At 29.5% G+C, this 144,179-nt stretch overlaps 2 protein-coding genes across 2 annotated transcripts in view; one reads left to right on the top strand and one right to left on the bottom strand.

Annotated features, from left to right (window-relative positions):
- Positions 1-46,510: 46,510 nt before the first annotated feature.
- LOC111037930 (lachesin-like) lies at positions 46,511-137,435 on the top strand. The gene is made up of 9 exons (XM_022320778.1): positions 46,511-46,721; positions 90,491-90,594; positions 131,424-131,631; positions 131,782-131,937; positions 132,417-132,545; positions 132,704-132,841; positions 133,378-133,527; positions 136,820-136,906; positions 136,994-137,435. The coding sequence occupies exons 1-9, from the start codon at positions 46,562-46,564 to the stop codon at positions 137,128-137,130; spliced, it is 1,269 nt and encodes a 422-aa protein (XP_022176470.1). The 5' UTR covers positions 46,511-46,561; the 3' UTR covers positions 137,131-137,435.
- A 3,324-nt stretch (positions 137,436-140,759) lies between these two features.
- The window catches only part of LOC111037926, a 4,020-nt gene continuing 600 nt past the window's right edge, over positions 140,760-144,179 (bottom strand). Inside the window, exons 2-4 of the mRNA XM_022320775.1 lie at positions 142,205-143,486; positions 142,020-142,141; positions 140,760-141,827 (exon numbers count right to left, since the gene is read on the bottom strand). Of these exons, the coding sequence (XP_022176467.1) occupies positions 141,630-141,827; positions 142,020-142,141; positions 142,205-143,486 (1,602 nt within the window). The 3' untranslated portion in view covers positions 140,760-141,629. The remainder of the gene's footprint in view (positions 141,828-142,019; positions 142,142-142,204; positions 143,487-144,179) is intronic.

Here is a 144,179-nt window from a genome sequence, read left to right as displayed (position 1 = left end):
AAGTATCTACCTGTATTTACCTTCGTATAACACATAAAATATAGAACGAAATGGAGCGATAAATTCTCAAAGCCCGACAGTTTAACTCCGGTCGAATTACAATACGCGGGTGCAATATGCTTACCTACTTCTCACTGTCACAAATAATATAAAATAATATTAGAATTATGCAGTACAATAGTAATAATAATTGCTGTTTTGCGTTTATATGCGTCAGCCTACAAGAGAGATTTCCAGTCGAATGTCCTGCGGTCACGTTATTTCAGAACGGCATGTGGTAAACTCGACGTCCCCAACCAACAGGGTCGTAATTCCATTTCCACAAATCACAACTATTTTGAGCATTACTTTAATTGAGTTTTCAAACTTGAAAATGTTAATTCTGCGTTTGAAATATTTTCTGATGTTTTTTTAGTGTTCAGTTGAAATGTATGAAGGATTTTGCTGGTTCTTCAAATCAAGTTTGAAAAACTGATACCTAAATATGAGAAGTACGTTCTTCCTCGTCGGGGACGCCGAACTGCACTTCGTATTAATATCGTAATACTATTCTCCTGTGTTTGCATATCGTTTAAACGCCATCGTGCAAGCGTATTCAGTCCCAGTGTAGTTTTCCTAACCGTGTGTTTGGTTTAGGTGCATAGTTTAATACTGCCATATCATGCTCGGACCAACCCGAAGCAGCTTTATGGATACCGTAGACGTTTCTACTAACACATATTAATAATATATTATATAATTTGATGTATTATGCAAATTGTTTGTCATACAGATGCGATTTCGTGAATATGTGTCTGCTATGCACATAAGTTGTCCCTATACGATTAATAAACCTATTTGTATGCAATAATATAATAATCCGATATATTTCTAAAACTTTTTGTGTACAAAAAATGTCTATATTGTGAGACATGTCGGCTTTTTGATTAAGTGATACAATACAGTGTTATGAGTATGACTTATACAACCTAATTGTTTTGAAGGAGGTTTTTTTAAACCAAAAGTTATTAAAACCTCAAAATGAATAAGATAATATTTTGATGTGTATCATAATATAATTATATTATTAAATAATATGACAGGGAAATGTGGCGGGGAAATTAAAGAACTATAGAAGAACGAGTAAAAACAAAATTCAAATCGAACCTTTAAGAGTACCGTAATGGCTACTTCAAAATTTTCTCAAAAAAAAAAAAAAACCATCATAGGTATCCAAGTCTTCTCTTTTTACTCAATTCATATCAATATTAAATTAAATATATATGCATTTTAAGGCTTATTTAGTATAAATACTTAGAATAAATTATCTAGAGTGAGTACATATGTACCTATGTTATTGATCTACCTTTTAGATATTATAAGTATTTAAACTCAGCAATATTTTAGGGTAGATCGAGTATGTGACACCATGATCATTATTATAATAGGTACTATAACGTTATATGAGCCAAATTTATTTGATGTTTTTTTTTCACTATTATTTCACTGAATAAGCGATGAACATAATATGATATAAAATAAATAAAACGTAGTTATATAAAAATATAAAATATTCCATGTAGAATACACGCCATTTTTGTTTTCATAATAATATAAATAAAAACCGAAAGATGTGTACACTGTAGGTACGTGTATAATATATAATATCACGCAATACCTACTATGTTTGGATATTGTTGTAAGGAGTTGTGTGAAAACAGTATACGTCTTATAAATGCGTTTCGCATTGTTTTTAAATTCCCTACTATTATTTACGTAGCTTATAATTTTGTAATGTTATAATCCAAAAACAAATATAAAGAATACTCATTTCGTTTGTATGTACAAAAGAAAGCATACACAGTACACACAATATAATATACATATAAATGTAACAATGTTACATGCATAAAATGTACACATAACTATTTACGTCCATTTAAATCACCATATACGTTTTTAATGCATACCAACAACACATTTTGGTTCAACATAAAAGTCATTTGGGTATCTAACAAAAATATTAGCCGACGGAAAAAATTAGATTTAACTTGTTAGTCATTGAAATGTTTGAGTTTTTGAAGTAAAACAATTTTAATAACGGCTTAACCCAATCTTTATTTTACCATAGGGTGCATTTTATCTAATTTGTAATGTCTTTGAAGTACCTACGGTTACCAATAGGCAGTAGGTACTATAATAATATTATATAGAATTGGACAAACTATAATTTAATCATCAGAATAATACTGTCTTAAAGTTTAAGCTCATATTACCTTTATACATTTGTTGTTATATAACTCTTTTATTATTATATAATATTTTTATATATGCTAAAAAAAATGTTTCTCCCAATGGCCACGATGCCGAGGGTTATCTTATTAAAAAAAATATTATGTATCTCGGGAAAAAGGTCAACACCATAAAAGGTGATCAATCATTTCAAACGATAGTTCTCCGGACATTCGTATTGGAATTTATTATCAATAGAATTCCGCAACGGTGCGGAGAGGTATACAATAATAATATGAAATATGCATGTACATTATGTACACATATATATATAGTAATACGTCGAATGGCTTGGGTATAGAATCCACATCTACGTTAAAGTATGTAGTATACGTATGATTACGCTCGGCTATTAAAAATAGCCATCAGAGTTTGTAAAAAAAAAAAATGTATAAATAAATAAATAATACGAAGGGTTCGGAGGGCTATTAAAAGAACCGTAATGAAAATCAATAGCGGAAAAATAAAAAATAATTTTAGAGCCGTAGTATTATAAATATTGTATCCGGCACCCGACCACTCCCGTGCTGTGGTGTTCGACGTACTATTACTATTATTATTATGTGCATATAGGCGCGGGGGCGGCGTTGCCATCGCGCATGTTACTTTTCCGCATAAATGCTTATAAAAAAAAATAATGACGTTAAATGAGCTTCAATGCGGGGTACAACAATAATAGTATAATGTACGAGAAAGGGTCCCGAGATCACAATAATATTAGCTTTTATACGCGCCGCCGCAAAATTGATTTATACCCGAGGAATAACGCAATCACAATGATACTAATATTATAATTGAATGCGTGTGGTCTGCGGCGGCGCTCACGTTGTAGTATTATATTATGTAATTAATATATTTCGAGCTCACACGAGATTCACACTTGGTTTGTTAATAATGTTGTGTAGGTGCGACTCTTATGGGTATGTAATCTGTTAAAGTGGGGCAGTCAGTGAAAAAATTAACTCTTGTTATAAAAATGTTGTAATCTAATTATTGATACGGCAAACACAAATAATATAATATTTAACTTTATAGTAACATATTATAGAAAAATATTAAACACTTGTTGGGTTATGCATCTGTTATAGTGGTTGAACAACTTCATGATTGTTTAAATATAATGATTAACCATTTCGCCCAACATTCGTATTATTGAACTTAATGCACTTTATTAGTGGTTAGGCAAATACATGTTTGTGTCAGGCGTCAGTTTAATTATTCGGTAGACTTATTAGAGATATATTTTACTAATTAATTTTTTTATTTAAAATCATTGTATCGACGTGGTTAAACGAAAACACTTCTTTGTTTAACCACAGTAATAGATAACTATAAATATTATTTCTACTTGGAGTATAATTATTTTCCAAAATATTTTAACAAACTATCTAGATAATTTTCAATGGTAACTTAAACTCTATAGTTAATTTATATAGTTTAAAAGTTAATTCTACAATTAACGTAGTTAAGTTGAAAATTAAAAAAAAAAAGTTTCAAGTCAATGTCCGCCATTGCTCATATAAACTATATTATAATATTATTATATGTACATTGGTTTTATTGGATTTATTTTTCCATGATTGGGCTCTACGCACTAATTCGGTGCAAGAATAGTATTTAAAATTGTATGTAAGTCATTCGACGCGACGTTTTGAGGGCGTTTGTTGACACACTCTCTCACGACGACGACGAAATATAAACAAACGCAAACACGTGTTCGTAAGTCAAATGTTTTTTTTTCCTGTCCCAGTCGTTCTCACACTCCTGCAACAAATGACATTTCACACTACCTCTTGTCGGTTGGGTACACGGTGGAAACGAAGCGCGGAGACGAAAGGTCTCGTCGTTGGATGACCTCTGTTTATTCTACAACGATAAAATATATGTATATATGATGGGGTCTATTTTTCTTATGTATATTACCATGGGTTATATATACCTCGCCACGGGTAGACGGGGACGATAAAACGACGAAAAAATATGTCCGAAAAATTCATCCAATTGTAGTTGTAAATGTCATCTTCCCGACGGCGACGATCTGCAGCACAATGGCTCCTTGCCACTATATATGCATTATGTATATGTATATATATAATATATATATAATGATATACACAGCGGCCCGACGACGTTCAGACGTTCAGTCGTAGGTATCATATTATGTAAATCAGTAGATGTATGGATACCTACATACACAAACGTGTCAACGCCCTACAATTGAGATTTGTCAGAGCTGTTTTGAATATTCAATAAGACGAGTTATATATTTTCGAAAAAAATATAAATATACCTTAAATACGCTTTTGATGCATGAAAACACCAGATTCGTTTATCTAAAGAGAAGAATAAAAAAAAAACTTCGTACCATTGAACAAAAATATAAAACGATGAGGGGTCTTCTGAACAGATAATAATAATGTATATACCGCGGACCTATTTCATATTTGCCCCTCAAATTTGCATAAAAAATCACAGAAGTGTAAGTTTATCACATTATCGCTACCTGAAGCAGCCTATAACCGCGTATTGTTATACCAAGGTTTTTTTCAACCGAATGATGCAAGAAAAAATTTTTTTATATTTTTATCGATAGATTTAACACAAATAAAAGGACAATAAGAGCGAATTGAGATACAATTTATATTACAAATGAATTTCCTAACAATCATAACAATAACTATATAACATATTTAAAACACAAATATTTAAAAAAGTAATTTATGTTCATATGATAATAATATATACTATTGTACATAGTTAATGTCTACTATATTATTCTATAATTAAGTGGGTGTATGTATTTTAATTTATAATGAATTTCGTTTATAATTAAAACGTTGATAATATCGATTTATTACATGGTGACATTTTTATTTCATTGGTGTATTTCAATACCTGCAACGACTCACGATATCTAAATACGAGTCACTAAGTCTGCATAATTATTATTACGGGTCTATACTAAAAAAATGTATGAAAATCACAGGGCTAGTGTATTTTTAAATAACAGTATGTTGAAATGCATTTGTTTTTTTCATAAAGTATCAATAGAGACATGGAGTACTGTAATGTATACGTATTATGGCATGTGGAATAAGAGTATAATTTTGAAAATATTGTTAATGAGATCCTAAAATACGATTCTAAATTACTGAAAAAATGTATGCTCAAAAATCAAAAATCAGTTCATCAATATACTAACTGAACATTAAAGATATTAATCTTTGATAGAATATTATTTAAGAGTATAAATTGTTTTTAGCAAAATATGCACCTGCATTGTGTATTATTGTTAATAATATGATATTTAAACATATTTTAGAGTTTAAGACGTAAAAACCATTTAAGGACATGAATAACATTGCTTTAATTCGACTTTAAGTCTATAACGTAAAAAATTGGTAAAACACACATAACCGCTGGCTGTGCAGTTAACGCCAGATAAATAAAGTACCAATAATAATGTTAAACATAAATGAGTCATTGTGGTATAATTATTCTAATGAATATGTTAACTCATTACTCTTTGTTCTTCATTATAGTTACGTAGTTGTCAACAACGTAATTTAAAGTTTTAGTTTCCTTTAATTAAGGTTATATTATCCAATGTTGAAAACGGTACTATCATAATTTAGGCAACTATATATAGCTAACCATTATTATTACACAGTTATATAAATCATTAATGCGATGGTCAAAATATTATGTTTTCAAACGGGGTTTCGAATTATCTCAATTTGATTAGCACCATCGTTCAAAAAGTTAAACCGAAAAAGGCAAGAGGGAGAAAAGTTAATGAATAAATTAAAAAGTTTTTTCCTATATAAGTCATAAGAGCACGGCTTTTTTCCAACGGCATTAAAAACTTGCCTTTAATTAAAACTAGTAAAAGCATGTAACTGAATATTGAGTTATAGAATTTGAACGGTTTTCACATATTTTTGAAAACTTTAAGTAGTTGAAACACACGCTCTATCAGCATCATTGGAGCAATGCTTATATATAATTATTTATGACGATTAATTACAGATACTCGTTAAGTAATTAAATACTTCAACTACATTTCAAATGGGCTTAGATAAAAATATTTAAAATTATTTATTTGAAATATCAACGTTATTTTGTGTTATAAATAAGAAATACCAAAAAAAAAGGTAATGTATTGTTTAAAGTATACTGAATTCTATAGAATTGTGCACTGTTACTTTGTCTCCACTCAATTTACAAAATATTTAAACATCAAATACAAATATTTATACAAAAAAAAAAATCACTTTTAGACAAATATTCAGGTCTTGAAAAAGTCTTGATTTATTATTTGAAATATTTTTAAACGAATTTATATTTGTAACCAGATACTAATCGAAATATGTATTTGAATTCCTATTCGAAATACATATCAAAAATATTTTTTAACCACTAACAAGTATGTATTGCAGACAAACCTGGATAACTCGAATCGGTCGGTGACGAAAAAATTCGATTTATCAAAAGTTTTAGGTATACAAAAAATTGTAGGTTCATATTGAAATGTAGGTACCAAGACGTTTCTTCGGGTTATCGAAAATTTGACTTAATGAGGTTCCACTGTATTGTGAAATTGAATTTTGATTAACGACCGTAAAATATTTATCAAACTTCAAAAGAGATTATTACATATACAGGTACATCAAATATGGTAAGTACATCAATACGTCGGTAGTTAGCGCACTGGCCAAAGTATATATTTTAATACACCCTACTCGTATAATATGCATTATTATATAAACATAATGTGATTGTGTATCATGTATAGTATTAATTATTATTATCGCTATCGAATTGAATTCCGGACGGATTTCGGTATAGTGCCGTATAAATGAATTATTACATTGTGAATTCACGTCATTATGTTCACGTCCGTTTAAATTTCCGTATTACGCGTGTATTGTAGTAGTATTATGTCACCGTTATCGTATCGATGGCGCTAAATGACGGCATACTAATAATAATTATTTATCGTGATATTAATTGCCACCATTGATTTAACATTTTCGAATGATGTTTAATATATTGTGCGTATTTCTAATATTATATTTTGTGCGCTGCTCGACGCTCAGACCGAACACCCAAACAGCTAGCAACAGCATCTGTCAACGCGAAAACGACAGACAGTTATATATTTATCGAACACTGTGCTATTGTATAATAATAATAATATTTAGATATGATACGCACGACCATCCGGCAGAATATTGGCGATTGTGTGCTGTAATAAAGGTCTGTTTGATTAAATTAATTTTAACAACACGGAATTTGTTTTTCGCGTGTTGAAATCCCGCCGTCGTCGTGAGAATTCGATGTTAATTCGCATATCGCGGTTTATTTATTTTAGACGAATAATTATTTAACATTATTTTTATGTTAAAATCGATCAATAATTCATGTAATGCGGTGTTCCTGTTGGTACACGCAGCTCTATAATATTTTAACGTGTTATCGATGAACTTTGATACAAGCAGCAGTTATAACTCAATAATTGAAAATATAATTTATACTATAATGTTAAAATTGAATAAAATATGAATAATTCAAAATATACGTAACGAACATTGTTTATTTAAGTTATTTGTAATGCCGTCTGAAAGTATATTGTTGAAAGCATATAATACAGAAAATTGTGTTATGCAAGCAGAAAGACAATGTAAAAAAAATACTATGGCGCACAAATGTTATCTTTTTTGTGTTCTATAAAAATCACTTATATTTTCTTTACGGATAAAATAACAATCTCTATGCAGCGTAAAAGTCAATAGTATATAAAAATTGCAATTTGAAGGCTTAAATTTACTTTCGCGCACAATTTTATCGGTGAATATTAAAACGTTTTTGCTGCATAAAACATCGAATATAAACGTAGTATGGATACAATAAAGGTAGAACTTTTTATTTTATTGCCCAAAAATTAGAAATTATACAGATATACATTAAAAACAAAACAATAAACGATACATATCTAATAGATGATTGCATTTTACGACATTTGCAATGTATATAAGGACGATAATATTGCAAATGTGTGTGTGTGTGTGTACTCATGATTTCGATTAAAAAAGTTAACATGCGTGTTGTAAAAAAAACAATTCTGGCAGTTGGTACAGTATACTATGTAGTAAAACTGCAGATTTTGATGGAACGTAAACTTACAAATACGTACCTACAACGTATAATATTATCATGTACGTGTATAAATAAATAAATTTATACAGTTAATAAAAAGGCACCGAAATTAAAATAAATCCAATATTCAAAATGTTATGATGCGATTCGCGACGGAGGACACGTTTCGGCATTTTCCACGTCGACGGCGTCGTCAGTCGTCCTTATATATATATATATAAGTCGAATAAATGGTTGCAAATCCCATCGCGGCGGCCTGCCGATTTTATTATATCCTCGCGATCGGCCGAGTCGTTGTTATTTGAAAACAATTTTCGGTCTGGTCGAAAGCAACGTAAATATAGTAATGTACGTTGACGAAATACGCGCGAAGGGGAGGCATTAGGCGTATTGATTTTTGACGTATATACCGCCGATGTTGCGTCTTTCCAGCTAACCCTCCCCCCCCTGGTCCATCGTGAGGCAGACATAATATGGTATAATGTTTTGTGTGCGTGCTCGCGTATTTCGCAAGGGGGCGAAGGAAAACTATTCGTTTCGCGAGGACTTCGCTGCTGCGACGCTTTGGCGAGGGTCGCAGGTCTGAAGACACTCTCGTTCACGTTATCTTATATAAGTTAAGCCGGCACAGGGGTGGGTCCGGCAGGGACTGTATGGCAATTATTTACGACGACGTAACGTATATAAATATATATTACACTCCACCATATAAACAGGGAGCACGCCGCGCCTACATAAATTTGACGTTATTACCGCCTTGTAAGGCTGCAATGATAATAATAATTGTATATATACCCACGTCAGTATAGGTACGTCACACTCCTGCCTCGACCAAGCCCTTGATGGTTCATCTCCGAGGGTCCTGTCACTGCTGTTGCAGCTGCGGATCAGACTTTATAGGCTCTGACTATCCGCCCGTAGTATCCTACAATATCATGTAGGTAGGTATATATATATGAGATTAAAGCGCACACCCGTGAAATGTGTATATATGCGTTGTATTTTTAAGGTTATTGCCACCTCGCCCCTACGGTGGCTCACAAGGAGACTATGTCCCTTGCAAAAGAATAAAGAGACCGTTTCGCTCGCCCTCGGGGATTTCGACGTGCAGTCGCATAATACGCCCGTGGGTATAGAGCAGTGCACGAGTCCTCGGCAATATTCCCAAAAAGCTCTTTTTTTCCGGTGCCGCGGCTATAGCAGGCTATAGAAAGTGTATAAGCTCATCTATACCGCCATTACGCGCTAGACCGGCATCGAAAACCGCGTATATATTGCAGGACGCGCGACTGCACCAGAAAACGGATTTACGACGTCATAAATCTTGAAGCGGCTCCGGCTCCGGTCCAAAGCGGTTTTCCTATTCGGTAAGTTTTCGTTTCCGCCGCAATAATAATATTTTATTGAACGTGCGCGTACAATAACACCATACAAACGGGTACACGCCGCATAAAGCAGCGGGCGACGAATTCAATCGAACAGATTTTCGCCGCACCCGAAAACCACGTGAAAATTGATTTTTTTTCAACGCGCTGCACCCCCCGCAGCTGGGGTTCCGTTTTTGAGTAAACCTCGCAGCCGTGTACTTAGAAGCTAGAACTGCTGCGTCACGAATCGTGTGTAACACTTGGAAGGCGTTTTATTTCTGCACACGAATAAACACGACATATATATATATATATATATATATATATATATAGAGGTATACCACGCCGCTCCACGCGCTTTCAGAAATAATATATAAGGTCCCAGGTGGTCGCCCGGAAAACGCGAGCGTTTAGTCTTTCGCTCGGCATTGTATAAAGGCGGCGCATTAATGCGTGAATGCAGTTTTGGGAGAAATAAAAATACACATATTAGACACGACGACGCCAAAGTTATTGCGAGAGAAGATGTGCAACCAGCACAACTAAAACATAATAATAATATTACGGTCTCGGGCAGAAACCGTTGCCATATTGTTCTGCAAGCTGCTGAGCATACACCGAGTTGTTAACACCGACTGTTGCTCGCTTCATTGGTCATACTGCACACCAAGTCACGTCCTAATTGCTGTCAAACAAATTTAGCGTAATGTATAGTTGCCAGTCACTAATAGTATTACATTTTTACTATGTTTAATAAGAATTTATCTCAACTCAAAAACATGGTTTCATTATAGTTAATTGTTTGGTTTCTTTTTTTATGTAAATACTAAACACGGTTTTAGAATTACACCGTAAAAACAACATTTTGGGTAGGTACTAATGCTAAGGACACACGGCGGCTATTTATAATAACACTTAGTTTAGTTTAACATATAGAAATTAGTTGTATTTTTCAAATGCATTTATTTCTAAAACATATGTTTACATCATCAATATTTTGCAACTATAATATAATATTCTAATAATTTCCCTTAAACAATTATTTTTAAATGCAGAACAACTACATGATTTATAAACTTTGATATTTAAAAAAATTATTTTACATAGTATCCAACCTATATAAGTTATAAATTATAATATATAATTACATTATTATATGTATGATATCATAAATATCAACCTTTCAAAGACAATGGATATGGTTTTATAAATAATGGGTTTGTAAAATGTGATTATATTATTATATCATCATTTTTTACTCTATGTTAGCTATAATATTATTAAACCTATAGTGTGCAGAACATATATTATAAACCATGATACAATGTCTTAAGACTTAATATATTATAATATTTTAACACATTGTGTATATGAATTGATTAATTATAATTATGTTGGTACATTAATTTGATTACAACAATTTTAATTCTACTTCCACATTACGCGAGGTCTAGGTATTTCAATTTTACAAGCAGATATTTTCATGATTATATTCGTCGATTAAATTCATGACTGAAATAGTATAAATTAATTTCAAAGAGGTTAAATTACATTTGAACTAAAATTATGCTAATGCACATAAACATATTTAATCCTTTTTGGATAAATTCTACCAAAGCACAGCACAGGAACTAATAACATACAACTAATTAAAAACTAATTGGCTATCGACTAATTGAATCACTATCAGTTTCTCATTTGTCAATCAAGTTTCAATTAATTAGTGATTTGTACTTAATATTTGTGTTTTTCAGTCTTATGATCCATAATTTATAATTTTCAGTAAACCACTTAAACATATACAATCATTTATATTATCAATATTATCACGAGTAAACTGAACTATTGTACAATATTTAAATTACGAGTAAATTTAAGGACATTGGGTGATGGCTACAAACATAAACGATAACACCTTATCATAATGCAATGTATTATTATTTATTACTTATATTACCGTAATTTATAGCAATTAACTAATAAACTTATTATATTGGTCTGACGTCTTTATTAAATCAAGGTTTTCGAACAAAAAAAACGAACATGGCATTTGAAAAGGGTTGACTGTTTCCAACAAAAATCGATAAATCAGTGAAGTTTTTTCAAGCCATAAGTCATTAATTTTCCACACTTCCGCCTTATCGCTTTAACCGATTGCACGTTTAACGTTCAAAAGATCTTATAATTCTTGTAATGTGTACAAATATCCAATAAGAACGAATAATGACGTATTTAGTTTTTATAATACCGCATATTTAAATTTTACACTTCATGTTTTTATTGCTAAATAATTTAATTTAAAAAAAAATCATTAAAAAATGCACTACTTGCATTTTCTTATATATTATGCACAAAGTTTTTGGTAAAAAAAAATAAACATAATCAAAACGTCAATGAATGTAACTAGCGAGAATAAAATATACTTTAACAAAATATATTGCCCATCATATTTCGTTTTGAAAAATACACAATTTCAATATGAACGATAACGAACGATATTATGTTTTTAATTTAATTTCCACTAAAAAAAACTTCAAAACTCTTTCTGCTTAATTTAATTTCTACCAAACCAAACGTTATTTTATGACTAGCATTTGATGAGATCTTCTCGTTTTGTACAAGGAACAGCCTTACAATATAGAGGCGGAAGTAAAATACATTAACAGTTGAAGCTTTGTAAGTGCATATATGCCATATAGTATTATATATTTATACGTAGAATGTAGATACACATTATAATATGTAAATTACAACATTTCAAATTTCGAGAGAAGCGAGGAAACCATATTGGCTTAACAATAATGTTATACATTATCGTACGGTTTTTAATCAAATAGCTTTTTTTAAGAATCAAAAGTTTTGAAATATAGTTTGAATTATTTAATGTCGTGCTGACGCCATACCTCTATGACCAATGTATTAGAACTTTAAGTTTATGAAAATAAATATGCTATGAATAATATAAGTTTTCCATAAAAGTTGGGTACTTACTTGTATTGCATATAAAAATAAAATTGCCAACTTAAGGTTTATAAGACTTATTGAATATACTCAGGATGTGTTATATTTCAGAATTAAAATCTTTGATGAAAAAATGTCGTCGAAACGTCTAAGTAATGTGAAGGAAATAATTAAGACAAGCAGACATCGTTTTATACATTTAATCTAATATAATATCGTTATGAATTCGACAACTTTAAGAGGAAATCTTTAAGAATCCACGCTTTAAAATGTTTTATTTATGCCAACATATGAGTCGTGTACAATACTTGAAGGAGCGGTACAAACTGTACTTTTATAGTGCTCATTTTAAATTTCCCAAGAGTAAGGTAAATCAAATTTTAAAAACCACTCTTGAATTGCAGACACTTGAGAGTTAAGAGTTGTGATTTAAATACAACTCACGCGACTATTTTCTCAATTGTTTATATTATGTTTTAAAGTTAATATATATAGTTGAATGTTTAGTACCATATATGATGAACATAATTTACAGGTTATTATACTAATTAAAATGTATTATACGCATTTGTCAAAATTAAAATGTTTTAAATGTACAAACTAGCATTACGCGAATAACGAATAATAACCACGTAACCTAACAAAGTCACAAAGCTAAGTGGTGTCAATTATTTAGTTATATTCTAACATGTGTATTTTATATATTGCTTTTAGTCGTCCTGTACTCACTGTACCATTAAACCTTATGTTAGGTTAGATTTAATCTGTGTTCCCCTTATTGTCGTCAACGGTAAACAAAAAACAAAAAACTTAACCCCTTGAGACCAATACAATAATTGTATATTTTCTATTTATTATATTATTGCATATAGTAATTACGTATATAACTATATGTAATTGTTTATTTTGAACGTTTTTCCGAAAAAACTAATCGAACGTTCAAACGACGGTCTGTTTAATATTCCAAAAGCGAAAAATGATTAATATCGCCTCAAACCAATCATAATGGTGTTGCATAATGCAATAAGGGCTCATTAAAACAATGATAAATATTATATTACGGTGTTGTTTACACAGGTAGCGAATGCGAAAATAATTATGTCTCGTCGGACCAGTATGAAACACGTTCCGGGGACATGGACAAAAGCCACGATAAACATCACGACGATAGCAATCATAATAACTCGCTAACATTAATGCAGTGTTGAATACACCCGCGACGGACGTAAACAATATTCGTTATTTAGGTAGGTCCAGCGATAGGCATCGACGGTTGGAACAGCGGACGACTACCAGTTACCACCGTCGCTGTGACGGGGTGTAACAATATTACGCCGTTTTCATACTATTATTTATTATTATTATTATTATTACCATTATTATTATTGCTTTTATTTCGCGGGAATATGAGGGGGTGGCCAACAATAGAGGAGCTTTGCGAACAGCGCCGATAAAAGCAATGAGAGCCAAAAATGTATATATTTATCATAACAACATCATTGGTTCGTATTAAATATTAAGTTTCTTCCACTTTCAGGATGTTTCACAAAATGCTTGCATAATATTTTTATTGTATTAAGCGCCGATCGTTCAAATTGAATGTATTAGTGCAATACATAGGTATAGTGTCATCGAACAGTGTTTATTAGAATTAGACAATGCATGCGTTCAATTGGTAGGCATAACTATCATTAAAACATTTTAATTTTAAAACTAGCTGGAAGATTTTTCTCAGTGATCTGCACCCGATATATTGGATATCCTAAAATCAAAATACTATCAAAAACCAGTATTCATAAAAACCATAATATTTATACTGTTTATATAATCTGTTCACTGTTGATATTTACTATTTTGTACGAAAATAACATAGTCATAAGATTGGAAAAGTGTTTAGCTTAACATAAACCAATATTTAAAATTACAGAAAAAACAGTATGAAAATATCGAATTGGTACAGCAATTTTGGTATGAAATAATATCCCACATGGGTATAATTTCGGGTGAAAAGCCATGATTTTTAATTTTTATTATAATTTTCGTTTAAAAGTGTTCAGGTTCAAAGAGCAGAACCAGTCATAACCGCTGATATTTAAAGTCGTGAATGGACAATATGAAATATAAATCATATGGAGAATTTTTCGATTTTCCCTAGTAATATTTTGTTATTTCTTTCCCAACATAAATTTCGTATTTAAGGAAAAACTATAATGCATATACTCCGACAGTACGCGCCCCTGGCGGCTTAAAAAAAATTCAGTGAGCTAGGCCCCGAGTCCTTTCCACCGGTTAGGTTAGGTATATTAACTAGCCATAGAGTTTTACGAGCAGTGTTTATTTTATCAATCTATTTATCTGTGAAATATATTATATTATATTTTCGTGTGAATACTACCCGACCACGCACGTTGAACTTCGAACGCCACCCCTGGTGAATAATATATTTTAATGTATGCACGCGCCACAGTCGATACAAATTCCGAACCCTCGGATGCACGCAATTTGCCGTATATGTAAATGTGTAAAAATACAGTAAGCACTCGGTATACGTTACAAACAGTGTTTGGTGTCCGAAAATGTTACCGACCGTATTGTATAGCAACGCCCTAACGCGTACCTCACCCTGTGGTGGGTTAAATTGCTCTCTCGGAGGGATTTGTTTGAATTAACGCGTATAGTTTGCCACGTGTACGACCACGCACTACGTACCTACACGCAATAGCGGTGATACTCTTATCACTCACCATAGTAATTTTCTGGGTAATCAAAAATGTCTTGGAAAACATTGGTTTTCTTTTTTTAACGTAATTTGATTTGACACTACGACACAATTTTCACTATTACCAGAATTTTTTTTTTTTAATTTTGTACACCGAAGCAGAATATTTTTCTGAAGATTTCGATGTACGTAAATCGAATTTTGAACCATAGCATTTTCATACTTTTTTTAAAGTTTAGAGAGTAAACATAGTGCACCAACATATCAAAAATGAATGTATTCTTACAGTAAATGAAAAATCTTTTCACAAAAAAAAAACCCATTAACACACCGAGTACCCAACAAAATAGTGTGTAGAGAACCCTGATATCACTTAGTACAGGCATAGACGATGAATAACACTGGTCATATCATTGTAAAAAATATATATTATTAACCCATTTATGTACAAGGTAAAACACTTTTTTTAATTTACTTTTGTCTAAGTTATTTCTACTATTTTTGTTCTATTGAAACCAAAACAAATAAAAAATACATTTTTTTACCCATAATTTGCTTGATAATGCATGTGTCCTATATGCAGGAGTGGCATGACAGCGGGTAAATAAAGTGTAATTTACAAAATGAAATTAGGTACTCGCTTAATCATAATAATTGAACAACGTTATTTCAACTGTCTACTTAAAAAATTAATAACTCATAAAATAATTTGAAAAAATGTACTTCAAATGTACTCCAACATCACATTTGTTACATCTTGAAATTGTTTTTGATGACATTCTGTTGTTTTTTTAGTGAAACTAAGTAACGCATTACGCCATCATATCGAGGAATACAACTGATGGTTTTCCAACTGTACGTCCAGGAATTTGTGCTTTATTGAATTTTTGTAGATAATAAGTCGCAATTCATCTGCGAAAAGCCAAAAGGACCATGGTTTTTCAGTATGGACTTTATGCAATTTCCAAGCATGCTGTACAGTTAAATCAATAGAGTCTTATACTATACACGAATGACATTTTTTATCAGTTTATTTGGATTCATCTTGGTTTGATCTTGATTGGTTTGTCTTCTCTGAGTCTCGTCAAAAACACAATATGAATTCAAATCATCATATTTCCTCCAACTTTTGTATGGTTTCATTGTTTACAATTTACATTTTTAATATTTTCATTATAGTTGTTTTGTTTTCAATTTTTTTTATTAATACACGCTATTTAACTCAAACGAATATAGAAAAGTATAAAATATTCAGGAAAAAAAAGAATAGTAAGTTGTTAAGAATGATTGTAATTTATTTAATTTTTCAATTTGAAAATAAATCGTCAAATTATAATCCATCAGCACATTCAAATTTAATGAATTGGAAATTTCCTCTTTAACCGTTGATGAAGATGATAAATGGATTTGTAAGCACTGAGCACTGAGCTATGTATAAATACATATAAATTTATATTTTAATGAAATGCTACTCAAAATAATTGGTGATTATATTTGATTCACATAAAATCGTCTACTGTAGACGGTATAGTCGGGTGCAGAGTTTCAGTTTGTCATAAATCTCGTTTAAAAATAATATACCGCTCGACGTTTTATTACAGTAATGTATAAGGAAAATTATATATTATGGGTACGACTTACACTCCATGGATGCAACGTCGTGTAAGTTACTTGTTAAGTCGTTAAATTATGAATTTAAACCAAACACGATCACAAATAATTCCGAGTTGATTGGTTCTATTTATTTTGGCGTTTTATCAATTTTAAATTTGCAGAACCGAAGAGTCGCGGATACGGGCGGTAGTGTGGGTATAAAATATAATAAGTAATGTTATGTAGAAAGGTTGACGATATTTCCGGTAATATTTAGTAACGATGCGTTCCTATTTATGCGGAAAGGTCTCCGGTTCGACCAGTCGGCTGAATACAATAATTTAGAATTTAGATAATATTATTATTATAATAACGGTCCACGGCAAACAAGGATTTCGATTTTTCGAATTCACACGTGCAGACAAGCCGCGTCGGCCGTATGGAAAAATATTACAACAATATACACTATAACGTGTGCGCGTCTATACTCACAAATATTGTGTGTGCGTGTGTGTGTGTGCGTGTGTGTGTGTGCGTGTGTGTGGGTGTGTGTGTGTGTGTGTGTGTGTGTGTGCGCGCGCGTGTGTGTGTGTGTGCACTACGACGAGCGGTATGATATATATAAATGTAATAAGCGTGCGGGTGTTGCCGCCGGTATATAACGTGGGCGCGTTGCCATGGTTACGATCGCGCTCGAAGGGTGACCAGACAGCTTGCCGATACACCTACCCCCGACGACCACCCCCGTCCCACCGGTAACCGCCTCCATCCCACCCACACTACCGGAGGGCTCTTGTTTTGTTACCCTTCGGCCGTCGTGGAAACACCACGCTGCCAAAGCCGCGTGTGCACATATATACATTATACATATATACATATATATATATATATATATATATATATATATATTGTATACGGCTAGAGCTTGAATTATTCAACTGCCACGCCGCGGCTGCACAGCTTTTATCGCGGCGGCGACGATGACACTTTCGATTGCACTCGTTTGAAGTATAACGACACGCGTGTACTCATTACAAAATTACGATATCATACAGCTTTGCACGCACACGCCCCTCCCGTGATCACACGTGTTAGTTTTTGCCACGATATATTATACATAATAATAATATTATAATGTTATTAATTGTTGTGTACCTACGAGCTTAACACGTGTTGTGATTTGCGTTGTTTTTATTTCGCTCGTTCATAAGTAGGCTTACAATACGCACTCGCTTGCTTGTAAGTGTAAACACATAATATTATACCGACATGATACTGCATAATATGTATAATGTATTGTACACATCGGCATAATATATTTCTGATTTGCTTTATTTATTTCGAAATAAATCACCAGACATATCGCGGCGCAGGTCGCACCATACAATACATTCGCCGAATCAGAGATTTTTCTTTTTTCTTTTGTCCGCGATAAATTGGTTCGTATGAGCATTTGTATTGCGTTTTTATTTGCGATAGACAACTCTTGGTAGTTTTTAATTTCAAAACAATTTTATTTTCGACTTCCCATAAATTTCGCATTCTATTGTTTGAAATGATGCTATGACAATACTCATAATTAATTACTCTATTATGTAGCTTTAAGGATAAGGAGTTTAGCAAGAAAAAGCTCAAAAACCTGCTCTACAAGTACCTAAGCTGAGTTCCGTATACTATTATAATTTTCCAATATAGGTACAACATAATGCAACTAATGGTCGAACAATAAAGGCACATGATAATATAGTCAATACCATTTTTAATATCATTTAAAATATTGCATTATGAAATAATAAATACTTTATACAAAGTGATTTACGCGGTGTATTAGATGAGCCTCAGAAAATTCGCTCTCATACTTAGCATAATACACTGCCACAAATATTAATAGATTCGATTTATTATAACTTTGCACCCCTAAAAATGAGATAAGTTTTTAGGAGAAGGGCTTCTGTATTATATATTGTGTAAACCCTCTTCGCGATAATCATTACACGTTGTGTTTGTGTGGGTGTGTGTCATGTGTGCAATGCGTACCAGAAAAAAAGTTACAAATAACTTATGGTACAACTACTAAAAAGGCATTAATATACAACGAAGATAGGGTGCGCCTCACTATATAGTATACGCATAGTATGTTCCCTGGAGTATAATTTATAAAACGTTTCAAGTCGTTTGGTTTTAAAAGTATTTATGTCACTGATAATCAATTATAGCGAAACAGAAACGCTTTTGTTGCAATTTGCTGTATTGTTTTATCAATTTGGTAACACTGGAAACCACAATTGCCTAATGTTATGGTTCGATATTATTGTGAGAGTATTTCAATTTTCAACTTTTTTCGGTATTATATTAAATAAGAATGACGAGATCAAAGAAGAAACTAAAACAATAATAATCAGATAATAAAAATAATGTATTTATTATACTTCGTGGTAGGTACAATATTTATATAGCTCAGAAAATAACTTTTCATTAGCTCTACATTTTAGCGTTAATGTACAATATATTAATTATTAGTTATTACATTATTTTATTATTCGTATCTTAACCATTCACAATAGTATTACATAATGTAGTTAGCATAAAATATTTGAATGTACAAGCAGATTAATAAAAACATACGTAACTAAACTTTATTATAAGGTTATAAATAACACACTCATAAATCTTATGATTTTGTTTAGTAACGTATAAGTTATGAGTTATGATATTAAGTATTTTAATGTTTATTATTTAAAATAATAAATAATAATGTTTCATATTTTTAAATAGTTTCAGTAAACTTTGATTATAAAAAAATATATTTTATTTTACTGTTGTTCAAGTAAGTTTATTTATTATTTAATTTTTATACAAAGTAACTATTGACTGAGTATTCAGATTATAGTTGGGTAGTTATTGATTAGTGAAATGTATAATTTCAATGCAGGCATATCTTGAGAATGTCCCAAATTATAATGTGGCGTTAAGTTACAAACAGGAACTGTATAAAAGGGGGAAATGTGTGCAGTATTTGTTAATAATATAGACTATATATTATAAGTTTGAAATAAAACCCTATAGCATTGAACATGAAAGTTTGAATTTAATAATACATATTACCTTATAACAGTCTTCAGAAATACTAAACATACATTTAACATTTTTATTTACATTCGGAAACTTGAAATATGTAGAACTGTAATTGGGAATTAAGCGTAATACAATTATAAAAAATATCACACAAATTTAAATAATATATAATACATTTGTGACCGAAGGATAATAATAAATATTTTTTTTTAAATAGTCCCTTATACTTTTGAGTGATGTTTTTTTAGAAGTAATACAATAGAAACATCTTGATTGAACTCGAAAACGCGTAATCGGATTACAGAAATATGTTTCAAAAAGTTTTTTACCACGAAAGTAACTATTGTATAGTTATTCAACCAAAGACAGACAAAACGAATTAAAAAACTATCAAATTATTATTAAATACATCGTTAACTTTTTAAATGATAAAAACTTAAAAAGAGTTTTAAAACTGTTGAGACTCTCAATGGGAGAAATTTTAAGTTAATAATTCACAAACAATAATTTGAAACTATGGTGATAGTAATATTTTATGAATACATTTCAGGGTTGGGTCAAAATGAATTTTCAATGTCCAAAATACATTAGGTACAGACTTGTTTGCGATTTAAATAACAATGAGCTCCACAATTACGATACAGCTTGCTGATAAAATAGTATGATTTTGGTGTGCATTCTTCCATAGTTATAATATGTGATCTCGCTGCAGTAGCGAATGACGCAATAATTCAGTCGTACAGTTCTTGTAGATTAAGATAGTAATATTATACACTAAATATGATTTATTAAATTGTGAACTACTTGAAACGTTCATAAATAATTTATTAAACTATAATGAAGGTACAATTAAAATTATTATTAGAAGTAATAAGATTACCTGGTTCTACCGAAGTGGCCGAGTATGCAATGACGAGATAAAAAAAATTTGTTTTTGTAAAAAGTAGTTATTTCACAGTAGATCATAGCCACAAAACCAACAAAACATAATATTCAATGATTTACTCCACTTGACACCTACTATAGGAACAGCAGAGTGAACTCCACGGTTTTTTTTTAATAGTATCATTAAATTTAATTAATGTTGATACTTTAAGCAATTTATAAACTAGTAAATTAATAATTATTTACTTAACTATAGAATATTTAGGTAATTTTAAACACAGGATGGATAAAAACAAAAGTAATACAATCAGTTTTCAGATACATAAAAATTACTATAAACGTTTGAGAATAATTCATAATTTATTCATTGGCTAATGAAAACAAAATTGTATATATATAATGTGTTAATAAAACATGATATGGTTTATCTCCAGCATTTTAATTAAATATTTCCACGGACGTGTTAAACGTTATTACAAAATTAAAATTATAGTTACTCCGCTCTTTTTGCTGATGAAAATTAATTCAAAACACGGTACGTTTGACCTTCTAACCACATCTATTTCCACCCTCGGCAAACTAAATGGGGTAGTGCTAATAGAGAGACACACAATGAACAAATGAGTCATAGGAAGCGTATATCGATGACGTTGATTCCAAAATAACGCGGAGTGAAAAGTAAAGTCTATATTACTTTTTTTTTCAAATCCTAGTAACTTTTTACCCCACAGAGAACTCAATACATTTTACAAACATAAAAATATTGACAAATTATCATTATTTCTGCACCTCGGTTAGCAATTTTCATTATATTATTGATTTAAAATTGCAATTTATTATAAAACATGTCATTAAATAATCGTACAATTAAGTTGATGGACACATATAATATAAACTGGAAAGGCAATAATAATACCTATATGATGTAGATATTCTAATAAAAGGGTCACTATATGTACCTACCTATATATTATGGAGCAGTCCATCAACCGCTGTCAATTGTTTGTTGTTGGAAAAATAATGAATTATATATAATATTGACCGTAAAAAGTAACCAGTAAAATTAATCATGGCATAGCAAAGAATAATAACTATATATTTTCACTTTTAAGTAAAAAAAAAAATGAGTTATTATAGTATTTGAATATGTATTGAATAGAAATTAAAAGAAATACCAATACCAACGTTAAAAACAACAACATAATATACTAACTTAACTGATTTAAAAAGTAACGTAAGAAAATGTAATTATGATTTATTGTAAAAAAAAAAAATAACAGTGATTATAACTTATATGTTATTGTATCAAAAATATTGTAATAAAACATATTTGGAGATCAAAGATTAAACAGTAGTCACAATTGAATACTGAAAATGTGGTACTTTAATATTAAAAGATCCAAACCGTAAATATGTATAATAATTTAATTACCTAGTTAACTTTAAATTCATACTTCACAATGATAATCATATTACAGAGTATTATTAAATTATAAATGTAATCTAGTTAAGCTTAAATAATGTATATTATTTAAGAATACCATTATTTTAATCAAACTATTGGTAATAAAGTCATAGTACTGATACCGAAGCATGTTTTTTTTACCGATTATTATAATTATTAGTGATAACTCACAACAAATAAAAAACTACAACTACAGAAAGCTGAAAAATGTCCAATGTTACAGCATTGTTCCAAACTGTATAAAGTAAATGGCAATATTGTAATATTATGAATATTTAATTTAACTTTGGATCGTTCAAATAACAACTGACATAACTACTACGATTGGTTAACTACATGTTAGTAATTAAGGAAAAAACAGGTTCCATAATATTATTATTTTAAACCAATGAGGTAAAAACGCAATGAATCATAAAAAGTTTTTAAAAGCATATAATGGAATACTTCAACACCCTCACTTGGAAAAATACATGACTCACTCTGAAATTGAATATATAATATACAATACACGTATTATATCTTATACATAATTGTCGTAATTAGTTTTCCGTGCTAACTTTGGAAATCAAAAAAATTTTCTTCTAATCATTTTTAACACTAAATATTATAATCGTCTACACAAGTGATAACATGTATAATTATTTTAATATCAGTATCATTTTCTTCATATTGTTACAATATTGAGTTATTTCATATTGCTTAGTATTTTTTTTAATCATTCATGATTGATCATGTTAACTGTGTTTTTAACTCACTACTCCCTAACACAACCTCGCTTTTTGGGACAGCTTCATCAAATTACTTTATATAGGTATTGAAAATGTATTTTCAATTTATATAATTTGTACTTATTAATATTGTAGTTAAAAATGATTCAATAAATAAACATAAAGCATAAGCATAAAATAAGAAGAGTGTAAAACTGTGTAGGATTTCAACACATAGATGTATATAAATAATATAAATATATTGTTAATTTTCAAATAAGTATAATTAATACTAAATTGATTTTAGTCTATATGTTCAGAATATTCTAGTGCTCTTTTAGCGATTTGACACTGAACATGCTCAAATCAAACATTTCAAACAAAATATTTACCATTCTAATTGCATAATACATACCGTTTGAAAATCACTTTACACAACGAAAACTCACCACCATAATATCTCTGTTGGTTTACAGTTTCATATTCAGACCCTGGGGCAGACAAGTAGAGTTTTGAATGTTTATGTTGTATTACCATCGAATTAATACTATGCGAAGTTCAACACATTTTAAGGTCATAATAATAACAATATAATTAAGTAGGTATAACTATAACGCATAATTAATTATGCGATTATCAGTGCTTAATACTGATCAAAAAGTAATTCAAGATAACTTCAAGATCAGGATAGCTTTTGAGCTGTGCATACTATGATGTCGTGTATGACGGTTCAATCAACTATAAAAGGCGTCAAGCGATTTCAATATAAATCGTGGAGAGAATCTATAACATTATTTAGTTAATTACGCAGCCACTAACCGCGTTTGTGAGTAATAATAAAATAAATATTAATAAATAATAATACATAAGAACTAAAAAGTATGTGATAGCAGAATTATATTCAGGGGAGCTGATTAATACTATTTTTTTTTTTTTACTGACAATTATTAACGCTATCATACAGGTGGGCGGTACATTGCAGTTTCCCAAGTGACATGTTTTAGTCGTATATGGTATTTAAATTGCAAAATGTAGTAGTCTACCTACTGTAAAAGGTCCTTGAGATATATCGAAACAATAAATTAGTTGGAGATCCTTGATATAAAATACTAAAAAAAAAATACAAAAAAGAGATAATGTATAGTGTAAATAGTATTAAGTAGGTATTCAAGGTGGTTGTATTTTATTAAACTTTCCTTTCTATGGTATTTACAATTTTTTTTTAACATATCAACTATATGCCTCTGCAGGCAGGTGTATGCGGTGTACACGGAGTCCATATTATAATAGTGGCAGTAAATCGTATGACAAAATGTTTTCGAATTTTTGGTCGTGCAGCCGGAAAGGGGGCACCATCACATAATCTTGAGCGTCTAAAAATAAACGCAATTACGGTGCTCTTGATTGACGGTGCGCGCGTTGCATTATATATATACATATAAACATAATATATATTTCTTAACTAAGTGGATATTTTTTGGACAAAAAAAAAACGGTATATCTACAATAATAATATACGCTGTACGACGTGAGCCCGAGAGGTTAAAATATAAGTAGGTAGCTGACGTGCAGGGCCGCGTTTAGATATTTTCAGATTTCCGTCGTCGTCATCGTCGTCGTCGTCGTCGCAGTCGCGTTTGTTCCTCTTTGCCGCCGTGCACTCAAAAGGCCGCGCGCGCGGTGATTATTTTCCCGTCGCTCTTCCCCCCCACTTTGCCCTGATACAGCTGCAGACACGTGCGAACCGAAATCGATAAAAAATATATTTTACGCAGTTGTGATAATATGAAGTCTGACAGACGCGTATACTGATTATCCGTCATCAAGGGCGCCCGCATAAATGTATTGAAGGGGCTTTTTTGTTGGGAGTAATTCATTAAACATAGGTTTACCTTACCTATAGTATTTTAATATTATGATATCCTTTTTTAGATAAATGTAAGTACCTATGTTCAGTGTTCGTATTAATAAACTATCAGAAGACCTCTAAATTAATTTGAAATTCACTTGGTACATAAGCATATAAATACGTATATTCCATTTCTGTATTAAACTTGAATGATAATTAATACAATTGTTTAAAACTTAAATAGTAAACAAATTAATACTTTCATAATTAAAAAAAAAAATAACACACATTTAACAGAAGAATAAAAAGATAGATTTATAAATGTTGATTTGGATACTAATTTACGTCAAAGCTCGTAATATTATACTATTATTTGGACCATTGACGTGAAACATTAAACAGCGAAAACTGTATAGAAAAAAAGTCCGAATGAAGTGACAACTGCCCTAACTTGCATCCCTTGTTTGGACGCCCTTGTCCGTCATAATATACACTCATCTTATTGACGACGCGCTATATTATAGGTATCGACTAACTTATTGCGAAGGCTGCTGACGAGACAGAGGTACTACACGCGGCAATAATACAAAAATATTAAATAATAATAATAAGAATATATAAAATACTTAACTAGCCGCGACCTGAGCACGATACGCGTGTGCGCCTAGGTGACTCGCACACAATAGACGCAATCAGGCAAACAATACTACCTATATAATATACGTACACGACAATCACAATAATAATACTTTTCCCCGTGTTACCGGAGCGTCTCGACCCGCGCGATCGGTCACAATATATTATAATGTCATAAGTCCTCTGCTCTGCCATTACTTCGTACCCCCCCCTCCCCCTCACAGCTCACGTGTTGTAGCTGATTGTTGGTGTACATTGTAAGTACCGTGACACAACAAGTCCATTCTTCCGTCCACCGTCGAGTGGCAATACGACGCGATATTACATGTTTAATTTCACGCGGCATTGTTCCAAGAGGATGCGACAGCACTATAAAAATCTCATATGCGTACGTATTATATAATATATAAATGCGTGCGTTTGTGTGCACTATATAACACTATAACGTGGGTCGATGTGTGTGTGTGTGTGATGTGCCGGTGGTGAGTGGAGGTAAGCTTTAAGACGTATTCTGAATATGTGCAGTTATTGAATAACAACGCACTACAGGGTGCAATATTTAACTGCGCAGGCTATAACAATTTTTTCTTTGGAGAAAAAAATGTATTTTCTTAAAAAATTCAACATTTGTATAGCTTAAAAAAAACATATTCTATTATACACATCTGCAGTTGGTACATTGTGCTTCTTATTACACCATTAATAGGTGGTATGTCCTTAAAAAAAGTGTAAAACATAAAATACCAATCTGATGCATAGTGAAAAAATTGGATATTTTTTTGTGAAAATGAAGAGATAAATATTCTTTAATTTTCAAACTATGTACTTAAAACATTCAGAAACATAGTAACTGACTGAATGTGCTATACGCTAAACGTTTAATTTAAACAATACCATCAAGGCATCACCTACAAATAATATTATATTATTACGAAAGTTGTTCAAAGTATGGATTATTGTTATTCCATATAATTGCATTTTTTTTCTTCCTTCATTTCTACATAATATTATCCCCAATGATATCTGATCGTCTTATTTAATACGTTAACAATCTAATTTCACGGATGTATAGATAACCTATAGCTATATAGGTACCTACGTTTAATATAGTACAGCCGACAGCGCCGGACGATCCTTCGCGTATCATATAGCAAGTACAGACGGTATAAACTCGATCAAGGAAAATAAATTGCACTACCTTGACGTCCGGTCGTAAATTTTCACCGGGCGTGTCACGATGAGATACTCAATGATGCTGAGCTCTTTATTCTGTAAAAGGTATACCTAATATGTACTACATACTTCCGCCCTTTTTTTCGATTTCGTGGTTTAGCAATTTGCCATATGTAACTCTTGTACGATTTATTAATATTGAGTTAATATCGATAAAATTGCGCTAATGCTGCAGTTATTAGTACTATATTATTATTACAACAAAACTTCGTATCGTTTTATATATTCCCTGATGCTCGATTTTCTAAAATATCATAAACTCATAGTATAATCATGTCGTAACGTTAGATTATTTATGCATCATGTATTATCGACAATGTTATGAAGTCTTTGACCACGACAATGCTTTAACTTCCAATATTTAATTTACATATCGTGACATTATATTCATTTGTATTTAGGTACAAAGGGGATACAAATTACCAAAAATAAAAACTTATGATAAATCTACATTTATATTGTACATTTCTCCAGCATTACGTACATTTAAAGACAAGGCAACTATTATACTATCAATATGGCGTATATTAGAGAACAGATGTTAGATTTGTAAAAAGTTAAGCCGTTATTAAAATAAAATAAAAACAAAAATAATAATTGACCAAGTTTATAATACAAATTTTTTTAAATACCCATGTACTAATGAGTTTCTTTAAGTAAATTAAAAAATGTATGTATGTTAACTTATATTTGATTAGGTAACACATACATAGTCGTAACAAACAACGGTCAGAATCTTTTATAATCAAACATCTATTGTACAGCGAGTCGCGATTATAATATTAAAGTGAATTTTGATTAGCATTTTATATTAACTGGTATTATTTAATAGAGACTATTTGATGTGAATTTAAATGTTAAGATAAAGTCCACGTTATGTCATCAAAATAACATTAATCTACGTTTAGTGTAGGCGAGGCCGAGACGTAGGCGTTAAAAAAGAAAAAACTGTTTTACGAAAAAAAAAATGAGAATGATAACAACCCGATTAAAATCTTGGAGGGTGAGAGGGATGGGGTGTACAACATTATCCGCGTCACATTGTTGTTACCTATGTTATAAACACTAAACAGCATATCATACTAATAAAGTAATTACCTACCTACTGTATACCTCAACTGTCGGAATGAAATCGGTGAGGTTTGAAAAGGACACGCGTCTGGGCTTATTCGATTAAAAAAGAAAAAAATTTAATATGCGCGTACACCTATGACGTACAGCGGGTGCTTTAAGCCTATAACTTTATATTAAAATAATACAATACATAATACATGATATATTTATACCAAACCGAATTGGATACTGTGGTGTAAAACCGGAAGACCATAATATATAGGTACATAACACTCGCGTGCCTAGTCAATAGACATAAACAAAAACTACACCTGGCCAACCGGTAACCAGGTATACTCGTATAACGCAGGTCCTGGCCCGTCCGTATGTGCAGGTAATAACGTAAACGGGTGGCTTCGTAAAATATTGTAGGAACCGGTTTCACACTATGCGCACATAAGAAATATTATTTATATATATATAATTATTATTTTATACATATACCTATTGTAATATATAATAAACACGAGTGTATATTCTTCTACAACACCTGGCGGCACCGCGATGTCGTATTATTTTCTCAGATTACACGTGTGTTTTTTTTTTGTTGAAAAATACCGTTTTTCTTGCTTCAGCTGAGGGACATATGGTCTCGTACATCCTAGTTTTGTCGCGGTCGCCGGTAGTTTGTATATATTATATTGTGATATAGGTAGTAAATATATAATTACATTATATTAGCCCAAAATTCACGACTACGAGATAGAAAAAATACAATATACGATGATACTCACGATAATAATGCACAATATTATTACCAAAACACACGAGATTTATCGGCTGACAGAGTATGACGCGTGTGGTTATGATATAGGGGGAAAACGAGGACGCGCGGTTTTTTGGTCCGAATTTGGAGTGTGCGCCGACGTTTTTAAAAATAGTGCACGCGAGGGTCGACGACACCACGCCGCCCGTCGCCGACGGCCAGCGCCAATGAAAACAACCGACTTGCGTTGTATTATTCGTGTCTCCGTGAAAACTGCACTATATATTATATAAATATAGGTATATTTTGACTGTACGCCGTATTATATTATAATATTACGTATAGAACGCAACACGACATAAATCGTTAAAAGATGGATCAGATATTTATTTTTTTGCTCTGAACAATAATATAATAGGATAAGCATTTTAGAGCGACGAGTGCTGCCTACGTCCTGCCTACGACCACGGTCCGTAGTCCCCCCAAGTGAAATTATTCACAAACCCGAGGGGGGTCCTCATTTGTATACACACGCAGACAAGACACTCGAAGATCTTAAAACACGCACCTTTATTATAAACGTATACAATCATATATTATGCCACTTATAGCCATCAAAACCTATGCGTTTAAAAACAATAAAGACACAGGCATTATGTTTCGAGTGGCCGTATTTTATGTTAGGATTTATAGAAGACGGGTATCCTAATTTCCGCCAATCGGCTCAACAAAAAATTATAACATTATCATGGTTTTTATTTTATGATAACTCCATAACATATGGTGGATATAGGTAGATCGGCTGGATCTGCAAAGTACAAAAAAAGTGTTTTGGATGTTAATAAAAAAATGTACTGCTGATAAAGTATATAATAAAAAAAGTGAATGAATGATTCAAAATAAATCACATGATCATTGATAAGATTGTTAATTACTACATTTATACTTTTCATCCTTCTTATGAAAAAAAGAAATTTAAATTTTTCATGCAAAGTTACATTTTGATTTTTTAAATGTTATACCTATTTCATGTAATTTCAAAAGCCAGTACTGTATGTTTAGACACTAAAAAGACTCTTACGGATTAAACATTAGTTAGGAAACGTTACAAGCACGTAGGTACCCGTATGGCTTTATAGTATAGTATATTACAATATATTATAATAGTAATCGTCTAACTCGAACGTGTTTAATAAATCATAATAATATTATTTTGACACATCTGTCGAGTTGTCGAATAATCGAACATTTTTCGAAACTGTTCGAAATATATAAACACGGAAATGAAACTGTCAACTGTTTAATAATAATAGAAATAAAAAACCCAATTCTCGAAGATAAAAATCAAAATATTTTTTTTTATTTCACGTTGAGTCAGGTATATAACTCATAAGTAATGAAAAAACTTCGGAGTTCAAACATACGTACCTATTGGCTATAATAAAAGTACCAAACACCGTTACGATCTAAATTGTTCCGGTATTACTTTTATCAATAAGTTTGAAGTTTTCTCTTTTCAATTGTTATGTTCGTGTATAATATAGTATATATAGTATAGTGTGTAAAGTTTGGAAAAATAATTTTTTTTATTAAAACTTCTTTGGAGATAAAATTTTAACACTAGAGAAAAAAAATATACTGCATTTGCCTTCTCGTTTTTATAGCCCATTAAGGTTGGTAAAATTATCCTCGGAGGGGACACATTGAACAAATAAACGAAGGGTTGGAGAAGAAAAGATTTTTTGGATGTAGAGAAAGGGACCGTAATAAATGTTGTCAGCATTAATCATTAGGCATAGTAGCTAGTACTATAAGTCTATAAGTCTCAACTATAACTATCTAAGTTTAGAATCACAATACAGTGAGGTTACTAGATTTATTTCTTAATGAAGTATTCAACTATAGTTGATTTCAAGTATTGGCATTTAGTAAGTAGGTACCTACTTCGTATAGTCAACTATGACATTTGTACCATATATTTTCCCCAGGATTTGATATCGTTTCTTTATGTATTTATTATCTACGCTGTAGTATGAATTTTAGTTTTGATTGGGTTTAATTAATTAAAGATATTGTATTTTGCATAAAATACTGTATAAACAAAACTGAACTTTATTAAACAGGTGAAAAAATAGATAAAGTTAAAGATTCAAGTATAACACCAAAAGAAAAACCCTAATGAATATTAAAATAAATTATATAGCAAAGGACCATAAAAATTCAAGAATAAATATTATAAGTAGCTAAAGGCATACCAATAGATATCAAAGTTCATTTTGAATGGTAATGTATGGAGATTGAATGACTGAAAAAAATAAATGAATATCCTTGAATACTTCAAGAATAAACTTCTATAGAGAACTATTAAGATTTTCAGATAAGTTTGGAAACTTAATTTAAATGACAGTAATATTTGTGTAAGATGAGCGAAAGTCACTGCAAGATAAAGCAATGCATTATGACGTATCATACAATGATATTTTACATAGATAATTTAGCTAAAAGAGAACTCGATTACACGAATAATTTCAAAACAAGTAATTTAAAAAAATAATGAGTATAAATGTGCAATGAAATAATAAAATATTATATACAGCAAAATACTAACCGTTCAAAATGACTAAATTGTTTCAATGTTAATAAACAAAACTGTCTGAAATATTGGAATATTTCATTTGTATACAGTATATTTAGTGGCGTATATTAATTTTGTTATTGCAAATTACCGATATGTTTAAACTGTAACAACTATTCGTTTATTCGTCTGAAAGGGACATTTTGTTTCGACCTGTAGTATTTGTTTATAAAAGGACATTAGGAACAGCATACGCAAATGCACAATATATTATAGAAAAGCTCACGCAGTTCATCTATAACAGAACGAAATGCATTCTTGGCCATTAGCGGAACTATAAAGTATAAACAATACAATATATTATTATATATATTTGTATTATTACAGTACTCTCGTAAAAACCAAACATGGACAGTGTCGTACAAAAGAGACGTACTCCAAGTGCTTTGAACAATTAATTTTCATAATTACCTACCAGACCAGATGTACTACACAGTCATCCGACTCCTACGATACGTCTCTTCGGTCTTTATACTAAAAATGCTCATTGCTATAATGTGAACACTAAAAGTTAAAACGTTTTGTATAATTAGTACAGTAACTTTACCTAAAATATTCAATGTGACAAACAATCCATCTTGCCGACACATTTATACGTAGAGCTCATATCAATACGTAGCAATAACATTCTCACGTTATTATAATATATTTCTATAAAATTGGTCGATGAATACAAAATATAATACTTAGAAATAAAATATAATATGTAAGCGCAATAATACACATTGGCGTGGAACTTTCAGCGTGAGTAACCTCAAGTTGACGAGAAATAGCTAGGTATCTATGTATTGTAATATTACACTTAAACTTATAAGGTTCGTCATACTCCCCCCAGGACACTTGTTCGTTTTCTCGTAAACGAGTATCGCAAATTCGCCAGAGCTATCACTTATGATCGCGTGAAACAATATCGAATGTGAAACGAATCGTAGCGAGCGTATATTAAATTGCCATCTTTTATTACTGTAACGTGGATTGTAAGTGCTTAAGTTATATTGGTAGGTACGTAACACTGTACAAGTACAAATCAACCGGAAAAAGCCTAGGTTGTTTTTCACGATAATTATTGCTGCAGTTGCTTAGTCAACTCGTTAAAACAAATCGAAATTTAGAGGAAACCAAACTCCAATTAATGTTTAATGTTTGTCCCACGAGAATATATAGCGAAAAAGTTTCGTCGCAAAACGCCCCGTTAAAACCACCCCGGTTGGTGGTGAAGCGTGGAACGCCCGAGCTCTTGGGCAGGCAGGTAGTAATTAACCACGCCGGTTCAAGAACATAATATAGGTCTGTAATCACTGTCACATTATGTTATATAGGTAGGTTAGGTGGGTTAGGTAAGTGGTCTAAAAATGAAAGAATTTCGTAAATATGGACTAGACGTGTCCGGTATAGGTGTTATATTAATTAATAAATAGGCGAGTGTTACAGATAGCTAGGTAATCTTACCGAAACTTCTATTTGAAGAGAACTCGTCAGCGGTCACTCGGGACGGTGTGGGATGGTAAATGGTTACGGATACTATTCGATTGTAGAATGATCCTTGCTACAGTTGGTTTAATCCACCCGGAACCGAATATGTATCACGGTAGATCTTTCGGATCCATATTGCTCACCGGACGTAAAAAACGTGAACCAACAGTATTACATAAGCGAACAACGACGAGCCGAACCACAACGACGCCGGTACAAACGCACGACACGACTAAACATAATGCTGGATCGCTGGTCCACCGTTGGCGGCGGCGGCGGCGGAGTCCGAACGGTGAGACATCGCCACCCATTGGTGCTCACCGGCGACTGCAGTCCGTAGCTAGAGAGAGCCACACGTCTCGGCCGCTTCCGCACCCATTCCACCGACGACGAAAGGAGAAGATCGATTTTCGGAAGTGCATTTTCCTGTTAATTTTTTTTCTCGTTTCCTCAGTCCAGACACTACCAGAGGGCACCGCGTGTACCACCAAAGCTGGTTTGACGCATTTGAGATCCACGATTTTCCTATACTTTGAATATGAGTGTACAATGGCAAGCAAGGCAAATAAACGATATAATATACGAATGATTTGCAGTAACGATTGCCCAAAAACAACACAACAACACAACTGGTGCTCGCAAAAAATGAACTGAGGTTAGATAATGTCAGATCAGACATGAACAACTCGTTGTTAATATAATCAAACAAAAACATTTTTAAATTATGGAACGATTGCTGTTCCAATATAAAAAATATATATCAATGGTACCTAACATAATTAATAATTTACATTATTTACGAAATTTAACTCTGTAATAGTAACTTTTTTAATTAAAATTAGTTAAAAACTTCACAGTAGTTAATAAATATATGTATATATTTGTAAAATATAGTACTCAGTTCAGAAGTTATAGTGTTTTTTGTATTCATTCAAATATCATAGACAACCATAGATCATAATATAACTATACAAGAATGGATAGGCCATGTCAGTGCATGCAACGCAATGGGTAGGTGTAAGAGAAAAGGCGGTTTCACTTCCGCAAGAGATCGTTTGTTAAGTTATGTTATGTGTACATTATATTGTTTATGTGTATTGTAAACTAAAATATTTTTTCAATACATGCCCGCGTGTTAAGGTTAGCCTATCCATTCTTTTATTATTTATGCATATATTACTGAACAAATATCAGATTTTAAAAATGAATAAAAGTGACATAAACACGTTAAAGAGCAGTGCACCAGAGGTAAAGCCCTAAGCTCAATACAAATAATACAAATATTTAGAGTCAGTAATTCAAGCATTCAACTTCTGTACCTATATAAAAATATAAGCTTATCCGATGTATAAAAATAAAATATAATAACAGTTAATTTGTAGACATTTATAGAATTCCGGAAATAAAATAATAAGTAGGTTAGGCTATAAAGCCTATAACTATCCTGCAATGTCCTGAGTAGTGAGTATACGTCAGTACGTGGAAAAAATGTATGATTCCTCGTCCGCGCAAAACTTAATCTGGAATTATTCCAATTGTCCGTTTCGCGGAACAATTTAAAAATGGATTCGAAATATTGTGACACGAAATAGATAACAAACTAGAAACTATACCGAGTATGACAATATTATATTATTATAATTATATGTCCAAGTTTTATACCTAATATTATCCAGTTGTTTGTGTAGCATTCAAACACTCGACGTGTAAGTGTAATATGAACAATGGTCAATGACATGTATAATATATGGATTTAATAATACTGCACATTGCCCAACTGCCAGTGTAGGCTTGGAATATTGTTAGTGTGCAGGGAATGTGATAACGCATTAATGAAATCGTGATATTGATAATAATAAAATACTTTTAAAATCATTATTTTTCCCATAATTTTATTTTGCTTGATTTACAATATAGTAGTTATTAATATCAGCATCTTTATTTATTTAATTTGATTAATCACCATCACATGTGTATTATAATATGTAAAATACTACCTATTCGCCGTGTACTATTGTGAATTTATTTCCAAAATATCTAAATTATTAATATTGAGAATAATTAAGTATAGGTACTATAGTAGGTACTATGAAGGTACTTTCAAATTATAATCAATGGCTGCTTAATAATATTACCATAAACTAAATAACACCGTGTTATATTTTAATCTATGATGTTACTCACAAGTCACAGAGTAGGTAAAGTGTTATATTTTCCCGAAAATCACAATTAGTACATTATCCTGTACAGTAAAACGCTAAATGTGGATGTTTGTTGAGAGTATAATATATTATTCGTATTGGTCGTTGGTATACATTAAAGTTTCCGGTCGGAAGTACCACGTGTTCGACAACAAGGGCCATTGATGTTTCATTCGAAAAAACTTGTGATAAAAATAGTCATATCCTTACAAGAGATTTTTTTTTAAATATAACTCATTATTATGAATTAATATTATATAGGCACTATATATTACTCATAATGTTTGTTTCATAATGAATATAGACGGTAGATCTTCCAACAGTAAACACAAAATATTTCAAAAACTAATGACGTTTTTGAAAAAAAAATCATATTTGGTTTAAAGAAATATTATTTTGAAACAACATTTTTGAACACAATTATATTTTCTACGTTTTAACTAATTTGAACCAAAACGTATATGTTTAATTTCATATTCTAAAGCAGATTTTTTTCTAAGAATTTTTAATACAAACTAGTGGCGTCGCCAAGTTTTTGCTTTGTGAAGGGAGCGATAGTTTGCTTTAGAAGAGGCTTAACTAGAATTTGTCATAAGTTTGGTAGATATGCTAAATGCTGATTCTGTGGCCCGTGGGTGTATACCATTTTAGACTTAAGTAGCAACTTTCGTACAAATTACAATTATAATACCTACGTAATTATATGTTCACAGTTCACTGAAAACATTTTTAATTTTTCTGAAATTGCATTGAGGGTTGCTTTTAATTATGTCACGGTAACGTTCAAAATTAAAAACTTAAAAATGACAACGATAAAAAATAGTAAAAAATATCATTATTTTTTCAAAAAAGTTATTTAAGATGACTTTAAATCGTTCAATATTTTTTTCAACTCATACATTCCATTTTAATGACTAATGAGTTTTAATTTTAAAACCAAATTATAGTTTTTATTTTATTAGAATGTTATTGGGTTTTTGTATAGTATTTATTGTACTTGGTATTTGATAAATCATATTATATACATGTTATATAGAGATTAGAGATAATAATTACATATATGATAAACCTACTAAATATATCTATTATGACATGAAAAATACATATAAAATTTATGCATTTAATTCGAGATAAATATAATTTTGATATTTAGAAAAAATTGTATTCAAAATTCATACCCTACCAAATAAATATTATTATGCATTATACGGTTTTTAATAAATTATTTATAGGGGGATGAGGTGACCGAGTGGTCTGACGCGTCCGCTGCGACGCAGCCGGTCGCGGTTCGATCCTCGGCTACCGGGCGGCATTTTTCTCCGGACAAGTCGGGGTGACCGGAGAGGAGAACAAGTGCTGCCATCCCCCACCCCCGGGGCATGGCAGAAACCTACGGGTGCCCCATTCGAAATTCTGCCAAAAACAAACACACACGTGTTCCCCCCTACCGTCCCAAAATATACAATACAAACAAACCTACAATACAAATCCTACTACAGCTAATGGCCTCAGTTGCCGAAGCTTAATATCAATAAAAAAAAAAAAAAAAAAATTATTTATAATAAGATATAATTACGTAAACCACCAATGAGATAAAGATAGAATTTTGTGAATTTTTATGAGCTTCAAATTAAGGACTATTTTGAAATTTCTGTTTTATAAAAATGATGGTGCATGTACATTATACATATAAAAATTTCAAATACTCTTTGTAACCACATTATGTTTGGATACACCTATACTTATATTATTTTAACTTATAATATAATCTCTGGATTGAATTACTTTTTGCAAAATATATGTATCACCTATACCAAAAAATATTCTTTAGACTCATATAAGAAAATGTATTCATTTTCTAAGATGGGATTGTATTATGATACGAGCACGTGTACCTATCTATAGATATACATTATACATAATATGTACCTACAGCAAGTACATTGTAGATACCGACATCATACATATAATTATTTTATATTGTTCAATTGCATTACCTATATAATTTTATTATTTGTGTTCCTTTCTACTATTTTAACATTTTAAACTAATTGGCATATTATACCAAAATTGCACACCTAATTTCTAAATCTTTACTTAACAAATTTAAATTAAAAATTACCATCTACAAAATAAATTCCTGATAATGGAACTAAAAGCCCCTTGGCTCATGAGAAATAAACAGCTACAGAATAACATGAGATAACCCTAAACATGAAAGAAAATTCAATAAAATTCAAATTATATAAACGATAAGTAGAAACCGATTTATGCATTACTTATAATATTTTTGTTGCAACATAATAAATATTTGATTACCAATAGTCGAATATTGTTTATCATTTCACTTTAAATATTGTTATAGCTGTACATAAGTATGATGCTGATTTTTCCGGTTCGTGAATAAAGTGAACTGATATTATGAAATAAATAGACAGAAATAATTATACATCTGAGTTGTAACATGTGTCCTAATATGCTAGACCAGCGCTCCTAAATTCTTCCTTACCAGGCCCTTAGGGCAGCATTTTCCAGACTTTCCTCCACCGGACTCCTAAGAGTATATAGCAAAAATGATTGAGGACCACTTAATAAAACTAACCTAACCTAACAATAATAAATAATAATAATTCGCCGACACCCTTTGATGTACATGAGGACCCCTAGGGGTCTGTGGACTACTGTTTGGAAAACGTTGTGCACAATACATGCTGGACCAACGAGGAAACCTATGAAGAATGAATGACTCTTATCTATTTCATATTTCATATCTATAAAAGCTAATATAAGGATCATTAATATTGTCTTATGGAGATTTTATAATTAAAATTGAACATTGGACCAAAGTAGAACTAACTGACAGTCTTGCCGAACAAACCGCTGTCATCGCGTTAATTAACTTTCAAAAGAAAAGTGGTGAAAAGAAAATTTATTTTGTTTATAGTATTATTATCAGGGATGACACTATTTTAGTTAGTTAAATTAATGTATTATAATTTATATTTTATCCCACTCTATATTAGTCTTTCTTTTTCAATTTCTCAATAAAATAAATGAATGATGGTATGTTTGATATCTTGTGTTGGTAGAGAATCGTAAATTATTTAAGTTTTTAATAAAATGCATACAAATTATTCGAAGGGGCTTTCGTATTATAAGCATGCGATCGATTCGTATACCGTGGTAACTGAATAACTCAAAGTTCAAGGGGAACGAAATAAATTCTGTTTAACGAGAAAATTAAAATTGCTATAGAGTTTGAAAGTGGGCTATTTTATGTTGAATTATCAAGGTTTGAACTTATATACTCGAGAGTTAGTATATGATGCATGTTGTTCTTTATTTTTTTTAATGGTCGTGGTCTTACATGTCAAAAATTAGTATAAAATCTTCCTGAAATGGATATTAGATTAATTATAATATGTTGGTACTTGTATATATCATTTTCTATTTTATTTAATTGATTACATGTACATTTAACTTAGAAAATCCCATAAGAATCAAAGTTGATGAGCAAACCATATTGATGTAAGTCACTAATCAGGAAGGAGGAGGATTAGCTTCCCAAAAGTCTTTTAATCAGCTTTTATAGTGCAGTGAATGAAAAAATAATTGTGATATTTTCTTAATTCAAAATTCCTCTCTTCTTAATACATATATTTTTTAAAGGTATTCGGTTATAGATGATTAGAAATGATAGTTTATTACACAGAGAATAGATAAATAATATTAATGACTTATGAACCAAAGTTCACAAATTGCTAAGTTAATGGTTTTCAATTATAGGCATAAATGATATAATATTATGTATTCATTCATCAATTAGCAATAGGTTCCTATTGGCTATTATTTATTACTTATTCCACACAATAAAACAACTTTGAAAAATATTCTTTTACTGTAAATTTAAGACTCTAGTTTTAGATATAATAAGCTATTTTTTTTAAATGTTTTTTTTTTCACATAAAATATGTTATATTTCAAGAAAATATATTTTATGACATTTTAAAACCTTGGATAAATTGTCAAAAACTGTCCACAAAAAATTGAAGGTTCATTATTTTCTATATGAAATACTTGCGTAAATAACATCTAAATGAATATTTCTTACAATTAGTTATGAAAACCGAAGAAATCGCTTCTACTGCATACCCTTATAGGTTTAAAAGTACCTCATTGTTATATATGTGTATCCAGCCCAACAACATATTTATGTTAAAAAATTCTGGGTATGTATTTTCGATGTTTTTAAATATCTATACAAAAAATCCTTAAGAAGAACTTTATATTACATCTTCCAGAATTTTAAATTTAAACAAAAATAATTATAAAAATATTAACACAAATCGAAAATTATGTCATAAAATAAAACTATTTAGTTATTTTTCTGTACAGTATACAATATAAATTGAATAACACAACAATGCTATTTGATCACATAATTTTGTAGTTCAATACGTGTACATACATAAATATTTATCTCACCTTTTGTTTATCTTATTGAATTTTTACACTTTGGATTATTTTGTTTATTCTCATACTTCAGCAGACGCTTGAAAAAGTTATGTTATCTACTCAATAGTGTGATGGTGCTCTATAATACAAACAAAGTATTTTGACACGCGTCCGCTTTTCATTTTTACACTCAATTGTCGTTTAAATATATGGATATATGAATATGATGAGAATGAACACAGCAATATTACTTATTTAGATTTCATAGAGGTTATAATTAATAATATAATTTTAAATTTAAATTAAATTATTCAATATAAAATTGGAAACTAAACTTTAAACTTTAATTTAATATTTCAAATTGATTTTATATCTAAACGAAAGGAAAATGCATATAGCATTATAGCATACATACTAGTTAAAATAGTTGAAATTTTCTCAATGTAAATACTCGTATTCAAAATATGAAGTATGTATATGTACGTTTACAGTTTCTTTCAGTGAAAAGTATAATGTTTTAATTCACTAACAACCTTGTAAAACAGACTTCGTACAAATATTCGTGTAATCTTGTGTATCCTAAAATTTAATTAAACCTAGTAAGAAGATACCTACCAACCTATCTAGTAGGTATTGAATTCGACTTGATGCAGAAATTATTCAAAGTTTGAGAATGTTATGAGAAACCATATTCATAATCATATTATAATATAAAATGTAACATGTAAGTATCATTAATATTAAATATACTGATAATGAGGTATAGATGAGTAAACACGTACATTACTTACCTACATGAACCACTGAATTGCCATACCATATAACTACAAACCAAATTGAATAGCAAACCCAACAATTGGTTATTTTAATACTGATTAAAAGAACAAGTTACAACTCGTCTTCGTCTAAATAATTTTCAAGCTTCTTGTTATTGAATAAGCGATAATTACCTAATTGTTGATTCAAATGTTCACTAACACAAATATTGAAAAAACCAATAAATTGAACATTAGGTATATAAAAATATCATTCAAAATCTCTGACAAAAATGTCCATCACTTACTATAAGTTAGTAAGTTACCACGCAAATCATCTGATTCACTTAAGTAATCTAATTCACTTCTGTTTACATATTATACGTTCACCTCCCCAACGCCCCTTAATATATAGTCTCCCTCGTGGTTATTCCTCTCTATTTTGTGTTATTATAATCAATATATAATTATTATTACTATGCTAACTTCTACATATTATATATTAATTTTCTTAGAAAATCTATATTAATAAGGTACATTAGGTATCGTATTTCACCGTTATACGTCGTAACAATTAATAATTACCTATCAATTAATAACTCAAATCGAAATATTTGGAGTAGTGCTACCGACCCTCTTCCCACAAGACAACATGAATTTCCATAATTTTATAAATATTTGTTTTAATAATAAGAAATAACTATTATTTGAGACGCTATGCGGATTACAGGAACGTCTTCAATGGTTGACCTTTAACAGTCACTTCAATAGCCACTCTTTATAGTTATCAATTTATCATGAACCGAAGCATAATATTTCAATTTTATTATTGGCAGGTTTTGAGACGGAGAAAGAAAAATAAAGATATAAGTAGACAACCCATAATATTTGTAGACATTGATTAAAACTAGAGGTAAATTTTTTTTTTTATCTTTGGTGCCGATAAAGCCAAATGGCATAAAACGTTGACTGAAGGAATAAATAAATAATTATTATATAACTATTATATTATGTTTATAAATTAGGTATAAATGACATAAATACATATAAATACACATACGTTCACTACTATGATGCTTGTAATAATAAAAAAAATTCTCACGAAGCCCTCCCGACGCTCGGTACACATTTGACATTACATATGATGAAGTTATACATTTTAACGTTTTAACATTTATAACAAACCACGGTCATTTATACATTGTAATTTGTAATGTTATTGTTCATACAGCATGGGTCCCACAAATTTATTGCCATCTGTGGGCCCGCCGTCCCAGTGACATTTTGGGGACTTACTCAATGATTGTGAGAGTAAAGATTGTTTTAATCTTGTCTCAAAAATGTTTCATTCTTTTTTAACAAAGAAACCGCGTCCCCGGTCATCTTTGACTACCGTCTTGTCTATAGGCAGGAAAAGAGCCGGTAAGCGTTATATCTAATGTGAAAAGTCGTTGCTTGGATGATATCGATATGTGTAACATCTTATGCAGTGCACAAGAAAAGATGATTAATATTGAATTTAAAACCAATTATTATTATTTACTACGGTTTGTATGTATATAGTACGTCCCATCTTATATGTACCACTATATATTTTAGCCCAATGATTTCAGATTGAAAAACTGTTTGCTGTGATGGATAGGGTGCAGAAGTACACATTTTGAGAAAATTTCAAATATTTAACTCTTTTGGTTCACACAACACAATAACATAATACAACTTTTTTTTGAATAGGAATCCTTATTTTTGTCACCGCATATGGGTAGATTATTTTTATCTAAGTAATGTTGTTCAACAATTATGGCATGATGCGCTGCGCTAGTGCTCCGTCCTGTTGAAAAATATAATTTGAAGAAACAAATAAGGGAAATTCTTCTAACATCGTCGGTAACAAAATTAAGAAATCTGAATATCGACTTTCATTAATATTTCCGTTATAAAAATATGGACTTAATAAATTATCTTATATCAATCCACACCACACATTTGTGCCCCATACTGTTTTTTTCAACTGCCCGATATGGATTTCCATTTCCCCAATACAGTTATTTTTTAAATATTTAAAATACGATTATTGGTAAACTTTGAAGTTTGATTCGTTCATCTATTTACTTAAATGCAAATGATGTTACAAGATAATTTACTTTTGAAGTATAAAAGTTATAAAAAGTTTATAAAAATTCACTCAATACAAGCGTACCATATTTTTGGGGAAACCTAAAACTAGACATTTTTCTAACCTTCAAATGTTTGTATTTTCAAGTAATAATTATTTTGAAATTTCAAAAATCTAGTGGGCTGTAACTCAGTCAATTTTAAGGTTTACGACTGTGGTCAAAGGATCAAAATTACTCAGATGGCACCAAGTTTTCAAAGTTTAAAAAATGTATATCAAAATATCAACTAGAGTTAAATTAACAAAAAAAAAAAATTTTAAAGGGAACGCCCGCAGTCAAACGTATTTTAAGAAGCAAAAAAAAATGTTAGATTAAATTATATGTAGAGTAGATATATACATATATTGACACTGCAGTCTATAATTTCCAGGTTAATTAGCCTGAACATCTATTCACAATTAGTTTATGAGGTAACAAGTGATTACTCAGATACGAGTATCTCCTTAAGTAGCTAGTTTAAGTTTAAAAAATGTATACGAATATACCAACTCAAGTTATATCAATGAAAATAAATGAACAAAATATGATCACAGGTCCAAATTAATTCAATGCATTAAAAAAACATCTTTAACTTTTCAATTTCTACAAATTTTTAGTTAAATATTTCAATTACATTTTTTAATTATTTCATTAAATCAATTTTACCTCCATATAGTAATGATTGGTGGTATTAAGTTGCTGCTATCATGTAACTAATTCGTGTACGCCCAAAGAAAACTTTTCACGATAAACATATTTTCTTAATAATGGAACACGTGTTTCATAATAAACTATATGAAGAATTTCTTGAATTTAAATCTAAAAACAAAATGTATTATTAATAGTTATTTAAATAAATTAAAAATTAAGGAAATTCAATACCTAGAATGTTTTACGACTGTTTTTAAGTTCATTAAAAAATGAATAAACGGGTCGTACCCGCCACAACCACCCAAACCCAAATATGGCAGATGCACGAACGATGATGTACCCGTTACGTTGTGCTGCCTGTTAGAAGCTGTCTATACGCTTTTTCCAGATGATGCACATTGTGGCGTGTAACATCGTCATCGCTTACATCGCAATCGATATCGGTATGTCAATATATCGTGCCTCATGTAGCCGGGTGGCTAACAAAACAGTTGTTGCTTTGTAATCGTGTATGTGCTGCATCACGTTTTCGCGAAAATCATTGCGACACAGTGTGTGTGTGTGTGTGTGTGTGTGTGTGTGTGTGTGTGTGTGTGTGTGTGTGTGACTCCTATCACACTAGTTAAAAATGAGAATTTTAAATCGAAAAAAAGAAAAGTCATGTTCTAAATCTAATCAAAAATCATAATACAATTAAATCATTTTTGTGATAAAAATATAAAAATCATAAAATGGTAATATCGATATTTAATATATTATTTTAAATTTAAATCACGACAAACAAATATTGATATGTAAAATCGAAACAAAAATAAAAAATTTTCATTTTGATTTCAAGCCCTGCCTGTAGGTACCTAATTCAATACAATAAATTATTCCTTGGAAGCACAATATCGTATATTATTATTTACTAAATACAATGCAACTATTAAAAGAAACATATGATTACATACTGAGTATAAGGTATGAGGTTTTATAATATATCTGGCATTTATGGAAATCGCCTTTTGTCGCCTATTCATTAGACTCGCATTAGAGGCGATATAGATACAATACAATTTCAATGAACAAAAAAAAAATTACTCGAATAGCCGGACAAGTTGTTATTTTGTTAAGTTGTATATAAAATAACATATACTCACATATTACCTTAAGTTTAGGCTATTTTCATAAAATAGCTCGATACTTTCAAGTTTTAGTTCGGAGCGACATGAAGACTGATGAAAATGGGCGAATGTTTGTTCGGCGATAGTGTACTTCACGTATACTAGTATACCCTAGATATAGCACAGCTAGTTTTCACAGGAAGAATCGATGTTTGAATTGTTTTCATATTATTTTGGTGCTTAAATGTACTTTTTAGACTTAAATTAAATATTTATTACCTCGGCAACAATCTAATTGCTGTCTTCGTTTCACCACTCCAAGTTTAATAACGTACCCATTTTGCATATACTATACGCCGGGTAACACCTTAGGTTTGCTCAAAATATTTAAAACAATATATAATTATTAATCTTTATATATTATATACATTAAATACCTCATATTTATTAGTACTTACACCTATTTTAAGGTAGTTTATATTTTAGATATAGTTTTTAAGTATTTTATCATTATATTATATTTTACTATAATATTATTCATTTTGATTTAATCACAGGCCTTGTTTAATATTCAAGCTACAAAATAAATAGTACGAATGATAACCCACGAGGATGAAGTATGAACAAATTGAGATAACCAGTTCAATAAAACTACCACTCATGGGCACAGGTGATATAACTCATCACTGCCGTAGTGTCGTTTAATGTTCAAGTTCGATCATAATAGTGATAATATTCATTTTTATTCCAATGCCTGTATTTCTACTTTTACTTATAAAAAGATTCCTTTAAATTTATATTGTTATAAATGTTATTAAAGTGAAATATCTTTAGGCACGCTAGCGAAGTCGGATTCATTGGCTCAGCCGTTACAACCAAAAAATCGTAGAAGCGTTACGGCCGTTACTTACTCAACAATAACTAGGTACTAAGATTTCTATAGTAATAAATAATAATCTATTTGTCTTATATCTGTATAATAATACTAAATTAATTTAAATTTCTGTTTCTTTATTTTTCTAATTCAAATTAAATATTTGACCGCGATGGGCGACAACCTATGTTTCATTCTCCCTGTAAAAAAGTTTTACTTCATTCGAGCGTACTATTGCAGCACGCATTTTATTTTAAATTGAGTACTGATTTTGTTCAATATTCTAATGTAGGTGTATACTAATTTATTATTAATAAAAATATCTATAAGAATATAACGAAATATACCTACTTGTTTTTTTTGATAATAATCTATTTGTTGAAATATATATAAAGTTTTTGTGAAACACAAGTATAGGTTTAAATTTAATTTATATCTTGCAATCTATTTTTTTTCTATTCGTTTTTTTTTTGGATGGGGCTTAGCTTATTTTTTTTAAGACTCATTTAAGAGGCAGTGGCTCAATTTTTTCACTTCAGCACCCCAAGTTCTAAATTGTTGTACCAATATTTCAGAAGATTATATAACCATTGTATAACCAAATTAATTCAAAATTCTAGTTCCAGACTTAACTCAAATCCCGCAAAAACTGAATACATTTTCCGGAGTGCAAGTGAAACGTCACCACAGCACCTTGGTATCCTTCAAAATGATTTTTTTCACTCGAAACTTTCACAGCATTTTGTTACCATTTTGTAACCAAATGTAATCCAAAATTCAAAATCAGATCTATAAATTTAGATTGTATAGGATCTCTAACGGTTTATACATTTTGTATCCGTGATTTGATTTAGAATGCCCGTATATAGTAAATACTGACTTATATATATATATATATGGCATATGCACACCTATAAATATATTATACCCCAGGGCAACAACAAGATATGTCCCAATATTTGCCAAATTGACTTTTGTATGAAATGGTTTCCATGGAAGAAATACTTTTATATTGGTAGTTGGTACAACTATTAACTAGTTTATAGGTTTATGAGTACAAAAATAACCATACATTTTCTGAGTTATTATACATTCCGTTAATTATTGTTTAGGGTGTCAAACAAGATAATACATTTTGAAATGGTCACATCGACAAGAACAACTTCAAAATAATATGTTGTTGTTGCCCCAAGGTCTTCAAATATGTTAGGTATTCTTATTGCATCTACAGAACAAAAATAAAGATCTCAATTACATCGATATCATGGATCATACTATATAATTATATTAATGCTTAAAACGATATACCTATCACATTTAATGATTAATAAATATTACCTGAACTATTGAAAGTATTTATATAAATTGTTTTAAATATAATATAAACTATTTACGTACTGTAAAATAGAATAATATAAAATAGTCTCAACCATTGGGTAACATTGTACAGTTTAATTTGAGGAATTAATACACGTGCGGCGTTCGAATCGTCTCCACGGCGACAGAGTCGCTGGCGATGGTGGCGGTGTCGGTGAATCGTGGCCGGCGGACTGAGCTTTTCCCGCCCGTCATTCGGCCGCCACGCATTCCGCAAGTCAGTTTCGGTCCCGCGATGGGCACGTTGCGCACCTGCCTTTGTACACTGATCTGGGTACATGGTCTCGTCGACGCTATAGGTCAGTAAAATATATTATTATATGCATTTAAAACAGTATTACGTTATAAAATTACCTATCCGTACATATAATAATATATGTGTATCAGATATCAGTTAATAGCGGTCTTAAGTCCTAACTTCTGAATATTTCGCTGCCTTTACTAAAAATAACCAACGTCCGTACTATTTAAAGACACATTTCGAAATTAATTCTAATTGTTACAGATTTCAAAAATGAAATAATAATTGCAAAAATTGTTTTTAAATATTTTAAATATTAATAAATCAATGTATAATATTTTATTAAATTAAATTAGTTAGTTAAATAATTAATATTATCTAATATTTAAAAAATATTTATAATAGGTTGGATGTAAGGTACATATTAAAACAGGAAAAGGAAACATTCACCTTGACGCTTAACCGCTGCTCAATGATGGGTAGGACCAAATCTCCCAGGGATAAAAACTTTATTGTTATTTGTTTGCCAATTTATTACTTTTATTTAGTACCAGTGAACTGTATAGAAAACGTCGATACCGAGTGTATATAATTATTTATTAATTTGCCCAATTTTGGATTTTATTGTAAATAGTTGATCACTAACAAATATCTATACAAATAAGATAAGTTAAATTAATTCAACAAACACTATGAAATTTTAATAATATGAATATTTATTATATTTATTATATAATATTATGAATTATATCACTAATTTATTGCATTAAATATAAAAAATAATTTAATAAACGCACTAAGAATATTTAACATTTGATTGGTAATAATAATTATTATAAATATAGGTAAATATAATAAAATTGTATGTATTTTGTTCATATTAATTGTATTGTGAAGGTTGTACTAGATGTGTATGTGTACTTACATGTAATCATAATGAATTACATTAAGCATAGGTAATATATACGAGTACTTATTAGCGAACAGTGATTACCAATTAGGTACTTTTATGGTTATAGATTCAATTGAATGAAATGAATAAAACTCTACAGTATAATATGATCATAATTATCTATGTACTTATTAGAAGACTCTCGAAATCACGTTGAATTTACCTATGTGGACTAATAAAAGCTTGTTATAAAATGTATAAAATAAATTTAATATATTAATACATTAGTGATATTTATTTTTGGTATAATCACGATAAATTATAGTTGTAGAAAAATACCTCATACATATTACATTTCACGTAAATGCATAAGTGAGAATATTAGTTTCCGGGATGATTATAGGTTACCTACTATAATGTATATGATGGGAATAGGTACAATACATATATTTCAGTTTTTATACTTTTCTTTTACCAATCGGTTATTAGTTTATAACTATTACTATAACGTACAAAATCAAGACTAGGAATCTTTTTGACGATGGTTTCGTATACATGTTGAATCACTAAGTATGATGCTTAACTTTATTTTTGTTTTAAAAAATATATTTATACTAATTCTAGTTTTAGGAATTTGTATGCATACTTATAGACTATATTTTAAAAACTTAGATTTTTTCCACCATTTAAACAGTTTCTTTGTAGCGATAAACCATTATTTTTTTCAAATAAAAACCAACTTTTTTTATTGTAAATTATGAAGTGCCTAGATAATTTTTTTGAAAATTTTTATACCTCTATCCAAAACTAAATCATAATAAGTATTTTCTGAGCTATTAAAATTTATATTTTTGTAAGGATGATATGCTTTATAAATGTTTCGCAAACCTATACAACATATGTTTTATTATTTTAATCTATAGTATCTACTTTTATGCTAAGACAATTTTTACAAAATATAAAATATTAAAAGATTAATTTAATTTAATTTACAAATCATCATAGCCCCTATAAACAAAGTCCATGTCCAAATCTATTATCCTTAGACCTTGATACTATAGTTAAAAACTGAATGACAATTTGTTGAGATTTCAATTTGGATCCATAGAATTTTTCAAATAAATTATTAAAATACTTTATTTAAAAAAAAAATTGTTAATTCCATAGAAAATTTAAGTGTTTGAAAACGAGGTCATTAATTGTACTAAAAAATCCCAAAAATCAGAATTTGAATAAATTCATTACCTAATGAATAAATGTGGCTAACATGCTCGGTGAATTACTATGCTAAATTTATCAGCCGTTCTCAATACAACTTGTGGATTACCCGTGTACGTATTTTATGCTTTTATGAAACTCAACTTTGAGCCTATAATAATATATAATGATCGTCAACCACCCTTACCGTAATTGATGAGAACAGTTACTGAGAAGACTGCACGACAGCTATGTACTAGTATATTGTACCTGTCCACCGTCAGATCATTACAAACATTTTACATTATTATAATGCTCACGCGACCAAAGTGTTTATCTATTCGAAATATGCATATTATGTTTTATAGTTAATTTAAAACTGTACAATAATATGTACTCGTCATATCATCTATAGACTATAACACTGACAATTGTTGAATATATGAATAAGGTATAATATAGAACGTTCACACAGATTTATAGCTATTTACATTATTTATACAAATTATTGCTTTAAATTTTCTCTGGCTTTTTTCTCACGTATAAATGCGTAGTGTCGCGACGTTATGAATTGTAACTTGTGAGTGTGTGTTCCCAAATGAATCATTTTATCGTCAAACCATAATACCATTCAAACGGACCTCCACTTAATCGTGGGTTGTTTCGGATCGACGTCGCCGAGATGTTCTAACCCCCTCGTGCACAAGACCGCGTGGATTATTAATTAACCGTAAGTGTAACTAGGGCCAAAGAAATCCCTCGTGATTGTAAAAGTCGTAAAAAACACAGCAAGAACACACGTACCTGCCTGTATACGAGCACGCTTATAATTCGATATACCTATTATAATATATTATAACATAACGGGTGTTGTTGCCCCGACCGTCAATTCAAATCACCTACCCGTAGGTATTATATATTTATATCGGTAGGTCCGTTTATATATATACGTACGCTACGAACAAACCAATAACGGTCACGGTATGTGTTCAGCGCACGCTATACCACGCAATATATACAGAACTTCAACACAATGTAAAAACACCCGCGTGTGCGTGTGTGTGCAGTTATTTCTGCCAAAAAAAAATAAATAGGTAATCAAAGATTAAATTGAAATTGTATTGAAACGTGTTTGTGCCATGTGATGTACGTGTATCGAAAATGCATTTTATATTATATATAGGTACAGGGCGATGGCAGACAGCTATCGCGTGGGAGGTATTGAAGTGAGGTGTGAGGGAGTGTTTGGGTGAGAGGAGCAAAAAGTAAAACGGGTTTATATACGCAAATGGGTCAAAACAGTACGTCAAAGGCGAACATCTCTCAACATTACACGTCATGGGACCGACTTTCAATTCTAAAAGTTAATACATATTATATAGGATAAGGGAGAAAGTGCCTTTTTTGGGGTACAGCAGGGGCGATATCGAATTCTACTTTTCGATCACAAGACTTAATAACCAACTCGTATCTAGAGCGAGTGTTATGTATATATAAAAAGGAAATATAACCATAAAAACAAATTCGGCTCTAAAACATTTTCACATCAAACGAATCAACTGTTGTATATGACAAAATGTCGGTAAAAAGCAAATCAAATAACATTTATTTCAATGTTATTTACAGTATTTAGATACCATAGCTACGCACCAACGTGAATAAAAATATTTATAATCCAATCACTGAATATCAAGTGTATAATATATTATATATATATATATATATTTACACATTTTAATTGATTAAAAATTCAATTACCTTGTGCGTATATGAAATTCCGAACAGCATTGCGAAGAATTCAGATTAACGATATGTGATTTAAAAATTTAGTAATTTTTTTTAAACCCATAAATGTATAAGGTATAGTAAATCTTTTGAATCTATAAAGCTATGAGAGTAATTTTGTAACTTAGTGTTCGAATAAAATCAGCAATACTATGCTTTAAAATACGTTTATTAAATTTGTAAAATACTGTATGTCATTTAATTCGGACTATTTTGTGTATTAATATTTTAAAACTGTTTTACGTTTTTATAAACTTAATTAAATAACTGTTCATGGATTTTTATTTATACATTTTTCATAGAAGCAACTGTATTTGTAATTTTATAATATTTTTTTTCTGGTATAGTTGATGCACAGCAAGAAAGTATTCTCATTTCTCATGCTATTTACACCTCTTGTATTTTCGATCTTCTAATCATCATACCACATTTATAGCTTATACGTTTAAAATTAAAATAATAATAATAATAACAAAATAAGTACAAAAGTACTTTTAATAGTTTAATTAATGATGGAATCCAACTAAATTATTAAATTATTTTTATGTATTTGTTTACATAAGAAAATTACCTTGTAATTCTCCGTAAACAAAATTGTAATAACCAAATGCGTTATCAGAATATAATGAATTAGGTTGATAATTATTAATTAGTAGGTATAAACTAAACAAACATGTATGCGATACAGAGTAAATGGCTATATTTTTAATGCAGTTATAACTGTTTTGTTAATATTTATAATAGGCATTTTCTATGAATATTCAATATTTTAACCATTATTACTTATATTTATAAATTAAATTTATTATTTCCAACCATTGTTATTTTTTTAAATAATTTGTATAATAATTTTTACTTCTACTTTGTTGTAAAACACTATTAACGTTTTCGTGTATCTTTCTCTTAATAATTTCATGTTTTTTTTTCTCTTTCTTTTGTAAGCCACAATATATACTTATTCTGTTTATGTACAAAAAGGCTTAACCCTTATTATCTACAATAAAAAAAAAAAATGTATTTTATTAAAATATAGAATATATTATTTTAAATCTTTGATTTTATAGTAAAAAACTAATTTAAAGTGACAATAAAACTAATTATGTATTTAATAACAAATTATTAGAATATTGAAAATATACTACAAATGTAAGTGACAAGAAAATACTTTCTTAGCGGGTGTCAACTAAACTAGAAGGTTCCTACCGTGTTTTTTTTGTCACCGCCTTTTGAGGCAGTAAAAATGCTTTGATTGTAAATCCTGGGAGTGGTTTCAGGTAAAAACTTGGACCTGTTGGTACTTAACTAGGTGAAAAGTAAAAATATTTTGTACTTTTCAAAAACACTGAGAAAAAAAATAAGGAAAATGTTAATTTTCAAGCAAAACCAGTATTTGACAAAATTAATTTTATTTTTTTGGTGTAACTCAGAAACCAATAACCTTTGATATGAATTTTCACCAAATTTAATGTTTTTACTAGTGAGTTTTGTACATGACAGAATTTTAAAAGTACCTTGGCTATTTCTATTTTCGTTTCCTTATTAAAATATTAAATAATAAAACAAAGTTGACAGTTTACTAAACTATTAATAGTTCACAAACAAAATTGAAAACATGTTATATAATTAAGTTATGTTTACAATTGAAATATAAAAACCTTACTTTAGGTTTGGGAAAAACTTCCGTTACATTCTAGAACGTACACTAAGTGATAATACAATGTATAATATATCTATACTATAAACTATGTATATTGTACATTTTGAGTTTCCTTTAAAATACACGATCTGGATGAGTTTCATTTTATAGATGTGACATATTTAAGTGAATATAATCTTTTAAAAGTGTATGAAATGGTTTTTCCTTGATATTACATGGGTATTGAGTATATGAAATGTTTTTTGCTAGAGGTACGGTACATGCATAATATGGTATCGATGCGTTTTTTTTTTATCGATTGCCCATAGTTAGTTATATAGAAGGTGAACGCATGAGCAGTTTACAGTAACAACTTTTCGTGCATTTTTCTTCCCAGTAGACTAAAAACTAATTAGTAAGCGCATATAAAATATATACGAGTATACTCTTATATAGTTAGGTATAAAAAATATTGGGTATAATAATAAGTTTGAACTTTTTTTAAATATAAATGTATTGGCTATAATGTAATACAATTAATTTTATTAACAACTCAAAAGGTTAAGTGTATTATTATTTATCACTTTATCAGTATTCGCTATTAAATATATAGACAGATAACAAATTATCAAACAAGTTATGTGGTATTAGTGTATTACAGGAAAAGCTAAAGGTTAAATTTGGGTTGAATAAAATTGTAACATTTAAATTGAAAAATTATTTGCATGCATTTTTAACAGTTCTAAGTAATGATATCTGATTAAAAAAGTCGTAATATATAATTTTATTATTGGAGGAGAGAAGCTATAGGCTATAGCATACCATATAGCATACCTATACTCTATAAGTATGACAATCTAGGAGCTATTTTCAGTATAATTATTTATTTTTATTTGGTAACATAATTAAAGGCATGCTTAATGTTGTAATAATGTCTGGCGCTCTTAATTTTACTAACTCAGTGAGTCAGCATAGTCTTTTTACCATTAATTAATTTGCCACATCGTAATAAAAAATACCTTGATTTGTGAAGTTATATAAACCTAAGTTTCTTGAGAAATCTTTGACCAACGGGTTTTTGATATGTTTTTATCTTAATGTTACAGTACGCAACAATTTAAGTTTCCGAATTATTGGTCAACTCTCTAGTATTGAGTGGACTAAGGCACATAACAATACTTTTTTTCCACGAGCCCTTATGGCTCCTATATATTTTAAATACATTGCTTAACATTTTGTCAATATAAGCGTTGAATGAGCGATGAGAAGCGAAAACTATGCCAGAATCAGACAATTGAGTAATGCATTAAAAACCATGTAAATACAAACTGATTTTTTTTTTTTCCAGTAAAATGTTATACAAGCGAATTTAAATATATTTTAGATTCTGAGTGGAACGATGAATGTATTGATTTTACAATGATGTGTGTTTTTATTTTTATTTATTTTTTTTTTTTTTTGTGTCTGTCATCACCTTTTAGGACAGTAAAACTGCTTCGATTTTCTTCAACAGCAACTTTTCTGATTGGAAAGTGAATCTAGTTGGTACTTTGGGGGGTCAAAAGTAAAAATTTCCCAGTAGTTTTCAAAAGCGACGTGAAAAACAAAAGAAAAATTAAGGAAAAACGGGAATTTTTACGCAAAATCGATTTTGGTTTTTGGTGTAACTCTAAAACAAATGGCCGTAGATATATGAAATTTTCACAGGTTGTTTATATTTGCATTTTCTATACACGGTAAAATTTTGAAAATAATTTGACTCTTTTTGAACTGTTTACGGACATTGTCAGTTTTCAATTTTTTCAATTTTTTTTTTCTATAAATATCAATAAAATTTTATTTGTTGGTTAAAAAAACTTGAAAATTTAATACAAGGCTCCTAGTATATTGTTTCAAAGGCAGATGAAAAAAATTAAAAATCCTTAGTCACAGTTTTTTTTTATAACCATTTAAAGTTCAAATATTGACAAAATACGTAAAAACGACGACAATTTGGAAATTATTTTAAGTTAGAAATTCATAAAAAATGTTGTTTTTAAATCTAAGATTTTAAAATTTAATACAAGATTTCTCATAAGTTTGTCTACCTTTATCAAAAAAAACATTTTTAGAAGAAAGTCAAATTAAATTTTTGTGAGCGTTTGAAATGCATATTTATACAACATTTGATATTCACTCGATTTCTCATGTAACAATTTTCTGTTTTTGTTGTAATTAAAAAACGAATGGCTGTAGATACTTGAAAATTTCACTTAATGTTGATATTAGCATTTTTTAAACATGATAAAATTTTGAAAATAATTTGACTCTTTTTGAGATGTTTACGGACATTGTTAATTTTTAATTTTCTTAGTTTTTTTTTCTATAAATACCAATAAAATTTTGTTTGTTGGGCGAAAAAGCTTGAAAATTTAATACAGGGCTCTTGATATATTTTTACAATAGCAATTGTAAAATATTTAAAATACATAGGCACAATTTTTTTTTATAAGCATTTAAAATTCGAATTTTGACTCAGATATATTGGTATTAATATGTCTTAAACCAAGACTGACATACCGTCCCCACTCAGAATCGTTTTTCTTATACAATGATATTGTATCATTGAATTCAAATTTAATTCTATCCATTATACAGTGATCCACTTGTAACCTACTGTACAGCAGAGCGACATCCACTTACCCGCTTTTTTAGTATAAATCTTTGATTTTCAGAAAAATCCGTACTTATGAAATAAAAACCTCGAAAAAATTAAATTGAATTAGAATAATTCCATTGTCTTCAAAATTCTATTTGAAAAATAAATACAGTATATTAAACTATGAACTATGAATAATGAACAAATGAAAATATGACGTTCAGAGTTATAACTTATAATATAGTATATTAAATTATATACTGATATTTTTACTAATGCAATCGTTCACTACAAATTAATATAAATATATTTAATGCAATTCTTATTAATGTGTCAATACATTAAATTGTTTTTAAATACAAATGTAAAAAATTCAACCATACTGTTAATCGGTAAATTTCTATTGATACAAACATATTGTATCTAATTTTGAATTCGGTTAGAACTTGGATTTGACTCTTTTACCGTCTGCACTATAAATTAGGAAATCGCTTAACAGTTCGGATGTATGTGTAGTTTAAACTAGTTACCAGTCCAGTGACGTAGTATGAATGACAATTAGACAATAATAGGCTATTTACATCTACAGATATATTTTAAAGGTTAGGTTAGGTTAGGGTTAGAAGGTTAGGTTAACCTAAGGTTAGGGATTCAGAAGATCTCGACACCGGTGTCTTTGAATCAACGTGTGAGGTTCTTTGGAATGAATTCACTGGCTAAAGTTGGATACTAATGAGTCATGGGTTTGTGTAGAAAAATACTTTATGTGTGTGTAGTTAACAAAGAAAGTCATGAGAACTGCCACCCGTTTACTACATTTATACAAATAATCAGAAATGTGTACCCATAATATTATTTAATACCTACCTATATTAGTAAAGTACCTATGTAATTTTTTTTAAGAGGTGTTGTGCATGTTAACATTATTAGGAAAATCATGTACTTATCGCATTAGTATTTAATATACTAAATAACCGATATATTAGCTTTTTAATTGTATAGTATACTACAATGTTGCGTTTTGAAATTTCGATTATTTTCTACAAATTTAATGATAATAGTACGTGGCAGTGCGAGTGTAATATTGTATGTAATCGTTACAGTTTAAGGGAAATTAGCATTTCGAATAATATTCAACATTAAAATCAGCCACAATAGGTAATAACGCTTAGCGTTTTAGATTAACGGCGCGTGTCAAGTTAAGTTAAGAAATGTGTTTAATAGTTACAGAATATACGTTAAAGTGGTTCAGACAAAGTTTTGGTCTGAATACATACATACATACATGCATACATATATACATACATACATACACACATATTGATGTAGGTTTAGTTTCTCCACAAATATCAAAAAATATTTAACAAACTTTTTGCATAGTTTCAAAATGGTATGCAAATTATTTTCATCGATGTTAAAAATAAATGTTAAATTAAAAAAAAAATGATTTTAATAACTATAGTCTATAGTAATATCTATATACTTGGAGCGGAGGACATTTTTGAAAGTATTTGTATGTATGATAGAAAAATAAATCATTAGCATACTGCTGTGTATACATTTATATATACCTACGTCAATTTTAACATAACTACTTAATAAGTCGTAAGTCACAAACTCTCAGCTTAACTCATAACATCGTAACACAATTATTTATACATATTACATATTTTATTTATTTGGCTTCAAAAAGTTCAAAGAATTCTAGACACCTAATTAAGTGGGCAGGTACTCAAGTAAGTGATAACTGATGTAGTTACTAATCATAACTATAAGCAATGTAATTCCTAATCTACAACTATATCTACATTGATGAAACATTCATAATCAATTTTCCTATCGTTAATCAGAGGTGGTTTTTCCCGGGAGGCAATGGCTCTCTTGAAAATAAAAGAAAATACATGGTTAATATCATTTAAATTATAAAATATTGTTTGTTCGTAATTTCAGATATAGACACTGTTTTAAAAGGAAAATAAATAAAAACGTATTTAAATTATGTATTGAAGGGACTATGGAGTGAGTCATACCTGGTCTCGGTCTTTAAACAAGACCACGGTGCCCTAGGTAAGAGACTTCCCAGTGTCAGCGAGCAACAGGCAAATTTAATATTTATATTGTTTTTAAAAGTATACTAATAATATCATAGCTACTGACATACAGTATTACTACATTCAATATACTACGCTTACAGCTGCACTTCCATTCGTCCAGTGACGGCGGCTTCCCGCTTTCTCAGGAGACAACCGCTGTCGCCGTTATCGATACATGTGTACACAAATTTACACACATGGACTCACATAAACTATGCGAATAGCGCATGCGCGATTTTCTGCGAAGACTGCACAGTGCACATAACCGTTGGCTCAGTCATTCTGTGACTTACAGCGCCCTAGCGTTTGACTGATAATCATTCTTTGGGAACAAATAAAGTTTAGGCATTCAGCCAAAAAATTAAAACTAATTAGTCCTTAGATTATATTGTTTATGATACCCTGTTACTTGTCACCTCTTTAAAAATGTAATACCAAAACCGGCACTGTTACTAATCAATACTAATAATCCGTTTTTCATGAAAAATACATATATTTTCACATAATTTAATTGAAATATTCAAAACTCAAAATCCAACAAGTATATTATTATAGTTTATAATTTTTTATAACAAAATCTGATTGACTATAATATACTATTATAGTATTATATAATAACAAAATAACTATCATTCTCAACAATAATTACAATTTAATATAAGGATAGAAATTTAAAACCAATTTTTTCCAATATAATTATATATGTATGCGAACAATTATCGTCAACTGTCAAGTATTATTCATACATATTATATAATAGAGTAAACAGTGTACTAATTAGCTTTAAGTAGCTACCGGTGCGGTTTACCATAAGTTTAATAGAAATTCACACATTATAGTAATTTTTAGGTATGTTTCATGTATAGATCATCTTCATTCAATTATAAAATGTCAATAGTTCTAAATTCAAACGAGTACTGTTTAGAGGGCATATAGTTATGTATAATATTATCATCAGAATATAGACAAACAATGTTGGATGCAATTATGATACTTGGCAGTTCATAGGTAGGTATAGTAATAATTATTAAACATTTAAGCAGTAGGTATACAAAGGAGATAAACACCTCCGGGAGTCTATTGTATATCCCGCCAACTTATACAGCTGGTCTGCTAAAGGAAGTTCCTAAAATCGGTAGGAACATGTATATAACCGTTAGTTGTTGCTGAAGCTATTTTCCAGAAACTTAAGCAATAGCTTACAAGTAATATTACTCCCAGAGCCCCGCATGATTAGGTTCCTAGTAGGCCATAATGTCGTCGGCCCATTCATATAGGTCGTTTAGCCAAAACAAAAAAATATTGGATCCGATGTTAATACAACACATTGAAATTATAATACTACTACGTAATTCGGTTTTCACTATTCACGTTTAGTTCATTATCAAAGGATATTCTAAAAAAAAAACAATAAGTGATCACACTGACTTTTAGCTGTGAATAGAAATCACATAGTTTAGCTTTTGGTCTCTACCAGTTCTAACTCATCTGCGGTTCGTTTTGGATAACCGGTTTTTCATTCCAATATTGGTTTGAACAAAAAATATAGAGAATCATGTGAATTAAGGAAAAAAAGTAATACAAAATTGAATAGTCTGCTATAAACAAGACGCTCTCAATACATAGTTACCTTTAAATGCTTACAGTTACTATTAATATTATTAATAAACATTACAAGATTTTAATAATTTAACTTTTAATTTAATACAAGTAAATACGAGATGGATACGAAATGTTAAAGATATTTATTCAAATAATAATCGTGAAGTAAAAAAATTCAGAAGATGATATAAGATACCTAGTTAATTTGTTAATATTAATTTACTCAAAGTAGACATGGATACAAAAAATAAATTATCATTCTTCACATTAAAAATGTCTGAAACCATCAGTATACACTACTAACTGTATTAGAAAAGAGTCTATCGGTTTGAATAGATAACAGTTTTATAAAATATTGAAAGCATCTCAGATGCAAATGTACACACCATTAATGCAATATCTAAAATGACATCCCCGCGAGAGGAAAATAAAATAATAATATAATATTTGAATATCTTGCGATGGACTTTATATGTACCTACGCCATTTGAGAAGTCAGCACGAGATAAAAAAAAAAAATCACTTGCTCCATGTCATCAATATAATAATAATAATTAATTTCGAGGAAATCGTCGAAAACGTGGCGGAAGCCAGGACTGCAGTTATTATATTATCCGCGGTCTGTACCGCTATATACAGAGACGGTGAGGGTTCGCTACCCCTGCGGTAAGCCAGCGACATTCCTTTGGCGGGAAAATCAACGACAACGACGAATAAAGGGGTGGCTCAGCGTCTGCCGCTTTTGTATCCAACAGAACAATGAAACGTCGTCGTCGTCGTCGTCGTCGTCTTTAGGTGTATACGTAATACGCGAGCGCATTGTGATCGGAACGTCTATCTCGTACACACACACAAGCACATTATGCCCACACGTATACACCGTACAAATTAATAATAATAATAATAGGTATATACTCGTATGTACCTGCCGCACAGGTGTCAAGGCGGGGAGAGGGGAATCTTACGCATAAGACAATAATATATATATATATAATACTTTGACTGCTGGGCGGCAACTGCAGGCTGTGCGCGGTGGAGGAGTCGTGACGTTTTGTTTCGCATAGGTATGCATATTAAGCGAGACACTATACGTTTATGTATATAACATAATAATATATATTATAACATGTAATATATATATAAGTTCATCGTCGCGGCCGTCAAATTAACGGACTACCGCTTTTACTGAAAATCGAGCATGAACGAGATGATTTCCTGACGATTTTCGCACCCCCACGCACGCTCGCCCATTATTATTATTATATTATTATATTACCTACGTCGAGGTAACGATATAATGGCAGTGTATGAGTATATAATAATAACAATATAACGTTGCGAGTATACAATATAACTTACGATTAATAACCGTGTACGGTCGCGTTTTAGGCAAAACTTTGATTAAAGAGCAGAAAGCTTGTTAGCGCGCTTCACCGCCACACGGTTTTCCGCCGCTCCCGAAGACAGCCTCCCAATAGCAACTTTCCACTATTGCAGGCGGCAGTTTCATGCGCCATGAATTATTTATTTACCGTTTTATGGTTTACCCCTATAGGACACCGCTCACACACACACACACACACACAAACACATGCATCGACATGGAATATTCACCCCCCCCCCTTCCCCATCCCATTTACCCGCTCGTCGTCGATGGAGTCGGAGGAAGAATCGTACACCGTTGATTGGATTTTTAAGTTTAATATGCAATATTATCATAATATTATGCATACAGGGTGCAGCACCCGTGTCCGTGCTCCGTCGAGTTACGAAGATATTGGAAAATAGCTTTGCTTTTATACTTTACCGAGACATACAACTTTATTGTGTCGTACAGATTTTTTGAATTACAAACTTAATATTATATATATTGTTACTTGTACTTATATATTCGTAAAGGCTAATTTCATTTGGCGAAATTCTATTTCCATCTTCAAATCCGGAATGTCTTTTATGAGATCTGCATTGAAGATGTATGTCATCGTGCCATTAGGTTTCATTTTCAAGTCATTAAAGTTAAAACAAAATAACATCACTCTATAAATGCTGTGGCCTGTAAAGTTTTTCCTAGATGTGGTAGGTCGAAAGGGGGTGACACGCACCCTGTACAAGACTGTATACTCGCCACTGCCTATATTTACGTATAATACTTTGAGTTCCGATACGGAGGTGAGACACCGTATCCTGCAGGTGTGGACGGTACGTGACCGGGGTGAAAGGAGAGATTATGCGTGAAAAGGTGGCGTGTACGTATACACGTATATATACGTATACATAGTAATTATACCTACCACGGAGACGCAAATATAATGTACACGAACGTAGCTTTCAAAATGATTGACCCCTCCCCGGCCGAGGCGACGCTTGCAATTAAAAAGTTTTCGCACGTTAATGCGCCTAATATCATAGTCGACGCTAAACGGTAGGCCGCCGCGTATTTATATAGTTCACAATGTTGTACAACGCGGAGTAGAATGTAATATTATATTATTTTGTTATTTAAATATATAATTACATCAATCTCCGGAAACGATACGATAGCGATATTACGTATACTACACTCGTGTTGACGGGTATTATATAATATTATGTAATTGACAGTGCATACGTTCAATCTTATATGATTTTGGTGACGAAAACGATTTCTTTAGCTTCCCTAAAATGTACCACGAAAAGAATACGTGAATGTAATATTATGGTAACAAGTATAAAAATATGAAAAACATATTTAACTCGTCACCTATACAACATTAATATTAATGAAGACAAATAATTGTTTAAAGCCAATACTCAATTTGCAAGGTAAAAAATGTAATATAACCGTTTCAATCGTTTTTATTTTAATTTCCATAAGTCGAGACTTGCATAGAGTGACGGCATTCATTTTTTCATAGACGAAACTAGGTTGATCGCCATAGCCATGGCTACTAGGCAAACACCAAAACACATAATATGACCCACGAGCATACACGATTATTAAACTCGATTTTGGCCGGTGACAAGGCAGTGTCAAGTTGTACCTCGCATATAGTTAATATTGAAGCAAATTGCTTTGTATATACGTGTAGTATTTTATAATTTATGTATATAATACTTTGTGTGATTATAATAATACAATTTAAAGACTTTTATCATTATGGTTCCCTATTATAAAAGCGTGTAGTAATATTCTCATTCGTTGTCACTCGTCATTTCATTGTTCACACATTATAATGTAATTTTATATTTTATTTACGTCATAATATCCTCTTGTTTAAAAATACCGTTGTTCTAAAGTAATTCAAACAATCAAACACCTCTTGCACCTTATAACATAGTGTTATAAATTATAATGGGTCATAATTTATAATTCACATATAATAAATGTAATATAAGCACCATTCATGCATACAATATAGGTACACGTTATATATTAGTTGAATAGGCGGTTGCAGACCTTTCTGGCAGAAGAAGCACAATATGTTAATCTAAATTAAAATGGGTTAAGAAATTAAGATAAAGTCAAAACATCACTTCCGTCTGCGTACCTGTGTCACGTGGTGTGTGTGTGTGTGTGTGTGTGTGTGTGTGTGGTTAGGTTAGATGAAATAATTGATAAAATTATTGCAGCACTTATATTTACTTTATTTAATTATTTAAATTTTGAAAGTTGATTTTATGGTAAAATTGTATAGCAACACATCAGAAATCGAATAATTATAACATCAACATATTATATAAAATTACTATAGTAGGCCTCATTGATTATCTCAGTACTTATTATTTTAAATTTAACATTTTTATAATAATATGATATCATTGTATAATAGATTCAATACTAAAGTCATTCATATAGATCGGGTATAGATAATATAGTGGCCCATCGTCAAAATTATTTTTTCTTCGGTGGTTTTGCTATTTTTACTTTCAGATTACAACTAAACCATCCAAAACATTTTCATACTATATTGTTATAGATTCCAATTGTATGTTGAAACGAAATAATATATCTTGTATTGATTCTGTATGATGTATATTTACGTATGAACGAGTTAAGTTTGATACAACATGCTGGTTCTAATAATTATTGTAATATGAGAGTTTATATTTGTATACATTTACTTCCTTACAATTTTTTTTATACTTCCAGTACTGTAAAAAAAAAAAATTTACTAGAAAAATATATATGATTATTGAATTGACCTATTATAATTTTAGTATCAGCTCATTACAAGGTTGAATATCGTCTTTGAATTGAATTTAAGATATTTGTATTCAACTTTTTCTTTTATCAACTAATATATTTATTATTTATGTTTTTATACAATCATTATACAATTGAATATTATCTGTAATTTTCAGTACTGCGTCTATGATTATATGTATAGAATAAACACTATAACAGTTAAAAGTTAAAATAGTATAGAATTATAGAGTTTAGAAATAGCCGATGTTCAGTATTGCAATTAGGAGATGTTGACGAATGATGAGTTACCGTTATAGTACCGGTTAAGTATTATCTGTACATTAAACAGTTAATTATTATTATTGTTTTAAATTTTAACGGAAAGTCATAGGTCAATTTAGATGTTATAAAACTGCACATACTATACTAGTTACTACAGTCAATTGGATATTAGTCAGAAGTCACATATTAGTTCATAATTATTGAGTAAATTGAAATCAATGAGAGGTCAAATGTTATTTACTAGTATATCGATTATAACTCTAATTTTATTAAAAACTGTATGAAATTAAATACCTATGAGTTAATATTTTTACATTTTTATAATCAAAGATAGGAAGTATTTTTTTGATTTATCTAATAAAGAGACACAGAGAATAACTAAAATATTATGTCCACACAGGTACATTTTTTTTAATTTGTCAATGTTATTTCTTATGTCATTCTAACTTATTATTTCTGTTCGTGTGCCTTCAATAGTTCTATGTGAATCAATAAGACATCAGTAAATTAAAGCCAAAACTTTACAATAATGTCGTTGTAACATGATCTCCCCCGGTCCCCCGACCTTCCCTGACCTTATTACGATATTATTTATCCAGGAAAGGATGTCTATTCCTAGTGGATAAGTTTTCCGTAGCTGAGGTTTTGAGCACTTGTGCTACGGATTTGTATCAATTATAATTATTATAATTATGGTTTATAAACCCAGAATAATAAAATTATCAATATATTTTAAATAGTATATTACAGTGTAATTATATATCGGAAGTTTGTTCGTGTTGATGGTGAATGTCAAACTGACCGCCGTGTGTCATATTAATAATTAATAATAACTTGGGCGAAGTATTTTGTGTTGGTCAATACTCAATTCTAAAGTGTGCATTTGGTATTTTAGTGAATAATTTTTATATACTATGTAACAGATGTTATATTTTATTAGTACTCTTTTATTTGAAAAAACTTGCAATGCAAAATATGTGCGAGCTTATATCTATACGCTCAAAACTCAGCTATACGCATCTAGATCGGCTGTAGATCAATTATTCGAGTAATGGGATGTCAATATATTTAAAATAAAATTTATATCACATCATAGTCATATTATTCCTGTTGTGCCCCATTCGCCCGTCAATAGACAAGTACCTCCTGAGAAGGTCCTTCTCCTATAATTTTCGTGGTCACCAATACCGTTATCGTTGGTTTCTATATCATTATAATATTTTGAATTCATAGAAGTTCCTACGTCATACGTTGTTGATATCACCTACCAATCAAATGATTAACATTTGCAATAATTCTTTCACATGTCTTAAATATTATACTATCTATTTTTTATAGGTAACCATAAATGATGTGGATATTGTGGGTACCTATATAGAAAAACGCAGAACTATTAATTAGCTTAATTTTCGTAGTGTATGTATTTTTCATTTTTTCGCCTTTTCTTTTATACATAGTTAATAACAAGTTACTGCTTAATACAGAACTCTTAATCGTGTATAAATAAATCAGCTGCTTAAACTTACTACGAGTACTTATAATTTTTTTTTTCATTATTCTGCAGTTGTATAATTATAAAGTTGTGAATATAACTGCCTGTTATTGGATATAGAAATCGGGTATGTGAAATCTAGTCTAGTATAAACTTTCATTTTGTTTTTATATTATGATGAAAAACAAATTAGGCATTGGAAAATTCTGTAATGCTATATCTACAGACAAAAGACGGAAGAAAATTAAACCTAAACGCTATAAAATTTCAAAGCAATTTACACTGTGTATAAAAACTAAAAAGTGTTTAGTCTGCAAACGAGAAACGACTAACGAGTCTACTACCTCCGAGCATGTGGAAAACGTTATTTTCAACTGCCATCTACGTAGTTGAGGGCGAACGATAGAAAATGCGACTGTTGTAGAAAACTAGGAATACGCCCGAGCTCAGGATTTGACCGCGTGGTGGTGGAGCGTTTCCGATTACCGAGATCAACAGAATTTATCATCCGCGCGTGAAACTCGAGTGTCCTTTTGGCCTCTCGGAACTACACCATTATAAATTCATGGCACACCGCCACCGGCGGCGTTTATCTCCGTGTCCTCCAAGTGTTTCTGTCTGCGAAGAGGTATAGAGAGTGGGCGAATAAGAGAGGATAATATGGGACGAGAGTGATAACGGCGGCAGAGTGAGAAAGACCGTGAGGACCTGTATAACGGCTGTATAAACTATAAAGCGTAGGAATGTGCCGGGTAAAATAATAATACGGATCGAAAATCGACTATGGGTTACTTGGACTCGTGTGATTGAATTAGTTTCGGTGTAATGTCTAATAAAACTCATGTGGTCCGATAGTTATATATTATTATGTGTTTCTGTCATTATCCTGGCGCTACATTAGGTAAGTAGATACCTTTATACGCTCGCTCACCACTCGTATCGCCTACATTTTGGATACAACTAATACAATAGCTGCTCTTGTAATCTGAGAAGAAGAAGAAGAATAACAATAATAATAAATAATAATAATAGTAATATAATGATAGTAAAATCAGAAAGAGACGAAACGGTCGCACTCGTCAATAATTCTACGCGGACCGCGTCTAATGTGTCGTCCGCGGCGGCGGGGTCTGCCACGAATGTGTTTTATGCGCCCGGAAAGGCTGCTGCAGTGTACACTCGGTGTATTATAGGTCTTATTGAATTAAATCCGTCTCGGCAAAGGAAATGTCCCGCCGACGGCGGCGTCTCTGTAGCTGCTGCTGCTGCCATACTCGGGAAAATGCCGAACACGTAACCGATTCGACGTTTTTATGTCGTCTTTCTACTATGTGCGCGTTTCTACCCTAACTCGTATTTTAAAACGCGCAGTCTTACTTTGGTCTTTTTTTCTTTTTCTTTCTCCCCTCGAATGTCCACCACCCCATCACTTCCCACCCATCCACTCTCACCGTCTCATATATTTACCGCGAATCCAACGACCCGCTGCAGCCGCTGCAGGCCGTGCACCCCGGAGACACGTCGTAGACTATTATAATAGTATACATTATAGTTTCAATAAATATCATTTAGCTGAATTCACAACGTTTAATATATACAACACAATACATACGACTTAAATTTTTAAAACACGTAAATCTAAATTCTTCCACATTTAGTAATTATATGTTCTCCGACTAGGAACCTTTTTCTTCGTACTTGTTCGAGCCTTGATAGATGCCGGCATCAAAATCCTAAAGCATATATATTGTACATTGCAACTTGAATTTAGAGGATGCTACTAATAGTGAGCTGTTAGTTTTGATATTAGAGTGAATTGATAGTAAATATATGAGTATTCGTTTGTCTGTTATTCTACGTACCCGATATAACGGATCTATATGTTGTTTGCTTACAATTTATTTTTCATCAATAATTTAGCACGCGATAAGGTACACAGACTTATGCTAATCACGCCCTAAATATTTTCACAGATAAACCACGAAAAACCATTACTTAAGTTTTTGAATGAATGAAATAAGAATGATATTTAGTCGGAGTATATATTTGTACATTTTTTTTATGTATTGTGGGTACAACTAAGACCACGCAAATTTGAATTAACGTTTAAAAATTCTTGCTTATTATGTGCAAGTATATTTTGGCATACCATACCTAAATAAAAATAACATTTACAAATAGGTGGGAGTGTGGGACAGATTTAATTTTACGTTTTTTAATTTGATGCACTTTGAAGCGAACAAGTTCAAGTTAAAAATTCTTTAAAGGGAATTATTTGTTTCCTTGCATCCCTCACTAAAGTATATTTATATAGATAATAATTATGTGTCTTGTTTAAACTTGAAATTTAGTCTCAAAATAATAACAAATTAGTGCAACTACTTATTTTGAATCTAATATGTCTAATGTCTATGTATGGTGTAAAAAGTACCCAAAAGTATTCATTCCAGTCCCACAGCATATCATTATAAGAAAATTGTATCATGCTTTAATTTGAAACGACATTTTAACTATTTATTTTTTCACTAGCTGTTCAGTTTTATTTGAAACTCTCCTTAAAATATTGGCTAATACGACTAATTTGACAACCATATACGACATGGCATTTAACTTTTTTTTATTAAATAATTACACCGAATATTGTTGTAAAATGGGCTAAATGCAAAAGAATAATTGCTCAACATTAATGGACAATGCTTGTATAAATCTTATATATTTTTATTTTTATATTAATACTGCGTTGCTATTAATATAAAATCAATTCTTATTATTTATAATAATTGTATTTGCTCAAGTTTCTGTGAATATTATTGTATTATAGAATACATTTTATATAGAACTCTAAACTCTATGTAGTTCCCTATTCTATGGGTACCTATCTAAATAATAAATGTTGATATAGTATTATAATATTATTAAGAAGCAAAAAAATAAAACATCTCTACAAATCTTTTTACGATACTGCTTTATTGATACAATGATACGCATTCGATTTAGATAAATATATTCAATGATAATTGAAATGCTAATGTAAATTAAATTTAACTATTCTAAGAATGAATTTATTCAGTCAAAGTGAAAAATGCATAAAATATGCTATCATAAGTTCACCCATAGAAGTAAATTCATTGTAAATGTCGATAATAACATTTTCAAAGGGCTGTATAATATATAATATGTATATATATTATTTAACATTATATTATACATTTATACAGCTTATTATATTATACGATTGTATTGAAAGAAACCAAGAAAGGTGCAATATTTTCCTTCTATATTTTTTTTTCAAATAACTTATTTACATAATTGGCATCTCTGTACAAGGATATTCGACGTATATAAAATATAACCAGCACTGTAGTTCAATCGATTATAATAATATAGCCTTCGTCAAATTATTTATTACATTACGTATTGTACAACGATTTGTACAATTCTTATTCACTAGGAACTAATAAGTTATAAGTCTAGTTGTATGTGTGCAATCATCTTGCAAATGAATTTAAAATCGTCAGTAATTTTAAGACTGCATGTCTGATGTTATATAATAAAAATGTACCTAGGTACTTATACATATATTAGACTTTAAAATTATTTGATTCGATTGATTTCGTGCTAATATGCATCTACTTGAATATTTATTGTTTATTAATTTGTCTACTCGAAAAACAGCGGTTTTTTTTATTTTAAGTAGTGTTCTTTTTTTGTTTGTCTCGTGTAACGCGTTAAAAAAAAAAAAATTCACTAGACATTATATTATTATCGTGTCATCGTGTCGTACCGTTATTGTGTAATATATAATAAGCCTTTTACTTTCTCTCGTATAGTAGTCGGCCACCTCGTCGACGAAATCTGGAATTCGAGAGCCGTTCTTTGCTCGTGTTAAAAAAAAAAAAAAAATACCTAAAACTTTTCTATTCGCATTTATCATTTCCCTATCATTTGTCAACACTGCAGTCGTCCCAAGAGCAGTTAACGCGTGTGCAGATTGAAAGCGACCTATCAAACCCACGGACGATAAAAAAATAAAATAACGAAAAGTTTCCTTCCGTTGCTTGAAAAATACTTTTAAAAGTTTCCCGGCGAGATTTATGCCGATGCATTTGTCTCGAAATCGCGCTGGTCTCAATTCCACGTGGTATGACTCGCCAGCTATTTACTATAGTTAGATATTATTATTGTTTATCATAACATCGTATAAGTAATAATATACAATGATATTTGCTCGACAAGCGTATATATAGTATAAATTATTCTTACTATAACATTTATACTTGTGTAGCGGGGTTTAGTAAGTTCTCACACGAAACATAGACTGGGTAAACGGTTACGGCTATGCGAGTTCTTATAGGAAAACAAATGTCCCATATAGTAAATTGTGCAATTGTAAACCATTAACTCATAAATTATGCGTATAAAGTTATAACAAAATCTTAACTATCTACCATATTTTAACTTATCTTTATTATTTAAAACCTATATGATACGATATAGCATTGACAATGTATCTTGTCAAACTCAACTGAAAATTGGATTAAAGATGTTTTTGCAATACTTAAACAAATAAATTAACTTCTTCAACTACATTTAAATTACCAGTTCAAAGTCTGAATAAGTAAGGATATTTGTTAAGTAAATATATAAATATGTTACTGATTTCTTTAAAAAACGTATGTATGGATAGTTTTTACCTGGTACTATGTTTCATGTGGGAATTTAAACATTTGCTCAAATGTATGGTTGTATGTTTGAGGGTGGACCACATCCCTTAGGAGTAGGAGTCCTTCGTTTGTTTTGTATGTTTATAATTGTCTCTATATTATATGGTAATAAAATCGTAAAATTAACTTTGAACAAAAAAAATTGATATTACTTCAATGAAAAAAAATTCCAAAAGTTGATTAATATGTGGTTTACACGGGGAGCACCACATATCAAGAATTATAATAGAAAATTCTCTTCATACCACTCATCCTTCCTAAAATATTTTTAGTAGAAGCAACAGATAAATATACTGTTCATTCATACCTCTGTTAGGTACTATAAATACCTCCAGTCATGGCTATTTTATCAGATACCACGGCCCAGACGAATTTAGCAGGAGTCAAACCGTAATAATTAATTGTTTCTTCATTTTTTTCGTCCAAAACTGAAATTTAAAAAAAAATTTTGACGACATGATTTGGATACCAAAAACACAATAATATCATCATTGATGGTTTTATAAAATCAAAGTTTGGGAAATTCCTGACCACTTGAAGGACGACAGTAATTATTAAAATATTATGCATCAAATAGCAATACGTCATGTGTACCGTACGATATTTTCATTATTACACAGAGTCCCATATGTTCTAATAATAACAAATTAAGAACATTTTTTTTAATAATATAATATGAATACACGGGTAGTAGTCGGTGACGGCAGATGGGGCGGGAGGCGGATGTTCCGATGGGAAATAAAAAGGGTTTAGAACGATATTAAAACATTGTGAAACGCGCGGTTTGTTGACTCGATAAATCAATGTTACTTTGAGATTTTTCAATTTAACAAAAACGTTTACTCGCCCTGCGCCACCCAGGTGCCTATATATATAGGTGTATTAATAATACATTATTAAGCATATCATAAATGTGTGTACAAGCACTGGAGTAGTTGCCGGAAATGTTTTTCACGCGTCGTAGGATACGCATTATTCAATACGACTGAGCCATTGAGGAAAATAAATTCAAAACAAATTCAAACCTGCAAACCGTGTATCGAAATGAAACTCGTGTTATGCCCTAACGAAATGCGCCATACGATGTATATAACATGACATCTCTCTACAGTAATGTATTACTCGTCCTCCCGGCTCCCACATATCGTGGTGATTTTTATGCCACATATTGGAGTGTGATTTTTCGGAGCCGGAAAAATCTATTGGATATAATATTATGAGAAAAAGGTTAAAATTAATAAATATATAAATATGTATGTACGTAATTTTAAAAAGAAAAAGCCGCACTTATTTTAATTTGATTATCTCGTATTAATTATTCATAACTATAATATAAATAATCTAATATACAGGATGATTCACCAATCATACCCACCCTCGTTTTTCCTTTAACAATAAATTCATTCATATTCTGGTTTTGTGAATTTTTAAATATAATTAAAGACCATAGTATTTTTAAATTATTGATATTTTTTTTATGTACTACTTAAGGAGTGTATTGTGGAGTTACACACTTTTGTTTTTCAAATGTCAATTTGGCTTGATGTCAATTCAACTGTAAATTATTTAGTGAATATTTGGTTGAAAAATTGAACGTATCAGAATCAAAATTCGTATGTGTAGGGAGTTTTTGGGTTATTTAACTTTGTGTTCTAATAGTAATAGCCAATAGGTCTATGGTATGGGTTTATACTTTATATGATAGAGTTATAGTGATTTGAAAATTGTATTCATTAATATTATTCTTCTTCTTCTTTTTCTTCTCGTTAAGGGTTTCGGTCATTAGGACCAGATGAGGACCAGATGTAATTAATAAGTTATAAATAATAACAAATATTATCACTCATTTATATTTTGTTTCTTAGAATAATTCGTTTTAAAACATTATACGAAATTTAAAGGGATATTTCCTTCGAACTTAATGTTTCTTTTTTGATGTATTTTTTGATAAATCGTTTTATCTGAGGTAGTTTTTAATTACCTGGAGCTTGCAGGAGAAACTTCTTAAGGCATTGCAGAACCGACTGAGGTCACGGGTAGTGATGTTAATAAAAGTCAAAGGAAATCTCAGTGGGTGGTTTTTTTTTTTTTTTTAGAGAGTAAGTGCATTACGATTTAAGAAACGCCGTAATAGCTCTTCGCCTATATAACTCAGAAACAACTGCATTCATACCATACATGAACCCGCCATCAGTCGTCAAATACATTAATATTATTTACCTAACCTAATGCGTACTACGAACACATAGTTCTGTGTAGTTCCATCAGCTATCACATCAAAGTATACTGTAGTTTTCTACGAAATATTATTGTTTTAATATAAGTGTATATCGTCTTCAGAATACGTGGGTACCCATAGTAAATGATTATTCTCAAAAATACTTTTGACAACCCTCAATAACTACAGCTAGTAGTATGGATAATATAATAAACATTTAAAATAATATAAATATTATATTATTTTTTTAATATTTAAAATAATATGTCTGTAAATGTATTTAGTCCAAAACGATATTAATTCATTTCAAATATTTTTTTATCATAATAATATTGTAACGGGACTGATGTGGTGATGTCTACATAGTATTACAACATAATTAATATTTTATCACATACGAATGAATCTCACGGGAATTGGCCGAGATTTAATATCACCGTGTACAAACCGTTTTGTGGCGTTATACGGCAACTGTGTGTAGGTAGTTGAGAATTATTATTACGTTCGCTGTGTGCGCATCAGTCACTTCCAGTAGTTGGCCGCCAACGCGTTGTCTTTGACATCGTAATACCCATGGCTGACATGCTTTAAGGTGACTATACTTTGGTGGCAGCTTGATTCGTGCAAGCAAGCTATAAATTATTTGGTGAGGTGTCCCCCTAAGAAACCGTTATGAGTATTTTGCGGTTGAAACACTACTCAGCGGTCTACAGCTCGTTGAGTATTGGCAAATTTAATGGACGTTAGGTTAGTGCAATTACAATTTTACGTTATTAGACGATGCTTTTATTTCATAATAAGACAATTGGTATTCAGTCTCTTGTAACGTTCTGACATAAAATAATATGTACTTTTCATATTTAATCAAGGATAAATCACGATTGCATAGTACTATTGTAATAATAAAAATAATACTTTCATTAATTTTACCATAAATTACAATACGTGTACATCAATGTCACTATAAGTTTTTCCAACAATAATAACATAGGTATAGGTAACACTATAAATTAAAAGTATGTAATGTATAAACAACAATTGTGTTTATTAAAAAGTTGATTTGTTAGATATTTTGGAACTAATTTTTAAAATACTATTTGAATATTCCAACTAGAGTTATGTAAATACATTTTATATGTGAACAAATATTAGATTATTTATTGTAAATCCCACAAACATTTTAACGAAAAAAAAAAACTTTAATCATAATTTCCCTCAATTTTATTTGTTTAACTTTTTTTTTAAATTTGTTATTTAAAGGTTAACCATAGAAATGCTGGAGGCTTGAAATTAAAAAAAAATCCTTATTTATCGTGTTTATAATGGTAACAGTTTCCGGACTGTTTTGAGATTACTTTTAAAGAATTATTCACAAATAACTATCACACTAAAATAAGTTTATATTTTTATTTATATTTATGTGTATTTTGTTTTATTTGAAAATATGTTTTTGGTAGAAACATGCATTGTGCAATATACAATGTTAAAATAACACATTTTTCCATAGTTATAATTAAAAACTATACAAATTACAAAAACTAATTAGGAATAATTTAATTTAAATTATATATAGAAAAAAGTAGTTTTGCGCGAGCTTTCATTTTTATAAATACACAGCTATTTGGATTGAAGATATTAAAAACCATTTGAACGATTTATTTTATTCATGAATATTGCAAAATGTATATTTTTATATTATTAGTCAGACAATTGAATATTAAATCAGAACAATTATCATCTATCAGAAACACAATGTCACAGTAAAATATAACTTAAATACTAAAAAGTTTATAGTAATTCATATAGTATAAACGGCATGTAATGTAACTGAAGTGTGTAAGGTATAGGGTAGTTTCATAGCTTAAAGTTAAATAGAGACAAAAGGTAGTCACAACACGATTGTGAAAAAATAAAGGTCATATATTATATCATTCACTGCAGCTGATAACAATCTATTTAATGAACACACGAGAATCCGAGAAAAATTGTACTCGTTTAATATTATGACTATTCGTGAATACATAACTAATCAGAAAATGAATCATCCCGGCATTTTAATTACTCAAAGCCGGGAAAACAATGTTTATTCATTAAACATAAATATATCATTCAATTCCGACAATGCGACTAAATATTTAAAAAACATTTTTATTCAAAATATATTATTATATTAATAATATTTTATATAGGCATAAGAAATGAAGAATTAACATTAAAATTTTAAATACAACTTAAGTCTTATGATACATTATTACGATTTATTACACCACATATATGTTAAATGAATTATTAGTTGATACCAGAAGGTTCTAACAGAGCAAAATAAACGTCTTATGCTATAATATAATATTATACAACAGTCAATAATGTATTAAGTATTTTATACTTCAAAGCTATTTCAAACACAATGCATGCCTACCTAATAACATTATTTTATCCCAATTAAAAATAACAACAACCCTGGTATAATCATGTTTTCTGAACACACATTGCAATGTATTTCAACAGTTTAACATCATAACTCAACATTCTATACCTATGTATTTCATTATAGTATACTTATAAATAATAATAATAATAATAATAATAATAATAATAATAATAATAATAATAATAATAAAAAGAATCAGAATAATAAGAACAGGCATGTCAAATTCAAAATATTAACTGGATCAAATATATTAAATAGTTTACAAATATATTGTGGAACCTATAGAGACTCAAACCTCAAAACAATTTTAAAATCACTTTGAAAATATTTCAGTAGCAAATGAAAGTATGTACATAGTACCTACAGATTATGGTAGTTAAAATAATGTATTAACATTAGGAAGTACACATTATTGTACAGAGAAAAATATCAAATGATATATTTTATGTAATCAAAAGCGTCTACTTGTCAATATCAATGCTTATTATGTTTGAGATTATTGATTTTTTGATAATTGATTGTTGATATTATTTGAATCACGTATTAAAAACCGGTCAGAATCCTGGTGATTTATAGCATACTTCTTAAAAATTATTAAAATATTTTGTAGCGTTAAATGAGTATTAATTATGTTCTTGATAAAGCTCGTAAACTCAGATACTTTGTTGTATTAATAGTTGTTACTTATATCATAAAACAGTATTATATTTGTATAAATATGTAAATTGTATATAATAAAAATTAAAAAATGTAGTGACACTAGTGTGAGAAGATAAGAATCCTTCTATCTTATGCACTTGACTGACCTCATGACCCCTGCCCCCGCCAAATTTGAAAATGTCTAGTATGCATTGTGGTACGTAAATATATTATCATACCTAAAATATTATAATACATTTTATACAGTTATTAATAACACCTAACAAATTATGCTATTTTCACATACTTAATATTATAATATCACACAAGGCATTAATATAATAGAATAATAAATCAAGCATGTCAATAGACGATTACTAAATGTATTTATGTCTGAAAGATATAAATATTACTATGTGTTCATCATCGCATAGTGGCTTTACACGAACGTCACGATTTATGTTTGACCCCTTGTGTCCACTCGGACGTTTCCGTAAAAACTCGAACGAAACGTCAGTAGTGGTCTTAGACTTATACACGACCACCAATGGCCATCACTATATTTCTTTTTATTTCTGCTTTGAACATATTTTTCTATTATTGACAATTGGATTTTGTGTTTTAAATCACTATTATAAAGACACCGTTGACGTCCGTTGTAGTGTTATATAAATATAGTTTATTTATTTTTTACAACGTAAACATGAAATAATATTTATGTCATATATACCTATACATACACGATACATGTCATTATTGTGTTTAAATTTTGGTTGTGCCGTTTAATAAATACATCGTGCATTATAACAATTTGTACGTTTTACTTAATTAACTACCTACTTATAATATATATTATTTTTAAATCGACCAAATAAAAAAATGCAGAAAACACCTAAATATTTTAAATACAATATACATTCTCACCTTTATATTTCAATAGATTTGTATTTGTAGATAGGCATTCCGTTTCTTACAAATAATTGTTCTTCCGCTTTGTCTATAATTATATTATGTTGATGTCAATTATTATAATTTACATAACATGTCATTATTATATACTGTTATTATCCGCACGCCATAGGCGTTATATAGCATAATAATATTAAGAACGTTTCGTTAACTCGACAAGTGGTTAACAGCTAGGTAGGTTAGTCTATCTCAAATCTCAATAGTTACATTATTCCGTGATAAAAAGAAATACCCACAAGGATAATAAAATAGAATTAACGACATTTGATGTAAACGCATGTAACGGGTATGCGCCTCCGGTCGACGAAAGCCGATGGAAATATAAAAGCCAACAACTGTTCGTCTATATTTTAATATTATTATTCAACAGTTATATGGGCACACCCTTGAAGCGATTTTGTTGATGGACACCGACTGACCACGTGCGGTTTATAATGATTGAGGAGGAGTCACTCAGTCGATGTGGTGAGGTGAAATCGAGTGTGAGTCCTGCGGGACAACATTAATTATACATACTGGCGTATGAATTTCTGGCAATTATTTTCAACGCAAGCTCATTATTGTCGCTCAAAAAACAATTGTATTTATATTTATTTCAGTGTGAAAAATAATTTAATAATAATGTTTGAATTTTGTCGTGTTATATCTAAATATCGCTTCGAATTATTAGGGATGGGAAATTCCCGAAAATCATACAGAAAAGGAATTGTGAGAATTAATTATAGTATACTTATCTAAAAGCTGAATAATGTCGTGTTTTATTTACACATTCAAGAGTTTTGCTAAATTTCTATTTAAAAATTCAATTAGGTACCTAAACTGCTAAAATTATGAAAAACGAAAAAATGTGTTTGATGTGAACCTGTACTGGCAGAATCGACGAGTGCCATTATAGTTCTCTGATTTTATATTAAATTAATACAAATAAATAAATAACAATTATTACAATCATAAGTACTTACTAAATAAAAAATTAATTCAACAATTCTCTTATAACTGTTAATAATAATTAATTTTAAATTAAAAACAATCTATAAAATAAATCAGTCTTTTTTTATTTATTTATATTTAAAGTACTCAAAATCGTACTATTCAACAAATAGGTTTTTAAAAAATTATAGATACCGGCGATACCGCAGAAAGGTAATATAAATATAAACTATCAAATGATGAAATACGACTTAAGAACAACGAATTATATTTCTTGGACAGATAAAAATCTAAATAATGATTTTCGGGACACATTTTGGTCTAAACACCTTAGGGCATAAACCCTTATCCATATTAGAGCTTTTAACTAGCGATTAGAGAACATAAATGGGAAGTTATCTACTTATACTATAGGTAAAACTAATATCATATAAATCTATTGTGTTGGTGTTCTTAGACTGGAGTGTTATGATAACAGTTAATAATCAACAAAACGTAATGTGTGACCTTTCATGATATTTTTCTCATTATTCTCAGAATCTAAAAACTTCTTAAATAAGTTTGATCTGCAGTACCTAGTTGTATTCGTTATACATCTCATATTATTGTCATAAAAGCTCTTTATTTGAACAAAATTAAGCAGGTAGATAGATACTATAGATACTTTTTTTTTCTGATAAAAATATTAAGTGTTCCCAATGATGAATACTCATCCTGTACCTTGTATAGGTACTGTATAGTAGGATTTAATATTACATTTTGAAATTATAAATACAAAATAATACAGTTATACTCATGTACATAATATATAAACCAGAGCGTGGTTCTCTGTTACAACAAAAAATAAAAACTGAAAACATATTCATTTTTAACAGTTTTCTCAGGAATATCTGGGAATGGGAATATTTCTTCTCGTTATCGTTTCCCGGTATTTCCAGAAGTGCCAACCCTGCTTGAAATTGAATATAGATTTTCCAGTTAGTTAAAAATGTTACTTTTTCTACGAAACAACGTTTTATAAATAAGCATCGTACTAATTATTGCGTTTCAGTGAACTTTATTTGCATCAAATGAGTAACTTGATGTAATAACTTAGTAAATACTACACATTATATATGGGTATTATAACTTATACTTTATAGTAACATATTTCCAAACTTTATACCTTTGAAAAACAAATAATCTTTCCATTTCGGTGTATGCATTTTCGAATTGTTTGACATTTTTAATATTTAGTATTTTATATGGATAGTTAGGTACATAGTAATAATTCACAATATCTTTTAAATTTTATAAATTTTGGTCAAGTTTAGTATTATAAATCTTAAAGAAAATTTAACGAAACATTGATTTTGAATTTCAAGATAAATATTAAATAATAATACTCAACTCATTTATACGTAAAATTCACTTTTATCAGACAAGTTTTATTTATCATTATTTTTATTTTTATAAAATAATGTAACAGTATTAATTACGTTAATTAACGTAATTAATTTGAACAAAATAAGTACAAGTCAAGTCAGATGATTGTGTTAAATATCAAAAAATTATAATGATGTGTTCGTTATATTTAATTGTATAATAATAATAATTCTTATAAATTAGATGTAGTTCAAATTAAACTTATTTTTTTCAAATGAGAACCCTTCTTTTTTATTTTAAATTATTTAGTGTATCATTTTTTTTTTAAATGTTTAATTACTTATACAATTTCAAATTTGAACTAGTGTTTTCTTAGTTGTACACATTTTTATACTAGGGATGTTATAGTCCTCAAAAATGGTTCTAAAAAAATATAAAACAGATTATATCTGTTATATCAGCGGTTCTCAACCTTTTTATAGTCACGTACCACTTACACAATTTGAAAATTTTTACGTACCACCTGACCATTTTTTTTTTTTTTTTGCTCATTAATAATGTATACGTTTATGTTATATGTATACATAGAATTTTATTTCATTAGGAATTACAAAATATATAAATTTATAATAAAAAATAAAAAATAAAGTATTTAATTGAGTATTTAATGCACAGAAAGAAAAAAACTTTAAAAAAAAAAAATTAAATATGTAAAATTATTATAATTATTATGGTTTACTTTTTATTTCACTGAGACGATTGGTGTTTTGAACGGACGATGACGTCAATATCGGCCTCCAAATTGCTAACTTTAAGTCTTAAATTATTTTCTATGTTTAATCTACTTCTATATGTATTTTTTGTGTACAATAAGTGAGAAAATGTATTTTCGCACAGATATGTTGATACAAAAGGGATTAGAAACTGTAAAGCTTGTGTGGACAATGCCGAGTATTCTTGTTTCACGTCCAGCCAAAAATTAGTGATATTTTTGGTTTTGAAAGTGGTTTTTAGGGTAGAATCACTGGTCAAGTCAATAAATAATTCTTTTGCCAAAATACCTTACAAACTATACTATTACAAACGACCTCCACACCATCAAATAAACATTAAATAAACCAAATAATATTTAATGTTAATAATAATTCGTAGCAATTTTTTTTGAGATTTTCTTCGCGTACCACCTATGAGCTCTCCGCGTACCACAGGTTGAGAACCGTTGTGTTATATATTAATACATATTAAATAACTAGTATATAACTGGTTTATATATATAATATTTTGACCATTTTTATAAATTATAAAATATGTTCATGGATTAATATTAATTAAACATTTCCAAATAATCATAGCCCCCATATCATTCAAACCTAATATCTTGGACATGTATATTATCCTCAGTTAACAAAATTAAATTCGTTGAAGACTAAACAAAATACAACATTTTCAGAAAAATTAGCCGTTAAATAACTTACAGTAAACAAGGAAGGTTCTCATTTGGAAAACATAATTTTTTGCTTAGCACAAAATCCTTATGAAGTATAAAAAATCTCAAGAATTTGAAAATATGGACAAGTATTTAGATATTCTAAAAATCAGGTTTTGAATACTGCATTATTGAAGGAAAGTAGGAGATGAGCGTACTTGATAAATCACCCTATTTAATATAATGTCATAGAATTCACCACCCCCGATGCAATGTTATCCGTCAATTGTCGTTATTGTATGATTTGAATGTGTATTGTGTGAAGTGTGGCTTAAAATCTGGAACGCATACATACATTAGACTTTAAGCAAAAATGACGAACCAATTAAAACTTTGATCCTAGTCCATATTGGAGATGTATTATAATTTATAAATTATAATTATAATAAGCAGGTACTTACCTTCCGCCAGCACATGAACTTTCCAGACGCGTGATTAATGCATTCGTAATAATAATATTTTAAATATATATGATGTGTGCACGACGCCAACACCGATCCTTACCCTTATATATATATATAAGCGTTTCAAGTGCCGTTTGTCCCCATCGGTCCTCGTCGGTTGCAGGTCAAAGTTCGACGATCGTCGTGGTTATGTGTACATTAGATGCACGCTGCAAGTGTACGTGTATAATGTTTGAAGAATAAATTTTATAAATGAAATTACGCAATATAAGTATTCATCTTAGGTAGGTTTATAACATGGAATATCTCGTCGTTCAGTTGACCTAGTCTTCAATACGTAATTATTTTCTAACTAGAAATTTGTTTTTATGCTGTCTTTATTAACAGTGATAATGGTATAGAAACACGACAGTTTTTCATGTCCTTGCATTTTTTTTTTTTTTTTTGTCACACTTAATAATTCAAATAAAACGTTCTCAAATCAACAAAAGATTTCTAGGTTAAATTGTTCTCAAAGTTCTAAATTATTATAAATGTATAATTCATTTAGTGTTAATAGTGCATTCATATACATACATACATACCGACGTAATCATGAGCATTTTAAATAGTAAACAAAATTATTGTTTTTGAATAGTAGGCACACAACCACTATGATACTTATGTATAATATCTCACAATACAGTTGCGTAAACACTGTTTGAATTATAGGTATTCATATGACTCCTGAGGTAATAATGATTATACAATTGGGGGGGGGCTTGGTATTAATTATTTGACTAACATATTGTTTAAAAAAAAAAGTCCTGCATATAAAACAGAACAATGAATAAGTTCTTGATTCCATATTTTCGTGTGACAGTGACATACCTATAATACTTAATGCATGATATAACGCTTTATACATATTAAAATATAGCCACCCCAACAAAGAGTGACATAAAATAAACCCAATATTTTGATTTTGTCAAAATATGGCACCCGCGGCCTGCAGTAAGCATGTATAGCACATTTTTAAAAATATAACATCAACAAATTCGATACACATAATATAATCTATACCTACAAGAAAATCTGCAAGTCGAAAACATAAAAACAAAATCGCTCTCGGCAACAGTGAAAATAAGACGATCGACCATGTGACCCCCCGCTTTACGTTACACAGATTTAAATGTTATTTTTGAAGTAACGTTTCTTTTGAGTTGTACTATACTTACGTTTCTCCACCACTCACTCTACTCCACACCCTCTTTTTCGCTTTGTAATTATATTTTATGCAATATTCGTGAAACTGTTTTGTTCGTCAAGTACGACATTTTTTGAATAAAAGAAACATTTCCCGTGAAAACATTTAACTACAATAATATTTTGTTGAAAAAAAATAAGCAACGTGTCTGAAAGTTTTGAAATTAAAGTTGTTTTACACGTGGACATAAGACGGTGTTGTAGATGTGATGTTGGGAGCTTATATAGTTTTCTCTCAAATTTAAACCGACAATTTTAACTACCCAACGAAATGAATTCTGACGTGTAAGTGAATCTGACGATATAATATACTGGGAGAGATGAATTTCACAATATTAATGACATTAAGGTTATTTCGATTGAAACAAAGTATTGTGGTCACCTTGTTTGTGAGCCACGTTCTTGGAGTTACCATACCGAACATTATAATTATCATACTTTTAAAATGTTAATAAATCATTATGATCCAATATTTTTATCCTGCAAACGACCGAAATCATTTCACATCATAACCAATGACTATGTCTGTGTGTAATCTGTTCAACAACAAACAAAATCGGAGTTCACCCTATTTATGTTTAAAGAATAAGAGGAATATTGTACCGCTCAATAATTAAACAATGTACTTATAACTACCACACAATTACTTAACTTTAACAGTTAAACAAAATAATTCAGTTTCCTTATTCACAGTATTCGTGTTTTAATATAAATTTAAAGCAAGTAAAATTAATTCGAATATCACGTTGATAAATATAATAGTAGAAGTGGGAAAAATGTGTAAATGTTTGTTTTAATACCCCTAAAAATTGTTACGTAATAAATAAATTGGTCTTTTATTGATGTCAATCTTCTAAAGCATATAATAAGTCTGAAATGTGTAAGAGGGCATTGAATAAAATCCCAAGGGAAAAAATTACAGAGTTGGAAACTACCAGGGAAAAATAATAAGTGATGAAAAAAATTATTCGATAGAAAAATATTTTTTTCGTCAATAAGAGTTTAAAAAGTATTTTCCACGTATAGAAGCTACAGTCGTTTTTTACATGCTATAAGACATAATATTTATAACATTTGTACGCCATAGGTACTATGTACCATATAAATGTACAGGTGCACTAGGCATATTTATTTATTTTAAATGTTTTCTAAAAATCAAACTATAGATACTTATAATAACAATATAACTATATTATTATCACACACACCGACTTAAAATAATCAAATTGCCGTCATAGATACTAATTAGTTACTAATAAGTATTAATTGGTATATATTGGTTGATTTTATGATTCTCTTCAAAGAGTCATATAGGATTATAGCATAGTTCTTTAAGTATTATATATTTGTTCTACTTTAGCATTAACAAACTCAGAACCCCTCTTCATACTTTTGCACTATGACTGTTTCTCTAAATAAACGTAATATTATGTTTCAATGTCTATCAAATTTTACTAAAACAATAAGTTATCAAATTATTTGGAGTTCCATTAGAGTCAGAGCAAAATAAAATATGGGGGACGGAGTGGCCGAGTGGATAACGCGTCGGTCGCAACGCGCACCGTCGCCGGTTCAAATCTCGGTCACGTGTGGCACTTCTCTCCGGGCAGTCACCGTGTCTGGAGAGAGAGGCCGCCATCCCCCAACCGGGTATGGCAGAAACCTACGGGTGCCCACTAGAAATTCTGCCAAACAAACACACACGTGTTCCATAACCCTACAGTAACCCAACAGTCCCAAAAACCCTACAGTACCACAACCTACAGCTAATGGCCTCAGTTGCCGAAGCTTAAGATCAATAAAAAAAAAAAATAAAATAAAATATATTTGTTGCTCTTTAAAACACAATGCCTTAGTCTTAAGGCATAAGGCATCACGAGGCACTTAAGTTAGAAATAAGTGAGACAGTTAAGATCGTAAAATTCAGATTAAAAAAAAACTGCTAAACCTTATGTTTTTTTTTTATTTTTCGCTTTACACTTAGTTTTAAATTATGAAAATAATCACTCATAATCATCATCATCATAATATTATAACTCGATAAACTATCCCATATGCTTTTTTTCTAAAAAAAGCTAACTGCCAATTTAAAATAATTTCACTTGATCTTACCTGCTTGAAAATTACATCACTCGTTATTTTGTAATTATTGGCGATTGAAATGCTATTAACCTGAAAATAATTCTAAATTTACTTAAATGGCCAAAGGCTTAAATTGTGTATATAATAAACAACCCCTTGAGGTGGCAAGAAAAAAATACAAACATTGTTTTCGTCTGAAAAATATTCATAATATTTACATTATTTAAAATATGTAAAAAGGTATCTTCACGTGTAATGATAGTTTACCAGGAACAGTATTTGTCATTTATCATCATATCGGCAGGTTATCAATTGTCATAATATCATATTATATATGTCATCACTTAAGACTTTAAGTTAAATAAAGATATAATATTTATATAATATATGACATTATTTATTTTAAGATAAATTACGTTGCAATATATAGAACTGCATAACATTGAGGTAACATTAGCAAAACACATTCCATTCATACTTAGAACTTTGTTACATTTGTAATGCATTGTATATAAAATCATAAAATCACATATTACTTGTTATGACATTTTATATATTTTAACTAAGAAAAAAAAATGTATGATACAGAAAACATTACTTTGTACATATTGTTTCCTAATTATTTCATAGTTAAATTGAATAACTGCACATTTTCGGATTAGAATAACAGTTTGGAAAAAACTAGAAAAGCTCATTTAATTGAAGCATTTTTCAAATGTTGCTACTGACAATTTAGAGTAACCTGGCTGGTATGATAAGACTACCTATTCATAAATTCTAGTAAATCATATAAATGTATTATTTATATCCGATATCTTGATTGTTTTATTGTATATATTATATCATTCAAACTTCAAAAATAGCCCGTAGGTTAGAGTTTTCATAGAGGTGCCTACTTTATTTTTGTAATAATATTTAGAATGCATGAAAAAATGAAAAAGGAATCTAATGTTTTTATTAATTTAAAACAATAACATTTCTTATACTTACCGTTATAGATAAAGGTATCGGCCCTAACAACAATATTTTTATTGGTCGCAGCAGTTATTTATCTCAGACTGTATAGAGCGCGCGGTTCATTTTTTACACATGCAAACTCTTATAGTCATTATGAGTCTGTATAAGATTCCATGCGGAAAAAAATGATTTATAATACGTAAACCCAACACAAATATTGGGATTTTCTCCCGTGAGATTCATCGTGTTTCCACGTATAACGAGTCGATCTGAACCAATTTTCCACTTCACTCGATGGTGCAGGTTTATCGGTTTATCGGACGCCTTCTTCGTGTAAGTAAAGCCGTGAGGATCAATAATTTAAAATTTATATTTTAAAAATTTCCCACGAGCGTTATTGTTTTTATTTTTAAGTTAACAAGCTGAGTTAATTCACTACGTTTGACGAGCATTCAATTTCGCAGGCATCGCTCTATATTATGGTATAGTGTTAATAATTACTTTTAGCCATTGGTAATTTACTCAATCGTAATATCTTTACATTGCCTTTTTACCATATTGCTAATTGATGCCTTGATCTCAAATGTGTATGGGGTCACTGATAGATAAGTGAAAATGCATATTGTTATAATATAGTTAAAATAATATTATAATTCGCAGGCTGCCTCAACAAAAAAACTGTTAAAGTCGAGATACTTTGATACGAATGTATGGTCAATCATTATTCATTTGACTAAAATATAAACGAGACACCACAATATAAGAATAAAAAGGGCAAAATATTTTCAACTTTAAATGACTCAAATTTACAATTACTTTTACCAAAAAGACTTACAGAATCTGATAAATGGAAAACGAATCAACGATCCCCGCCTTTTTAAAATGTTAAAGATGTATTAAAATTCCATGTATCGAATAAAAAAGAAAGCTGTAGATAAGAATAAGATGTATCCTTAAATGTTTTTTTTTGCCCCCGCAAATGGCACCCAAACTCATATTATATCTTCGTTGTGACACTGTAAAAAGTCAACCCACATTTTACATGCAGTTCAAAACGAAACTCGTGTAAGCCGCGTTCCTATAGTTTGTTTAGCTCACTCAACAAAATAATATCATCGAAAATGAACCTAAACTAATTAAAAGTTTTTTTTTTACTTTTCACTTACCTATACACTAATTAGTTAATTTTCTAATCAAGTAATTTGAATAACTATTATTGTTATAAGTATATGTCTATATTAGAATTGTATAGTTATATTAAGAAACTATACGTTTATATTATGCTTACGGATGATATCTGTACTATATTTTGCTAGGTATGATTAATAAAAACATACAAAAAAATATCAGCGCACTATATTATGTGTTCTGAGAAATCAGGTCTAATTTACCAAATTGACGTTCAACAGAACTAATTTTTTTTTTTTGTGAGTTTTAGTGCCAACTGTTAGAGTGACCTATAAGCAACAACTCAAAGTTAAGAACATTATCTGAGCTTTCGCAATATTTTTTATGGTATTTCAATTTTGATTAGATATACTGTGTACTCTTAAAATAATATTTAAGGCTCTTGCTGCCACCCAATATGAAATACATTTTTCTGCGTGAGCTGACGATTTGCAAAATCCGGATTTGGTAATTTTCCTTTGCAAGAGTTTATTTCTAACCTCGTCTACTTAGTTTTGTGTTTCAGGTATCCATTTTACAGTACCTACAACATTTATAAATCACATAAATTTGATTATTTACATACAATATAATATTATATTATTTCCATACACTATTTTCATATTGATGAATGATGATTACTGTATAATTAATATTATTTTCTAAATGTTATATCAAAAGTGTTCATTTTTTCCCGAAATTAATGTTACTAAAAAATAAAATCATACAGTCAGAAAAACATTATTTCAATCATCAGCTTCATGAAATTCATGAAAAACTATAATATTACGTACATATAAATCCTCTTTAACTTCAGACGTTTGAGACTGCGCATGATAATAAAAAATACAACAATAAAATATATTATATTTTCACTATACCATTCCTTTTATTAATAAACAGTACTGAGTTGTTAAAAAAAAAAGTCAACTAAACCATTTATTCCTATTTCCTCAACTCTAAACTTTAGAGATTAAAGTGTTCAGAAATAATTGCCATAATTTAACGAATAAAATTGTCAATATATTTCCGATAACAGGTAGGTACGAATATCTGCACGACTTTTCATTTCTTTTGTATACTGTTATTATTATTGATATTGTTTTTGTTTTTTTTACCTATATATTTTAAAAGTTTATATAAGTTTACATTAAATGAAAAACAAACAATTCTATAGTAGAAAAATAAACAATGTATGCCTGCCGGTGGAAAAAAAATACATACCCGACCCTCTTCACGTCACAATAACGGCATCGTAAAATTATCTTGGACCCGGTATTAAAACCACGTAGGTATATAATATTATAATATTATACTGTTGTCTGTTTCCCTTTATAGTCGTCATGGTCACACTCTCCACACTTATACACACGAGGTTTTTGGGACGAATCCTTTATAATTTAATAATCATGTAAGTCTTTTTGATTTTAACGATATCCACCCAATATGGCGATATAATCGAGAGACGTTCGAGCTCTGGGGGTAATGAATTCGCTAGCCGGTGAGCAATCAGTGATCGCATATGTCTTCATAATATTCGTTCCGTCGCACGTTGACTGCAATTATAAACCCCAACTCTTATACATGTCTAAATATAAATAGTACACAATATTACTATAAGAACCCTAACCAAACAATTATACCAATTATTATACCAAACAGAGAACTTAGTTCACTATTTAGGGTTAAGAACCAATATTGTGGCCACCCTCGAGAACCAGTGCGGATTGTCTCGAAATGGAAACCTAATAAAACTGAACAAGGAGAAGGACAACGATGGGAAGATCGGGTTGAAGAAGACCTGAAGTTACTGGGAATGCTGAATGAAGAAGAAACGGCGACGCACTGAGAAACGTGGAGGAAAATGTGGAAGGCCTAAATGGGCTCAAACCAATTATTATCCTATAATATACTATACGTATAGTATTAACGGGCATGTGTCTTTTCACAGTACCCGCTTCATATATTATTTATTAGGTTTCGTCTTACCATAATACGGTATTGTTAACATTGGTACGCTTAACTGGTTACAATAATATATTATAATAATTTCAGTACAACGATAATTTGATTTTGTAGTAGAATAATATAGTTGTAAGAGATATATTTCTGAAGTTTGTACTTGAGGCAGGTAGTCAATTGTATATACAAAATATGAAAAATGACCGGACATTGATGACTTCTAGTGCACAATAATAGTTGTGAAATTTCCCATACGAAATCAACGAATAAATGAATATGTCATAGGTATATCATAGTGTCAAGCTAACATTATATCATATTACACAAGCGTCGTACACGTATAAGAAACACCTGTAACGTCGGTAAAAGAGGGAGGGGGTGACATAACTGTTACACGTCTCCAATATTATGGTGGGTAATTCAAAGCCATAAGCCGGAGTTGTATAATCGTGCGTGAGTGAGTAGATGTGCAAGAAGACTTTTATCGATAACGTTTTTGCTGCGATGTGTGAGTGCAGGTACGCAGTGAAGATTATATGGGCGGGGAGAAATCTAACTGCAAGAAGAGTAAAAGAAGTGAGAAAAGTTAGAGACGATAGACTTGTTTTTATTTAGACAAGGGTACGAAAAAAAAAAAAATAAGATAAAACGGCGAAAATTAGGTCATCTGGAAAATTGGTTTTGACCACGCGCCGCCGCCACGTCCGTTATTTGTACAAAACAGTCGGGTAAAAGTTACGCAACTAATGGACCCCCGAGAACCCGTTAAAGCCGGCCGCGTACACGGCCGAGACTATATTATTATAATTAAGACGTTAAAATGCGCGCCAAAACTTTGTCCTTTGCGCTTTTTTTATTATTGTTATTTTTTCCCCCTCCCATAAGAGTTTGTGGAATTCTACGCCTCTCCGTTTCAAAATAATATATTTTATTCGGTAATTTATCGTGTGTTAATTCTTGATGGCAACGTTTTGAACGTCCGCCGAGGTAGTGTTGTACCCATAAAAATATTAAGTAGCCCGCTACTCTATATTTTTCCTCTACAAGAAAAATCTATGAATCAAAAAAAATATGTTTTTATCAATAAGTAACTATGACAACGAAAACCTTAGGTACCTACTTACTGAAAAGTGGCGAGAAAAACAAAAAAACGAGTGTCCAGCCCAAAAATATATTATTTATGTAATTATGTTAGTATGATTATGTATGTAATATGTTTATTAGGCACGACTATTGTAATAGTGACTACACGTCAACACGATGACACGAAAACTCCACAGCTGTGTTTTCTCCTCAGCTGCAAAATATAATTGTAATCAAATACGAGCATACATAGTATTACGTATATTTGATTTGTCAAAATAAATATTTATTCGTCGTTACGTATATATATAATGTATAGTGCATTACATTATATCATTACGATAATCAAAACGTATAACATGAGTATACTATTTTTGCAAGGATATTATTGTTTTGTTTGCCTTGCACATTATCCTCTCTCGCGTGTACGTGTTATAATATATTTATGACAGATCGTAAAAGCAATACGACAGTTTTACATTCGATTCATTTTTTTTTCAAGTTTATAAAAATATAATAATGTTATTTTAGATAATATACACAAAATAACCCACTACATGTGAAAATATCACAACGAAAATTCAAGCTACCTAATTGTATTATAATAAATGTATCATGTATCTAAGTAGGTACATAATATTATTTATTATTATTACTATCACAACCCTTACTGTGCGGTGAATTTACTTATATTTTCATTCGTTTATAACTCGTAAAATTAGTTCACTAGGTGGTAGGCTATGAAGTTTTCCTGAAAAGCGACGACTTAAACTCGTATTTAATTAATCAAGTTGTGATTCTAAACACACCATTCATAGACTGGGATATTTAAAAAAAAAAGTCATTCGGTTTCATCTATGAAACTGTGCTACGAATATAAGTAGTATCGCAGTACCATTTTTTTTAGGAAACGGGAATTCTCGGGTATAGTTCTTACAGTAAACATGATAAAACTTAGTTTCGGGTGATTTGGAAGTAAGTACTTTTATTACTAGCGACCACGATATATGGCTAGTTTCCGCACATTTTACAATTTTCAATTAAAACCTAGAACTCTTTTGTACACAAAACTTAAAAAAATAACCACTTGAATATGCTGCAGTAAATATACTAATTTAAAAATGTATATTTTTTTCTCTTTGCTTCAAACTATAAATTATAAATTATTTACTCAACTGTACAAATCATTGAATTTCTTGTCTACATGCCAGTAGTATTATGTTTCTTAGACAGTAAATAATATACGTCAACGTACACATTACACAACTATAATGTGGGTACCATTCCGAAATATTTTCACATTCTAAATCGACAACTAGTTATTAAATAAATGATAAATCCATGTCGATTTTGAATGATATGCTTTAACTCAAAAAGGTTTTTTCTCGTTGTAAAATTAATAAGTTCACGTATTGCATTTAGGTAAACCTAATCTTCGTTTCATAAAATATGGTGTAATAGTAAAAAAGTCAGTGTAAAAATAATAATCCAGAGGCAGGTAAATTGCCTAAATATTTATTTTGTTCTGTTCACCGCATACTATGTAATAATGTATTTCAATATTTGGCGGTAGAAGAAATAGAGATAAAAGATTTTTTTAAATAAAATAGCTATTGTTTTACCTAATTAATGTAGTGATGTATATTTTTATGAAATTTTTTCATTGTAAAAATGCAGGTGAAAATTAAGTTGAAAATTATGGACATTTTATAATTTCTTATAAAATAAATCCTTGGGCATTATATAGTTATAGTAGGTATATTATAACATTATTATGGACAGAATCACGAAACTAGAGTCATCTGAGGCAGTGGCTCGATCGCAGTGTCACGAGGATTTTAAATTGCAGTTGTAGGTGGGAGGCACTATTCTATACCATGAACTAAGGATAACAATAATAAGTAATAACCATAACAATACCGTAATAATCGTTAGAACACGTGTTTTCGTTTCGGACTCGAGCGTGGCGTCTAGGAAACAACCCCCCCCCCCCCCCCAAGGATCGTTAACTCCTACTCTAACCAATCCCCCGGTCACACGCGTGTATACCTAGAACGTGGTATTTTCGTGGTATATATAGTTCCACCCACTATCAATACACGTTACGCATTACAAAACCTGCGTGCACACTCGGTATGGGTTCTTGGTAATAAACGCAAAGTTCACATATCACCGATCGTGTAAGCAATTTTATAGCAGTACACACCTTCAGGTATAATAGTACACGAACGGACCCTATTAGCTGATTAAAGTCTCTTCACGACGAATCCCGTACAACTTCCAAAATCTCCAAAATTTCCCCATTTGTATATTGCATATTTCGTAATTATTACAGTTATAGATACGTAATATAATCGGATCATGTACATTTTTATCGTTTCAGACTCCAGACGACCGTGGTTCCCGGAACCGGTTCCGAACGTAACTGTTATCGTGGGTAAAGACGCACTACTCACCTGCGTGGTTCAGGACTTACACCATTTCAAGGTAAATCGCGACGGTGATTGATATTACAATATATAAATATACATACTATTACATTCAATTAAATAATCGAATGCTCTTTACAGGGTGAATCTGTATTGTAGGTATATAATATGTTCAACCACTATATTGTTTCTATAATAATGAATTTGCAGAAATGTCGACTTTCAGGATTGTAAAGTTTACTTAATAATTTTCAAAAGTTTGCACTAAGGTGTACCATTTAATTTTGACATTATTTTTTTCAAATACTAATCATCATTTTTTCCAGTAAATTATTAATCCTATGATTTTTCAGGACAAATTTTATGTTTCTAATTGGGAAATCAAAAGAGTTATTTTGGCTTTATTATAATGTATAATGTATGTGTACGTACCAAGAATAATATACATTAAAAATGGTTTCACATAAATATAAAATAAAATATGCAATAGGTATTTTATCGAATATTTATCAACTTATCATAGGTACTCAGACAATTTTCAAAAATAATTAGGTATTGACAGAATAATAGGTACCTATAATATAAATATATAGGTAACTTATAATAAATAAATGTATATACTTTTTGAATCATCACTGACTCCGTAATATCATTCAAATCAACCAATCTTATTAAACTTAATACACAAAGCTAAATAACTCAAAAACTACTCTTTCAAATTTTGATACATCAATATTTTCAAAAAAGTTATTTAAATAATAATTTACAGGAAAAAATTGTGATTCTTACTTGAATGAATGGGTAGGTATCACTATTCACCACACTCACTGGGCACTCTTTAATTAGTACCCATAATTAAGTCTAAGTATTTAAAAGTATGATCATTAGGTATATTTACCAATGGATCAGAATTTGAATAAACTCGCTATTAATGCGAAAATGGGAGTGTAAAAACATGGCGAATCACCTTGTATATCAATAAAATTAATAATTATGTTGTACATTATCGTTTATTAGGTAATTGTTGACTTCTTTTGGTTCGTCGAAGCTCAGTTATCATTTTTTGTACATTTCCGATAACATAAACCTAAAATCCCTTTGACACTTATCAACGAATTTTCTGTAATGGAACATATAGTTATCTAATGAACTCATATTTTATTTTGGGTGCTTTATAATAAAATAGCTAAAGTCCAATGGACACCGTAATTGGATTATGTTAATAAATAATAATATTCTTTGAGTTTTAAGTAAACGTCAAGTCGTATGTAACATATATACATGGCTGAGGTGTACATTTAGGTGATGTAAAATTACGGCAATTTCTTCAAACCTGCAAAAAATGTTCACTTACTTTATTTCTTACCAACATTTCATCAATTTATTAGCACAAATAAAATTTTTTTTTATTGACTTTATAGAAACAAAAGCGTTTTGGTATTATTATAGCTATAACACATTTTTATAAAATAAATAAACTACTTTTCAAGGAATACCCTTAATACATAATATTGGCACAGTAATATACAAGTAAAGTTTCTATTATCTTTCGACTTGATTTTTATAAAGTTAACAATAACATAAAACTAAACACTTAATACGAATTAGTATACTTTAAAAGTAATACAATTAGACTTAGGAACATTTTAAAAATAACTACATTTATAGTCTTAAAAATGTAATTTTGGTTTTCATTGTATGTGAATACATTTTAGTATTTACAAACTACAGTGAAACCGCAATGATTCTAATCGGTCGGGACAAACAAATTAAATTTATAGACGTTCTAGTTATCGAGGTTCCACTGTAAATATGTATATCACATAAATATTGTTTTAAAAATGTCCTTTATACTTGTATCAGTTTATTTTTGGAAATCAACTGGTTTCGTACATATTTTTTTCAGACACGTATACAGGTTGGTTCAATCTTCCCCCTCCCACAAAAAAAAAGTATTCAAAACCATGTTGTTGGCTGTGTAAAATTAATTTGATTCTACGTTTACATATTATGAGTCACTAATAACCGGATAACTAAACTCTCGGATTGGTGACCATTTGGGTTTTTTATTGACAAATCTTTGCCCTGCATACACATGTTACTCAACCAACCGTAACTCTCCTACAAAATGGCAATGTCCATAGTTGCCGATGATAAAGTTCAATAAAAAAAACCAAACATAATAGTATAGGTACTTATTTAAACTGTACTAGTATGTCACACAGATGGAATCCATTAATTTATAAACGTAATTTATGAGCACAGCTCAAGAGTTGAATTAGAACGCACTATAGATAGTTATAAGAGCAGTTTGAAATGTACATTATATAATGTATGCACATATACTACAAATTATTATATAAAAGCTCGTCGAGTGGGGACATTGTTATTTATTATACACAATAATAGTAGTTCAAAGATTTTTTAATTGAATAGTTGATAATTGGATCAACTAACATGATTTAGAATGCACTTTGAACAATTGAGTTTACTCATTTGAAATATATAATGAACAGTAACCAAGAATTTCAATCATTTCAATCCTGTCGTATTTTTACTCAAATCGATTTTAGTTGCAGAGTAATAATTGCAAATGCAATTTTCATTTAAAACGATATCCCCATAAAACAAAGCGTACAGCTACAACATCACTAACGAGGTATTACTTTATTTTAATATTTGATCGAATTAACAATCCTATCCGGTCTCATAAATATTCTTTTTTTCCAATGCAATTCGTTCAAAATTCATGGATTTTTTCCCTTGTTATTCATTTTTTCTCCCTGTTTATTTTTTCTATTGGTTTAGAACGTTTCACAAACAACTCAGAAACAATTAAATACTTAAATGAATTGTTCTTGGAACGGGATATAAGTCTTTATTTTCAGACTTAAAATATTTAATTAGCTACGTCCCTCGTAAAATAAAAACAATTTTCAATATTTTACATATTATTATTATTTCAAGAATAATTTATCATTAGTCTGCTCATGTAAACAATTATTTGTTGATTATTCTTTATACAGTCTAGGTTTTGTTGCGCCGTTACTTAAGTTTCAATTCCATATAAATTACTCAGTTATAAATAAATAAAATAATACCTTAAAGCCTGTATAAATATGTATTTATCAAGAAATTAATTATTATTATGCACATAACGATCATGGTTTACTTACTAAATAGCTATTACATTTGTAAAATAATTTTACAAAAAAAGTGGTTCTGTCATTAAAAAATAATAATCATTAATAATTTTACGTTACATTGTTTATCTTACGGTTTAACATAGTTCATGTATTAAAAATGCTTTCATTCGATAATATACACAGAATTATGATTATCGTTTATTTTCACGCTTTATGAATGTCTTTGTAGTTTTCTTATAGCCTTTTATTCCGTTTTTTATGACTTCCAAGTACTCCAATATCCTTCATCGAAATTAATCGTATATTTACAAGAAAGAAAATTATTATTGCATTATTTATGTACGATAATTCGTAATCTCGAAGTTATATTTTAATAAAAAAAATGTCTTAACAACCCTTTTTACTGTATATAATATTTCTTGTGCAAATATTTTTACAATTATATGTATTTTTAAATAAAGTAGAAATTATATTATGCACTTAATTTAGCTTGATTTCAAGACATTTCAATAAATAAATTTCAAAAGTGTTAGTACAAAATAACTTTCAATACTGTGGTCTTAACACAAGTTAGCATTTGCTAATAGTTAAGATAGTACATGATAATACACTATCTATACACTTTGAGTGTCAATTTAGTTGTTCAAATCAAATGCATAATTATCATACATAACACCTAAACTCAAAATATGTGGCTAGTAGTTAAATTATTATATTTATTTCCATAATGTAACTAATATTTCTAAAACATAAATGTTTTATATAGTTATCTATACATTTTTGTTGATACCAGCTAATTCAAAACTTCATAAAAATAATTTGAATGGGGAAAACATACAGTTATACAACACAATTGTTGGAATTTGTTTATTTTGAATATTATGTACTTCGAAGACGATGCTTTATATTTTCGGTGGGCGATTTAAGAACACACGTTTAAGTATATTTAATGACAAGTCTTGTAATAAACGAGTGGAAACTCAAAGAAACTTTTTCTCTTCGAATGAAAATTAAATTTCAAAGGGTTTTAGTACAAAACACAGTCGCTTTAATATTAAGTTAAGTTTTTTCCTCGTAAACTTGGGTTAAAAACCATCACGATTTTGAAACATATAATGTTAAGTAGGTACATTCCTCTCGTAGTTTTAATACATTTAATTTTTACGAATTCATTGTATAACAGAAGTACAAAGATCTTAATTGTACATTATTTCATACATTGTTTAACACGTTATAATATAATAAAATATTTTTATTTTATTTTTTCATAAAAATATTTAAACGCGCATTGCCGTCATATCTCGCCAATTAAATTAATATCATAAAATATATAATACAACACATTAAAACTAAATTATTAATCAAATAACACATACTGTAAATTTTAGTAAGTTTATTCAATCAGGGCGGTTAGATAAAATATATAATTTCAATAGAAAAGTAAGGAAAGTAATGAAAGTTAATTTGTAAAATATAACGAAGGCATAAAGGATTTGACGGCGTTAAAAGTACCTAGACGTAAGAAAATCAATAACAGCTTTGGCTTCAAAGTCATCGGAAAATTTGGACATACGTAACCCATTACATTTTCTGTAATGGCATCTCCGCACTCCGTGGTCTGAATGGACTACCTATTCGCAACAATTTTCAATAGGTAAGCCAAAGCCTTAGTCATCTGTAGTTGACCAACTCTGTGGTTATCTCTGTATACTTGTGTTACGGGAAAAGTAGACTATCGAGCTATGTATTATATGCACACTTTGATCGGTCATTATAAGTATAGTACTGTCAGATTTTGATGAGCAAAATTATACATTTTCCGGTACTGTTTGTACCAATGTAGTTGTTTTATTTTTTGTAGAGATAATTTTTTCTTCAGTTAAATAATGTATTTTTCTCATCAAATTCATAATTGTTTTCAATACTAATGGACGTTATACCTAAAACTGTTTCAGCTTATAATTTATTATTTATTGATACCTAGTTTAAATACCGATGGTTTTAACCCAATTTTAGTTCTATATCCAAACATTGGTTCTTTAATAGGCTGCATTTTATATCATGATGTAATCGATTTTTCACTAAGTAGACGAATTGTAGGCCTTCACTCCATTATTTAGCTTGATTTCTATAACCGAGTAGGAAGTATATTTTCCACATGATGATTAGCCCTTTCAATGGACTTTTAACTTTGTGTTCTAAATAAAGTTTTTAAAATATCTTATCACATACCACGTATTAGGTATTTTGTTTACGAATTTTCGGTCGTTGTTGCTTTGTAGAATCATCTATGCACCAAATTTTGTAAACATATCAAGAACCACATGAGCTACTTCTTCATCACTTCAGTGGACTAAACAAAATAATTTTGTAAGATGGTCATGATATAATAAAATAAATTTATAGTTTCCATCAGGTTGTGCCTGCATATTAGATCAATATGACACCTAAAGTTAATTTCATTTGAGATTATTGATTTTACAACCAGACCTTTCTTTGTAGTACTGCTTTCTTTTGACCAGATTTACACATATATTTAAGTATAAAATAATCCATTCTCTAGTAATATTTTTATATTTTTTATTAATCCCATATATTCCATACTGTTTCGTTTACTATGTCCGATATATAAATAAATATCATTAATAATATTAAATAATGTATCTTCGTTGTAAACACGATAGAGCATACTAAAAATCATTTCCTTCACTTACTGGAACAAATCATTTTTCTACATCAGATACTGTTATTACGCCATATTTCTTTAAAAGTGTATAGCCTCTTGATTACATCATATGAGTTATTTTATTTCAGATATTAGTTCATAGTAATTAGTTTTAATTTAATATGTACTATTCAAAATTTTTTTTGCATTTTTTAAGTTTTTTAAACATTCCCTTTCATTGTAAATAATGTAATTTAAACATCGTACAAACTTGTATAGAGAACATAACAGTAAAAAAACTTCAATAAAAACTTCACTAAACTTCAATAATAAATAGTATTAACAAGTAACAACACACATGTTACGTATGATTGTAATCATGTAATTGTACAATATCTTAAAAGGGAAAACCGATTTACCCACAAGCCGATAAGCCGATAATTTTGTAGATGAAAATATAATCTTGAAACGACAATAATTCACGAGATAATATCGAGAGTTCAGAGTTTTATTGAGGTACATTGTAGGTAGGTTCTATAGTATTTGAAATTCCAACAGAAAGAGTGTACATATTATACTATTATTTATTATTTATTTTCTTATACTGTATTGTTATAAAAATGCGTAAGTAATTCCAAGACAAAATAATAAATTATGTGAACAAAATACTAAATTGGCTGTAAAATTCATATTTATTTGTATTTATCTGCCATTCTTAACATTTTGAATAAATGTAATCAAAATAAAATGGTAATTTTTTTAATTTAAATTACAATGCCCAATTAACTACTTGCTTGGACTGGTTAAAGTACAACCCTGACCCTGCAAAATATTATTTTAATGCATTGGCAAAAAACATCAGACAATGTATGGTATTAAAACCTAAATTTCCCGTAACATACCTATACACACCAGATTCCAGCGATGGACAGCTATAATATAAACACATCGTCGCCGGTCGCTATTCTGATAACAGTCAACCAAATATCGCCTCAACGAGTCTACGGCACTCGTTTGACGTCAATGAGGGTACGTGTACTTGGGTTGGATTGTTGGAACAATTTACTGTGAGCTGCTGTTACAGAACACAAAATAATATGTGAAGTCTACAGATCTAGGTGCTGAGGTTATCAGCATGATCGAATAGATGGAACGAGGACGATATTCATAGCATTACTATGGATAATTTTATTTTCAAATAAAGTTAATCTAGGCTATCTAGCTGATAGGTATGAAATATCGAAAGTTATTTAGCGAGGGAGACATGGATGGCATAATATATTATAGAGGAGAGAATGAAAATAATATTGATTATGTTAGTTAAATAAATATTTGGGTTTATCTAATGGACTATTTTGATGATATATTAGTTATTACAGCGATAATAACATGATGTGCATAACAATAAACCACAAAATTCAACAAATATTTTATAATAATAACTAGTAAAATATGTTGTTCTGCTTTCCGGAATGCTACACACTAAATTAACGTTTTTGATTCAAACGTTCAGATTTGTTCACCTTATTTTTTGTACATGATGAAAATCTATGTATGAAATTATCAACTTGCTTTACTCAAATTTGAGGAATTTTTTTTACCGATTTCTGTTCTTGGTTTGTTATCCTTCTTTAAGCCAGAACGTTTAGTAAAAATACATTAGGTAATTGACGTTCTGTAGGTATAATTTAAAATTGTCTAAAATAATTTATTAAGAACGCCCCACACTAGAACAATTTAAATAGTTTAGTTTGAATACATTGTAGTTACCATAATATTGGATTGATTACTTCAAACTTGACTCGTTAGGACGTTTAAATTTAAAATTATAAGTACGTAATACATAGTAAACCACATACATGTGGGCATAAATCTAGTACCACATTTATTATTCATGTGTTTTATTTTAAATATAAATATTATAATAGTTTAATAGCCACGGTATCTCGGCCGTATTATATTCAGTACCTAGGTATATTACTGCATATATATAATATTATGCGCGAGTATGGTTTAAAGAAAGCACCACTGACGAAAACGTGTTTACATTCTTGTGGGCAACTCAAGGTTGAAAATGAACTGTCAACAAAGTTTCATGTCGTCCCAAATGGTAGTGTAACACGACATAAATGTTAGATTTGTGTTTGCACAGTTGAATTTATATATAACGCTCTGTGTGGATTTAAACTAACTTAAAAATAGTGGGGTAATGGAGTTTTCATCATGCGACCACTTTAAATTAGCAAATCCCTAAGGGCGCTTAAATAGTGTGGGTATTATAACAGTGGGCATATCATATATATATGCCACGAGCAATGTGGAATACAGGGCAACGTACACTGTGCCGGTGTATTTAGTCCAGGCAATTTGAACCGAGAGTACATACAAAATATGTTTCATGCGATATTTTTTTTAAAATTTATTAGGTTATATTAAAAATTATATAATATTGATAGAAAAACAAAAAAAAATGTATTAATTTGGTATAATTTTATCAATACCTATTTATTACCTAAATTATGAATATTTTAAAACAATTATAATTGAACTATATTCAAAACATAATAAGTGGATTATGATATAATTATAATTATAATTTTTAGCAACATAATTAGAAAAAAAATATTGTATAATAGAATAATTTGTTCGTATTCGCGGTAAAATCGGTTATTTACACATTGCCCATAAATCCATAACATTAATAATATATTATATATGTATATAAATACAACTTTACCTCCAAACACAAAACAACGTTTTGACGCAAAAAATGTGTTTAACAAATACAGAAGTGCGTTCCTGATTGCAAAAATACACGAAATAAGTTTATTGCATTACTTGTGTATACGAGATACAAATATCCATAAGACCATAATATCTGGTACTTAGTTTTTTTTCACTCTTGTAGCAATTTATACGTTCTCATTAAAGGTATATAGTATATACCATGTAATTTTATTGAAACTGTTCTGTTTCTGGTTACATTAATAATAATAAAATTGTATACGAATAATATGTGCATATACCTACATAATAATTACTAATAATAAGTTAAAATGGTTAAATTTTAATAAATTATTATTTTATTTCAAAAAAATATTGTCTATCCATTACCTCTTAAGTGGAACGTTGTACCCACATGGCCACATGTGATGTTTCCATTTAACTAATGCACATACAACATATTATTATTAACAAATTTTAAGTTCAGAATAGACCATTTTACTCAGTTGTTTTTAATGTAAGAATAATTTGACCTCTTGTCAAGTTTAAATATATGAACATTACTTGGTTACCACGTTTTATATTTTAATTTCAAAACAATACATAAATATTATTTTATTTTGTTATATATAAATATATAATGTACATCTAAAAATAACAAAAGTCAAATGAATAATTGTAAACGTAAAAATTGGTATGTTATACTTTTATAAGACGGAGACAAAACACGTGGGTTCATCGTTCTCTTAACATAATAAATATTTATTTTATAATAAGCAATTTAAAACTGTAATGTGCTAAGACTGTGTTTATACCTTTAGTTTTCAGCCGTCCCCGTACAAATGGCACCGTCATGGTGGGTATAGAGAGTAGGCAGACTAATTAATATTGTAGTACTTGCTAATAAGCCCTGTCCCACCTAACTATGTTTTAATTGCGTGTCTACCATGAAAAACTTATTAACTCAAGTGGATTTCTATTCGTAATAGGTCGTAAGTCGTAACTAATGCAGCAACTATGGGAAAACCACAACTGAAATTATTCACCAGTTTATTATCATTTTGTCATTATTATGGATTTTTTTATACATACATACCTACCTATGTTAATTTATTACGCTGATTATAGTTTATTTTCCACCAAGCGATCAACTAAAACATTGACTAAACGGCGTTTGTGGCCAATTTTGTTTCAACTCCAGTATGTGTATAATATATAATATATAAGCTATGTAATGATATATTATATTATAATTGTTTGCTTATGTGGTATGAACCATACAGATAATATTATAAAGTCAGATTATGCCAGTCCAAGAATGTAAACAAACGCTATTCGGAATTTCATATTATAAGGTGCCGTAGTCTAGTTGTTTGGAGAAAAATAATCTATTCATTTAAACTTTTTTTTAATGTCTAATTGTGTATGTTTTTATAATACGTTTAATATATTCATAAGTTATCTGTAATTTGAGTCATATCCCGGAGGCAATGCTCTGTATGTTTTATACATATCGTATACAGCTATATATCATAGAATTTTCCGCCCTCCGAGGTAGACCAATCCAAATTTGAGACAAATAATTTTAAAGACCTTTGTTGTATGTACCAAAGGTAGTATCTGAATTTGAATTGTTAGGTAATAAATTGGATGGATGGGTCCTCCAACCATAGTGGTTTATTAAGATGGTACACTACAGTTAGGTTCAAATTTTTAAGGGCAATGCAACATATTGTCATTCCCATTTCTACAGACTTAGAACTATCCGTTGTCTATAGCCTAATTAAATAATGGTTGAACATATTTTTGTATCACCAGAAAATATTTTTACAATATTTATATTATCCAATTAAAATTAATCGTGGGATTATACATTTTTCAATCGTAAAAATTATATTATTATATTATGAAAATTTAAGCCATACACCTTTTATAGGGTGTCACCACTGGGAATTCTCCTCAATCTCACGATTCGTGTTAACTACTTTTATTTTATCAAACCTACTTATTGTACAAAAATGTATAGATTGTAGATTTATTTCAATAAATAAATTTAAAAAAGTCATATACCTAATCATTTATAGTAGGTACTCGAACTGTGTATACTTGGACGAAACTAGTGCAGAACGAAATCAACACGACTCCTCGCAATAGTGTGCATCTGCATGACTGCACCTGAGTCCAACTATACTACGAAGTAAACAATTTTAATCACGGGGTGCAAACTAGACAGTCTTGTTTAAGTACTAACTGTGTATAGAAGTAACTATTTTCTATATTATTTATACGGCGTGCGACTAATAGCGTTCGGCTGGGAGCATTTTTAAACCCTTATCACTGTTATAATATATAAATATGTTAATATCATGTCCCACTTTATAAAGAATAAATATTGGTATGCGTGTCACACGACCAATATTCGTTATTCGGATCGATATATGTTCTCATTCACTATAGACGTGCACCTACTATAATAATAATATGATATTTAAACCACTGTAAGGGCTTGAAAAATTATACATTTTTGTCGCTATCCAGAGCGTTGTCGGGGGGTGTTGATGATGAGCGGGGAGGAAGAAACCCTTGTATCTGCATCCAGCCGGCACGTCATTGCACCGGTCGGACTGATCGACATACACCTCATGACAAACAGTGTTTGCGATCGATCTCAGCATCATTTTTCGATATACTTATATAACATTTTTATAGGTACTTTTTTTTTGTTTTATCCTACCGATAGTGTAGACGAGATGATCAAAACGTGACCCGATAGCTGGATGACTGTCAAGTATATTATAAAAGCCGTATGGTAATTAACTGCACTCTCGTATGCACGTGTAAATAACCCACACGAGCTGGATCTTGGGTTTTTCCACATCTAATGCACTCCGTCATATTTTTACATTATCTCAAAATATCGAATTGTTCAAGAGAGCAATTGTTTTAAACTTCAAACTGTACTACGCTATCTTCTCTCGTAAAAAATTATGTTAAATGATTATCAAATCTAAAAATTAACAAAGTTTTTTCTGCACTTAGTCTTGAAATTTATATTTTGTTCTATGCAAAACTTGGCGGGAAAAACGATAGCGTAACAAATTTCAGTTAAAAACCAAAAAGTTGCATGGATGGAACTTTTTGTTTGTTTATATTTTTTTTCACTTAGAACTTATTTGTTCTAAATTAAATTCAAGTTTACTGGGAAGCGAAATTTGGTTACACAAAATAAGACAAGTTCGTGATGTTAAAACCAAAATAATATTAAAATACTATTATTTTATAGAACTGTTTATTTTGTGAATAAATGTACAATAGTTAATAATATTGTACTGTATTTTGGTTATTGTATGGATGACAGCGTTAAAATATTACATTTTCGTTATCACTAATTTATTTAACCATGTGGATGGCACCTATTGGTTATAATTGTTTTAACACTACAACAGTTGAGGCCGACATGCTCTATTTAGATCACTAAAAAATAACTAATTTGTGAATTATATTGATTCTGCAAACTAAGTGGGTGTGACAGAAGTTAAATTACGTATAGAGCGTTGATGATATATTAACCTATGTGTATACAAATTAGATGACTGCAAAAATTAACTTAGCACCTTTTGAGTTTTGTGGGCCACGAGTTACCGACAGAATTGGTTCTATTATTGTGACTTCCTCTTTAGTACACATACCGGTTATGTCATACATAGAAAATATAGACAATAGCCCAATGATCGTTTTTTATTTATTTATGGCCACGGAAATTATTTTTATATTTACCACCGACAATATAACGTATAATATGATTAATTAAAAAACTAAACCAGCATGTTTAAACCATTTATTGCACGATTAAATACCTACCAAGAGTCTTATTAATTATTTTCATAATTTTTTTGAGAGCTTTAATTAATTGCAGCTTATAAATACTCTATATAATTATGAATCATAAAATGTATGATTCACTATGAATTCGCGATGTGCGTAGTATTATTATTATTAGCTACATGTTAAGCTTTGCCGTTCATTTGGATGGTTTTGCAATGAAGATTTTAATTCAAAATTGAATTTAAATTCACATTAGATTATTAATCCAATGATTGTTATACACACTTTCCGCACAACAATATAAATATATACGTATGTGAATCTTCTTCATCACCATTTTATTTTAATGTGTTCTGTTGATTATAAATACCATCGGTAGAATAATACTATGCTTTTTTTTATTAATAATTTGACTTAAATATATCTATATAATCATTTATTTATGAATCTATATTCTATCTATATCAATCTATAAAATTTAATTATTTCAAATTTGGAACTAATAGTATGTGAAATATACCCAGTATACCCAGGAGAGAGCTAGGGGGATTCTGCCCCCCCCCCAATTATAAGTGTTATGATTTAAATCTTATGTTATAAAAAGCAAAATACAAACCATGATATTTCTGAAAAAGATTTTGAAGAAACATTTTGAGTATTATCAATTATTTGTTGAATTTATTACAGTTGCGGAATGCAGTAATAACGACCTAGTAAAAGGTAAAACATATCAAAGTCTCATTTACTTTATTTAGCCCATTTCTACATTGAAAAATCCTTAATACGCCCCTGGTCCCATTTTTTTTTTTTTTTTGATTTGGTGCCGTCGTCGGGAAAAAAATATTCTTAACGCTCAATAAAAGTATACAACGTTTGCCGGGTCAGCTAATATTCAATAAAGTGAATATTATTAGTTATTAATGAAATATATATTTGCGTCCGTATGAAAGAAAAAAGAGAGAGGCATTCGAATAGTGAAGAAATAGATTTCACGTGACGTGCGCGAGCACAAGGACAAGGTATGGCGTACAATATAAAATGTTCTGATATACGGTGTGCTTTCATGTAGGCATATAATATTATACAGAGTGAAAACTCGATTTTAAAAGCAGCGGTCGAATACGACGACGAATGAAGATAAGGTAACGCGTTCCCTGGAGAGCCTGACTATATATTTGATCGTATATATAAATAGTTTGCTAGTCGAAATGAAGACAACGACGACGGTGGTGTAATATAAAACAAAAAAAAATATCGTGTTCACATAATACAATGGAAATTAGCCATTCGGAAAACGTAGCGGGCGACAGACGATATAGCGTGTAAAAGAATATATTATATAAAAATAGATTATTGTATTAAACATTTTTTGTATGCTTCGTTTTACTCCCACCTACGAAACTCGATTATAAAATCGAATCGGATTGTTACACCGAAACACGTGTGAATAATACACAAATATACATAATATTATTGTTATAACTCCAATGTTATATTTATGTACATCGTATTGCATAAAATATGATGTATAAGAGAAGATCGCTTCCACCCACTGTACACTAGCTGTGGTACCATCCTTCCAGTCAAATATCTATCGAACAAATATCATACGGTAAGATGAGGTGGAAAGCAACGATATACGATATCCTGTCTGAATTTTCCAACCAGTGCAATGTCACATCGATAATATTATTCACAAAGATATCCAACTTAACAAAAATAATCAGAGAATCAGCGTTACACATTGTAAATAAACCTTATGGTTGAAAAAATATGTTATAACTTATAATTATGCATTCAATTTAAAATCCAGTAGCCTTATATGTAAAGAATATTGTATCTAATAAAAATAATATTTTGAAAGCTAATAAAAAAAAAAAATTAATAATATAATGTATTAAAAATTTAAAACAGTTGCGATTTTTTCTACATTTCAAGAGCCACCCAATCTCATCGAGTAGATGACAAAACTGATTTTAGATTTTTAAAAGACAAAAGTATAATATTCAAATAAACTATTGGGAGCAATGCTTTCAGCTTTGCATCTGGTGATTTTTACCTCGTGATGTAAATTTTTAAAAAGTGGGCCACCGTTAGAAAGTCGACATGGTGAAGTTGCGTGTATCGATTATCGGATGTTGTCATGTCGAGTATTCAGTCGTGTCGGATTGAATCAGTCGATTGTGAATTTTATCATATTATCAGCTGATACTGAAAAATAAACCCAATGATGTAGCTAAATTGCCTATACAAGACGCCGTGTCACCATAATAACATTTTATATTTTTATTATTGAGGAGCATAAAGAAATAAATAATATACACGTCCAACGAGATATCGAAAAATAGGCCTAATTAAATTCGCTCGTTGTCGAAGGCATGTACTGAGTATAACCATGTCGATTAGATATTCTTGGACTGGTAATAAATAAATGATTGACTAAATATTGCCTTTTCTAAACATTTCCCCCGTGTAGGTACCTAACTTATTTTATATTCTATTGTCAAATAAAATCAAATGTATTTGTTCCATTATATGATTTTAATGTATTAATTTTTAAGTCTAGTAAATGCACACACTATGAATAAAAAAATAAAAAGATAGAAATAAAAAATGTACAGTCTCAGATATAGATGGCATTCGTCTGCTTTCTTCAAAATGTTGTAGGACTGGGTAAATATCCTACTGTCGAACACATTTGCACGCAATTATTATTTGTAAAACTTGAAAAAAACAATCCTGAGTGAAAATACCAAAAACAATTAAATCAATGACCTTATATGACCATTAAAAACTACAGTGGAATTAATAGTACAACATTATAACAGTTTACACTCACGTACCGGTAGCCATGATTTTTTTTTTATATACAGACATTTATATTATGTAAATGGCATGGTAGTTAATTTTAATTCAGTTTCGATTATCCTACAAAGTACGCTCTATGGTAAACAAATCGTAAATTGTATTTATTTGTTTATTTATTTATAGGAAACAAAAATACTATATTGATATAGGATTTGTCTTAATTTGGTATCTAATATTAGTATTTTAATATAAACATTTTGTTTCACATTAATTCTCTCAATGTATGATTTATTTTTATAAATTCTTTTCACAACTTACGGTTATTTGTATACAATATTTTAATACTTGACACATAGGTACTATTTATTAGTGTCTTTTAATAGCCATATACAGGGTATACCCATTATCCGTAGAAAGGGACCCGAAAAAAACGGTTTTTTTCATTTTATCAATAAGCTAAAAAAATGATTAAAAATCATGAAATTAATGAAAATAAAATGTTGAAAGGTAAAAATGTTCAGAAAAATAAACTACAAAATGGATGTTTTCAATTGTTTCAAAAATAAAACAAATTATTTTTTAACTTTTTACTACAAAATTTAATTAAATTAAAAATATAATATAATGTGTAGACATTGTCTGTGAAAGTCTAATAAAAAATAACAAATTTATGATACATTCATTATCTCAGGAGTGGGTAAAGCCTGGGTTGGGCACTCTGTATAAAATAAGATAAGTATTATAGTGTTATAAATTCATTTCCTTAAATTTATTTTGCATGATTTCTATTTTTTATGTGTAAATGCATCCACATTTCATGATATTTTTATCTAGTTCTCTAAATATTATGAAAATACAATATCTATATCCTTTATGTTAATATCATTTGGTTTGATAATTACAACAATCACACTCAAAGGAGGACTAGCTAGGGGAATCAACTATGGTTATGTATCTCGCTGGATCAGTTAAGAAATAAACATTTTGAAGAAACCTATAACTTGAGATAAAATTAATTAAAATACAGCTGGTTAAGTTATTGATTTTCTTGAAATGAATGTATAAGTTAGTAAAATTAAAAACCATTTGATTTTAATTAAATCAAGCTCGATTTTAGTGCCAACTTTGTCATAAAAAGTGCTACAAATATCTATTTATATTATTAGAATATTGGCACAGCTCATGAAACATATTCAACATAATATTGAAACAAAAACTATGGAAATACATTTATTGGTTCCTCTGAAAACTATTGAACTATTTGTACATAAAAAAATTACTTGGCTCTTTAGTTGTTTTGTATGTATCTTTTGTTTCTGGTCTGATCCATCACCAGTCTGCCTTTGAACACTTTACACTCTCGTACATTTATGGCTTAAACATAATATAGTATCAGGGCGACCCACCGGTCCGTTTTAAACTGAGCATTAAGTAGTAAGTACACAGTCAACATTTTTTTCCGATCTTAAAATATTTTATACATATTATTTTTCTAAACCTGATTTAATCTCACTTTATAGTACCTATGTTTTAATTAACTTTGCCATACCAACGTTGTTGATAATTTTTTTTTTATCAACATTTGAAAAACATCTATAGTTCAATGTTTAATATGCAAAAGAGTCAGTGGCGAAACTACCGATTTTTCTAAAGACATTTTATCCCCGTAAATATAGCTGAGAACAGTTGTACTATAATAGACTATAGTATATAGTATTTATACATAAATATAAAGATAATAGATGGATTTTAGAATTTATTGATAAAATATATTACTACTTGACAGTTAATCATGTTTGTAATCTATGAACTGTATAATGATAAGTTGTAACTAATATAAATTATTTATAATAGTGAGTTTAGTAGTGAACACTAAAGTTTATGGGAAAATTAATTTTGAGCCAAAGGCTGAATCTCAATAATTAATAGTGGTAGTTATATCTCACTCTATTCTGCTTCAGCCAATATAGACTAAATGTTTTAATTTTTAGACAAATTTAAATGTGTAACTAATCTAGCTACTATGGTTGTCAAACTGACCAAAGACAAACAATATGATAAATAACTAGTGTACCTCAAACTCTCTCTTCATAATATTATTGTGGAATGCCATAAGCAACCCAAAATGTTAACACATTTTATTGTTTCGCTTTGCTGTACAGTAGGTTACGAGTGGGTCACTGCAATGTTAAATTTGAATTTAATTATATTAAATCATTGTACATGAAACACGATTCTGAAAGAAGAAGGTCTGTCAGTCTATAATATAACTGAGTAATTTTGTGTATTTTATAATACTATTGTGATTAAAGTAATTTATTTTACTAGTAAGTATTAGAACTAAGCAGTAGATAAAATTCATTTTTGAAAAAATAAATAAATTTGAAAAGTTATTGTGTGTATAAAATATAATAATATATACTTTAAAGTTTCAAGTACCCTCTATTAATATTTTTAATTCACAACAAAATAACATAAATCATTATTCTTGGTTATTTAATTTATTTTCGTACTCAAAATAATTTTTAAGAATTTTTCAACAACCTACTAGAAAAAATTTTTTACCGATATAAGTTTGAAAGAAACAAATAAAAATCAAAAATTTCATGTGCCTAAAAATAATTCAATACAAGACAAAATATTTTGAAAATTGTATTTTCACATTCAGTGAAAATTGCATGTGTTTACAGTCATTTTTTTTTTATTTACACCAAAAACCAAAATCAATTTTGTTGAAAACTGGTTTTGCATAAAATAATTACGGTTTTCCTCAATTTTTTGTTTGTTTTTACTGGCGCTTTTGAAAACTATCAAGAATCTTTTTCACCTGAAAAAAAATGATAGCTAAAAGAAAAACACGTAAAAAAGATGGCATTCGTCATGGTAGATCAATAGCTCCCTCGATCTGCTCAGAATACAAAATCAACTTATAATTTATAAACAAATAAATAATATAAGAAACCATTGCTAAAACCGAAATGATACATGTATGTATAATAGATACACTTTTAAATAAATTACAACGTCATAGTACAAGTTCGAATCTTCGGAAGGAAATAAATTACTATTTTCAAAAGAAAAAGTAAGAGTAAAACCTCAACTCCGGACATATATTATAAATATCAGGTACCTCAACACAGTCTACCCGTTGAAACACATGCCCGCCTGCCCTTAAACACTTAAATAACTATTTTCATAATTAAATTAAATTACTAGTAACTGAACTGTTAACACATTTAAAGTATTAGTAATCATACTTCTATGGTAGACTACCTCTCTCGAAATTGAATGCAAACCCCGTAGGCCGTAATTCGGAGTTTAAATTTTACTATCAACGATAACATTTTCCGAAAATTGTAATTATAAAAAAATATGTTTTTGTTGTCGAAAAACATGTGCGTCAAGACCGTCTGCGGATCCAGCCACTCAAAAATTCATTAATGTAGTTGATTAATGTATGTTTCGAACCGATGCTGAATATCATTTACAGCTATAAATCAGGTTATTATGATACAGACGAATGAAAATATTACGTCAGTACTTTCGCTGGTAAAAATGCGTGCGTTACCCACCCGTTCAACTAATCACCATGTATATATAACTATAATGTTTATGTGAAATTAATCGGGCAGTACGCCTTTACAACACCTGCTACCGCACGAGAGTGTTTATTCGATGACGTTGTACGATGTCGAATATACTCGAGGAGTAAAAAAAACCACCAGGGGAGGGAAATTTCCCTGGATTCGGGTTTTCGCACCGTCGTGTTTATGTATACTCACCGGCACCAGTCCCGAACACTTAGTCAAATTAATGCATGTTTCGTTATAGTATTACATTTCTGTGTGTACACCTATATATATATTAGTACCTTCGTCCATACGTCCATTCGTCATTCAGAAGCCATAACCGCAACATTCCGAGATTTCATGATTTAATCTTATACGTGTATATGTTACGCGGGGGTATGTGTGTTACACAACGCATTCGATTTTACTAATGTCACTAATTAGATGGCCGACGTTATTTCTGATTCACATTTCACATATTATTATTATTATTATTATTATTTTACCTATCACGCAACAAATTGTACGTTGTTATAGATTAGTGCAGTTTATTATTCACACGTGCCAAGGCATTAAGCCATTTAAAAAATAAATTTTATTTCAACTTTTTTACTCAGCTAGTTACTTAATTGTCTAATCAACTTAATGACTTAATTTGTCAAAGAATCCATTGTAATAACTTAACTTTTTCCAGTTGATTTGAAAAGCAATGCGTTAAGTAAAAGTCATGTGTACTTAGATTTACATAATATCTATAAGACTATACCTAAACTAATTGATGATTTTTTTTTTTATTATTATTATTCACCCTGGATATACAATAATTTTTAATATAAATAAATGAACAATTAATACTCTTGGATCAATCATTTAGTTGATACAACTAATAAATCATAATTGCTTAAACCATTACAGCTATAATAGTATGCAGTAAAAAAGAATTGTATTGAATAATACATTAACAAAATATGTAATCGTTATTATTTTTAAAAAATGCGTATTAAACAATCACAATATTATGTGTGATCCAATAGATGGTGTCATCGAAAAACATTTATTTTTAAAATAAAATATGTAATTACATTAAATTTAATGTTTGGTAATTGTTAATTTATAGTTTAACGTACTCAATGTTGATTTAACTTAATTAACCCAAATTAATTGTTTTCATTTACTTGCTTGGTTTTGCTGGAGATTATGCTTAATGTATAACAAAATACGTATGTGTGTATAGAATTATGTCCTTACGTCTTAAGTCTAAAGTTGTTATGCCCTTAAAAAGGTTAGGGTTCGTTAAGCGACTCTATTATGAGATTTTTGGACTTTTGGTTCTCTCTAGACTCTTAATTGTTGTATTGTTCAATCAAGTCGCAGAGTACGGGCTTGTAAATGTAATTTAAGATACTCACAAGGCTTACATCCGAAGCCAAATAAATTGAGCTGGTACAACGAGATTGTTTGACATTTAATGCAATTTCACTTAACATTCATTTCCCTACACATGATGATTAGTCCACGTAATTTATTCATTAAGTGTTATTTCGTTTAAAACGGTTTGTTGATACCCTTTAGACAATCGATACGGTATCAACTGCCTAGTTTCTGTTAATTCCAATCCCGAGAATATTAAATTACATTAATTTAATTTTAATATTTTGCTATTTATAACAAACAAACTTATTTAAAAATAACGATATTTTAATTTAACCATCTGGTCAATGAAATGACTTTTTCTTGTAATTTAACAATAGTATGGTTTATTTAGTTTAAAAATATATGATTTATTCAACATTTCTTTTTACTAGCTAATGTTTTTTTTTATTTATTTATATAAGATCCCTTGGCAACGTGAATCATTGGTTTTGAAAATATAATTTAATCGATGTATAATATATTGTGTACTTATTCTTAATGGTTTTGAATTTTGGTTTGAAGATTGACGACTCTAAATTCTGATGATTTGTATGATGTTGGCCATAGATTACCTATTGTATTATAATTATTATTATCTGTTCTGATTTGTGAAAAACTTATGTGATACTGACTAGCTAGCTTTGATAGAAATAAATAAATATTATATATTATGATAAAATTTCATAATTTATTTTAATAAAAAATATCATTCGTATGATTGACAAACCACGATATCATTTTGATCATTTTTACGGGTATTGTGGCAATAGGAAACGTATCGTGTTTTGGTTTTGTTCTTCGCAATACCGAGCACGTACGCAGTATATCCCCATACCCAAAACTTTTGGTAAAATTAATCACATACACCCAGAGACGGATAAAAATGGTAAATGCGTTCATTCGTTGCCTTTGCGTGATGCAGTATTTTCGTCAACACTTACATAACAGTATTTGTCTCGATTGGAAGAAAACTCTCTTATACTACAGACTTCCACCGTGATCGTGATGACAATAACAAATAATACATTTCCGAGAAAACCACGTCGCAAACCAGTAGGTAGGTATCAATCGATGTCCGCTGAATATTGGAATGGAATAGTACCGATATTGCCGATAGTTGCTGCATATAATTTAGTATTGCACGGAAACTCGCAAAACAATATTCGATCGTTGACGAATGGATTGAATTTCATCATGGTTCGTATAGATAAGTAGAATCATATTTTAGTAATAAGACGTCTAGAGTCCAGGTTCCAATATTTTGACATAATATTATTATCGTGAGCTAAAAAACCAAAAGGCAATATCTTATAATTTCAAATTATTCAGCAAAGAAATTTTTAATGCCAATCTGTAATATCTTCATTTCTAAAGAATGATTTTAATTGATTTTTGATTGCCTAATCTAAAAAAAAATTAATATATTTATCCTGCTACGTGCCTACGTCCTAAGAAACAAATAATAATGATGTTAAAGAGTATAAAATGCATCGTGATATTAAAACCAAAGTATAATATTATGACGATACCATTATTTATAAAAAAAAATTATTTTGTTTATAAATGTACTGTTATAATTAATAATATACATTATTATTATTATTCAATGGTTCAACCAATGAAAATGAAATATGCTTTGTGGTTATAATTTATTAGTTGTATCACTTGTATATCATCATGTAGATAGAACCAATGGTTTTAACACCTCAGATAAAGACCAACAATTTAAATTTTAAATCTTGACCACTATTAAATATATCAACATTTTAAATCATGTTGATTTTAAGCATTTTATTTCTTGATTTTTCTTTAAATAAGACTAATCATATAAAAAATAAATAATTACTGAAATTTGTTGTGAGCTTGAATTATAAGGTATTGACAATACCTATCAAGGTATTGACATATATGCAAATAAAATCTTTTAGAACCTTGTGGTTCTCGGCCCAACAATTTATTGACTAATTTGATTTATTATTGTAAATCTCTTTTCAGTACCGATAACGGGTTACGTAGAATTAAACAATCGATAATAATAATATAATATAATAACCGAACGATTGTTTATTTTATTTTTATTATCTCCGTTCACGGTAATTATTTTTATTTTTTATACTTACCAAACTTATAATTAAATGGTTTATTAAAAACCGAAACCAGCATATTTGAACCATCTATTGTACGGTTAAATACTTATGAAGATTCTGGTAATTGCATTTTATTTCATCACAGTATTGAGTTGATGTGGTTTGATAGGAGTTAATAATGAAGGCACTTTATTGAGTTCTCAGGAAATCGTTTTTTGTGTAAATCCTGAGAACATCTCAAAGGTTAGAGAATACTTACATTCTTTAGCATATTTTAATTTGGTCACATTAATTGTGCACCAAGGAGATAATGCATTTTAAAAATGATGGAAGGTATATTCTGTTGTTCGATGATAACAATACTTGCATAGAAAAACATATTTTTCTAACTTTTTATAGAATATTTGTAGGTTTTTTAAAGTATATTTTGACTTGTATTGAACATAAAAATCTGGACCGATATATTATAAATGTATGAAAAAAATGTAAACAAATGATAAGCTATACACTAGCACATCTGTCACGCTTCGTATATTAATATTTGATATCAAAAAATAGTAAATACTAATAATAATACATAATCATCCAATCATTCTTGCACACGTCTTGTGCGAATTTCGACCAAATGTTATTTTCACATTGCATTATATTATATTATTATAGTAGGTATATAATCAATTTTTCCCCGTAAATCGCACTAATTTGGTCTGGATTACCACGGCAGCGCTATTCCGACGAAAAATAGCTTACCTATATATTATAATAATATCACAGATTAAATAAAAAAAGTTAAGTTTTATTTAATCTGTGATAATATGTTTATCATGATTAGACCTTTTGCATTTGTATAGTATACAATAAGTATTACAAAAATTCCACGAATAAGCGCGATCGTACAAAAAGTCATCGTGGAATATTATTTTTATTTTTATTGTTCTTAATTATAACTTGGCTAGTGACTACCTATATACTATAATAAGTTAATTATTCTTTTTTTTACACAATTAACTTTAAACTGTTTTTTTATTTTGTTTTTTTTTATTGATTTGTTTGAAATTAACGTTTTCGTGTTTTCCTCTGGGTCTGGTCCGAATTAAATATTTGGGGCCTAGATTAGCTAGAAGGTGTCCTATAAACTAAGTTTCAGGAACCTGCAGTGATGATCATTTATAGATGTGGCGTTTGATTAAAATGTGTTGTTCCATTAGGTCATCGTCACAAGATTAGTCCCTTATTGACACCTAATATTGTATTGTTTGTATTTACGCAATAATAATCGTAAATAGTAGAATTGTTAATGACAAAAAAAAACTACACTTTGAATATGTGACTCAACACTGCAGGTCGACCCGATAACGTAATAATACAAACGACGTCGAAGAAGTCGACCCATATAACGTAAATACAGATGTGTGCTTATACATATATATTATATATATATAACTTCTGCAGCAGAATGGGTGGATATATATTGTGCAGGTATATATATATATATATATATATATATAGTGCAGGCCCGGTACCTTTGAGACCTACGTGACTTACCTGGATCACGGGTAGTACACCCTACTGTTTTGGAATTCGCGACGAGGACGTTCGACAGTTATATATTTTATTTTTATTTTTTTTTAATGGTACTGAAAAGTCGTCTTCTAAAAAAAAAGCAGGCATCCCGTCGTCGTCGTTCGATTGCTTCTCGTTGTATTTCGTAGATCGTATACTAGTGAGTGTTTATACAGAGTGATTTAGGTGTAAGTTCGATCATCTCATATAAGTGAGTAAAATTGTAAACCTATTTTGGGTTTTGTAAATGCTGGATTCTGAAGGAACTTTCGAATTGCAATTACTAGTTATTAAATTTTAAATATTTCACAAAACTAAATACGTTTTTTTCATTAAATAACAATTGTTTCAGGACTTCGCAATGAATAGTATAGTTTAAGATACTGTAAATACCCTTAGAAATCCCGCTTTCACCAACTACAAAATACATTTTTATGCCACTCAATACCACAGAAATATATCATCCACAAATGTTTACAAAAATTCCAAAAATACTATGTACATAATATAATATAAATGCACACTCGTATGACTGTGTAAAAGTCATCAGGTTCTGATGTGTGCAAAAAAGATGAGATCTCTTGGAGGCATTACGTTGTATACAAAGCTACAACGATGATGGCACTTGATGCACGCTGCAGGACAACAATATCGGAGAGCGCATGCTATAATCGTTAGAGACGAAGCTATTTCACAGCATCAATGGCAGTGTATATATTTATAATATTATACGAGAAATCTGATGGAAAATACAATTCTTAAAAATATAACGCCAATAGTGACAAAGAAACAAGCGTAAGTCGATAAAAAAAATTTAAAAAAATGTTTTTACAGAAAACCGGACAGACTGCACGTGATTATTGTTAGACTTTTCGTACACAATACTTGATGCGCAACGTTTATATTGTTATGCACACTTACATGAATATTAGCAACACCATAATATTCAACTACTTCGTTTGGACGAGAATTAAAAGCATTAAAAAAATATTCTGTAATGACACTACTTTTTTGTTCACAAAGTATAAACGTATACCCCTTCACTATATATATATATATTTAAACATATCATATATTATAAACATCCATTATATTCTATACACTATACAGTTATTACAACAGTTGGTCGTTGTCAATTCATCGTACAAGTAACACCTGTTGTAGTTCACAGCTTTACCTACGTTGTGGTCATGTCAAAATGACAACAATCACGAAAAATCATCACATTACACTGTATTGTATAAATGTATAATATTATAAAAACATGCCTATTACTAGATACGAGGGCATTAAATACACGAAAAATGTATTAAATATGGAGTAAACAAAAAAATTAATAAAATATAATCATTCATGAAAACTTCAGATGTATATATATATATATATATGTATGTATATTATATATAATAAAGTATAATCGTTGTATTATTAAATATAATTAATATTTGAAAGTAAAAACTGATTTGTAATGGAAATATGTGTGTCTTGATAAACCCCCGCGCCCGCTCCAACTTAAAACATTTGTCATAAAATAGTTTTATTCAATCATAATATTAATAAAATGCACTATTTTATCAAGAAACTATAGTAAAAAAACGCGACTTATGTGTTAATTTTTAAAGATAATATTATAATCCATATAGTTGAAAAATAACTATACAACTACAATCTGAAAATATTAAGTAATAAATTATAATCTAATCAACGTAAAACAGTTATATTTGGTCAGCGATGTAGGTTTTTAACAAAATTCGAAAATCCCAAACACTGTAATTGAAATGGTTTATAAATGTAGTCATATAGTTTATATGTATATGTTTGCAATAGAACAAATTATTTTGCCGTTTCCAAAGTTCAGTCAAGATTTATACTTCTTATAAATTCTTTAATTCTTATTTAGTTACGTAGTTGTTTATTTACTTCCCTTACAAGGAACACTTAAATGGTTATATATTAAGACAGAAAATACATTTTAACTGCTAACCATCATAAGTAGTAATACTCGTAGTTGTAAAAACCAATTAGAACTGTTGAAAACGCAATTTCCATTTGTGTATTGTACGATTAAATCAAAAACTTAATTTTAAAACCAAAAAAATACAATTTCATTGTCTCCATAAACACTGGCGTTTTTACCCTATTATAGGTGTATAATATGCACAATTTATCAATAAATTAATGTTTTTATTAAACTCACATTTTTTTATTTAATTTGTTCCGGTATTTATCTGAGTATAAAGATTGTCATCGATACGAGATTACTATTTTTTTTTACTATTAATATTTGCATATAGTTTGCTCATGTTTAACCAATATTGGTGAGTTATATTACTCTAAAAGTCGTGTTCTTTAGAAAACAAACGATCACAATTGTCACGTTTCCAAAACAAGTTAATTCATTTTAAGGATTAGCAAGGAGTGATGTAGACGGCGGTATAATAAATATTAATGTCTGATTAGACTCGCAATTGTTGAATATATTAAGACGAACCAACTATAAATAGTATCTTATTATGTTATTTAATGACTTTTGTGATAGTGATACTATTTTCCAATTTTAAAACATAAAATATTTTTCAAAAAAATCGTTTGTTCGTCGATTATGCGAGTATTAAGATATTAAAATACTGTTGAACTTACACCTGAGGACTTACTTTCAACAGTGAGTCTATAATTGCACGATGATTATGATAGCTTTCCTTTTTTTTTCCTTGTAATCGAGAACCGGGGAAAGAACTGGTGTTGGCATTGCATGATAGCTGTACCAATCACCTATGCCTATAATCAGACGCACGACATAATTCTAAAATGGCATTTTCAATTCTCAGACCAGGCTATTCGCAGCCTCTGTCACTACTCACACAGACAATAATAATATATTGTTAAATTGTTGCAACATTATAGCATAATATATTTTGATGAAGGCCCAGCGAAAACGTTCAATACGTTATCGACAACGCTTTCGTCATTGAGCCCTACTTGACGGCAGTACCCGAGTGAATTAAATTGGTTTTTTTACGAGAAAAAAAGATTTTATTCAAAGTGAATCAATCATTGATCATTTGATCCTCTCCGCTCCGCGTTCATTGTACATGATATATTCACTGATGAGTCTGTTTAATATAATGTATACATAAGTAGTAAGTATATAGCACATCCGTAATAGTCCATGACATTTTACATTACAAACGATTGATGGAATGTGTACAGCGAATTTATTTTAAAAATAAATACTCTTTATCTAGTAATCTCGTATCTCATATCATCGTTTTGAAAATATTTGTTTATGAGTATATTTTAATAATTAAACCTACAAAACAACTTTAAGAAAGAAAAAATGTATGTTTTACTATTTTTAAGTAGTATACATTCTTTAATGTCAGCATACATTTTTGACTTCATATTTCGAAGCAGAATATTTCTCTAGAAATTTCAAAATAATAAAAAAAATTGAATTTCCAACGGAGCATTTAATTAGTGATAAGTTGAACAAGGATATTCATTGCATATTTTTCTTTTTAATTTGATAGTATGCTAAGAAAGAACATAATATTACTGTTCACATTATTTTTGTGGTTTCTGATCAAATGCTTAAAATTTTTAATTAGTATTTTTAAGGATACGTTTTGCATATTTTTACATTTTTGAGCTTGGTCTTACTTTTGATGTTAAGGCCAAAATATTTTGATTTTTAGTACATATTTTGAATATTAATCGAAAATAGAACACTTTAATATTTTTCGTAAGCGAAGGTCAACAATCATCTAATTAAACTGTACATTTGTCAAAGGCGATTGACACATATCTTTCTCTTGGCCGGTGTCCAGTGAGTAGTTTAGATTATAATACAACTTAATATAAGGTTTATCAAATCATACATTACAACTATTTTTGTTTAATAATACACATAATATATTATGGTAAAAATAATTATTTTGTCGGAAGTTTTTTTAAGCCCATATTAATTAACCACATATTTTTAAAAAATTCGATGCATAAGTGCATATTTTTAAATGCACATTTGAATATCTTTTGGTGTACTTAAATCATTAACCCTGATTCTAGTTAATTATAACTTTATAAGTATTTAACGTTTAGATTCATGAAGTAGGAAAGTATAGTGATAAAACTGAACCAATTCAACAAATGAATTTTTTTTGTAATTAATTAAAATTAAGAAAAAAAATATGTTCAAAAACTTTTATTTAAACATTATTTAAAGAAAATGAATGTTCACTTCAAAAAACAATATTACACAGTACATTTAATGGCTAATGTAGTTATACTTCATTATTTATAACAATAACTTGAATGATTTGTTTGTTGTGTAATACAATTAATAATTATATAATAGAAAGATGTATTTTTATATTTAAATATTTTATGAACCTATATTTTTTTTTTCGTTTTATTTCACTATTTTCAATAATTCGTTTTAATATTTTATTATTAATAAGATTTTTTCATTGAACGTTCGAGTGATGAATATAATATTAACACAAACTGTAGAATAATTTTGCTTACCGATTACAAAATATTTATTTATTTCTAAGTTCACTATTCTCAGTTACGTGCTTAACTATAATTCACGGAATTAGCTGTCATTAACTTACAATATGCCAAGGTGTGGGCTTAAAGTTTAGGATTGGAACTCATGGAGTTTGCTAGATTGTTTCATGAGAAGCTATACAAAAAAAAAATACTCTAATTTCCTACACTTAAATAATCCATGTAAATTGAATGCGTAATCATTTAGCTATAGGTTTTATAAGTACCTAATATACACACAACTAGCATATCATAATTCATAATGTAGATTTTGATATTTCTTTTGACATACAAATTATTGGTTTATGCTAATTAAGAACCCCCTCAATACTTGTATTTTATAATAAATTTAACGTTTACTAAACTAAAAAAGTATATAATATAATTTATTAAGAGGTAGACACTAGACGTATTATTTACTTGTAAACAATGTATTGAAAGAATAGCCAATTTAAACCCCTTTTTTCCTGAGTTCGGAACTAAGGGTCAACCTTTAGCGATTGGCAGTTCCTCTGAATTATTTATAACCCAGCTATTCTATGTTACTACTTAGCGTTATATTACTAATATTATAAGATTCTATCTAATAAAAAAAAACAAAGAATTTCACTTGTTAATTTTCACATATGTATAATAAATGAACCTAAATATAATTATTATGATTTTATACAAGAATAATAATAGAATGTCAATACCTTAATTTGTCCATGTCCAAACAAATATGACGTACTATGTCATACTTGATTTATGAATTCAATATTGTTTATGGATAAGTTATTAATATTTTAGTTTTAACAGTGAGATATATTTGCTTAAAAAACGATACACAATACAGGTAAAGTTATTCGTTTACTTAAGTTCTATAAAGTTTAAAATATAGAACACTTTTTATATTTTAAGCCTATGTCAACCAACTTGGTTTTAAAATTAATATTTTTTTTCCACTTTTATATACTCACGAGACTATTAATTGAAGTCATTCCAAGCCATGTGTCCAAGTCTAACATTAAGATCAATTTGTATTGAATAAGATAATTAACTTTTATAACGTTTTGATAACATTGTATTAACTATGGTAGATATATACGTGCACTGGAGTTGGGCTATGTTTTTCATGAAGAGTATAGGTCCATAGAACTGAAAGAGCTAAGAAAATATTATTTCAGTAATAATCACACGGCATCCTGAATAGGCAATTTAGCTACACCATGAATATACTTACTGGTTTCATTTTCAAAATACCCATAAATCTAAGATATTTTCGTAAGGCATTCTCGTTTTTATTTCGAAAAATGTATTACTCCCATACTCAAATAGTCAAATTTGGTCAATATTAACACACAGTAGGCTCGACGTGAGGTACAACCAGAAGGTCATGCAATGAATTATGTAGAAAATATAAATACCATTGAATTGTACATTGACATAGAATAGAAAATTATTTTCTTCCAAACATTTGTAGTGACTGTCGACTATATACGACACCTGTTACATGTTAATTACCGTACACATTACTGTCATTATCTGACCACTTCGCCGTAATAGTGCACCAGACATAGTAATACTATAATTAGTATGTACCCATATATTAGTTTTTAAGTAAATAATGACATAATATTGATCATTTCATAAAATCTTTAACAACTGAATTCGTAAATTGGCATGGGTGTTTATAATGTACATCATCTGTGTATAATAGAATTTGAATAAATTATAAATTAATAATGACTAAAAGAAAAATGGGAGTAAACATGATTAGTGTCACCCTGTATAGATTAAATTATACATTAAATAAACATTTATTTTATAATATAACAGTTTAAGTATTGACAAGTATAATAAATAATAATGTTTACATGATTACACGATAGCTGAACTTATTTCTTATTGAAAGATTTATTTTATCTAAAAATGTTAACGTACATCTAAGGTTATTGAATTACGGATATTTTTTTTATATGTGAAACACGTTTTATTTACAATTTTATTTTCCACCTTTTTAATTTGTATTTATAGCTTATTTTGGTATGTCAATAAAGTATAAAACTACCTACACTTATTATATATAATATTATAGATTTATGCTACACATGATCCAAACGTTCAATTTAATATACGGTTCAAAAAAAAAAAAAAGGTTCAACTTCTTCTTAAAGGGATAAAGATCAAAGTATTAACAAGTTAACATTTCAAAAATAAAAATCGAAAAATCGATTAAATAATTGGAAAACATTTTTATAATTTTTAAAAACCATGTTGGTAAGTAGTTATTAAATTAATAACCGCATACATAAATTATATTATGTTTAAATAAGTTAAATTCATAACTGACCATTTGCTGGTAGTTTAAAAACAATTATTTTATGACATGAAAACTCAAAAGGATGAGAAAATGTACTTGAATCTTCATGAATTTTTCTTGATATTCGGAATATTAGGTATTATTTAACAAATATTTGAATCCAGCAATCAATCTTTGATAATTTATAAATAATTATCGTCGAGGCGTCGAATTTCTTATTTAAGTGATTTATCAAAATTGTATGAAAAACATCTAGAACCATAAATGTCTAATGTTTTAAAAAGTGTTTTATCAAATAATCAACAAAATTTAATATTTTATAGTCAATTAACCTTTATATAGTTAAATTTGCAGTAAACAAATTAAATTTTAAATCACAATATCATGGAAATGGTTTTGTATAAATAGTATTATACATTAAAATGTAAGTAATACTTTTTCTAATAGTCTCACATTTATTGAACATAATATAAAATGTAATATATAATTCACGTCCCTGTATATTCTTACGTATTGTATATTTTTCCATCGTCCGACCAATTCAAGAACGTTAACCCCATACCAAGACTGTCCCATAATAAAACTGGAACGATTCCAAATTTGATTTTTTTGTGTGTATGTTGGCATATAACTCTAACACAGTTGAATTAACATTGAAATAATAAGCCATTGAGTTTCATATTGAATCTCTGGAAATCAAAAATCAATTTAATGATTTATGCAGGAAATATAGTTTGCTAAATTCCAAAATACTATATCATTTTAAATAATATGTCAAATTGCAGGTTAAGCTCCACTTTAACATTCCATATTTCTATTTAAAAATGTAATTACTGTCTTTTAATGCCTGTAAGCCAAATTTTAATGTTAGGAATTTAACTTAAAAGTCCTGATTTTTCCGCAATTAAATATATTTTTTTTAATAATTACAATTTATATAAAGCCAAAAAATGTTTTGATTTGTTGTGTTCGGTTGTTCCTTGTATCTTGCATAATGTAATGTTATGTTCTTCAACTGTGATTTAATATTATAATTGCTATGTATATTCAATTTTCATCTGTACTCTGTGCCAACTGGAGCATTTATTGTTCGTACATTTAATAAAAATAAAAAATAAAAACGTGCTTGAAGCTAATGAGCAATAACTTTGTGATTTTCTCAGAAACTGTTTACAATTTGTATATATTCCGAGTACCTACAACCAACGTCCAATATATCTTTTCGAGTTTTTATGCTGCGCGTTATGGTACACGAATAAAATAAAACGTTTTACATAAACATTAGAAACACTAATATTTGTATAATATGTTTTTTTTTTTTTTAAAAATGTAAAACATTTTTCGACACACACGTGGTCAAGTGAAATAATTTAATATCAACGCTATGATATTAAATTAGAATTTATTTGGATGACCTTTAAATAAGTTATAAAAGCTAAAATAATGTGATATTTTTATTGTAATAGGTATCTTAAAAAAATTGCCAGATTAATACATTTTTGGAGAATGTGGAGTGTGGGTTCTCTCGACTCATCCCCCCCCTCAACACACTCAATAAATGGTTCTAAATAATATAATATGCATTTTCTATTTATCTATCTATATAATATATACATGTGTAATGTGTATACATAAATCTATGTCGCTATGCCTTCCTAAATGGTTGGGTTAGATTTTGATGAATATTTTTGTGTTTGAGTGCTTTCCTGGATGATTTAGATTCACAATTGGACCCGGTAAGAACAACCCTGAGGACTGCTCAAACAGAGATCATAAGATTTAAGAATGAAATTGTTGTTTATAAATTATTGCTTTTGATTGATTATAGGAGAAATAGTTAGTAGAAATTATTATTTATTTTTTTTGTTTATTGATTGCTATTAGTTAATCGAAGCATGCATCAAATCGAATTTTCGCACATTGCCTAGCAAGGTGACTGCGTTGCACTCATATAGCAGCTCATCAGCGTGTCCACAATCAAAATAAAAATAATAAAACATAATATTCATATAGAGTTGGCATTTTTAATGGACAACGAAGTTCACGGGATCAGTTAAATCTAAATATTAAAAAAAACGATAATTACTGACCACACGATTATTTTTCACAATTCATCGAGAAAATACATAAAGACATTAGACATACATATCAATACAATTTAAAGTTTCTGCTCAAGTAAGATGTTTTTTAGGCACCCCAAAAGTGTGTCACCTGTAGGCTTTGCAGGCCTATAGATTGCCTAATGGTTATTACGGCACTGATCCCATCCCGATGTATCATATTATTACTAATAATTTATAACTATAATATATAATATATTTGATCACAATTAAATAATAATTATTACCTCGTCAAGCTGTACAATGTAATAATGTGTAGGTACCATAACAACCATCGTAGGTGGCTCAGATAAATTGTTTACGATCGATTTCACGTAAATATTTATTATATACAATATAAATGGGCACTCCGCTGAGTTACATAATATATATACAGTTTATATACATACATATATAATATATAATATATGAATCATGTTCTAACGCGCATTAAGTTAGGTCACGTACTTACATCGATAATAATTGACATTGACGACGTTAAGACGTGGAATTTCGACGTCTAGGATAAAGTACTGGAACCAATTATATCAAAATATTCCATAACCTCCAAGGCTCTAAATGTAGGTAAACATCCACATATGTATTAGTTTACCACTGCTCATCAGATCATGCGAAAATATTAAACTTGTTAATTGTTATAGTTAGATAGGAGGGTACTTGCATTATAATAACCACATGTAGTTATAGGATTAGGTATAGTGTTATAATACTGATGTGAAGAAGTGATACAACAAAGTATAATATTATGAAAACGAAATAAATCTTAAAAATATTAGGTGCTTTTTACAACAGTCAATAGGTACATATTAATACATGATACTTACATTTGTGAATACTGTGTGTAATTCGCCAACAATTCTAGCCCCCTCCTCCACTACCAACACTCAATCGTTTAATAATGCATTTACTCAAATTCTGAAAGTCAGGCATTTAACTATGTGTGCTAAATAGTAATGCTAGTATAGAGTTGGTAGATATGGGACATACCTTAAATATATTCTATGTAACTATTTAATAGTTCTATCTTATATTTGTGGTGTTATACTGTTATCAATGTTATCATATTTTCTAATTATACATTTTTTAAACATATATTATATTTATAATATGATTTTGAAGAGGATAAAACCTTTTTTCTGACACATTTAGTGTTATGTAGTTGGCATGGAAACCAAATAAATCTTGTTAAATATTATCATTACATCGCCTAGATTGCCACTAGTGACCAATGAATATTATAAATACGTTACCATAGCAACCAAAAAAATAAATATCAGTTTTTTGTATTTTAATCTATGCCAAAGACGTTCCTAATGCATAACCATTTATTTCCCTGATTTGTCATAAATATTAAATAGACTAATAATATTCCGAATTTGTATTCCAATTATTATGATTATCCATACTTGACTAACGATGAATAATGATTGGTGAACACATATATACGAGTATAAGAGTAACTATAGTTAATGAATATATCACTTTACATGACTATAGTCGTATGTATAATTTTAAATCATTTAAGAAAGAATTTGCTTTTGTTGATCAACTTCCGAACAATGAGGACTCAGGCCAATGGTACACGCTATGTATACATTCATATCGGTAATTATGAATATTACTTCTAGAGCATTACTTTGCTATGGGAATATGATAAACTTCCCACGTCAACTAAGTTATTGTGAGGCAGTCAGGAAAAATCGGTTTCTTCACAGTATAGAATTTAATTTTTTCTCCGTCTTCTCTCCAGCATTACTATAATATATTATACCGCCAGGTTCCAGCGCATAGTAACACAACAACTACTATGATTCATATTAATATAAAAAGTAAAATTTCAATAATTATATGTTATGAAACAAAATTAAAAATTTTAATTTGATTTTTAGTGCGTTTTTGGATATTTTTGAATAATGAGTGCATATTTTAACAATTATTCGTACACAAATAAAACAAGGGAAATACGTATTATGTACCTAACTTGCCGATATATTCAGACATAATAATTTATTAACGCTATTATGCACGAGTGATAACGGATATTATTATAGCTTATAGGAAAGGCTGCAAATAAAGAAGCTGGTAAAAAAAAAAAAACACTGTGGGCACCACCTGAAGTGTAGGTCTGTGTAGGTGAGAGCCTATCTTGGTTTTATAGACATGGTATATCTACATACACGCACGATAATATGTACATAGGTACATGCTGTCACCGGAAGGTATATAATGTTATATAAACCACGGTGGTGGTATTTATTATTATATTCACACTACAGGTTGGTCCCGCCGGATATCCGAGACGACGAGCTGCATTCAAAGTACCTACCCGGTTATAATATCGTGACTTGATCTCACTGTATATGTGTGTGCGTGTGTGCGTGTGTGTGGCGTTCGATCCTATTAGTGTGGACCGCCACCGCGGCCGTTCCCCGCCGAAATCCCGCCTCGGGCTCAATCCCTCGGCTATTCCGGAGACGGTGTGACGACCGTGACAGTAAAACACACATCCTACCCACTGCTGCTATACTGCTGCTCACCAAATACGCCAACACAGTGATATAACATCATTATGACGCGATGTTTTATTGTTATACATCATGATAATATGCGTACGGTCGAACACAACCACGTGGACGAGGTGACGGGCCCCCGATTGCGAGCACGCGTGAAAGATTTGCGAATTTTATCGGGTCCTATCCCCCCGAGTGCGCGTGCACAAACAACACAATGGTAGTAAATCAAAATATTTTATTTCATTTTCATTCCATACGTTTCGGTATCTATAGCGTTTGCGTCCCCGCGCGCGAGTGTGCAGCGTACTAAATATACCTATGCATACATATATAATAAACTTCATATTATTATTTTCTCGCATTTCGTATTCCGAGCTCGACGTCAGCGTCAAAGCACGTGAAACGAGCAGGAAATTCATCGTTTGTATTCGCGTTATAGTGTATATTATATTTTTTATGCTGAATAGGTACTCCCATAGTTTTTTAGTTGGATTCAAAAAATCTCAAAACTACTCTCTTTTGTCATGTTTAACCCTTTTTCGGCACGGGAAAGGGGGTGAATTAATATCACCAATCTTAACTCAAAATACTTTCAAATAAAATGAAGAGGGATCCTGAATAAAAAATATTTCATTGTTAAATTAACAAATCGCATATAAAGCAATTAGAAATGTTGGCAAAAATAACAACGTAAGATGACGCTCATATCCAAATGTGTTATCTCCGTGCTACAAACGCCAATAATTTAAGCAAATTGTACATTCCGAGCTATTATTTTAACTCTGTTAAGTTACATTTTATACTGTTTCAAAAATGCTCATAATTAAAATATTTTTAGAAAAACCTATGTAAGTCAGTATAATAGTAGATAATAATATTTTTAATTCTAAATTTGGAAGTGCCATGGTCAATTCATTCTAAAATTCAACATAACAGAGTTAAACGAATTATTCAGAATGGAACCATTTCCTATGTTACTCATTCATAAGACTGAGACAACGCATGCGGGTATATTATATGGTGTAGTCATAACTCATAAGTATTTGAATATTTTTACTTTTTCGTAATATAAAATTCCTCACCCTACTTAAAACTAAAGAGCAGTAAATACCATCCTTTTATTATATTTTATATATAGGTAAGTAAACCGCGAGTTGCTTGGTACATAATACATTATCATAATATTGTATAACAATATTATATCTTCGTGGGTGTACGCGCAATGCCGCCGTTGTCGATTGGAGTTTCTTAATTGATCGATGGCTCGCGTACGTACTTAATCTTGAGACACATCACCAGTACAATATTATATAAGTATAATATGATATATAGCGTTTCCTGGCTCGGCATATTGTTATAATGTTATATTTACGAAATCTGTCGACGGATGGCTGCAGCCACTATAACTCTACAGTCTACATTATCGTACTGTTAAATTAGACTATAATACGTCATTGTGTTTCTCCAAACATATTATTACACTCATACCTCATCCCTATTTTTCTTTAAATCGTGTATTTATTAAAACACTTAAAAAAATATTTATGGAAATTTAAAGTCTATATTTTCAAATACTTACATTTTTTACGCTATTGAAGAGTTGACTTGTGGTTACCACACAAGCGTAGTATCCTTCTTTTATGAAATAAGACTAGAACTACAAGGTTATGACCAGGGCTCGGGACTTATAGCATTTGCTTATTTTTATGGATTGACTTAAAATGTAGCAGAGTGCTATAGAAGTGTATGTCATGTTACAACACGTTCAATTATGAAATTTGAATGTGCTTTTTTTTGCTTTTTTCAGCGATTTTTCAAAAAAATGCTTATTTCAAGTTATTTTGATAATTTTTGCTTTTTTGACCAGTTTTTCTTAATTATGACACGTAAACCTAGAAGTTTTAGTTAGTTTCTATTTTTTTCCACGGTAAGGCTAGAATTAAAAATATTTTTTCTACTTTGTATCATATTTCTCAGTAATAAACACCGGGACCCGCATTTGTGTGCTTATCTACTAATCGGTTCGATCGTCTTTGCAATATGCATCATTTTTGCCATAGAAAAAACTATTTAGAATTCGACGATATCGTATACTTTAAATACGCGCCAATCACATCCGTAGATGTTGAGCGTTCGTTTTCGGCATTTAAAACAATACTATCAAACAACAGAAGGGCTTTTGAGTTTGAAAATTTAAGAAAACATCTAATTATTCAATGCAATAGAGAAGGTAAGAAACATTTTAAAATACATTTTTTTTTAAATTAATCAATTTTTCTTTAGTTATTCTTAAAAAAAATTTATTTATTTTTCAGAAAATCTATAAGAAGTACCTAACCTACTCAAAAAGATTTGATATTTGTAACATATTTTTTTTTTTTTTTGATTTAAAGTGTTAAAATAATATAATAAAGAAAAATTGCATTTAGTTTTTTTCGTGATTTTTTAAAATTTTAAGTGCTATTTTAGTGCTTATAATCATGTTTTTAAGTGCTTTTTCAAGCGCTTATTTTGATGATTTTAAGTGCTATAAGTCCCGAACCCTGGTTATGACTTACGAATGGTTAATATTTTATTAATGTTTTTAATCATTTTCTGAGTACAATAAATAGGCACTAGAGTATAGCTGATAGAGTACTGGACAAATTTTTTATATAGGCAAGTATAATATATATTATAGTAACCACCCATTGATTAAATATACAATATGAATATGTAATCAACATTGAGAAAAATAGGTTATTGTCTTTTAGATAGTTTTCTTAGAAATTTGAATAAATACATTTTAATACAATAATAGTGGTGAGCTTACTTTCGATGCATCACTCTGTAAAATACGAGTATGTATACGATGTAATATAATATGCACCATAAGTATTGACGGACTGCAAATATTTTTAATCATTTCTACCTGAAAGACTGCAATCGAGGGCTTATATTTATACTTAATATATTATTAATAAATATACTATATACATAAATGTAATAGAGTTTGAAGTCATGGTAAATATGTTTTATTCAATAGACTTACATTAAAATAATATAATATTAATAAGGTCTCGTAGGTACTAATATTATTATTTTTAAGTTTCAAATTTATGTGATTAATTTTAAAACCGACAGAGTTTCTACAGTTTGACTTTAAATAAAGAAATTTTAGATGGAAAACATAATATAATTAATATCTGGTAAAATAATGAACCAACTACACTTCTTATTTACTGACCTGTAAAACTTTGAAAGTAATTTGTACAAAAATTAAAAATTGAATTATAAAAGTATTAAGATAAAATGTTCGTGATTCATCAATATTAAATTGAAACTTTTTTTTCAGCTTCATGCCATTAATTTAAAATACATACATTTAAAGGATTTTGTTCTCCAAAACGTATATTATTGTATAATAATATAAAACTCTTCAATCATTCTTCTATTTGCTGTATCGTATATCTTTTAACGATACCGTTCCATTTTATATTTGATATATTATATTGTAATCATCAGAAGACCCTTACTGAAAACTACTTTTGGTAGGTACTTACGAGTTAAGGCACTTGAAAACTATTGCAAAAAGTAAAAATAACGCGTAGGTACATTTATTTGATATAAATGAAAATTTATTTTACTACGTGCCAGGTTATATTTATACCGATAATAAACCGCACTACATTAGTAGACTTAACACTTAAATTTTAACAAACACAATCATTCAGATTAGCAAGATTTATTCGTGTATATTATATTATTATAATATTAATATCATATACCCAGATAATAGCCAGTATAAATATATCGCTAAATCCAAAAACAGCGTACTTTATATAAATGATTCAGGTAAAAATGGTAAAAATGTATTTCGAATGGATAATATATTATTCATGAGTATTTAAATACATAAAAAGACATTCAAAATAAATTAGTTTAAAAAAAAATTTAAAAATATATAATAAATACAGGTTCCGCTATATATTATGGGTCAGATTATGATTAACGTTTTTCAAAAATATTGATATGATCCAAGTAAAAATTATACATCTGAATATTTGTCTATAATAGTAAGTTACACCGATAAATTATGAATGATTTTCATCCATCGACTATTGGAGCCAAAATTAAAAGTGTGCTTGTCTAGGATGAAAACATAAGAAAGGTACTTATATAACTTAATCGCTTAACTACAGTTTATATAACACAAACCTTCATATTATGGCTTTATAAATAATACGGGACGAACTACGAGTAACGATTACAATAATTGTATTAAAATTAATATTATTCAAAATGTCTGGCATCGATAGCGGTACAGACAGCGACTAATCGTCTATTATTTTGTATTATTGTACTAAAATTGAACACGTGACTTATTTGCAAAGATCATTGTTTTATACATATAATTATAATTGTATCATGTAGGTAATCTTTACATTATGCAATTTAATTTAACGTGCCCGTTGCAATATTTTATTTTGCCTAACTTAACCTGATAATAATATGGTATCGTTCAGTCGTTGCAGTTTATTATTTAATTACGTATTTTTTGTAATATTTATGAAGTATATAAATAGGTTTTATTTTAAAATATCAGTTACCTAATTATCACCTACCTTAAATTGCCCAAAAAAAATCTTTTATTTTTTGCTGCCTGCAGCTAGTCTACCATAAATATTACACTATTAATTATTATATAATACCGCGTTCCCACATATTATATTCACTTTCCAGCTATTATTTTTCTAAAAATATGTAATTATACCTACATATTAAAATATTATAATGTATTTTATATCATAAGTATTTCATTGTACATTGTTTTGCCTCCTGGTGTCAAATAAATAAAATATAGACATATTATGTTAAACATACATATAATGTACCGGGCAGGGCTGTATTTAGAAATTATGCGCCTCAGGGCACTTATAAAATGCCATCCCCCTTTTTGGTGGTAGGAGGAGGTGGGTATCTAGTGTCAAAAATAAAAATTATAAACACCTATATAAAATTCAAAAAATTTTCATTAAAAAAGCAAAAAATGCCAACGGCACGTAGTGTTCCCAAGCGGTCACCCATCCAAGTACTAACTACGCCCGACGTTGCTTAACTTCAGTGATCGGACGAGAACTGGTGTATTCAACGTGGTATGGTCGTTGGCGGTGGACAGAGGGAAAACAACAGTATTTAAATTTAATAACAACTTGTATTTTAAATTAAGAAACAAATTCACTTTAATTACCTTCAGCTCCTACAATTTTTTTTTGAAACATGATTTTTAACAAGTTTAGATCGATGGTGCAAAAAAAACTTGCAGAAATCATTATTTTGAAAGTTATATCATTCTGAAATTCGAGATTTTCTGTTTTTGATTGAATATGTTGAATTTATTTAACGAAATAGAACAGACAGAAAGTAGCAGTATATAGTTATTTGGCTCGCGTTGGACGTTAGATGTTGATAAGTTATAACTATTGTAGTAATATCAGTACAATAATCAAATAGGTATAACCTAAAAGTCAAAAATATTAAACATGTTTATTAGTCAACTATATATATAAATATATATTAGTAACTTATACTATGGTTAATACCAACCGTTCGTATTATTTTTAGGTCGCTTGGGTTCGTGTTAGCACCCAAACCATACTTTCTATACACCACCGAATGGTGACTGAAAATGCAAGAATAACGTTATCTTACAATGACCACCGGACGTGGTTTCTGCACATCCGCAATGTACAGGAGACTGACAGGGGCTGGTATATGTGTCAGATCAACACGGAGCCCATGACAAGTCAAAAAGGATATCTACAAGTTGTCGGTAGGACTTTTAAGATCGCCTAAACTGCATAATAGTACCTATTGTTATATTATTATTGTCAAGGCACTGCATTGGGTAACAGTGGTTCATTGTATAAATGATCGACAAAATCCTTTACCAATACCGCGGTACCCACCGTTTGTGTTTCAGTTCCTCCGAAAGTGATCGACGAAGAATCCAGCATGGATCTCGTAGTGAAAGAAGGATCAGACATGATTTTACAGTGTAAAGCCCGGGGATATCCCGAACCGTACATAATGTGGCGACGAGAAGACGGACTGGACATAAACTACAACGGTATCACAGGTAAAAATAATGTGAACAAATAATTTGCCAATTATTATTAGGTACTATAGTTATTAGTAACTTGAATTTTGACCGTAGACATAATATTGTTATTATTATAAATAATGCCACAATACGTAGCCAGGTGTGGCTCGGCGGTTGGCCGCAGTCACCAATTGTGCTGCGGTCGAGCATGGTCCAGCTATCGTCACTAGCTCCAACTCGGATGGGGTCACCCGGGTTTTTAGTGACGAATCCTCGGCACACATGCACGTCATGTTCCTCGAGTCTCAACCAACAGTCACCCCATACAAAATTCTAATGGCCATATAGTTGCCGATGCTTGCAGAGCTCAATTATAATAATTAATTCATATTAATATTAAAACTAAAATACCTGTACCTATTGAAATATAATAAATTATTGTTCAGTCACGTGGAGTGTAATATTATCATCTACTTTTTAGCATAACAGGCATTATTATATTGTGTATTTTTTAGTGAACGTGGTCGACGGGGAAAAGTTAATGATCAGAAAGATTAGCAGATTGCACATGGGATCTTACCTGTGCGTGGCTTCCAACGGGGTGCCGCCTACCCGGAGTAAGCGCATCAACGTCACCGTACACTGTGAGTAAATTATGTTATATTGTATGCACTACTACCTATGCATTAATTCATTCATTTAATAATATAATATTATGTATTATTCAATGGACATGATTTTGGCTGGCAACGAATATTATTAGCCAATCTGTCATTATTGTATTAATGGAATATCGTTGTAGTTCCTCCGATGTTGATGATTCCTAATCAATTAGAAGGGGCTCGGATAGGGGTTTATTCGAAACTTGAGTGCCACACAGAAGCGAATCCTCCTTCGATCAATTACTGGACGAACGAACGAGGAGATATGATCGTTTCCGGTATGTACAAACAGATTTATAATTATTTTTATTAAGCTATACCTATACAGTTTACGGACATACACCAACGTCCAACATGTTTTGATAACATCTTATATGATTGCAAACGTACAACATATCTACCTAGATAGCGAGTTTGCGTTCAGCTGGTCTTAATTCTCGGTCATTAGCTTTCATATTAGAGATAATTCACCTGGAATCAAGCTTAAATGTAAGAACGTTTCCTGTGTTTTTTAAGTCAGGTTTTTACGATGTTTAAATTTTGGTGCAAGTTGTATAAGTATATAAAATATTGCAATTTAAAAATGCTCATAATTCGATTGGCTATTTTAAATTAAAAAATATAATTAGTTTTACCTGGACACAAATTTTCTGTATGTTGTACGTTTATAATATATTGTTATATATTATACAACAAAATAATACATAGAAGAATGTTGTTGAAAATAAAAAGACGGAAACAATTCTAAATATAACCTATACAACTTAACTTTATCCCCGTAATTGAAACTATCTTTGTTGGTTTATGAGTGCAGGTTCTAGATTTTTAGATGATAAAATCAGAACTGGATACGTGTGCAAAATGATTTTGCACATCTCCAATGTTAGTGCTGAAGATTTCAGTAGTTACAAATGTGTAGCAGTAAACGCACTCGGCGAGACTGACGGCATCATTAAGCTTTATGGTTGGTACACGAATAATATTATTAGTTATTATTTATTACTTTATACAATATTATACAGAAGCATTATCGAGGAAGGGAGTGGTCCATGGAATTTGAACCCCCCTTGGGTCTTATCCCTTGATCAGTAAACTAACTGATGAGTTAAGTGCACAATGTGATTTAATTTCCTAGACAAAAATATATAATGAAAAATATTTTTTCATAAATTATTTTCATAATATTTCGTGGAACAGTGAACGTCAAAAATCTACACAGTAAGCAATAATTAATAATAAACAGTTAATATGGGTAGGTACCACGGACTAAGATGAACAGGGCTGGAAAGTTTCCAGTGGAAACGATTGACGGGAGGAGTGCGGGTGGCCGGAACCACAATGTAACGCTTGTAGTACATGGGCGAATGTGGCTCTATCTATTGATAATATTAAGCATTTGTTACAAAATATACATTTATTTGCATATTTCTATTTATAATAGTTCATTACATTTCTACACACGACGCAACTATTATCTATTAGGTATTAGTATGTAATGTACGTTTCACAAAGTACATCTATATTTATTTTTCTCTAAAATGCCGAGAAAATGCTCTGTGAATGGTTGTACGGAATATTCAGAGAGGGAAATTCCAATATCGAAAATAAAAACCAACAAAAAATAAATTCAAAGAAAAAGAAGTCTGCCAAATTAGTAATTACTTAATTGCTTTTAATTAACAATTATTTTCAATAATACATAAAATTACATCAATACGAAGTGTATATTATGTAAGTACTTTTTAAAAAAAAATTTCTTTCAATTTGTTAGGTATACCTACAAGCCAAAGTTATTAAAGAATTAACAAAAAATTTAAGACAGTAATCTATTTTATCTTCGTCCGTGATAGGTACCAATTATCGTTTGGGGGGGGGGTGGGGGAGGAGTTCATTGTCTTTCATTTGAAAGCGACTTATAATAATCATACCTACTGGTTTTCTGTGGAACTGTGCATCCACAAGCTAGGTGTATCCACGTCCCAGCGAGCTGGTGCGGTTCCACTTCTCCCAATGAACTCGAAGTGTCATAGATGTATTAACTTATTGATGTCTATAGTTTTTGTAAACACAAATAAAATGTTCATGATCTCCACCAACATGTCATAATATTATGTATTACAATAAAATATAAAAGCAAATTTTACCATCATGCCTCTAAAAAATGTCTAAAAGAAAGCCTTGAACTGAGCATAACACATTTTCATACCTATTTTATCGCCAGCTATAATATTAAGCTGTGGGGTGTTTCAAACATACCTGTTCAGACATGGGGGTTTAAATTACAATTTATAAAATCACGCAGAAGTATAATATGAACAAAACGATAATCAAGCGAGTATAGGTCTATAGTCAGGATCTTTAGTAGGGGAAGGAGATACCTATATAGCTTGTGGGGTACTTCATACTTTGGCATAAATAGTATTTATAATATCCTGAGAGCAAAAGGGGGTCGTTATATTGTCAAGCTGAAGGAGTTTTATGATTTTATTTTATAATATTCATATATTTGTTTATGAGTAGACAGAACCTCTTCCAGACGTATAAAACAAATTGTCCACCTCCTTCATACAATTAAAAATTCCTGAGCACGCCCTTGGTATTACTCATAAAATAACAATATTATTTGTTCCTACCTCACAAAATCTTAACATTGATATTATTGAAGTGAAACTTTTTTACGAAAGGTAGGTAGGTATCTACTATCTAATTATAAAACGGAAAAATTTGTAACGAAATTATGCTTATGACATGATATTTCTGAAAAATAAATAAAATATAAATCATATAAATCCTATTAATCCTATTATGATTATTATTTTTGTCTATTTAGATATTATAATATTCAGTGTAGAATAGTGAGACGGTGCGTTGTTTGAATAATATGTAGGTACCTACTGTAAATTAATTAAATTCATAATTGTTATGTAATAATCTTGTATAAAATTAAAATTATAAATATCGTAACGATTGCAGGTCATAATAATATATTTTATTATTATATTTTTAATACACTTACTACCAAGGTACAACAATACATAACATCAAATAATTTCAATGGTAATTTGATTTTAATTTGAACTTTTATAAAAAAAATGTAGGTCTAAAATTAATTTATGATGCAATGAAAGCAAATAAATAAACAAAATAATTAAAAAGAATCAAACAAGTAAATTGTTTTTCGTGTCACGAACTTGAACCTAAAATCCTATCAGTTCATACAAGTCCTTGCTGCGATATTGTTCATTTTCAGAAAAACTAGATAGATACAGTGGCGTACCAATAGGGTGGCATGACGGTCAAGTGCCACGGGCCCAGGGTCCCAGAACGCCGGGAAGGGCCCTTCAAAAAATGTGGCAATTTAAATAAAACAGATTACCGTTATTATAGAATTTTAGTTATTAATAAGTTCTAGTAAAATTAAATCACTTTAAAGTAAAATAAATGTAATAACTAGAAAAATAACGGATACACGCAACATACGCTTATAAGTCTAGGATACTGTATTGAAGTCTCAGAAGTCTGTTGATTTCTCGATTCGTTATTAATTATCATATTATACACTATACAGTCTATTATACTGCCCAGCTGAAAATTGAAATAGCCGTCGTTTTTCGTTATTATTTTGTCATTAGTTATTCTGTCATCAGTTGTGAGTCTTCGTCACTCGTTGAACCAAATAATTAATATTGTGATCATGTCGAAAAAAGTACCTAGCGGCTATGAAAAGCGTAAAAAAAATGGAAGAACAAGAAAAAGTATCAAAACTGCCTAAAATAAGTGGTTATTTATAATATTTAAAAAAATAAGATTCTTATTATAATGTGTAATAAAAAATGACCATATTATTCATAATAGTATAATAAATATGTTTTTAATTATTATTTATTACCTTTTATAGCAGGGGTGGGTCTAGGTATAAATTGTGTGAGTAAGTGCATGCTCTTCATATCACAAATTTGTAAGACCAAGGCCTAAGGGCCCGCTGGATTTTTTTGCCACGGGCAATCAAAGTTTTAGTTACGCCACTGGATAGATATCACTAAAAAATACTAAAGAAATTTAACTTCATACTCGTCTTGCTACCATCAAACATACCTACACGGTTTTTTCACAGTTTTACAACTCAAGCAAAAACAATTATTTCAAATAATTCGATAATGGTTTTGTTTTAAATTTAGACACCTACCTACATAGTTAACTTTATTCAAAACCATTATTGTAGATATATTATTATCCTTCGTACCCAATTGTTTTAGAAATCACAACCGTTGTCGAATCATCAAACGAAGTACTTTTTGAAGGTGAAAACTACAAGTACAACGTCAATGTCACTGAAGTAACAGGTGAGTTACATAGATTTCTACAAACATAATAGTGATAATTCATCTGTTTTCGTTTTGTAAATCCGGTATTATTTCCTACTATTACAGATCATTTGGATGAGACGACCGGTGCCATTTACGACAATGTTACTATCTACGTTTCATCAAGTCATATACTTGCTCATAGTTTTGTTTTGTATTTAATATTATTATCAATTAATGACAATTTGTTAAATATTGTATAAGTATTGTATAACGAGTAGTGATACATTTTAAATACCTATGTAATATAATTCTTGTATAATTATTCTACTGTGAACTTATGTCTGATTTATTTTTGTTCATTATACATGCAAACAGTGTCAAACAAGTACTTTAATTTATACATCAAGTTTTTTATTCATATCAACTAGTTAATTTTACGATAATATTGTAATATATTGATTTTTTGTTGTAATTTGCATGTAGGTAACCACACGAATATTATTGCCTGTTCTGTATGTGTTCCAATATTAGTTTTTTTACTGTATATAAGATCAAACTGATGCTATTTTGAACAATTTTTGGAACTTCCAGTGATAAAAATACCTAAAATCTGTGTGTTACCTATTAAATATATTAATCCATCTAGATAACACAAAACCAAAGGAGCAATTAAAAGGTACTTTTTTTTGGGAGGGCTGACCTACATTTATACATTTATATGCCAAACAGCCCGGAGGCTCCCGTGGGTCAATATAAACGATTTTATGTTATACTTTATATTGTTGGGGGATTAACCCCATATCCCTCTAAATTTCGTTTATGCCTCACAAACATCAACATTTTCTGAAAGTACCTACTCGAGTCTTTAACTCTCCATGATGATTGATGACCACAACCATAGGGCCAAATATAATAGAACCATATAAAGTAATATAATATATTAAGTATATTGTTGTTTATATAATTATATTTAATATAAGTATTGAAAAAATACAATTAAATTCAATCGTATGAACTATCGAAATATATAAATATTAATAAGCTATTACCTACTTAAAATGACACATAAATATTATTGCCATTAGTTTATTAGGATTATTTAATAATAGATAAATGGTTTATTAGCTTTTGCATAAGGATGCAAACAATATTGGACTCTGCTCAATCGGGATCACCGAATCGGGTGGCCTCCATTCGAACGCTAGTTGAAAAAAAAGTTATAGGAACCTACCTCAGGGGCATGCTCACTAAGGGATGAGGGTGTAAACCCCCCTCCCCACTTTGGTTTATTTTTGTCATATAAAATATAATATGATAAAGCAATGATTTTTTATATATAACATGATCCGAGGATAGTCAAAAATGCAGATACCCCCTTTCAAAAATGTTGAGCATGTCATTGATTCACCTAGATAATATTATTATAAGATTGATACATTGCAAATCCTTTTATGATTTACATAAATTAACGTTTTGATATGTTAACTGTACTTAATTGGTTTGTTTTTTTTATTATCATTTTACCTATTATTGATTCTTAATAATAAATTCGACAACACGCTAGTGAAAAATTAATTTATGCGGCCAGTGGAAATCGGTACTATATTGTACACTATGTACAGGTATACTTTTGGTTTTTTGTAACTAGTATAAATCTCTTTTTTGCTCTACACAAAAAAAACAACTAAAAAAGATTAAAATGTTAGATGTCTAAAATAGCTAAAAAATATTTTGAAAATTTTTATCGTTTACATAAAATATAATATGAATATTTGATGAAAATTTCAAGTATCTATGGTTATAAAAAAAATATTGATTTTGTGAAAAAACTGGTTTTTTTGTAAACATTTCTTTTTGTTCCTTTTTGTTTTTCCTGATTATTAAGAAAATTAGATACTGGGAAGTACTGAAGGCAGTATATAAAGTCAGAAATTAAGAACTGGCAGTATATACATTACACATATTTTAAGTGCTTTAGAAATTGTATTTCGTCGACAATAGTGCAATATAATAATTAATAATGTACAGAGTGATTTTTTAAGCATGCTCACTCTATTTGGATGTTTAAATTATGCATCAATTGTAATTCTAGTTTTTGGAATTTTTAAATGTAGTTATAGGTATGTACAGTATTTTTGAATACTATTCGAACACAATATTTTAGGAGTATCCTGTGGCTATACGATGATACCAACATTGATTTTTCTGAAAATATTGACGTATTATTGTATCTGAAATTTGAACGAAAAGGTTTTGATCGAGTTATTCTACTTTAAAATAAACGAAGTATATTTGAATATATTAAATACTTTGTAAGTGGATACAAGTAATATTTATTGGTAATTATAATTTATAATAAAATTAAAGTTCTTATATAGGTATAATTTAAAATATTTGTTAATATTATATTATAAGTACTAGGAAAGTAGGTACCTACTATGCACCTAACAACTAATACGGATAACTTTTTAACATTACAAAATGCTTATGAATTACCTAAGATTAAGTTACGTTGCACATAATAATTTTTATATGAAAAAAAATAATATCCTTTTAAGCTAGGTATTTAATATTAATTATCTTAATACTTATTTACCTTTTAATTAAGTACTTAAGTAGGTACCTACAGTCAACTGGCAGTATAACGAATAAAACTGCCGTTCCTTAGAAAATCTTGAGAATCACGAAAAGTTAAATGTACTTAAGTCCCCATGATAGAACGAAGTTATTTTGGGCAAAACTCTGATAATGTAAATTTTTTTAGTAAGATATAACATACACGTCTGCTAGTGTATGACACTACGAAAAATATACAAAAATAAATAACTCGCTATTAAAAAATTTGTTTGACGATTATCTTGCAATAATATGATCGAGAATACAGAATGTTAAGTGACTAAGTGAGAATATATCCATTAAACGTAGAGGGGCACTCACCGCAGAACAAAAACCGTTTTTTGCGTTGTGCCTTTAAAAAAAATGATTAAAAATCACGAAATTAATGAAAATAAAATGTTGAAAGGTCAACATTTTCAGAAAAATTATCTTTACAAAATGGATATCTTAAATTGTTTCAATAATAAAAAAATTAACTTTTTAACTTTCTTACCAAAAACTTAAATTAAATTTAAACATAAAATGTATTGTCTCTGTGAGTCTAATTAAAAAAAAAAACAAATTTATGTTGCATTTATTATTTCATGAGATATAGCAATTCGCAATGGGAAAATCCTCGCGGGACACTCTATATTATGGTAATAAGTTATTATTATTAATAACTAATAATTCATGTTTATAGTACATACCCAATAGGCTCTATCAACATATTAAATGTAAAATAAAGTATCAACAAAGTCTTAAGCTATTTACAGAGACATGACATTGACAAAAGTATGCTTTCTATCATTTTAATTTTGGACAACGCTATTAACCGGATAAGCACAAACACACACAAAAAATATTTATATAATATACACATGTAATAAATGTATAATACAGCATAGTATAATTATATAATATAATAAAATGGCTCTTGTATTTTTTATATATATATGTATATATATATATATATGTATATATATATATATATGTATATATATGTAATATGAATTTATGATCTTACCATATATTATATATTTATGTGTATGTAAATATTATTAAATGAAAATAAATATGTATTGAAATAATACATTTTCATATAATATACTTTTGAAATACCAAACATTTTTCTCAGTCCCTTGAAATTTGTTACATTGCAAGTTGACTGTACTACCATTGAGTATTGGAGTATAGATAATGGCACGACAAAGAGCAAATTATGTATCTGATTGAACTATCAAATTAGTTAAGAATTACATAGTAATAAATAATAATATGTTTATTTATTTTGATACAAAAATAGTAAAATACTGTAAACTACTTATTATAGCATAGTACAAAGACATTTTTTTACTATATTGAATATGTAAACAAGCTTTACTGATAACTATTCAATACAATAACTAACATACAAAATAATAAATTAATAACAAACTTTATCTATATAAATATCATTAACGAATAATCAAATTTGATGTTTGAAACCAACATAATATGAATAAAATCAATGCTTAAAGTTTATTTTCTACAGTAAATTTTTTATGGATAATGTCTCATTACCTAAACTACATTAATTAAAAGTTATTCATATGATGTAACATGTATGCTACTTTATCACAATCAAACGTTTTGGTTGATTAACAATTTTAAAAATCAACAAAGACTAAGAAAAAGCTAATTTTTGAAGATTTAATATTAATTACGAACAGTCATCATAAGTCAATTTTTTTTTAAATAATGCGTTTCTTGTTTTTGATTTTTTGATACAGCAATAGTTATAAGTTTATTCTTAGGATATATTAGTATGCAATTATCATTTATGATAAACAGTTAGGTATCATAAAAACACACCAAGCAATTATTGTATACAATGATTAAAACTTAAAATAATAATCAATTACGTACATTACTGATACATTTAAAATTCTGAGTATAGCAAATGAATGTTTCTTTAGGTATATCATCAATATTTGGTGTAATAAAAATGCTCCGATTTTTGACATTAGTGCATTTCCTAGTAGAAATGAGGATCTCGTTGTTACAATAGAGAATTTAATATCATTAAATTAAAATATAACACAGCAATTACTCAACATACTCAACAATTACTGTACAGCAGAGTGGTTTTTTAATATATTCCTTAAATTTACCATAAAATTAGTTACGAAAGTATAAAAAGTTTCAGCTTCTTAAAATATTTTTCCAGTACTTCTCTAAAAGTTGTCCGATAAAAAGATAATAAACCTAATGATTCAACTGCCCTCGAGCTTAAGAAACTTATACGAATGTCAAGTTGAGTTAACATAGGAACAGCACTGCTCAAAATTTCTAAACTATGTTTGAAATCATTTAATATCAGCTGCAACAAAAACAATATTTTAGTAAATTTATTTATTATTTCATTTAAATGTCAGCATTTTATAATCAAATTATATATTTAATTCATAAAACATTTTAATTTTAAAATATTGTTTGAAAATTGTTATGTAAACAATAAACTGAATAAACTATAAATCTCTAGTCGTTTGATGAAATCATAAAACTATATTACCTTATTTGTGAACGGTTCTAATGACACATTGGTGAAGACTAAAACTTTTAACCTTGAATTTGTAATGTATTGCAAGCAACGGTGTGAAATATTTGAATGCATAATCCTTAGAGTAATCAATTCTGAAAGTACAAAGATATGGTTGAAAAATAACATATAAATAATATTTTTTTTAATAGGTCTACCTTTTAGATTAGATATTGGCAACTGAATGAAAATTTCATCATTTAATATAGAACAATCGTCAATCCACAAATGATTTAAATTAGTGAGATTTCTGAACAGTAGTTGTAAATCTTCAGCTTTAAGAATATCACCATTTCTTATTCGTAAACTTGTTAAATTTGTACCACATTTTAATACCAGATTTGAATCAAGAGAACAGTCTAATGATGTAAGAGACTTCAAGGTGCATTCTGTAAATGGTACTGTTGGAAGTTTAATAACATGCATTTCATAAACTCTATTAAATGATAGTGTCCTCAAATATTTCATATTTTTTAACGATTCCAGTAATATTTCTAAGGATTTAAGTCCATCACTGTAAATTGATCTCAAAGCAGTATAACTTATTTTTAAGTATCGAAGATTATGTAGTTTAGATACAAATGATAACAAATGAACAGGTAAATAACTTATTTCTAATTGCTCTAAAGATACATATTGACCTAATACAAAATTTAACTTTTCATAGTCGATGGGATGACTTCTAAGTGTCCCCATACCACTCAACGTCAATGATTTAAGTTCAAGTTGAATGGGTTGTATCTGATAAATTATACAACAATGTTCATTTAACCTAAGGCTATTTAAGCGAATACAATTATTCAAATGGTGTACAATATTTTCCGCAGAAAAAATAAGATCTGAATTGTACTTGGTAAATAAACAATCAATATTACTATTGTGGGGATAAAACCTTTTTATGATTGCATGTCCACCAGTTAAACGGCAATCAAAAATACCTAAATCCTTTAAATTTGGAGCAAGTTTCAATATAAGATTAAAATCTCTATCAGACATTTGAACATCACATAAAGTGATAGTGGATAATTTGAGTATTGGTTCACGGTCCTTGTCAGTTAAACACAAATTGTTCAGACATTTTAGTTCTAATTTTTCAAGATTATTACAGCATTGGGTAATAGCATCTAGAAATGAATCATTTAGCAATATCAAATTAATAAAATTTAATGATATAATGTGATTTCCTAAGTTTGTGAAAATAGATAAGTCATCTGTAAAAGTGAAATTAACAAATTTCAAACATAACAATTTTCTTCTTGAATTCCACAACATATTTTTGAAATCCTTAAAGTACTTCAGATTGACCTGAGATGGCTGATAGATAAGTATCTCTTTTCTTAAGAACACTGGGTGAGATGTAGCATGATAAAACACTTTATTGACCCTAGCCAATTCTCGTCGATCATCAAATGACACGTATTCCAGTATTTGTGTGATGATCTGCAAATTAAAAACAAAAATATAAGTACCTTCGACACAACTATGTACAAAATACTTTTAAAACTGTATTTAAATACAGATACATCCACTCAGAAAGCATTTAAAATACATTTAGAAACAAATAAAAATACTTGGCATGTTTTTAATTACTATTTCACCTAATTATACTAGTAGACAGTAGGTAATAAAATTAATCTTGTAATTAGTAATTAATAATTTTAAAATTGTATTGTCACATTTATAATCAATAGAAATTAGTACTTCGTATCACCTACTTAATTGTAAACATCATACTTAAAAATGTATTTTATATTAATTCTGAAATAGGAAATAAGAACTTACTGTAATATAAACTAAACAATAAACGGTTATTAATAAAATATCAAATTACTTAATATTCAAATAAATGTTAAATAATTTGATTTTTATAAAAAATAATATAGGTAGTTTAATGATTATCAAAAAATAGCCGAACTGTGACAAATAATTCTTTTAAATTTTTTTAAAGTTCATATTTAGGTAGATAGGTACTTATAAATATTTGATTTTCAAATACACACAAGTACGTTCATAGTGTTCTTTAAAAATTATGCCCAAACTATTTAATCAAATACTTTACAAGACTGCTACAACAGCAATGTAACATTTGCTCAATAGCTCCATTCAGGACTCAGGACCATATTTTATTATTTA

The sequence above is a fragment of the Myzus persicae genome, unplaced genomic scaffold (genome assembly GCF_001856785.1).
Source record: "Myzus persicae strain clone G006 unplaced genomic scaffold, MPER_G0061.0, whole genome shotgun sequence".
Classification (NCBI taxonomy): domain Eukaryota; kingdom Metazoa; phylum Arthropoda; class Insecta; order Hemiptera; family Aphididae; genus Myzus; species Myzus persicae.
This window is presented reverse-complemented; position numbering and strand designations above follow the sequence as displayed.

What these genes read in the sequence shown, in the direction of transcription:
- LOC111037930 (XM_022320778.1), top strand. Translation starts at nt 46,562, where the DNA reads ATGGTGGCGGTGTCGGTGAATCGTGGCCGGCGGACTGAGCTTTTCCCG. An exon ending in TGGTCTCGTCGACGCTATAG is followed by an intron (nt 46,722 to 90,490) that starts GTCAGTAAAATA and finishes TTATCGTTTCAG; the next exon opens with ACTCCAGACGACCGTGGTTC. An exon ending in AAACTACAACGGTATCACAG is followed by an intron (nt 131,938 to 132,416) that starts GTAAAAATAATG and finishes TGTATTTTTTAG; the next exon opens with TGAACGTGGTCGACGGGGAA.